Source organism: Mytilus galloprovincialis, chromosome 3 (genome assembly GCF_965363235.1).
Source record: "Mytilus galloprovincialis chromosome 3, xbMytGall1.hap1.1, whole genome shotgun sequence".
In the NCBI taxonomy this organism is placed as follows: Eukaryota; Metazoa; Mollusca; class Bivalvia; order Mytilida; family Mytilidae; genus Mytilus; species Mytilus galloprovincialis.
In genome coordinates this window covers 29,762,719-29,897,293 of record NC_134840.1, presented here as the reverse complement: position 1 = coordinate 29,897,293, position 134,575 = coordinate 29,762,719, and the positions used below count along the sequence as shown (strand labels likewise).

General features: G+C 32.1%; 5 protein-coding genes and 2 long non-coding RNA genes across 11 annotated transcripts in view; 4 read left to right on the top strand and 3 right to left on the bottom strand.

Moving 5' to 3' along the window:
* Positions 1–6,026: 6,026 nt before the first annotated feature.
* On the top strand, positions 6,027–14,713 carry LOC143067658 (uncharacterized). Its single transcript, XR_012975997.1, has 3 exons — positions 6,027–6,158; positions 6,970–7,422; positions 14,321–14,713. It is a non-coding gene; the product is annotated as an uncharacterized LOC143067658 (long non-coding RNA).
* A 24,469-nt stretch (positions 14,714–39,182) lies between these two features.
* LOC143067656 (NPC intracellular cholesterol transporter 2 homolog a-like) lies at positions 39,183–43,969 on the bottom strand. Its single transcript, XM_076241089.1, has 4 exons — positions 43,777–43,969; positions 43,048–43,155; positions 41,973–42,142; positions 39,183–39,535 (listed from the first exon to the last, which is right to left on the bottom strand). The coding sequence occupies exons 1-4, from the start codon at positions 43,865–43,867 to the stop codon at positions 39,449–39,451; spliced, it is 456 nt and encodes a 151-aa protein (XP_076097204.1). The 5' UTR covers positions 43,868–43,969; the 3' UTR covers positions 39,183–39,448.
* A 1,735-nt stretch (positions 43,970–45,704) lies between these two features.
* LOC143067657 (NPC intracellular cholesterol transporter 2-like) lies at positions 45,705–52,813 on the top strand. The gene is made up of 4 exons (XM_076241090.1): positions 45,705–45,858; positions 49,155–49,268; positions 50,403–50,572; positions 52,603–52,813. Exons 1-4 carry the CDS (start codon positions 45,777–45,779, stop codon positions 52,687–52,689), a joined length of 453 nt encoding a protein of 150 aa, XP_076097205.1. The 5' UTR covers positions 45,705–45,776; the 3' UTR covers positions 52,690–52,813.
* A 3,258-nt stretch (positions 52,814–56,071) lies between these two features.
* LOC143066241 (uncharacterized) lies at positions 56,072–79,152 on the top strand. Its single transcript, XM_076239233.1, has 13 exons — positions 56,072–56,164; positions 58,967–59,030; positions 60,016–60,072; positions 64,300–64,344; positions 64,995–65,027; positions 66,244–66,279; positions 67,058–67,084; positions 68,075–68,116; positions 72,509–72,559; positions 74,575–74,610; positions 75,650–75,715; positions 76,666–76,763; positions 78,945–79,152. The coding sequence occupies exons 1-12, from the start codon at positions 56,102–56,104 to the stop codon at positions 76,740–76,742; spliced, it is 597 nt and encodes a 198-aa protein (XP_076095348.1). The 5' UTR covers positions 56,072–56,101; the 3' UTR covers positions 76,743–76,763; positions 78,945–79,152.
* Positions 79,153–85,853: 6,701 nt separating this feature from the next.
* LOC143067655 (uncharacterized) lies at positions 85,854–112,442 on the bottom strand. Of its 2 annotated transcripts, XR_012975995.1 has the most exons (4): positions 112,191–112,442; positions 110,824–110,980; positions 87,224–88,864; positions 85,854–86,623 (listed from the first exon to the last, which is right to left on the bottom strand). It is a non-coding gene; the product is annotated as an uncharacterized LOC143067655 (long non-coding RNA). The 2 variants fall into 2 exon arrangements; XR_012975996.1 differs by lacking the exons at positions 85,854–86,623; positions 87,224–88,864 and adding an exon at positions 108,738–109,477.
* LOC143067654 (sphingomyelin synthase-related protein 1-like) lies at positions 95,648–109,192 on the top strand. Of its 4 annotated transcripts, none has more exons than XM_076241085.1 (6): positions 95,648–95,737; positions 97,924–98,074; positions 102,260–102,892; positions 103,386–103,503; positions 103,888–104,038; positions 107,876–109,192. In XM_076241085.1, the coding sequence occupies exons 3-6, from the start codon at positions 102,273–102,275 to the stop codon at positions 108,217–108,219; spliced, it is 1,233 nt and encodes a 410-aa protein (XP_076097200.1). In that variant the 5' UTR covers positions 95,648–95,737; positions 97,924–98,074; positions 102,260–102,272; the 3' UTR covers positions 108,220–109,192. The 4 variants fall into 4 exon arrangements, with proteins under 4 accessions (XP_076097200.1, XP_076097199.1, XP_076097203.1 ...); XM_076241084.1 differs by lacking the exon at positions 95,648–95,737 and adding an exon at positions 95,790–95,942; XM_076241088.1 differs by lacking the exons at positions 95,648–95,737; positions 97,924–98,074 and adding an exon at positions 100,726–101,004.
* Positions 112,443–133,837: 21,395 nt separating the features above from the next.
* Positions 133,838–134,575, bottom strand: part of LOC143067653 (uncharacterized) — a 7,543-nt gene continuing 6,805 nt past the window's right edge. Inside the window, exon 3 of the mRNA XM_076241083.1 lies at positions 133,838–134,575. This exon is cut by the window's right edge and continues 40 nt beyond it. Within this exon, the coding sequence (XP_076097198.1) occupies positions 133,861–134,575 (715 nt within the window). The 3' untranslated portion in view covers positions 133,838–133,860.

Below are 134,575 nucleotides of genomic sequence, written 5' to 3'. Positions count from 1 at the left end.
CTTCTTAGGTAATGGAAATTATTAATTTAAAAATTGAAATCGAGGTATAATTCTAAAATTGAACGGAGGAACCCGTTTTTTCCCTTTAATTTCTGGTTGTAGAGGTTATATAAATGGAACCCAATCAGGAAAGTTTGGATCTTTAATGCAAAGAACATCATCAATATATCTGAATGTGAAATTAATTGATCTGGCTTCTTTTATATTCTTGTTTTGACAAGTGTCTGAATCAATTCCGACTGATACGAAAATAAGAAGATGTCGGCATATGGCAGTTCAATTCCACAGGAATGCTGACGATTTGTTGAAAAATTCTACCTCCACATTCAACACATATGTTATCAAAAAGAAACTCCAACATACTGATCACTTAATTGTTCCTTTGTGTAACATGTTTTACTTCTTTCTTTCCCATTAACAAACATACCGTATGTTATTCCAAAGTTATAAATGTACAACGTATGCTACCAAATTAAAAAAAAAAGTAAAATAACAAAGATGTCGAACTTCAAAGAAAGATCAAGTCGGAAAGTCCCTTATCGTTGTAAATTATTTTCTTTAAGTCTAATTTTGAAATTTCAAATGGGAAATGGCGGTATATTAATATATCAAGACGTTTTTCAGAATCCAAATATGGTTAATACCACTATGCTAGTAGACAGTTTCACATAATTTATCTAAAGAAACCCTTTCCTTGCGGACAAAATTTTGTCAATATAGTTCACAATCGCTTCGTAGATCATGCATTTGAGCTTCCAATGTACCGTTGTTTGTACGGAATTTGTGAAGCTCAGGTATCCTATACGAACAAGGTAAGTCCTCAGATTTGCTATTCAGTGTTATGTTCATGGAAGCGATGAAGGACTTATTATTCGCCAAAATCTCATCCTTGTCAATTGATATGTTTTTGTTTGTATGATTACATAAGTGCTTATTTATTCTTAATTCGACACTCGTAGTAGTACGATTTACACATAAAGACAATCAATATTATCTGAAACTTTTTCTAAAGGAACAATAACATATATATATCGCGAAGAGATGAGATGATAGACATTTCACAGTTTCTTTGTATTTAAAATAAGGACTAGATGACAACTTTTTATTGCTCCTTGTGTAACTTATTTATTTCTTAGAAGAAATTAAAAGGTCCTAGTGAATAAACTTTTGTTGTATTTGTTCAATGAGACAATAGAGCTGCCAAATGTTTAAATGGACATGGGAATCTATGGAAAGGTACAATTGGGTTCGCAATAATACGGATATAATTAATCATTTCATATTATGGTGTACATTCCTTTTACAAATTAGAGAGAAAAGTTCTACAAGATAGTTGATATACAAAATATTTGTGTTGAGGGGGCAGCTGAATATTTATGTAGATATATCCTTTCTTTTTGATTGGTGTTATACTTAGCTGTTTGTTTTCATAATATGTAAATATGTTTGTGTTATGTTTGTGATATTATTCGTATGATATAAATTGTTCAATCTTCATAATATGGAGGTATTAATCGATCAATCAATCAATCATGCGTATTTTTAGTACTACCCTCGTCTCCTTATATTTATATGCCACATTAAGCAATTTATGCAAAAGAAGGGTTCAAATACCAATGGGTATTAATTCACTTATATTCATCAAACAATGCAGTGACTGATATGTGTTTCTTCTTTATTAGAAAGGTAATAATCGAGAATACAGAAAATAGAAGAAATGCATGTGGTTTCAATGAAAACGAATATGACGAATGAAATGCCCTAAATATAAGCTATTATCCCCGGATTAGTATATTTATAGGATTTTGATTGGTTAACGCACGTCGTTACAAAACCCATAGCTCCTGAGTGTTGCTAACCCATATTCCCGGATGTTGCTACCCATTACATCGGGGAAATTCACGCGCGTTTTCCTTAGTTCCATGGTTGTTCCTTATGCAATATCGAATTCTGTAGATTATCCATGATGTCTGTATATTTAGATACTTAATCCATTAACGTTTTACCTTATTATGTCGATTATTTGCCACATTGTAAATGAATGGTGTAATGACTTTAACCTCGCGTAACGTAACGCTATACTTTGGTGTTCTATATGTAACGTCACATCCTAGTAACGTTGTTATGTGTTCTTGTATAGATTTTAATACACGTTCCACATGTTATATTTGTTGTCTTGTAAATGCCTAAGTTATTTCATTGGCGACGAGGATAAAAGAGATGAAAAGTAACTGAGAGAAGATATTTAAAGGCATAACATAAGAAAAGATAAAGAAAAATGGCTGAAAGAATTACAGTTGTGACAGAAAATAGAAATTTACGTACTTTACCGTTCACACCCTCGGAGGATTATCTCACTACGGGAAGTCAGTGGGAGGAATGGTTAGAAGGAATAGAAAGAGAATTCCGATATTTTCGAATTACAGAACCTGAGGACAAAAAGGATGCAATGATTATTTACGGAGGTAAGGAAATTTCAAGATTAGAGAAAAGTACACCTGACCCCGTAGACAGACGCATGGATGTTTATGAAAAGTTAAAAAAGAAACTGAATGATTATTTTGCTCCAAAGAAAAATAAACATTATGCAAGATATGTATTTCTGAAAATGAGACCGATTAATGGAGAATCAACAGTGGCATACGCGACACGACTACGAGAGAGAGCTGCTGATTGTGAGTTTGAAAATCAAGATGACAGAATTTTAGAACATATTATTCAAACCACAGAAAATGAATCGCTAATCAAAAAGACAATTAACAGAAAGTGGACACTTGATCAAATGTTACAGGAAGTACATCAGCTAGAAGATACAACATTGCAGATACATGATATGAGAGATATATACACAGCATCAAGAACAGGAGAAATAGCAAAAGTGACGAATAATGGAGGAAAACAAAGACATTACGGCATTCAAAATAGAGAGGAAACATACACAATGAGACATGAAAGGAGGAATAATTGTAACTATTGTGGAAAAACACATTCGTTTGAACAACGTGAAGATTGTGGTGCTTACGGAAAACAGTGTAACAAATGTCATAAATGGAATCATTTTGCTGTAGTTTGCAAATCGAGTATGCAATCCGTATACCAGGACAATGACCAATTCAGGAATCAACGATACACTGAACGAAATCAAGGTAGGAATGTTAGAAGAACAATGGAAGACACAGACGAAGAAGAATATTCAGATGATGAGTTTTTCGGAAGGACAGTGAATCATTTGGGTTCAGTTAAGAAAATAAATGTACATAAAATTAGAAACGAAACAAGAACAGTACTAGTTATGATGAATGATGTAGAAGTGAAAATAGAACCAGACAGTGGAGCCGACGTCAACGTAATGGACGAGTACCAGTACAGAGCATACAAAAACAGAACTAGAGAGGGAGCTGAATTATTAGAAAGCAAAACGAAATTGAGTACTTTGCAAAGCAGTCTAAAAGTAAAAGGAGAATTTATTACAACAATGAGAAATGCAACTAGAGGAATAAAAACAAAAGTAATTGTGATACAAGGAAAAACTAATTCACCACCACTTATTGGAAAGAAAACACTTATTCAATTAGGCATGTTACAAATACAAGAAGATGGAACATTAAAAGAGCCAAATGGATTAGGAATTCAGGGTGGAAATAGAAAATTTGAACATAAAATACCAGAGATAAGAAACAAAGCAGCAAGGACTAAATCAAACCACATAAGGAAAAGCAATAAAACCGAAAACATAATCAAGAAGATCACACAAAGAGACAAGAACACAAGAGCACAAGGAGACAAAGAATACAAACAAAATGTTACAAATAAACATTCACAGAAAAAGAAGTACAAAGAACATTCATTTAAAATCAGTGACCGTGTTTCATTCAAGCAAGAGAAACGGAATAAATTGTCAAAGTCTGCATATGAACTTGAACCGTATATCATATACAAAATATCCGGATCAAGCATAGGAGCTCAGCGAAAGTCAGACGGAAGAAAAGTGTTTCGTGACTCTTCACACTTCAAACTCGCTAATAACATTGACATTCCGAACTCAAATGGTAAATGGCGAGATAGAATTTTAATGCACACTAAACCGAATGGAGACAAACACATGGTTGCACCAGGAAGAAGAGAGATGCCGAACCGAACCAAAAGAGCACCTGCTAGATTTAGAGACTTTGTGGTCTGATTTTAAATATGGACTGTAATTATCGAATATGATATCATAAGTGAAATATGGACTGTTAAATTTAAACTTTTATTTTTGATTAATTTATTTAATACCACTTTATTTGAAATGAAGATCAGAACTTTTGAAGAAATGGAGAAATGTAATGACTTTAACCTCGCGTAACGTAACGCTATACTTTGGTGTTCTATATGTAACGTCACATCCTAGTAACGTTGTTATGTGTTCTTGTATAGATTTTAATACACGTTCCACATGTTATATTTGTTGTCTTGTAAATGCCTAAGTTATTTCAAATGGGACTACTGACCTAGCTATGACCCATGCTGACGTCACACTGTCTGTGATGTAAAAGAGGGACGAAAGATACCAAAGGGACAGTCAAACTCATAAATCTAAAACAAACTGACAACGCCATGGCTAAAAATGAAAAAAACAAACAACAGCACACATGACACAACATAGAAAACTAAAGAACAAACAACACGAACCCCACCAAAAAACTAGGGGTGATCTCAGGTGTTCCGGAAGGGTAAGCAGGTCCTGCTCCACATGTGGCACCCGTCGTGTTGCTTATGTGAAAACAAAATCCGGTAAATAGTCTAATTCGGTAGGTCACATTCATGAAAGGGAAGGGGATTGTAGTTTCGACGTAAGGAACATATCCGATATCATTTGTGAAACGGTTATTCCATAACGGTCAACCAACTCGTGATGTAACTCTCACAACTATGAGCGCCAAATTCGACCCATTTCACTTTCTCTGTCTTTAGATTAAAAACGTCTTATATTTGTATACCTGTAGGGTTCTACCCAAACTAGTACCCTACTACCCCTTAAAAATATGTCAAAATCCCAAATTTCAATAAAAGATATTTAAAAAATGAAAAAAAATTTTGTGGTCGAATTTCTCTAAAAATCGACAGATTTAGACTAAGATCGGGGATAAATACGTTCATATCCGTAGAGATGGATATAAACGTAGATAACTTATAATATCATTGGTTCAAATCGGAATCCAAACAAATCTGAAAAATGATTTTTAAAATATAAAATCCATAGCACATAGGAGTGAACATATAAATCAGGTGATTCAATACATCTTTCTCTGCATATCTAACATGTTTATTTTTTTTTACTTGCAGTTAATTTATTTTTAAAAGGATCAACAATTGGCTAGCTTTAGGTCTTGGCAAACATCAATGTATAAATAAAGCACGTGTCGTTGTTCGTGTCTGTGAAAATTTATGTGAAAAAAAAAATGAATACAAAAGAATACAAAAAACAACATTCTCACTATGCAGCGCCTCATTTTTTTAAATTTTTTAATTTTCTCACGTAAAGCATGTGATGTTGGATGTTGTTAAAATGGACGAATCCATCATTATGGCCCATATACATGTTCAACCATTATTTGTTATTTCATTTTGTCTGTCAGGTTCAATAACATGAAGATTATTCACCCCAAAGAGTAGATTGGAGTGTTTTAATGAATGAAATATTCTGTCATTATTGTACCTTTGTAATTTTCTAATCATACATTTTTAATGTTGATCATTATAAAAGCTGACATAAAGAAATCCTTTATATATACTATTGTTTGTCCAATGAAAAAAAAAAAACCAAAACCAAAAAAAACCAAACAAACAAACAGGAAATATTATATTTACCCAAATGATTTAAAACGTATGACAAAACCGCCCTTGTAAAATACATGAAAATTCTTTCAATATTCCCATTATAAGCTTAGAACAATATAGACCAATAAAAGTCTTACCATGTAATAAAAAATGTTTAGGGTCAAACAAAATGAATATGAATATTTGATTATAAACTGATATAGTAGGATAACTCGTCAAACAGCAATATAAAACGACATGTTTATGTATAAAATGTCAGAAAATCTACGATGTCGCCTCAATATTACAATCTCAGGTGATGTTTGATTTTTCTTCACAAAATAGACTGTGGATAACAGGTAAGAATTAAATTTTTCTAACACCTTAGTTTTGATAATCATCGTCTTTTGCACTTTACTGATTTTTCAATACAAATTGGTATCATTAAGGTTTTGTATGTTTTTTTTTGTTGGATTTTTTTTTTATTAAATGAGTTTGCATTAGAGGGTTATGGATATGACCAACATTTGTGGATTTTTTATCACTCACTACCTCAGGCATATATTACCTTAGCTTGGCAAAACTTTTAGGAATTTTGGTCCTCAATGCTCTTCAACGTCGTACTTTATTTGGCCTTTTTAACTTTTTTTGGATTCGAGCGTCACTGATGCGTCTTTTGTAGACGAAACGCGCGTCTGGCGTATATACTAAATTTAATTTAGTCCTTGTATCTATGATGAGTTTATTTACAACCACTGGGTCGATGTCACTGCTGGTGGAGATTTATTTCCCCGAGGGTTTCACAAGCCCGGTAGTCAGCACTTTTTGTGCTGACATGAATTGTCATTGATATGGTTATAATTATAAATTTACTGCTTACAAATTTTGGAATTTTTTGAAATAATAAGGATTTTCTACCTAAGGCATAGATTACCGTAGCTGTATTTGGCAAAACTTTTAGGAATTTTGGTTCTCAATGCTCTTCAACGTCGTACTTTATTTGGCCTTTTCAAACGAATGTATAACAACTGTCATATTCCTGACTAGGTACATGCATTTCTTTATATTAAAAATAGTGGATTAAACCTGAATTTTAAGCTAGATAAACCTCTCACATGTATGACAGTTGCATAAAATAGTAACTGTAATTTTTTTATTTTTTTTTACCAGAATCAATATATATCAATCATATGGATGTTGCACGTCTATTCGTCCTGTTATTGATACTGACTACAGCACTTTGTAACCATACCACCATAACAAGATGCGCACGGACAAGAACTGGACGACTTGTGTGTAACAGAGTTGCAGTAGCGCATAGGACAGCCACAGGAACGCCTACATCATCAAGGCGTTCACCTAGTGGGACTCAAAATAGAGGTTTTCTTGGTCGTTTTAGTGGTGGTTTCGGACCGAATGCAAGAGTTGGAAGAGGACTATTTGCAAGTGATAGATTTTTACAATCATCGTTTGGAGGAGGAGGTGGTGGATCTTCAGCACCTAGAGGGAATCTTTTGAACAATAATCTATTTTTTAGAAGACAATTTGGTAGAGGACCTTTCCGAAGTATACCAAACGGCCCACTTGCAAGTTGGTCCAGGTTGCCATTTGGATTTATCTAAGGTAAAACTTTTTCTCTACTCTGTATCAATTATATATTAGACGTAAATGACCATTATCGTCGTCGTTATTTAAGCGTAAAGCAATTATTAAACCAAAGAAAATATGAATATTGTTGAAAAAACATGTTCGTTTTTTTTAAGTAGTACAAAATAACATAGCGTCGTCCCATGCATTTGCATCTTTTTATAGCGATTGGAATAACAATAAAATATATTCTTTTATCCCACAGTTGAACCGTATGGCTTCAATCCGAAGTTTTCAATTGGAAGCTTTGGCTTTTTCCATAAAATTAACATTAGCCAGAAAATGACCGATAATAGATACCAAAATGAATAAAGGTGTTAATATTATACATTTTGTACACCTTTTGTGATAATAAAATGATTGATGTAAGAATAAATTATATCTGACCAGACAGATCTTCTTCGGACCCTAATGTCTCCAGGCACCGATACAACAATCGCTGACCAGTTCATTAAGTCCTTGTAATGTTGATTAGTCTTGAAGTTCCTTCACAAATGACCAAACAAAGCTTTGTAATAGGCTCAAAAGTAACACCAATGAAATAAATTCAATTAACACGAAAGATGTCATTTCATTTCATGAAACCTGTAGGGAGTATTTCTGGTCCTGATAGTTCTCTTAAGAGACAGTATGCAAACAATTGCTGTTCCTTTCTTAGCTAGCGTCCCATAAAAGCAAACACAATTTGACCTTGCTTTCTAAATTGTATGACGTTTTATTTCTGTGTTCCAGATAGTTGCTATACTCATGCACTGTACATGTTTTTCATTGTGAGGGAATACATTTTTGATATTGGAACAAGCAGTATAGGATAGTTTTTTCTTGAAGTTTTCTTGAAGGAGTTATATATATATATATATATATATATATATATATATATATATATATATATATAGGATATGTGTTCTAAGAACAAGCTGTATAGGCTAGGGTTTTCTTGGGAACGTGTTAAGAGGATTTTCTGAGAAGGAGCTGGTATAGGCTATGTTCTTTTTCTAGGGAACGTGTTAGGTGGTTTTTCTGAGAAGGAGCTGGTATAGGCTAGGTTTTCTAGGGAACGTGTTAGAAGGATTTTCTGAGAAGGAGCTGGTATAGGCTATGTTTTCTAGGGAACGTGTTAGGTGGATTTTCTGAGAAGGAGCTGGTATAGGATAGTTTTTTTTCTAGGGAACGTGTTAGAAGGATTTTCTGAGAAGGAGCTGGTATAGGCTATGTTTTCTAGGGAACGTGTAAGGTGGTTTTTCTGAGAAGGAGCTGGTATAGGATAGTTTTTTTCTAGGGAACGTGTTAGGTGGATTTTCTGAGAAGGAGCTGGTATAGGCTATGTTTTCTAGGGAACGTGTAAGGTGGATTTTCTGAGAAGGAGCTAGTATGGGCTAGGTTTTTCTAGGGAACGTTAGGTGGATTTTCTTAGAAGGAGCCGGAATTGGCTATGTTTTCTAGGGAACGTGTTAGGTGGATCTTCTGAGAGGGAGCTGGTATAGGCTAGAGTTTTCTAGGGAACGTGTGAGGGGGATTTCTGAGAAGGAGCTGGTATAGGCTAGGTTTTCTAGGGAACGTGTTAGGTGGATTTTCTGAGAAGAAGCTAGTATAGGCTAGGGTTTTCTAGGGAACGTGTTAGGTGGATTTTCTGAGAACGAGCTGGTATAGGCTAGGGTTTTCTAGGGAACGTGTTAGGTGGATTTTCTGAGAAGGAGCTGGTATAGGCTATGTTTTCTAGGGAACGTGTTAGGTGGATTTTCTGAGAAGGAGCTGGTATAGGCTAGGGTTTTCTAGAGAACGAGCTGAATATGTTATTATGAGATCGAGCTCTATATCACATTTTTTTCTTACAATGAACTGTATAGGACAGGTTTTCTTAAAATGAGATGTACACGATAGTTTTTCGAAAATATGTTTAATTACGGACTGAAATTTAGTCAAAATTTGACAGTAAAAATGTTTCAATGCCGAAAAGAGGTACAATACATATTTTTTTTCGCTTTGTCCCTTGTACTAAGCCAAAATCAATTTTACTTACATAAAGCAATAGACAGGCATTTATTACTTCGTGAACTCATTCTGTCAAGTGATTTACAATTCGTGGTAAACCAAAGCAGTATGTATCTGTCAAAATCAAGCCTTTGGCTTTCGATATTATTTATATACTATTATTAATAAGATGAACCTAGCAACAGTAATAGAAGTTCGGTGAAAGTGAGTCCTCAGAATACTAATTTTTGTAAATCCTCTTTTATATATTTTAAATTTTTCCATTAAAATGATAAACGACATTAGTCCTATTATATATTCACAAAAATCCTGAAAGAAAAGTAATGATACAGGTTCATTCAAAGATCATAAACAAATTCTATAACTACGAGCATATGAATGATTTTTGTTGTCTGAAGGTAACACAGTACAAAAATTTTTCCCTCCCAATCAGACATTTTTAAACAAATGTCATTCATTCCATCCTTCTTTAAATTTTATAAAATGAGGTACCAAAAGAAAAAAGACAGATTAATCTTTAAAACTGTGATAATTTCATTATGACATAATTATTACATAATCAATTATTATGTAATTAGTTGTTTTATTGTGATATCCACCCTTGATTGAAAATAGCTTCTTTGTTATTCATAACATTCCAAAATATTTTATAGATTCTTGTACAACACAGTCTGACCTCCAAATCCGTGTCTCAGATTTCCAAACAACATCAATTGAACAAATTTATAACTAATTAGAATAAGTGATATTTATGAAATGATGTCGCAAACTTCATTGGAGGTTTATGAGAGAATAAAATACAAAAGGAAAAATCTGAGACAAAACTGTGTTGTACAAGAATCTATTAAATATTTTGGGGTGCTATGAATAGTAAAGAAACTAAATTCATTCAAGTGTGGACATCACAATATAGCATCAATCGCGACTGATAAATAGGGTTTGCGATGCCAGATGTCTTTTAATGTGTCCTTCGTAGTGTTTTGTGGGCTGTTGTCTATTTGTCTGTTCGATCTATGGTTTTTATTTGTACGATAGAAGTGCAGATATGGTTTTTGTTAAGCACGGTGGTATTGTCTGTGCGACCAAAGGTTTTTGTTTTACCTCGATGGTATTGTATGTACGACAATATGTTTTTGTTTTATCACGATGTTATTGTTTGTACGACCAGATGTTTTTGTTTTACCATGATGGTATTGTTTGTACGACCAAAGATTTTGTTTTACCACGACGGTATTGATTGTGCGACCTATGGTTTTGTTTAACCTTGACGGTATTGTCTGTATGATCTAATTTTTTTTTTTTTTTTTTTTCCTAAGTATCATTTTTCTTATAAGGTAAAGACGTTGAGATGGATTGTGATTCATCGATGTTATTTCACAATAAACACTTCCTCTGGTTTTATGACGTACTGAAGTACGACACATTTCTAGTGAAGATGTATATAATTAGATTTGATTGTTATTCTAAGAGTATAGTTGAACGTTTTAGGAAAGACTTTGGGATCGGCTATGTTTTTGTGGTCAATAAATGTCGTTGTGTTAATGTCTAATGGACAAATACACCCGAACTCCTTGCATTCACATTTGAAATATATTTCTGACGCAGTTTTGGCATTTTTTTGGTGAAAACCAAAGTATTCTTTTCTTAACACTTTTTGATAAACATGAATGAAAGTTTTTTTCCTGTGCAGGTACGATTTGTTTCATGAATGAATACCCCATATGTTTTGTTTTTCTATTAGAACAAATACGGTTTTCAACTGTAAATAAAAAGTGTCTCAAAATAATATGCCATGCTATAAAACGCCACGATTCTAGAAAATTTATGAATGCATTTACAAAGACTTTAATGTTTTCTATCAACACCAAATCTTAAAAAAAGGGGGAAAAAAACTAAGAAAAGACATTCACTAATAAGTACTAGTACTACAAATCAGTTAAAGTCTGAAATGTGCAGTAGATGTTCTCGATTGTAGTGATTTTTACTCGAACAATCGGCATTGGTATGCATTTTACTCGATATTACTCGACTGCAGTCTGGAAAATACTAAGCAGACTGAACTTGTACTTGACATTTACTTGACCAGTCCTTAACCACTTACTAAATTCTTAACCGTACTTCACCGTTTCTTACTATGCATGAACCAACATTAGAAAATACACAAGTCTAACGAAGACTAGGGATCATGACTTGGGAAAGGCGTTAAACATGTTTGACTAATTCTGACTTTTACCTTATTAATAGACGCCACACAAACTCCGAAGCATATAAATGAACAAGACTTACAAATGCTAGGGGTTCCTGACCTGGGACATGCGCATAACAGCGACAGGGATAAACATGCTTTGTGAGATCTCAACTATTCCCTTTAACATCTAGCCATTTGTGGAATAAGCAAACACATAGCAAGTCTGGACCATACTTGACCCTTTCTGACGGTTATTTAATCAATTCTTCTAATAAATAATAATCAACAACAGCATGTGTATGACATTTATTTGTTATAGAATGGGGATACTTTTTCATTTAATATTCATTAACTTAACTGTCTGCTAATTTGATCAGATCAGACTCTGATTTATTGCCAAATTCAATTGAAATGATTTAACAATTTCTCTCCAGAGATTTCATTGATATGAGAACTTAGGAACTAATAGACCCCACAAAAATGGATAGAAAATAAGTTGGACCTCCGAGGATTGTTACATATGGTAAAAACGACCCAAGATACTAGTAGTTGAATTTAAATGCGTTAACACATTTTTATCAATTTAAATGTTTAACTAATGCTTAATAATGTAAAATACAATAATTCATGTAAAATGCAAAAATGTATCTTTTGGTTTCTTGGGTTGTTTGAGTGACTGTCTCACTACATATCTCATGTTATTCATCTTCCAATACCTGGCATTCTGTTATTTTTATATTAATTTTCAACATAACCAATTTCAGTCTTACTTGTCTTTTGATTCTAAAAGAAAATGATGTATTGTTGAATAAATTATTGTAATTCACACATTAAGGATAGGTAAAATAGCAATAAACTGGCCGGGTCATTAGTCTAGTATGGCCAAGTAAAGGTCGAGTGCAAGTGGAGAATGGGTTAAGACTATTTAGTATGGTCTAGATTAAGGCCAAGTACAAGACAGTTCAGTCAAGTCAGATTGGCATTAAGTAATTTCGAGCAAATTTCAGACTTATCCATATCGGTCTAGTAAAGACCAATACAGTCGAGAACAAACATTATGGAATTCATACAGTAGTTTTACCTTTATATTGGATAAAATAATCTGTTCGTTTCATATTTTTACTGGTTAGCAGTTGATGTTCCTGACATTAAATACAATCTTTTTTCAATACAACGCAATATATAAACTGAAATTTCAAGTATTCCTTCTATGCATAAAACTGTGTTACACCAACATTGTTTGATTTCCTAGCAAATTAAAACGGGCCAGATTTTAAAATTGACATAGAAACCTAGTTTCAGGAAAAATCGAGAACGGCTATTTCACCAAAGTAATTCGCAAATGCAAAGAAAATCAAACCATTTATGATCGATTTTCATGAAGATCGGACGACGGATATATCGAAAGTATCCTTAATTTTGATATAAAATTATGCTGGGAAGATTATCCGAAGGCGTTCGCTTTAGAAAGGTTGCATAGTTTGTACAGAGAGAGCCTCCAAAACATGCATTTAATATTTTGATTACATTGTATTAATGCGTGGAAAGAACTCGTACCTTACATATTTACGTCTCAACTGTCTCCTTTGTTTTACGTAAAACCATTAGAGAACAGTCATTGTGATTTGTAATTCGTAAACAAATTAATCTCGTAACATTATCAAACTGTCATTGAGAGTTATTAGCATTGTGTTTGGATTGCTGTAATTATAGAAAACAAAATTGGAAAGAATTTGTGATCATTTATTATCATTTTTTTTATTGCAATATAATATTATTATCATACAGATTGAATTCAAGCTAATTCCCGAACGGTAGTGACTAATTTTGTAAGGCCTTTTCAATTTGTAAACATTTTTTTTTGTTAATGCGTTGTTGTTTCGTGGGTTTCTGGTAGAACATTTAGAAGCTTAGCTTGACAAATCAATTTTGATTGTTTCGCCCATGCATATTACAAAAACAAATCAATACATTGTTTTAGTATATTTAAATATAACATCTTAATCTAGTCCTTTAACTTTATAAAATTAGTAAAGAACTTGACATTTTGACTCTGTAGTTATTACGGCATGAGTTTGATTATGTGACACATGGTATTACCTTTTTGAATTGAGATCTCTAGCTTGCATTTCATTTACTGGTAGAAGTCATTAGTTAATTAATGTATATCATTGTCATGTTTCTTGATTCCCATTGTTAACTATTCTATCATCGACTCCGACTTCTAGTAAACCTACTGCGCGTTTTGCTGTGTGATTGTTTATTCCACATTGGCTAGAGGTATATGGGAGGGTTAATATCTCACAATTCAAGTTTAATCCCGTTACATTTTCGTGTTTGTCACAACTTCACGAGCCTCTATTCGCTGTTAGTCTGGTGTTTTTGGGGTTTTTTTTTTAGATTTTTTTTTTTTTATTAATAATTGGTTTATTTGTATGTTTGGTTGTATAGTGTGGCATTAAATTCTCCGAATTAGTATATATACATCTGTTTAAGGGTAAGCTGAAACCCGTCTCCGGGTGCAGACTTTTTCACTGCTTTGAAGACCCATTGACAGCATTGGGCTGCTTTCTGTTCTTTGGTCTGGTTGGTGTTTTTTTTTCACACATTCGATGTTTCAATTCTCTATCATGTCTATAACATTTTATGAATATGAAATACATTCACTGTTTGAAACTTTAAACATATTTTCAGAAGGCTAAGAAGCAGGTATAAGAGAAGAGCATTGATATCCAGTTTCACACGAAGCACACATTAAAGTGGTATCTACAAAGGAAAGCTAATACAAAAAGACGACGTTAGCTGTAAAGATCGTTGCATCAGATCAAGTTGATATCAGTGACAACAGAACCGAAAAGGAACAATATTTGAAGAGATTCAGTGCTTCGAGAAGGTCCCCTTTCGATGACAGCTCTTACCAATAGCTCCGGACTGATGCGTTTCATAACCTGACCACGGAAAAACACTTGTTTTCACACTGTTTCGTATTTTTATTTATTTATCTGATTCCACTGAACCTTCTCTGTTTTCGATTCTATATTACGTTTTTTTGTTTATTTATTGATTGTTTGTTTGACTTTACTAAGATACTTGTATGAATCGTTTTTATTTTTCCCTTCGAGCTTAATCACAAGAAGATGGGGGATATATGTCAAAGAGACAGCAACCAATCGTTGACCGACAACTATTTAGAGTAGAGTTAAACTCTTTCACAAATGAAATGTTTATTTTTTCATAAAACTTATTACTTTCCCCTATTCTACAAAGTATAAACTATTTTTAAGAATATATGAAATTGTAATTTAGATAAAACTGAAAACTACAATAGTTCTGACTGCAATTGTTTTATTCGAACACAGACTCCATTTGATAGGTTTTCAAAAGACTTGATATAATTAACAGCTTGATATTTATTTAAACCAATGAATTTATCTTGGTATTATAACTATGCCTCCTTCGAGTTCAGGGTTCTTGTTTTTGACATATCATGGGACAGTCACTTAATCATCTCGTAAACTGGTCTTAGGGAAAGAAACATGGCGTTTGTCGTTGTCGGTTTGTCATTGACTTATGAGTTTGAATATCCATTTGTTATCTGCCGCCTCTTTTTTTTAGTTTAAAGTGATGTATTTGAACGTATCATAAGTAAGGATAAATACTAAAATGTATCGTAAAGTGAGGACACCAAAATACACGTCTTAAGATGGTCTAAGAAAATTCATTAACATATTTTCTTTGCGTTCATATCTATAAAACATTAGTCTTTTGATGCGTCAAAGGTGTTATTATACTAGATAGTGTAATGTAATCTTGTCAATGGTAACTTATTAAATGTATAATTTCTTTTAAATCTATTCCAAACGAAGTTATCGTGTGAGGATACAGGCGTACATGTAAAATGCATGTGAACGATTCATTAAAAATGTTAAACTACGCAAACATAAGTTTCTACTTTTGATAACCAAAAGATCACTGGGAAGAATTCATTCCGATGCAAACATGTACATGTTTGTAGTGCAAAATTGGTTTGTCCTATATTTGTCATTAATCATCAGAACAAAGATATCAAAGATAAGGAGGTGTTTGATTTACCATGTTTTGAATATCCATAATACGTATTTATATGCGTGTTGGCGATTGTTTTTGTTGGTCTACGGTGTTCCTGTTTTTTTTTTTTTTTTTATTTTCCTCTTATAGTTGAAGTGTTTCTCTCAGTTTTGGTTTGTAGCCCTGAGTTTTTTCTCGATCGATTAATGACTTTTGAATACTGGTATACTACTGTTGTCTTTATTTACGCTTACAACTCAAATGGTTTGAAAAAACACGGACACGACGGACATTTGACAAAACACGGTCACGACGAACATATAGTCCTGCCGATTTTGTTTCAAATGGAAGGAATGAGAAAAAAAGCTTTGAATGACAGAGGACTGCTACATAATATTTACTACCTTATCCTTGTTAATTTAAATATTAATACTTGTTGTGGCAAATCATTAAATTAATAATCATAACATGCAACTATTTAACTGAAGAAAGTAATTTTTCGACCGACAGTCTAATCAACAGTAAACGTTAAAACAATCAATCCAATTCGCAGAAATACATTCTGTATAATTACTTAATAATAACCTATTTTTCAACATTTTAAGGATGAATCTCCCTCATGCAAAGCTCTGATTCCTTTCACGGATTTGGCCATACTTTTTGGAACTTTTGGATTATAGCTCTTCATCTTTTATATAAGCTTTGGATTTTACATATTTTGGCAACGAGCATCACTGAAGAGACATGTATTGTCGAAATGCGCATTTGGTGCAGAAAAATTGGTACCGTTAATGTTATTACATCCCTGTCATTATACTCGATTTCATTGACTTTTGATCTAGAGGCGTTTTCTTAATCTCGTGCAGGAGAAAAAATAGTTTTTATGGTCATCTAAGTGATAATAATTTTTTTAATACATTAGGGTTTTAGGGAAAACAACTTACTTTATACATGTATTTCAATCTGACTGCAACTGCGTACGGGAAATGACAGTTCAACAAATGATTATTTACCAATTGAAACTAATCGAAATTAATCATTCAATTGCATTTTAAGTCCATGTTTTTCAAAGGAACATAATTTGAAAGAAAACAAATCAGACACACTGCAAGCAAAAGTTATTTGTTTGGTCTTTACATCAATGCTTCCACTTTTGAAAGTAAAAAGAAACAGGCTTGAAGGGTTGATTTGATCAGTAACATTCTTCTCAAGCCTTTTTAAAGATAGCTGTGCTCTGAAAATGTGATATATTGGGAAGAAATACAAAGATAATAATAACAATCTGAATTAAGACTATAATACAATGATCACGAGGAAAACAAGAAAAAGACACAAATAGTCAACAAAACATCTCAATTTTTTTTTTTTGCAGAAAGGAACCACCAAAAACATCTCTGTGCTCGTGAACAACAATTAACCTTTTCTGCTTCACAAGTAAATCCCGTACTGACGTTCCATACAGGTTAAACCTTAGGATAAATCGTATTCTGTGATGAACGAGATTAATGATTAAGTACAGCCATGCGTTAGCAGTTACCATATATTAAAACAAATTCCAGACAGTACACGGAAGTTCTGGAAAATTGCAACAACTTAAATATATATTATTCCATTTGCATGATATTCTAGAGAGTTTCAACATGCACAGGTCATTAAAAAATCGAATTTATAATTCCCCTATTATTTGTAATAAAAAATGAAACGCTTTTTAAGTGTTTTGTCGAAATGTCCTATCGTGATGTTTATTTGTGTATTTCTCTGTCCGTAATGTTCTTCCATTTATTTGTACAGTAGTCCTGTCATGTAGTGTTATCGTCTTAGTGTTATAAATAATATTGCCATAAAGTGCGAGGTTTTTCTTAAAACGTCCTGTACCAAATCAGAACAATGGCTATTGTTATCTAATAGTTCGTTTATGTGTGTGCTATATTTTAGTGTTTCTGTTGTGTCGTTGTGTTCCTCTTATATTTGATGTGTTTCCTCCAGTTTTAGTTTGTAACTTTCATTTGATTTTTCTCAATCGATTTATGAATTTCGAACAGCGGTATACTACTGTAGCCTTTATTTAAACGACGAATTGAAATATGAACCACTTTACTAATCTGATAGTATACATTAACTGTTGGTGACCTTCTACTGTTGTCTGTTCTGTGGTCGGGTTGTTGTCTCTTTGACACATTCCACATTTCCATTCCCAATTTTATTCAACGGTAACATGATATAGATTTTAACCTTTTTTTCCTGCTACCTTTATCATGATCGAAAAAAAAATTAACCTAAAATACTCTAAAGTTCAAATATGAAAATAAATAAGATGTATCGTTTTATCAAGAAGTAGAAAGAATGCTTTTACATAGAGCGTTCATATAACTTGGGATAGTCTAAAGATAGGCGTAATGCCATCCTGAGCAGGATTATCTTAGACCAACTTTAATGTTACGGTCTAAGACGTATACTAGGATGACCTTTTGATAGTTCTAACACCAGTTATATCATACGATATATATCACAGTACATGTTTAATGATAATTTCTAAAGCCAGACCCATGTACACACAAATATTTTTTTCTTTCTTACTACTCAAACTACGTCATTGATTTCTGGTAAAAAGTTAACATACCCTTCTTACTATTCTTATTATCTTAAAACTTTGGTTTCCCGTTCGCTCTATTATCTTTAAATAGGGGACTTTTTTTTTGCGACTTTTCTTTCGTTTTTCTAACAACTAATGATCACTGAAATCCCCATTTAGGTCTTCGATTGAACTGTAACAATCATTCATACTTTGAATGTATCTCAAAACGTATACTTTAAATCCAACTGTATCTCAATTAAAACCTTAAATAACACTTTTTCTTTCTTATAATGAAAATATCATGACTTTGTGACTGTTTGTCAATAATGACACGTTCATAGCATTAATGTAATACACACGTTGTCAATTAATGAAGTGATTAGGTGTTATAACCCTATCAAAATGGAAAATATTAGTATATCTTTGGTGCTATTAATTATATTACAAAAATCTATTTTTCATTCATTCATATTTTTAATATCTAGGAGTTTAGAAAACAAAATGTGTCAATTGTTATCTTTGAATATAACTAATATTTATAGTATGCCGCTGTTCAAAAGCTATAATCCGGTATATTAACTAAAACCGAGCGAAATACATCATCTTTAAGAGAAAAACAACGAAACAAAAGAAACATTGAAGCAACTGCAACAAAAAACAAACGACTATGCAACATACATAGAAACGAACTATTAATAACTTCCATATTCCTGATAGTAAATCTTTTATCAGTCCATGACAAATTTGAATGTAAGTACCTGTATGTATTTTTTAACAGTATTTACTAGTATAAATGGTAGGATTTGCTACATTTAAAATGAAACACACTGGACTTATTCAGTCAGAAAAATGCAAACTGTCAATGGACAGGACTGAACATCTAATGAGTCGCACAACATGATTTTCCATTTAAACAGGGATAGAATTAATGTCTGCAATAAACAGCAAACGTAAAAGAATCATTGCGTGTGCTAAAAGTTGAATACACAGCAGCATGCCACTGCCATAAATTGCTTGTTTCCGTAAAGACATTTTTACAAATTGGTACTATCCTTATTTATTTATTTCAATCAGACCTCATTGAAAAATCTATGCACTTCTTCATCTGGCTAAATATGAAATGACAGATAATTGGTTTTCATACGGTAAAATACTATATCCAATTCAGCAGCCAGTCAGATAAGACATCCTTAGATAGCAACATTATTTTACATTTTTCAAACAACACAATACTGATCACGATTATATCAACCTTTGAAGAGGACGTTGGCTGTTATTGAAATGGTAAGTCATATTATTTAGATTACTTTTTTCAGCTTGTAACCCGAACAATTTGTTCAGGAAACTATTGGACAAAAAGTTAAGTTTCAATTTTAATAAGTAAAAGACAGACATATGCATGTGTATTTGCTAGGTCTTAAGATTTGCCCAACGATACTAATGTATATGGAAATGTTTAAAGATGATGTTATAAATTTATGTTGAAAAATATTGCTGCTGAACAAAAAGACTATATATAAACTTTTTTGTAAATCTTAATTGTTTTGTAAATTAATTTGCAACTGTTATACAAGTTAGAGGTTCAACTGGCTATAAACCACTATTTTGTATATAAGTAAGTGCCTGTACCAAGTCAGGAATTCGTTTGATGTGTTTGAACTTTTTGTATAATGCCTTATGGTTCTAGATGTTTTTCGAACCAAAATGGAAATAAGATTACAGATTAGTTCAATCAAAAATTATTTCTACAGCAAAGCATCTTTTCTAAAAAAAAAACAACATTGAAAAATCCTGTTAAATATAGAAATTGATCTACTTGTACAATTCTCTGATTCCTTGTTCAGATTTGGATATACATTACGTTCTTTAGGTCTTAAACGTTTGTTTTAGGTTTTGGATTTTCAATAAAATTTTCCCGATCAGGATTAAGTGTCAAGTACCCATTGGGTTGGTACCTCTGCTGGTGGATTGTTAGTCAAGTTGGTATCACCAGCCAGATACCAGTACTAAGCTCTGATATGGCGTACCTTTTATCAGCTCTTCAACTTTGTATTAAGTTTTTGAAATTCCCATTTTTTGTATCCTAGAGAATAATGAAGATACATCATCTGTCAAAATGCACAGTTGGTGCACTCGAAATTTGTATCGTTAATGTTATTACTACCACTTGACCGATACCACCAACTATGGACATTAGCTTCTAGAGGGTTTTCCACCACCACGGTGGCTAATTCTCTGGTACTGGCATGGAATAACGATATATATTTATTCATTTACTGTAATATAAATTTTGAAATATTTCAACCTTAAAGAATTCAATTATTATAAATCATCGGTGTAGAGACACGAATTGACGAAACGCGTATTTGGTGCAGAAAATTGGTACAATAAGTGTTATTTCCATCGTTTAATTCTACATTACTGTAAGATGTTTAGCTAGCTATAAAAATCAATTTAAACAACAATTTTCGACATAAGGAAATGCCGGAACTAAGTCAGGAATATGACAGTTGTTTTCCATTTGTTTGATGAATTTTGGTTTTTGATTTTGTCATGTGATAAAAGGGCGTCTGTTTTTAATTTCCAAGGATTTTTTTGTTATATAACATTTTAACATATAACTACGGGTGGAATAGAGATCAGGGAGGTTACCATATCACTTTTAAACAAAATGTTGTCTAGAAATATAAAAAAAATAAGTATTCATTTAAATATATGTTCACAAATCTTAATGAGTATTCTGGACCAGCTATACTTGGTAGAGACATTGACTTTTCCATGCCTCATATAAAGAATGCTGTTATGTTGGGTCTTCTTTGTTGTTCCCTTATATATAGGATTTAATATGTTGTATAATAAGCAGTAGTTCAAAAAAAAAATGCAAAAACTACTAGTAATTGTATTATTAAAGAAAAAAATATTGGAATGTAAAAAAATATAGCTTTCACGAAGAAAATGCTTGCCATGGCGTTGTAATTTTTCTTCGTCTTTGGAGTCAGCGCTTCGATCTACATATTGAACTGTATTTAGATTGAAAGATTTTGTTGTTGGTATGATGAAATTGGTGTTTTTGTAGTGGGTTTTAAAGGAGTGGGGAATAGGGCAAAATTTGAATTGATTTTTCGTAGAGTTTTTGAACTTATACGCTTTGTATTTTTTTGTTTTGTTTTGTTTACAAAAAATGTTTACGCGTATGTATTGTTTATTCACATATCCTCATAATGAATAATGGCACAGGTGTGATTGCTCAGCGACTGTTTTAATTTGTTAGAAAGTTTCATATATTGAAGTGAGATAACACCAACACAAGAAGGTCTTCTCTTAACTTTTCCCTGGGTATTAACAGAAATAGGCGTCGTCAAAGTCGAATCGATGACAATTATGATGATTTCAGAGTATCGATAGTCAACTTTCCATATCACAGCAGTAACATACCTTCCTGAATTATACGGAAAATAATTGAAATAGACATGAATTCAATGATCACCCTCCCGGATTGGTTGACCTTTACGGTGTGTTTGTGTCTCAACTCACTAGCGACATATGTTTCCCTATTGTAACATTTTACGTGAATGCTAATTTGCATGACAGGTGATGCAGTCATGGAAGGACCACCTACCTAGTCGGTGCAATAAGTTTCTGTCCTTTTAAAGTTCCTCATGTTTTTTTACCTTGATTTTGTATCATCTTAATGGATTTATGACATTTGAACATCGGTTAACTACTGCTGCCTCTAATGAGATTACGCACTTACCGAAAAGCGGTGAGTGACAGTATCATAGATATATCTGAAAGTAATTGTAAAGCACTTTGCAAGATTTTTTAATATAAGAAAGCTCTGTTATGATTATTATAAGTACTAAAGCAAATCGATAATATAAACGGTACTAATTATTCTGCACCAGAGTCAATTTCTCTCCGGTGATGCTCGAAGCCAAAATATTTGAAAATCCAAAGTTTATTTATAGGAAAAATAACTATAAACCTAAAAGGACAAAAGTATAATAAAGCCGGGCAAGGAATCAGAGTTTTAAATGTTAATCAAACAAACTTATCAAATATGTTAGTACAACATCTTTTTTATTAAATTACCATCTTCAGTGTTTCAGTTGATGGAATCAGTGTGATTATTCACAAAGCACAATTTTGAGCTAAAAAAGGGTATTTGTAACTATTCCAATTTTTTGTAGAAAATCACTATTGAATGAGTCTGGTTTTTGGTGTTATGATTTCGGTACGATAATCTGTTACGTCTTATTGTTTATCTAAAGTTTTGATATTACTGTAAAATTTTCAGGATTGTATTTAATACAGGATTTTGATAGAGAAATTGTAAGAATCGTCATCTGATTCTCTATATGGGTTAAATAAATAACATTATTGTCATATTCCCGAATATGACTATTAAACCGAGTATGCATCTGCATTACTATACGATGTGTCCTTTTTTATGTTTCTGTTATGGTTTCAGTTGGATAACCTATCACGTCTTATCGTTTGTTCTCCAAATCATTATTAAATTGCCTTTTCATAACATTATTGTCATGAAAATACTTTGGACATAGTAGTGTGAAAATAGTTGTAAAAAGTTCGCGATTGAATGATGTTTATGTAAATAGTTATCAAAAGTACCAGGATTATAATTTTATACGCTAGACTCGCGTTTCGTCTACATAAGACTCATCAGTGACGCTCAGATCAAAATAGTTAAAAAGCCAAATAAATACAAAGTTGAAGAGCATTGAGGATCAAAAATTCCTAAAAGTGTAAGTTCGTCACTGGGTTTTTTATATCCTGTGGAATTTGTTCGTGATTGTTTTGCAGTTTGTATGTTGTGTCGACTATTATAATATTTGTTTGTGCGTTTCTCTGTTATGAATGTTCTTGCGTGTGTTTGAGCTGTATTTCTGTCACGTAATGTTGTCGTTTTCTTACCTTTTTTTTTAAACATTGTCATAAAGCGGGAGGGTTGGTTAGCCATGAAAATTAGGCTCAATCCAGCATTTTTTCTTAAAATGTCCTGTACCAAGTCAGGAATATGACAGTTCTTATCAAATAGTTTGTTTCTATATATGTTGGTGGTTGGTTTTTTTTTGTTGCACTTCAATGTACCTGTTGTTTCTTCATTTTCCTCTTATAGTTGATGAGTTCCCCTCGGTTTTAGTTTGTAACCCGAATTTGTTTCCTCTCAACCGATTTATGACTTTTGTGTACCATTATACTACTGTTTCTTTTACTTACATTACAACTTAAACTCTGGCGTACTAAATTATGATCCTGGTACCTTTGATAACTAATTAAAATGATGTTTAGTCGAACATCCGGTTTTTAATCCTCTCTATGTTATATGTATCGCCTATAACATGAAATTTGTGAAGTATGATGTTACGCATGGAAAGAAGGCCGAGATTGTGATCATCTTAATTCTCTTCGTTCGTGAATGATGAAGGGGTACGACATACACGTGGGTTTCCATGATATTTAGACAATTTTTAGACCTACGTTTCATGTTTATCTAAATGATATTACTAATTGTATCATATTTGTAATTTTTGTATCTTTCTATTGTATCTTTTAGACTTGAAAATATCATATTGATTGTTTTCTGAATATTTCGGACAATTTGCAAATCTCCCGAGGTCAATTGTCTATTTCATCATCTTAACCTACTTGGATTTTATTTGTGGAAAAGTCAGAAATGCTTGCAGTCATTATTTAATCTGTAATACTGTGAATAGACCTTTATCATTTATACAAGAGATTTGATTTTTTGTCTTAAATGTATTGCTTGATTTAAATCGTAACAACAATGATCTCTGAAATTAATGGATTGTCACAATCATAATTAATTTTATAATCAACCTTAAAATCTAAGTAATTGTCAAAGTACGGATGTGAATATTATGCCACAAACCTTTTCTTAATTAGGAAGCATTTACCTAAAACATATTAATGTTGATTGCAACACAAGAATTTATGTAATCACCTTACAAGGTTTATGAATTTTGACAAATGAAAAAACATAAAACAAACTAATAATATAAAATCAGACAAAATAGTGCAGTCGAAATAGAATTTTATTAGGAATATCATATTCCTATCATACTGTCTTCTAAGTGCTATTATCTGTTAATTGTAATATGCCACTCTCACCACACGGACCAAAGACGTATGGGTAAAATATTGAAACAAAATCGACCTTATCAAATAACCAAAACGTTATACGGCCATTTTGTAAAGTAAATAGAATTCCGACATAATTCCAAGTTTATAGTGTTGAGAAAGGAATTATTTGTAAAATTATTTGAAAAGTACCTATACATAAAGGCAACAGTAGAATAACGCTGTTCAAAAGTCATAAATCGATTGAGAGAAAATAAATCCGCGTACCAAAACTAAAACCGAGGGAAACACATCAAATGTAAGAGGAAAACAACGAAATAACAGAACACAGAAGAGAAGCAAAAAAAACACCAAAACAATGTAGCACTCACAGAAACAAACTAGTAGACAACAACTGCCATGTTCATGATTTGGTACAGGACATTTTAAGAAAAAGTTGTGGGTTGAACCTGGTTTTGAGGCTAGCCAAACTTCTGCGCTTTATGGCAGTGCTAAATATACCGCTTAAATGACAACATTACATGACGGTAGCAAAGTACAAATAAATGCAAAAACACCAAAGACATGGAAATACATAAATAGATAATATAATAGTACATTTCCACATGTTAACCCCAGAATAACAAAGAGTATTTAAAATTATTTAGAACAGTACACAAATGTTTCGCAATCAACAAATCTACATGTATACACCTTGATGTATAGTATTAATGTAAAAAGGTAAACAAAAATGAGAGGCATGTTTAAAACACATCCTCCGTGTACAGCATGGGCAGATAAACTATATGAAATAGAATTAAAGATGATTATGATTGCAAAAATTTCATTTGTGAATTATATGTAAGCCGAAAAATCAATAACGCAATACTAATATAGTATATAGATTCAAGTTAACAAGTATGTGTGTCTTGTCTTCGTGTTCGCGACAAGAGGCTAGAAACAAGACCAACTCTTACATTCGAGTGAGATGTAGTAGTGTTTACGTGTTAAGATTGAATTTCCATTTCTCTTTGTATTGACGACGAAATTAACTATGTTCACTTGAACTGAATGATAACTTTTAAAAATCACACTGCTTCAAACCTTAACATGTATTTATAGCCTAATAATGTATATGCTTTGCACTAAGTAACTCAGGTTAAGCAACTAAAAAAAATGTCTGAACTTTTTCAATGGGATCCAATGTAAAGTTGAGTCTCGGTCTGAACCAATTCTCAAACAAGCAATTAGTAACATTTCATGCATGTTTGATGTTAAAAAGTGTGTTTGACCGCGCGATGTTACCGGTTTATATATGTTTTTTTTTTAGTTCAGTCCATTGTTCAAATTATTCAGTCAAATAATCTAATTCTAGCCACGACCTATGCTTTATCATATGTACTCGTATTCAAGACCATTCTATTTTATTTTATCTTTAAAAAAAACAAAGCAAATAAACTGCGTCTTTTGTATGTGTTCCATTTGTTGATAAAGACTAACGTTATATTCATGTTTTTTTTCATTTCTCATGTTGTTGGTATTTGAGTTAATCATTTTTCACATTTCAGTTGCTTATCGTCTATGTATATTCAGAAGAAACTTGATAATGAGTTTTGTAATCAAAGATACCAGACATATATTCAAGTACAACAAACGCTCGTTTCCTTGTTAAAGGCATTCGAACAAAAAACAGTTTGAAAACCAAACCATTTACAAAATTAAAGAACATTGTAAACCGAAATTCCAAACCAAAAACTGATCGACGACACTATGCTTTAATAATTTTGTATGCATTTTATATCTTTATCCCCAAAGTCTTTATAAACTATTGGTACACATTTAAATAACATCAACATCAATAATACATACAATACATACAAACGATGGGTACATAGAACTAATTGGAAATGATGAAGAAAAGCAGTTGAATATTCAAATCAATAATTCAGTAAAAGAGTATTGAAATTCAAAATTCCAAAAATGTGCCCAAAATGGTAAAGCTATTTATGCATGTGGTTAAAACATCAGACTGTTCGAATGATATATTATATTCTGAATAGTAAGTTTTCAGAAGATTACTGAATAAATGATGTTTCATGTCAGTAAAGGAATGAAGACTACTGGGTCGTTGATACCAACAGTTGTAAAAACTGATCAAAGATACAATCATTCAGAGCATCAGATACGCATTTCATCTCTAAAGAGTCATTTGTGACATTCACCCCAATACATTCGTAAACCCAAATCTTTTACGACTTTTGAACGCGATTTAAAAGCTGCATTTCTCAAAAGGTTGTGCGTATTCTTGTTAGCGACCTCTATGCTTGTGGGTAGAAGTCATAAGTTTTCGAACAATTAATTCGCCGTAAATATGGGATTATGTGTTTAGTTTACCAAAATTGTTCGTATATGCACCGAATGCTATATTTTTCATTTTTCTACATTTCAAGTTTATGTAAAACTACGTTGTGATTACGAATGCATGTACTAAAGGGATTAGGGCCTCAAAATTTACTTTCCCTTTGAGGTACATACGTCTAAATATGAGACAACTTCACGACAGTCGTTCTTCGTCGATAGCCTAATAGTATGGTAATACACAACTAGCACCATAATGTATATATACTTCGCCTTAAATTTAGCCCAACAATGTTAGATCTGTTAATTTGCGTTAGCAAATATTTTTTCTTCACTCAGCGGGACTGCATCACAGATATCGTGGCATATAGCTTTCGTTAGTCGAGTAATGCCTTTCCTCGTCGGCTTCATGTATGGTTGTTACATAGTGCATGCTGTATAGTGGCAGGTAAATGGAATATTTTGCTGATCAGCTTTATCTATCGTAAAGGTTATAACTTTACTTACCATGCAGTCACAACAAATTCAAATGTTATTATATAAATTTTTTGTATGTCTAAATTTGTTACAACTTTACGACAGACGTTAACCATTGGATAACACGTGAATATAGAGGGCTAACATTATAATTCGATATACTTCGTCTCAAATTTAGCCCGTCCAACAATGTTAGAGGTCTGCAAATGTGCGTAAGCTAATTTTTGTTCTGCCCTAAACGGGATTCGAACCCCCTACATCTGATAAATATTCATAATTTCAGCTCAACAGTGTTAAATCTGCAAATTTGCAAAATCAAATATTTGTTCTCCCCTTGTCGTGATTGGGACACAAAGTTCTGTTAAGAGGGAGAGAGGTGTAGAGCGCGAGACACAGTGCAGGCGGTGTTGTCACAATAATTCGAATCCCGGTGAGGGATGCACATACGTTTGCTGACGTATATTGTTTTGCTGATATTAAGAGTAATTATTGATATGATTTGCTTTCTGTCCTGTGTCACCTTCATTGGTGATTCAATAGATTGATCTGCAATAGAGTTGTCACTTGTTTATACGTACTTATATTCAAAAACATTCCCTTTGTCTATTCTTATATGTTTAACGACTTTTAGCCAGCAAAAACTTCATTAAACACCCTGTTCTTATACACCTTGGAATGTGAATGACCCAAAGTAAGGTACAAATAAATACATCATAATGGAATTGATTGATGATTTACTGATCACAATGATTTGTCAATTATTTACATTGGCTGTAATTAATGTTATATTTCAATCAGGTTATCATAAATGAAGACTATAAAGACTTTATTGATTCTGTCTTTTTATTAAACGATAAACATTTTGTTCTTTATAAAAGGTAATATAATCGTAACGGGCAATATACTTAAGTAAATATATATAAAGTATTGCCTCCTGTGTTGCTTATCATATAAACCTTTTGTTATAACAACCATATTTGATGAAAAAGAAATGAATGAAAAAAGCCAAGAAAACGAATCACCCTCATACAAAGGTCATGTTAGATCAGTTGTTTTGTTTGTTTTATTTCAAGTTTCTTTAATTGCTTCTAACTCTCCATTTGTCACGCATTAGGACTAATACATATTTTTTAAAGAAGATCTACCCTATAGTTAAAACGGTAAAAATACCAAGTACGACATTGTCTAACTTATGTTTTTACATTTACGTATTGTCCAATTCGTTTTACGTAGGACAAAACTTTATCTACATGATGCTACAAAATCTAAAGCAAACCAAATTAATCAACTGAATGATATCATTGTTTTATATTTATATTTTCCAATAAAATGCTTTTGTAAGTAATTATGTCTTATGAGATGAACTGCTTCAGTTATCTGCTTGTTTCAGTAGCTAACGGTCCATTATATTTGACATTTTATTGCAAAGTTCAGCAAAGATAGATACTAATTGACTTTTGTTCTTCTGAAACAAATGCAAATTATCGTAAAAAACTGCTGTAAAACGCTTTGTTCGCGTCTGTGTTAGACTTACGACTCTTAATCTCCAAAGCATGGTTGGCAATATTCTCATATACAATATGACCTTTGAATATAACCAAAAAGAAAATGGCCGAGGAATATTGTAAGAAAATCTTATTCGTGAAATAGTTGAATAATTGTAATTATCAAACTACACTAGCAATTCTAAGTGTGCAAATTGGCTTCCTAGAAATAGCATTTAATTGTCAATATTATCTAAATGGAAGATATTGCACTCGTCAGTCAACTGCAGAATTATACAAAGGGCTCAAAATGACTCATATCACATATTCTTTCTGTCATTGTCTTTTAAGATCCAATTGGCTCATAGCAGTAACGACAGGGAAGATAACACGATATGGTTATAAATCAATCAAAAAAGCCAAACAACACCAGAACGTATAGAAAGTGAAGAACAGATGAATATAAGTGCTCCAGAAGTAGTGTGAGCTACACGAAACTACCATCTACACACAAAAATAACATAAAAGACTAATATGCTCCGAAAGGTTGTCACGTGTCACTATGTGGTTGTTGTAACTTAAAAATTAAAAAAATTCGAATACGTTTTGTTTGCAAGCATTTCGTTTTGATCAGGTAAAGTTCATTAACTTGTCTTCTTTTATTGTTGTTTTTTTAGAACAGGAATACGTAGGTGTACCACTTTACATATAATTATGTATAAGTAAAACTTTTTCCAAATGTTTTATATATGATCGTTTGATTTTGTTTAATGGAGTTTCATATACCACCAGAAATGGCTTTATTCAAATCATAAGTAGTCAGTATAATCCCTTATTCCAATCAAGTGCTAAGTTAATAGTCTATGGCATAATATTTAGTGTGAAATAATGTTTTTTAAGGCTCAGGAGTGACTTAAAAAGCAACGGAAGTATTAATGTCTTCAGTAATGCAATAAGAATTATCCATCAGCTATATATTTTAAAATTAAAAAAAAAAAAAAAATGATTGGTTCCCACTGTTCTGAGGCTACATCTCGTATGTGGAAGTGTTATCAATCAAAATTATGTGAAATAAAGTTAATGGAAGTCTTCATATGTAACACGCAATTAACAAGCATGAAGAAAGCAAGCGTAATATTCTCGTGAGTTTATTTAATAGAATGTATAGAATAACTAAATATGCGCAGTTCTAGTTTAAAGATTGCGCTTGCTTAAGTCTGAATTTCAAATTAATATGAAACATTACATTTTCGATTAAATCTCTACAGTTCGCGTTAATCAGAAGACACATCAATGGATTAAAGGTCAATTTTAGTTAAAGTAACCTTTTATTTTAATAACTACCAATGTTAAAAATATTAAAAATGTAAACACGTCTTTCATAATAAAACTAAAAACTAAATTAAAGATAAACCCTCAAATGCATTTCTGTTAAAATTGGAAAAACAAATGTATTTTTTTTCTTTTCTCGGATTTACAACACAAAATATTTCGAAAGTGTTTGCTGGTTTTGTTCAGGCCTGGGGCCATTACATTGCAATGTAATGCATTACATTACAATTACTTTGTGATTCTTCCATTACAATTACAATTACATTTTTTGTAACATGTAATGCATTACATTACTATTACTTTGCCTGTGTAATGCATTAAATTACACATTACTTTTTCAAAATAAAAACGAAAAACATTTCAAAAACAGATTTTTATAAGAAATTGATAAATATTACAGGGGTATATGTACATATATATTTACAGTGTTATTGACATATATAGACTTCAAATACTTGTTAATTAACATGTCCATTGCACTTTATCATAATTAGTGTTTCAAAGGTGCTGTCATTAAGAGAACAGCGATCAGGTCTGTACACCTTTCCGGCAATACTAAAAAGTCTTTCTACAGGAGCTGATGTTGAGGGAATGGCTAAATACTTGATAGCTGTATTAGCTAAAGAAGAAAGGCGCACTGAACTTGACTTCCAGTATTCCAGTGGATTGATTGACATTTCTTCACATGGCTATGACAAGTAAATGTCAACATCATGTACTAAACCAAACCTGTGTCTACTCTTAGATGGAGTAGTAGGAGGAATAAAACTGAAAAAGTCACTTTTAAGTTTCTTAGGTGGTGGTGAACATCCATCTTCTTGATCAAAAGTATCACTTAGATGTGAATCAAGAGCACTTGTCATGTTTTTCAGTAATACTGTATATGGGGCAACTTTTTCAGGCTCACTTCATCTAAGTTTAAATCTGGGATCCAGTATAGCAGCCAAAATAAAGTCATTATCCTCCTCAAACTGAGTCAGTCTGGTTTCTATTGAGCTCTTCAATGTTGTCACCATCTTATTGTTGTACAAATTTGACAGCTGATTCACTTTGTGTTTTAGACCCAGAGTTACAGGAATTGTAAGACTTGCACTTACATTGTTTTGTACCAATAGTGTCACATATTCAAATGGATCAAGAATTAAGCTTAATTCATGAAGAATTTTCCTTTCGTAACTTGACAATTGAACTGGACTTTCAACTTTGTTTAGTTTCTCTTCTGCAATTTTCAAAATAGACCTGATCATGGTTAGTTGGGAAGTCCATCTCGTAACGTTTGCAGCTTGTAACTTATTTTCACTTTCTAACATTTCACTTGCATGAATTGATCTTCTAACAAAATTGACAATTTTGGATGCCTTTGCAATGACAGTACACATATGCGATGTACAGTCTTTTAAGCCATCCTTTATAACTAGTTGAAGCGTATGGGCATAACACCTGGAGTGATTTGGTAAATGTTCGAATTCATCTTCATTTTTATCTTCACAATCTACATCTTCTGGTTTATCATTACCACTGTCACCATCATCTGTTGTGTCCTCGAATCCTGGCAAAGATGTTTTGAACGCCTTCACCATGTTTGAGGCATTATCTGTAACACTTGTGCATATCTTGTCAGCAATTTCAAATACTGCTAGAGTTTCTCCATACTCGTAACGAATACTTTCTGCTGTATGTTTCCCTTTAAAAAGTTTACATGAAAGCATAACAGAATGAGCTGTCCAGTCTTGAATGAAATGTCCTGTTATCCCCATAAATGCTCTCATTTGCCTGTTTGACCAAAGGTCAAATGTCAAATTTACACTTTTAGCTAATGACATTTTTCCTTCAAATTATTCTGGACTTCACTGGCTTTTTCAACTAAGAGTTTTGTTGACAGATGTTTTCTACATGGCACTTGGTATTTCGGGTCTAATTTCTCAACAAAATTCCTAAAGTTTGGACTGTCCATAATTGACAATGTTAAAATATCCCCCGCAATAAACATTATTAGCGCATCAGTTGACATTTTCTGCTTCACATCATTACTATGGTATTTGTTGCTGGATGTTGGTTGGTAAAATTTGGTTAATTTAGCTGAAAATATTTTCTGTTGGGTTTCTTTAATTTCTGGCACTTCTCTGTGTTTTCTCTGAAAAATAAATTAATTGTCATATAATTTTGTTTCTAACATTGATTTCTTAATCATTAAGACATCATAGAGTAATTTCAAAGGGATATAATAAATGTGTCATTAACCCTTTAACATTCAAGGATTTTTTACCTTTTCTTCCCGAATAAAGGATATCTGTTTTCAATCAATTGCACATTTCGATAAAAAGCTCACTCAAAGGACAAGTTAGACTCATCTGATAGATAATTGACCAAGGTTTCAGGAAAACTTGATTTAAGGAAAATAATTTCTTACGTTGGTCACGTGATATCCCTCAAAAGTCACGTGACATGCTGAATTAAAGTGACAAAAAATGTACAATTCAAGCGGAAAAGCGGTTTTACAGACATTTAGTGACAAAAATAGAACATAGTTTTAGTGTTAAATTAATGCAAGAAGACTTTCGGAAACGTTATCGGTGAAAACTTTATACAGAAAGATGCAAAACTTGTCTGATTGGTAGAAATATCAAGACTCGAAACACCGAAAAATAGTGGATTTTTTTGAGAATTTTTGTCATAGTCAAATAAATGGCCCAAGTTTATGTTAAAGATGTTCTATTCATAACTGCTTACAGAATAAGCCTTTAGGATAGAATTTTGAGTAAATATTGAATGAAAATCTGGTATTTTTGAGTGCCCAGGCTAAGAATGTAACAAAAACAGAGAGAGGGGAGAAAAAGGGGGGGGGGATTTTTCTCTTTGATGTAAGTCATGTATTTCAGTTGTCTTAATTGAAATTGAAAGTAAAGTTAAGTTAAGTTACATTTAATATAGGAATTAATTTTTTCATCCTCCGGCAGTGAGGTTTGAACCCGCGATCATCCGGGTGTTAGACTGTGCATCTTTCCACTGAGCCACAGAAACCATTGGAAAACTCATGAAATTTAAGCATATAAGTCACCTTCTCTGTAAGACTAGAAATTAATGTTGGGAGAACATAATCAAACTTCGTTTTCCTAAGAAGCTATTTTTTGAAAATTATTATTTTTTGAAGCAAATTTGTAAGAAAGTTATTCAGAAATGTTCGTTTTTTCGTCTATATGTCACTATTTCTATACCTTAGCGATACGATATCCAACACCCTCATAACCAGACACTAAAGAAACAAAGATTTGTTATTGCTATTTCGACTTGGCTAACAATTTTTAACACATTTTGGATGTTCTCATCTCTTTTGCTATAAAAACTGACAAAACAAAACATGAAAATTCCTTGTAATTTGAGTTTGTTTCAGTGTTGATACTCTATGAATCAGATTTTTTGTATGTGTATGAGTTTTACTTACAGTTTTGATAGTATTCTTGTAAATGATCACGGCACAGTTATCAAAATTGTCATTTTAAAACAAAAAACAGCAACAATTTGTCTTGTGACATTTTGTGAAAATATTCTATTTAAAAATAGAAATAAAACAGTTTTCCCCCCAAAAAATCTTGTCAATATAGGGCAAATTGACATGATGCATTGCATTTTGTTGGTTTCAGACACCAAAAATCAAGTTGGTGGTATACTGATCTTCAATTTGAGCCCACAACCACATATGTACGTTAAAAATTGTCAACGATACAAAACTTCATGCAAACTACTCCGCCACAAATTTTGCTTATCGGTCAAATTGACCGGTAGGAACGTTAAAGGGTTAAAGGATTATCTTGTTAAATGCCTAAGGGCTCTGTAAGGACAAATATAAGTTGAGAAGATTTGATTGCAATAAAAACATTTTGATATTAATTAGGTGAATTAACAACACAGACAGGACCTAAACCAAAGTTTGATGTAAAAATGTTGATTGACATATACAAATGTTCATTGAAATACATGTAAGGTGTACATAGAATTATGAAAATTTCATCTTCATATTTTTCCGTTCATTTATATAGTTTTGTTTAATATTTTTTTTAAAGATTTTTCATGGACCAAAAAATTCCCAATATTATTTTATACAAATATCAGAAACCAAGATGAAGACTTGAAAATTTACACACACCCTTTTGCCAATTAAAAAAGTTTTATATTTCTTACCTTAATGTGTGTTTTAAAGTTTGATGCAATTTTCAAACTTCCAGATATCAAGGCTGGAAAATGTCTGCATTTTGCCTTAAATGTTCCATCAGTGTCAGGTGGCAATTCAAATTGGTCTAATATATTATTTTCCATGTTGTCCTTGCAAAATCTCATTCAACAATGACAAGAAAATGAAATTTAAGAATAAAAGTTTTTTACTAACAACAGCTCACTTCTTTTTCATTTGCTGGGTTAAAGTTCAGTTGGCCTAGGGGATTTAGTTATAGATCCTTGAAGAAAAGTTTTAAGGGCAAACAATCTATAATGATTAAATACAGTAATTAACTGTGACAATAATTTTATTCAAAACTTACTTTTGCTTTTGTTAATATTTAATTTTATTTTACTATATTCTTTAATTTTATGCATTTTACCAATTTGTAATGAAAAGTAATGTAAAGTAATGGAGGCATTACATTGATTTCTAACTAAAGTAATCATTACATTACATGTAATTGTAATGCAGAAAATGTGCATTACAAATTACTTTGCATTACATAAAAAAAATGTAATATTACAATGCATTACAATTACAAATTACCATTACCCCAGGTCTGGTTTTGTTAGACCCTTTTAGTTTTCGATGTTTTTGAACGTTTTATATTTTTGGCTTTTGAAACCTTTCTTCGAGGGAATCGATAAAGGTTATTCTTGAAATGCATTGTGTGCACGAACATACTATCATACGCTTTTTAACTTCGAGATAAACATGTGTAAATAAAAGGCATTGTTAACATCTAACGAATGGCAAAACATTTTTTTATGCTGTCTTCTTGCATTTATTGATGGTGGACTTTTCTGAATTGTTCTTGCTGCTAAATTGTTAATCAAATTTGAAACACTAAAAAAACGTTGGGAAAGAACAAAAAAATAAGGGAATAATTATTCATTGAATAAAAAACATAGAACCTATCAAGGTCGATATTTTGATCAGCTGTGGATATATGAATGTGTTTAAAGTTATGGATCAAATTCGTAAACAGTCCTAGTATACGCCTTGTTGTGAAAGCTTAATCCTTATCGCAGAGACATAGGCCACCTGTAACAGGTCAAATTGTGGCATCTATGCATCTATATTGGTACATCATATGGCAAAGATATCTATCGTCTAGTAACCTATGAATCGACGATGGTGCAATTTAATATACAGTTTAATGAAAATATAATTAAAATGAAACGTTAATTTACAAAATCTAAGACCCTTCTTAGATGCATGTCATACATCATGATACCCAGAGTTCTGTTGTAATTACTGTCCGTAGTACATTGATTGTCTATCTCAGATATTTGTCAGGATTCTTGTCATGTATTGGGAATTTTAATGGACATGGTAATCATATATTGTCAACCGAACAAACGAAGATTTCATCTACAAAAACTGTAAAAAGGGAAAAATCTAGTTAGAAAATAAAATGTAAACAAATACAGATCAATAGCATCTTCAGCCAAACCATCATCAGAGTAGATATAATTTATTTTATATTATCCCTTTCGTTACGCACAACTATACTTACCGACATTCTGAATGAAAAAAATAACCAACGACAACTTTTTTAAGTTGAAAATAAGATGATAATGTCATGACAAAAACGACCAAAAGGCAAACAACAGTATATAAAAAAGAACAGAAAATAAGACAGGAACCCCAATAAAAGGGGGGATGATCTTAAGTCATCCGGATGGGTTAGCAGATCGTGCTCCACAATGTGGCACCATTCGTGTTGCTCGTGTTAATATAAACCCGGTTATATAAGTCTAATTATGTATGTCACATTAGGGTGAAAGATGACGGAAGTAAGGTTACGATAGTTCTAACATGTATTTCTTCATATGTGAAACACATATAACGGTCAACCAACTCGTGATTGAGTCCATAAAATTTTCGAAAGAATGATTTCATGCCGCCCTAGCATATTATAACAACTTGGATATATATACGTCATATAAAAGTGCTGCTGGAATGTTGCTACATAGTATAATGATTTAAGGACTCACATTTCAATGTTTATATACACTATGTAATAAGTGCTTTGCTATGGAAGACTTCAAAATTCCAAACCAGAAATTGACTAAGAGAAATTATTAAGAAACTACGGTTTTGATTCCCTCAGGCATGCAAAGGTCTTTTTTGTTATAAACTGTTTCGGTTCTTATGTACACTGGTTTGGAAGGAGTTATGAGGTGGAGACGAACGAATACACTAGCACAACAATCTAAGCTGAGATGTAGTGATCAGACAAAGATTATGGTATCTACACATCAATTTTCAATCGTTTTCTCAAGAAAAGGATAAACATAATTATGTTTGGTTTTCTTCAAGCTCAATGTTTGCATTTTTAAAATACAGCACATTTCGAAATAATGTATGAATGAAATATTGGCTTTTCGATTACTCTAAGCGACAAGTCAATATTACACGTCTATGAATCGTTTAATATCAAACGGTAGTATTCTAGTAATGTATACGACCAAAAACGTTCCTTACCAAACTGTTTATACTATATTAGGAATTGGATTGCCTTCCATCGCTTTGTTGATAAATACTTTGTTATTCCGACATAAAGTAATAATGAATATAAAAAAAAAACCATGGTAAATTAATGACAAAAAAGTTTGTTTTAGACAATTTTTAAATTTGTCAAAATAAAATCTACACGAATTGTACTGTTAAAATCTGAATATTTTATTCCAGAAGAGCACCTACGTATTGCTGATGTTTAGTTTCCTGTTTTTCATACCAAATACAGAGAGTTTCGGAATGATGATGATGATGTGTCATAAACAATGCCAAACAAGATTTACGAAGTGTGTCAACAGTTGTGACTTTGTTTACGCAATAGCAAATATGGATGAAGAAGACGACTGTTTTGATAACTGCATATCTAATTTAGAGGCATGTCCACATAGCTGTAGCAATGCAATAAAGCGGTCTTTGTTTTAATTTTGATTAAAGTTAATGAATAACCTGTAAAGAATAAATATGTTTTAATGTTTATTAATGGTGCTTTTTCAGGATTGACCCTAATAATTCAAACTACTATTATTTATATGCAATAATTTGTAAAATATGAAAGTGAATTTAAAATATAACGATTAAAACACGTTGACTTGCTGTTCCTTTTCTGCAATGTTTCGAATTTTGTCATTTTCTAAATAAATTAATTCATTAATTCATTAATTTATAGCAAATAAAAATATGTTGGTGATCTTATTTTTGTTCTCACATGTGTATAAAATACTGCTTTCTAAATTGTCTTGTTGTATTTGTGTCTTTCTCTGTTGTCTAATCAATCCTTTTTAAAATTATTTTAAAAAATCGTCATAGCCCTGACTTCGATTAACAGCAACAACAAAAAACAACCCCAAAACGATAAAATACATAGATACATCATTTAATGAAATCAGTAATGACAATATATACAAAATACAACAGGGAGACCATCACGCGTAGGAAAATTGTCACACCAAACCAAGATTATCACTATTAACAGGAAAATGAACATAATTATGAAAGAGAAAATTCAAATTAAAACAATAATGATAACTTATGGCAAGGCAAATGAAAACTGACATGAACAAAATATAACCGCACAAATGTTCTTAACAAGAATACATACAGCATGCGTTATACACAGACACAATAAGTTTTACTGCTAGCCATTTGGGATCTCATAAATATATCCGTTTTCTCTAGTATCATTGTAATGTCAACACAATTTCAATTTAGGTTGGACTAAAGTCCCAAGCGTCTGCACAAAATAGCAGAAACCTGTTATCTACCGAGATAAAAAGAATAGCTGCTTCTCTTTAATATAATGTTCATGAGATTACTTTATTTCTTGAAGCTAAATGCAATAATTATGTAATGCATGGCAAGTATGCTGGAATTGACTTTCAGATCCTCTGCCAGTCATAAATGCCTACTTTTCAGAAACATTAATTTAATGAGTAACTGATACTTCCAAATAGAGAACACGAAGGCAAAATTTTAATGTCTAAACATTAAAAACAAATTGTATGCAAGTGATGTCGTAACATGATGTCGGATAGAATATTGATATTTACCCTGGTCTCATGTGGAGAGTTGGCTAATTGGCACAAGTATGTATACATGCACTCTGTTGTCGGTTATTGTTGATATCATATTTGTTTTTCGTTCATTATTTGTACTTAGATCAGGCTGTTAGTTTTGTTGTTTGAATTGTTTTACATTAGTTTTGTCTTTTCGGGGCCTTTTATAACTGACTATGAAGTATGAGATTTACTCATTGTTAATGGTCGTATCGTGGACATATAGTTGTTAATTTTTGTGTCATTTTGGTCTCTTGTTGAGAGTCGTCTCATTGGAAATCATACCACATCTTCTTATTTTTATACTTGTTATCAAATTTATTGCTCATAACTGGGGTCAGAAGATTATATCTTTCAAATGCTCCTTCCGATCATATACACAAACCTTATCGTATATTGATTTTTTGTGCCAGGCTTTGTTCGCGATTTTGCTTTTAAAAGCGACAGTGATTTTTTAGGTGCGTTCATTATCTGCGTTTCACGGTCTTAAACAATGCATCTAAGTTAACAAAAATGTTCATACTGATAAAATAGCGAAATTTCGACACACGCAAAATTTTTCTGATTTACACGGTATTAGGTAATCGCTATCGCATACTTTTCTACACTAAGGGAATATGCCAACTTCGCAAATCTGTGAAAATTTGAAAGATTTCAGTCTTTAATTCAAAATTCTGTCAATTACAAAATGACAATATGTTGGAACTATTGATGGTAGGTTTTATACTAACAACTTTAGCATATGATAGGTATTTGTTCACATTTTTTTTTCGCAAGACGTGTTTTTTTTCAAACGCATTACTCAAAATACCAAGAAGTGACCAGAGTAAAAGATGCAGGCGAGCGACACAGAAGAGCCTCAAGTTTAAATTACAATAAAGATGTCACATTCAGAAATGATAAGCTACAATATATTGTGTATTTAATAAAACAAAATTATATACCAGAATTGACTTGAAATCGGGTAGTCTATATCATGGTCTTAGATGTCTCTTTACTTTGGTTTAATTATGCATCATGAAGAGGTAGTGTATTTCTAAACATATTTTATTCCAAGACAATATATCACTGTAAATATACCATAGTAAAATTGGTACATTGTAATCTGTTCTACATTAATTGTGTAAAATGGTTAAAATAAATAAATAAATGTTATTAGTCCGTTATTTCAGCTGGAAATTCGGTACAGATCAACAATTTTCCATCATCCGTTTTCACTTCTAAATCTGCAACTAAACGCAGCTGAAAAAAAAATATCGATAAAAAACTATATTTGACAAAAACAAAACAAGAAACTCATTAGAACTGAAAACTCATCACTTTGCGTTCGAATAAATACAGTTGAAGATGTACTGATCATAAACTGTAGTTTTATATTTTGTCAGGTGCCAATATTTTTACTTTCTTGATTGAACATTGCTTGCTTAACATCCAGTTACAAATTTCATGTATATTCAGGACAGTAAGGGGATACACTTAATACAATACATATGTTTTTCAAGGTCGGAAGACTCAGATGAATAGAGAAAAATTTGAGCTGTCACTTAAAATACAACGGCATTTTGGATGGGGGCAGAAAGATTGCCTTGTAACATGCCGACGTCTAACCGTGACAAGCTTTTTTTTGGTCGGTGTGAAGAAGATAAACGCGACCAAAGTTTTTACACCCAGCCACCCTTTACTACGGAAGCGTATTAGGGACATAGAAAAAATAAAATTGGCAGTGAACTTTTTTTTCAAAGTCGATATTTTGACATTTCAAATCTCAAAATTTCGACTTCAACTCGAAATTTTAACTTTTCTTATCTTGAAATTTTGACTTTCTAAAATCTTGAAATTTCGACCTTTTTTAAAACTTGAAATTTCGACTTTTTCTAAACTCGAAATTTTGACTTCTTTTAAACTCAAAATTTCGACTTCTTTTAAAGTCTAAATTTCGACTTTTTTTAAACTCGAAATTTCGACTTTTTCTAAACTCGAAATTTCGACTTTTTCTAAACTCGAAATTTCGACTTTTTCTAAACTCGAAATTTCGACTTTTTCTAAACTCGAAATTTCGACTTCTTTTTAACTCAAAATTTCGACTTTTTTAAAACTTAAAATTTCGACTTTTCCTCAGTATTTATACGTTTGCGATTACCACATTCACAGTCATTTATATCAACGAGGCGGAGAGTCATTTACATCATAAACTTCATAATATAAAAAAGAAGATGTGGTATGATTGCCAATGAGACAACTATCCACAAAAGATTCATAAGCATATTTTAATAAACTAAAACATTTTAAAGAGGTTATTTTAGATAGAAAATCTTGTTCTTGCCAAAGAATAAATAAAATATGTTTCACGTTCAAATACATATTTCAAGTCTGGACTTCAGATATGTGTATCAAGTAACCCCGCTATTCCGACACACCTATATTACGACATACTTTTATTCAACAGTCTAATATATAAAGACAAGGGTTAATAGTTGTGTTATAAGAATGCAAACTTCCAAAACTAGAAAACTGGGGCAGCTCATTGGTCGTTCTGAATATGCATGGCATTTTGGGCTACTTGATTTACCATTGTTTAAACAAGGCAAAGTCAGTGACTTGCTATTGGTATACCAAACAGGCCTTTGCAACTGTGATGCTAAATGTCCTCAGGTCTGACGATCCTATGACAGTGTCGTGGAAACTAAAACATGGAATATGGGGGGGGGGGGGGGTGGAGGGGAGGGGGGAATTCTGTCAACATGCATGTTCTTTACGAATGGTTTCTTTAATATTAAATGCTAATCCATATCTTAAGAACAAAACCAGTTTCTGAATATAAATTTCCAAAATAAGTAAATGACGCTTTAATAATTTGCATCCATGTCTACTCCTTCTAAAATAACTGTTTGAATACTAACATCAAAGTTTTAAGAGTACTTAGAAAAAGTAAAAATTTCGAGATTTCAACAGTCGAAATTTTGAAATCAAAGTCGAAATTTCGATTTAAAAAAAAAAGTCGAAATTTTGTGTTTATTAAAAATAAGTTGAAATTTCGAGTTTAAAATAAGTCGAAATTTCGAGTTTTAAAAAAGTCGAAATTTTGAGTTTAAAATAAGTTGAAATTTCGAGTTTAAAATAAGTCGAAATTTCGAGTTTTAATTAAGTCGAAATTTTGAGTTTAAAATAAGTTGAAATTTCGAGTTTAGAATAAGTCGAAATTTCGAGTTTTAAAAAAGTCAAAATTTTGAGTTTAAAATAAGTTGAAATTTCGAGTTTTAGATAAGTCGAAATTTCGAGTTTAAAGATAGGTCGACATTTCGAGTTTTAAAAAAGTCAAAATTTCGAGTTTAAAGTGGAAATTTTGAATTTTTATATGTTGAAATTTCGAGTTTAAAAAAGTCAAAATTTCGACTTTTTGAAAAGTCGAAATTTCAAGATTTTAGAAAGTCAAAATTTCAAGTTTAAGTCAAAATTTCGGGATTTGAAAAGTCAAAATTTCAAGTTAAAGTCAAAATTTCGAGATTTGAAAAGTCAAAATTTCGACTTAGAAAAAAAAGTTCACTGCCAATTTTATTTTTTCTATGTCCCTAATACGCTTCCGTACTTTACAACAATATGTCGAATCAAATTCATTCTACTTGAAAAGTCATTAACTTTGATAAGAAATAATACTTGAGATTTCAAAAATATAACTGACCTTAGGATACGCTGATTCAACATAAATGGTATCTGTAAAAGTTGTCAATACTCCTTCTTCAATGGGACATTTTATACTATTAACGCATGCATCCTTGTTTAGTATGAAAGGCGTTTTAATTGAACCAATATATCCATAGATACTTGTAGTGGCACTTTTGATATTGTCATCTGAAAAAAAAAGCATAAATCGATTTGTTATCAAACATTGTCGTCCATTTTAATCAAATTTCTCAAGAAGTACTTTTTATCAATGATCAATCTTTTGTATAACGAATTTGTACTTTCGAGCTGAATGTTTGAAAAGCAAACAATGTATAAAGAGACATGTGGAACAACTCTGTTAAAATGATTCGAACATAATAGCCAGATTTATTCATTAAAAAGATTATAATATATTTGAAAATATATCCATTAGAATGGAAATGACCAAGAATCATATTTTTATTGTACTCGCCGCGATATAGCCTTTTTGTGCTAATGCGGCGTAAAGCAACCAACAATCAATCAATATTTTTATTGTTTCAAAAGATTGGGCTACATATCTACTTTAATGAATATATACATGTAGGTCAACCAGGTACACATTTAATACAAGACAGAGAAATGCATTTAAGCCAATGGAGATTTTTTTTTACAGAATTTACTCCTTAAATACTTACTTTGAGTGTATTTATTGTAGAATAGCTGACTGTCAAGTTTAACAAATGCTTCATCGTTTTTTTAATCATATTTTGGTGTATATGATAGTACGTTGCGTACATGTGTTACTAGTTTAAGTTTCTAATGTTTATACTAATGTAATACAATTTCTCTTTTTCCATGATGTAAGAAATTGAAAGTACAAATGGCGTAAGTAAAACTTATGGTCAGGTTGTTCTTTTTAATCCAAACAGTGTCTAACCCGAATGGTGTCAGTCGTTATATTCTGCCGATCTACGACTGCTACATTGCCTTGATAGGCTATAGGCCGCTTAGCTGGACGACGTATAATTATTCGAGTTGAACAGTTTAACCGACATTCACATTTGTATAATGATTCACAAAACTGATGAAATGAATAAAAGAATACTTACTTGGTGTCAGTTGAACAGTCAGTGTTACATTTGTATTCCTTTTAAAGAGACATGGGCCTTTAGGACAACCAGACACTTCAAAAGTACTTATTATGGCTGCACTCGATCCTTTAAAATAATATTACAATGCACAAGTTAATACATGACAATAATATACAGATCGTTATCGTTACTGGCACGGAACATCATCGTCATCATCAATACACACGTCATCGTCACAGAATTGTATGACTTTTCAAACTTTCTTTTTCTCTTTTTTCTCTCTCTCCTCTTTTTACCTATGAAAACTAGTATTATATTCTATAAACTGTTTGCTTTATATGCATGTCCATTATATTATACTGTTATTGTAACTTTATATTGAATTATGGAGAAGACTTCATAAGTATGATTTACTTGTATCTAATCCATTTTGCCTTAATTCAGCAAATAAGATATGTTTAAACTAATGTACAGATTGAATTACCCCCATAACATTTCAAATTTATTTCATTATTTGTCAACATTCTCATAAGTAGGATGTACAGTAAGGCGTAATGAATCGAAAGCTTTTCTGAATTAAAAAAAAAAAAAGATGTCATAAATAAAAATTTATTTGAATGCAACTCGAAAGGTATTCAGATCTATCTTAGTAGTTATTATTGAACCTTGTAAAGCAATGTCACCATTAAAACGAATATTACGTATATTGCAAAAATAATGTAATACAAGAGTGAGGAATAAACATACCACAGTCCTTGAATTCAGTTCCAACTGCACCAAATATAAATTGTGCTAGTATAGACCATACATGCAGAAACACACGCAAGATCGATGCCATCTTTACAAATCATTACAAGAAAATAGCCACAAAATTAATTTATATACTTTTCAAGTATTAAAAATTAGTCTTTGGACATTCACTAGTCGAATCAAATTACGAGATTACAAGTCCCGATAGATTGAACCATCAGGCGATATAAATGATAGGTTAATTTATGTGTCTTTACTTTTAATATTGTTCGTCAAGTACACAGCTACTTTTGCATAGGTACTCTTTTTGTACTTAAAATCTGTAGTACTTAAAATATTGGTACATAAATAATTCTAGCAATGATCATAGTATTCCATGTTTGGACATCATAATTTTATGAGATTTGAAATTGACAAACTTTCTAAATGCTGAAAATGTAAGCGTGCAACCAAAAATCTGTAGTACTTAAATTTCAAGTACAGATCAAGTACGGTAAAATACAGAAAATATTAAAAGTAGATTCTCAGTACTACAGATTTCTGGTACAGAAATAGTACCTTTGCAAAAAGTAGCTGTGTAGCCCATGTAGAAAGCTTGGTGGATATCGTTCATATCTGGTTTAAAAGAATTATAAATGCATATCAAATGAAAAAAAAAGACACTCGAAATATTTACTCATTCAATTTTTAAAACACATAGTTAAGATAGATGTACATGTGAAAACTAAAAGACAAAATAAAATAATGGTGATAATATAAAACATCACAGGTTTTTCAATTGTGAATCATGATATTTTAGCATAGGTTGACCGTTAATGAAATAGTCAGTCAGTATTCTGGACTTGCAAAAAAAAAAAAAATAAATAAACACGCGTGTTATCATAAAGTCTGCAATAGCTTAAAATTTGGAAATGTATACAGATAAATACACGGTGAGGGGTTGCAATTATTTTCTGTATACTATAACCAAATCATTTTTTGTCAATAGAAGTTTTAGAGGGGATATTGCGTTTAGGAATTTTCTGATGTCAATTGATGCATGTTGTATTACGGATTTCTTTACGAAAATGATTCATCTTGACCATTTTATCCACGAATGGATTAAAGTTTTTACATGAATGGATATTATTTAACAATTAACCATCATTCCGTTTATCAGGACGCTTAATAACCAAAACGAAGCAAATGTCTTTTCACTGTCGAATGTTACGGCTAGATATAAGTATACAATTCTGATGTCTGAAACTATGATATCGCCATAACTCAGTCGATTGACGGCAGTATCGTCATTTCAGTTGTCGAAGGTAATTTCATCGAAAGTATACAATGCTGAAGGCAGTACGGATGCCTATAATTGCTTACATCAACTTCATTTGAACTTGGTAAATAGTTGTCTCATTGACAATTATACTAAATTTCCTTATTTTCATAATGTAGTGTAATTGATAACCGACTGGATGCATTCTAAACTGAATTCCTTAGTTTTTTTTTATACAAGTATTTGTTTTCTTTCATAAAAAATTACACTCGTTACCATAAAACAACTCATAAGTTCATAAACCTAGATGATAACAAAATAAACGCCGCATATTTCAAAAATAGGTTTTCGTTCGTCTTTGGTGTCTTAATCAAATAAGATAATACAATTGTAAGTTATAGATAAGATATGGTGTGATCAGAAAAAGAAACGAGGAAATAATGGCGTGATATGTTATCAAATTTGTGTATTCATAATTTATATTCTCAACCCTGTAAAACTTTCAGTTTGTATACATTTTTATGAAAGTTCCAGTAGGATATTTTACAGTTACACGTATTCCAATATGAGGTGATTTTCAGCCGAGGAATGCTATTATGTACGTGTCAAATAGTGACCGTACCATTTTTGATCTGGTTCCATGTGACAATATTTCGCAATGGCATGAACAACATAGATAAGGTTAGTAGTAATTACTCTTATCTTTCTTCTTCCTTTCTCGTGTGACCAGTAGATCGTCATGATGTCCCTTAAAATTGTGGTTGTTATTTTGTGTTTTGTAGTACTGCAGTTAGTCTCTGCAACAGTCTTCAAAGATTGTGGTAGGTTCATTTTTGTTTGGAACCCTTTTTATGTCATTTTTGTTTCGTGCACATGTTAATTCAGCAAAGCAATCAAGTAAATGAGTTGAATAACTCAAGCACATTACAATTGCTTAACTGCTTCTTAATTAAGAAGTATTTCAACGTTAGAGGCCAATGTTCAAGAGTAAAATGCTTTTGCTAAGCTGAATAAAGAGGTATAATTCTATAATTAAATAATTTATTAATTGGTTGTTTGTAACACCTGTAACGTCCAGTGAATGATTTCGTGAATATAATGGACGATTACAATTTTTCAACTTTACGACAAATTCATTATTTTAGAAAATGCTAAAGGATATGCCAAATGCTTCAGGCAGATTATTTAACTGTTGTCGAACCGTATATTAGATAGCGGCAGAAAAAAATCTTTCTTCATCAGGTCATTAAAGGACACCTGAAAGGTTATCGGAAGGTTTTTGTACGTTAGAGATAGCACAAGACTCATTCAAAGAGTGAAATATTTGAGACCTATTGATTCATGCCACTTTAGTCTAAGTAGTTTTCTATTCTGCTACTATAAATACCGGTGTCCTATGTTAATTTGAAAAATTTAATCCCTTGTCTGATGTGATTATTGCATATAAGGATTGACATCATGCAGTGTTGTCCTTTGGATTCGCCAAAGCACAATTTCTATAAAGCAGACGATTGTTATAAAGAATTTCTGATAATAATCAACTCAATAATAACATTAACGGTACCAAATTTCCTGCACCAGATACGCATTTCGACAAGACATGTCTCTTCAGTGATGCTCGTGGCCAAAATATTTGATATCCAAAGCTTAAATAAAAGATGAAGAGCTATAATCCAAAAGGTCCAAAAAGTATGGCCAAATCCGTGAAAGGAATCAGAACTTTGCATGAAAGAGATACATTCCTTAATTTATAAAAGTTTCTACATTTTGTAACAGCAAATTTTAATAACACAAAAAAATCCGTATTTCCATGTTAGTACCGAAGTACTAGCTACTGGGCTGGTGATACCCTCGGGGACTAACAGTTCACCGGCAGAGGCATCGACCCAGTGGTAGTAATAACACTAACAGTACCAAATATCCTGCACCAGATGCGCATTTCGACAATACATGTCTCTTCAGTTATGCTCATGGCCAAAATATTTGAAATCCAAAGCTTATATAAAAGATTAATAGCTATATAATCCAAATGGTTCAAAAAGTTTAGCCAAATCTGTGAAAGGAATCAGAGATTTGCATGAGGGAGATACATTCCTTAATTTATAATAGTGTCTTACATTTTGTAACAGCAAATTTTAATAACACAAAAAAAATCCGTATTTCCATGCCAGTACCGAATTACTGGCTACTGGGCTGGTGATACCCTCGGGGACTAACAGTCCACCAGCAGAGGCATCGACCTAGTGGTAGTAATAACATTAACGGTACCAAATTTCCTGTACCAGATGCGCATTTCGACAATACATGTCTCTTCAGTTATGCTCGTGGCCAAGATATTTAAAATCCAATGCTTATGTAAAAGATGAAGAGTTATAATCCAAAAGGTTCAAAAAGTATATCCAAATCCGTGAAAGGAATCAGAGCTTTGCATGAGGGAGATCCATTCCTGTATTTATAATAATTTGTAATATTTTGTAACAGCAAATTTTAATAACACAAAAAAATCCATATTTTTATGCCAGTACCGAAGAACTGGCTATTGGGCTGGTGATATCCTCGGGGACTAACAGTCCGCCAGCAGAGGCATCGACCCAGTGGTAGTAATAACATTAGCGATACCAAATTTCCTACACCAGATGCGCATTTCGACAATTCATGTCTCTTCTGTGATTCTCGTGGCCAAAATATTTGAAATCCAAAGCTTATATAAAAGATGAAGAGCTATAATTCAAAAGGTCCAAAAAGTATAGCCAAATCCGAGACAGTGGCGTAGCTTGCATGTATGCTCAGATGCTCAAGCATCCACATCATTTTGACAGGAAAAAAATATAAATAAAGATATGTTCGCAGCAGTTAAACTCGGAGGTATCCGTATGTAACAAAGGTTAGGATATGAGGATAGCATCCAGTTATTTCCGATGAAGTATGGGTGGTCTTTTATTAAGGATAATTTAGTTCATGTAATAAAACAAGATATCGCAGAAAAGTGTTCTCGATTTTTTTCGTACGTCGTCGGCTACGGCAAGTGCAGAAAATGATGCACATATCCTCAGACATGTTTCATCTGAAATTGAGCCTAGCGGAGCGATAGCTTCTACAACTGACTAACAACATAACTGACAACTAAACCACCATATCCTGATATCGTTTCCTGTGAAATGAACGACGACGTGAAAAAAAACTAATCTGTAATAGATTGTGATCATTCCTAGGCTTATCAGAAAATTCCAGTTCCTATCTAGGTCCACATATTAATTTTATTTTCAATAAAAGAACAAAGTTCCTATGTCCCCTGCATTGCACATATTTTATGTAACCAATGAACAAGAGCAATAACTAATAAAAATTAATGTTTTTCCTTTTCCTTTTATTTTTATAATGGAGAAATAAAAGCTTTAGAGAAAATGCAATGGGATTTCCATTTTAATTTTTATTTCAAAAGGTCAAAGCTTAGGACTTATTTTCGAAATTGTCATTGCTGATGTTATAAAAATCTGGCAAGAATTGTACACATGAGAGTGCAAACAAGACCGGATGGACTGACACCAGGTATTTCGATGATGTCCCCTGCGACGCGTTAATGGGGTCACTTCAGTTCCTATATTCCGAAGTGCCGCTGTGATAGGGCCGTTTTTTGAGAAATGCTAGAAAAGGGGATCACTTCAGTTCCTTTATACAGAAGTGCCGCTTTGATAGGGCCATTTATGAGATGTCAAATATTATTATAAGATTGGTGGGAAACTTTTTCATCAAATAAATAAATTATGAATTTCATTAAGTTTCGAGAATTTCTAGAAAACATTAGAATTATGTTTGAAATATAATTATATGAATTGGTGGGTATTTTAAAATTAAACAAAAATCTATATAACCAGTGTCGGATTCTATGGGAGCAAATGTGCCTACAGGAACAATGTCTGAAAAAAATATAATTTTCTGCATAAAATAGTCCAAAAAAAAATTCGCCTCGCTCCGCTCGGCGAAGGCATCCACATCATTTCAACCCTGGCTACGTCACTGCGAGAAAGGAATCAGGGCTTTCAATAAACTTTAAAACAGAAAACATACATTTAAGTTTAAGGAGGTTAGACGTAATGAAACCTTTATGTTTGTTTAGGAACAAATGCAGGTACCCTTGCAAGTGTAGATGTTTCAGATTGTCCTCAAAATACAGTTCCATGTCCGTTTAAGAGGGGAGCAAATGTAACGTTGGTTGTTAAACTGACACCAAGTAAGTTTTAAAATTTAATCTAATGCAAAGTTTATAAATATGTTTATAGTTTTATAAATTAATTTTAATTGTATTCTCACGTGGAAAAAGACTTCTTCCAGAACTGCATTCATGAAAATGAATTCCTAGAAAGAAAAAAATTAGAAAAATAAACGTTTACTGACATGTAGGAAAAATATGTATTGTTACTGATTATTACACACATATTAATTGATACACATAGCAACTCGGTACATTCTTAAATGTCAACAAAGGCTTACTACAACAACAACAACAACAACAAATTTATTAGTCCAAATTAGTTTAGGAATATACCATCTGAAAATTCTTTGTAATCTCCAATAGACATATGAATGCTATCAAATGCTTACATGATCTTACATATACGGCTTATCTCTTTTTCTTTTTTATGATTTTTGTTTTATGATAATATTTTATTAAATAAAGAAGTTAAAAGGGTTGTTTGCACATAACGGGAGAATATGGCATGACGTAAATCACATTTCTAACAAATCTATATGTACGTTGCTCGTTTTGTTTTATTTAAAGAAAAAAAAAACAACACCAAATTAGCTCATTTTATAGTTTCGATGTCCTGCACATGTTTTTCCAATTTTATTTGCTTCTGTCATTGCAAAGTATAATTTGGGCAAAATAGCCTTCAAAATGTAATATAAATATCTTTAATAATTATAATTGGGGATCCCATTAATTCTGTCTTTTCCAATGAAACGAAAGACGTACTGTCACTTCCACACACATTTGTTCAAATAGGGAGTATATTTATACCTAGTGAAAATTGGAATGTTATATTAAAAACATGAAAATCAAAGTATAATTCATGCCTACAAGAATCTTATAAACCTGGTTTGTAATGAAGCACTGAATTAAATGTTTAAAATTACGACAAACTGTGTTCGAAATGCGCAAACACTAATTATCCTTTAGTAAGACACATGTATCTTGGCGTGTAATATAATAGTATACATACATCATTGTATGTTTTTATTTTCCTTCTGCACAAGCAGTATGCAAATTTTCGTGGACAGATTGGTTATTAAAGTAATGGTATGCTTAATCATAAAAAATTATCGTCGGTGTTAATGTATACTTAAGTTTAAATTATCTTTTCAGCCGAAGCCTCAAAAGGAGCAACATTAAATCTTTACGGCATAATTGCTGGAATAAAAACGCCTTTTCAAACAAAGGTAGATGCTTGTAAAAGCGACATAACTTGTCCTATTACTCAGGGACAAGCAACAACATTCACAGCTGTAGTTTATGTTCAACCAGCATATCCAAAGGTGAGGGTGCAGTTATGATTAGTACATCTGTAAATGGATTGATTTGTAATAATTTAGAGAAGTTGATCAAAACATGATAAAATGACAGAGGGGTGGACAAGGATTTTTTTAAAAGTAAAACATTGAGAAAAACAGATAATACCAACTTCAAAATGGCGAAAAATACTTGAGGAATAATTCTTTTCTTTGTTTTTTCAGAACTTAACAATAATAACGATATTTTTATTATCGAATATTGAAGCAAAATCACATTTGTAACATAGGCATAAACGATATCTTAATTAAATGTGAACGCATTTGCTAAGTTTTCTCTCGCTATCATTTTATGAGCCATTCTCTGTAAACAACACATTTTCTGATATAGAGTTGGAAAGAGAGTACCTCAAAATTTAATAAAACTTCATACTTTATACTCCCATATTAAATATATTTGAAATTTGGTGTTAGAAACAACCTTTATGGCATACTGAAACAAACAAATAGTTATCAAAGGAACCAGGGTTATAATCTAATACGCCAGACGCACATTTCGTGTACATAAGACTCATCCGTGAAGCTCAGATCAAAATAGTAAAATAAGCCAAACATGTACAAAGTTGAATAGCATAGAGGACTAAGAATTCCAAAAAGTTGTGCCAATAAGTGTAAGGTGATATATGCCTGGGATAAGAAAATCCTTAGTATTTCGAAAAATTCATACTTTTGCAAACAGGAAATTTATAAAATTACCACATAATTGATATTCATGTCAACACCGAATTAAAACCGATGCACTTGAGGGTTTTTTCTTTGGATAGAAACGAAGACTATGGGACAGTGCATTAAAATTGAACATATTTAAGAACATACTTTTAATATCAGTCAGAAAATGTTTGTCTCATTAGATCAACAACAAAATCTAAGTATCTATTCAGGTATACAAGCGAGTAATGAAAGTTATTTCATAGGCCAATTTCATTTAATTAATAAGCCATATTTGCTAAATTATGTACATTTTGTTAGTTAACGGATCATGGTAAATAAGGAGGGATGAATGGACAATCATTAACAAATTCCCCTTCATTATGTGTTTAAACTCCTTGTCCATTTTTGTCGAATGATGCATGAAGCCATCAAAAGATTGAACTATTGAGAGATATTGTGAGAGATATTGTTAATGTTATAAGGATGTTCTTATCACAAGCAAAAAACCCTAGCCGTATTTGGCACAACCTTTTTCAACTTTTGATTCTCAGAGCAGTACAACTTTGTCCCCCTTTTTTTGACTTTCGAACTTTTATATCTGGGCGTCACTGGTAAGTCTTGTTTGGACGAGGCGCGTTTTTGACGTAATGAATTTTAAACCTGATGCCTTTTGTTATCTATTATTAATGTGTTTCTATGCATAATACGTTCTGCTATTTATTTGTATTGTAGTCCTGTATTATTATGTTGTCATTTTGATGTTATATTTAACAATGCCATCGAAGTGTGAGGTTTGGCATGTCACAAAACCAGGTTCAATCCACCATTTTTTTCTTTAAAAATGTCCTGTACCAAGTCAGGAAAATGGCAATTGTTATATCATAGTTCGTTTGTGTGTGTGTAACATTTTTACGTTGTGTTTCCGTTGTGTCGTTTGTTTTCTCCTATTTTTGAGTGTGAATTCACATTACTATAAGACGTGTCACGGTACTTTTCTATCCCAAATTCATGTATTTGGTTTTGATGTTATATTGGTTATTCTCATCGGATGTTGTCTAATGCTTAGTCCGTTGCTGTGTGTGTTACATTTTAATGTTGTGTCGTTGTTCTCCTCTAATATTTAATGCGTTTCCCTCAGTTTTAGTTTGTTACCCCGATTTTGTTTTTTGTCTATAAATTTATGAGTTTTTAACAGCGGTATACTACTGTTGCCTTTATTTAAATCACGTGTATTTCATTATGTATTCCTATTAAATAGGAATATTCTGTAATAGTTGATCGAGTTGATATTTAATATCAAACTACCAAATAGCATGTGAATAGTTATTTATATTATTTTGTTTCAGCTCCGCCTAGTGGTAGATGTAGAATTGACATCAGATGATGGCAAATTTCTTGTTTGTGTCCAAGTTCCTGCTGAAATAACAGATTAGTCTATAATAATGCTTTGCTTGCTAACATATTATTGTCTTACTTATAAACAATATCTCATACGTATTGTTCTAAATTGAATAAAACTTAAATATGCCTAGAGTAGAAATAAAACAATAAACGTGTTTTAATTGTTGTGTCTATCGGAAACATGTTGTTCAATCCTTTGTTCTAAGATGAATAAAAACTCCCCAAACAATACTGAACTCCTAGGTAAATTTAACAAGGAAAATATGCTGTACCCATACTTTGACTATTTTATTTAGTATGTCTGTTTAGTTCACGCATCATTGTAAATATAACGGAATTTGATGAGACTGTCATCAAAGTGAAAGGTTTAGCGCTTTAAAACCAGGTTTAATTCACCATTTTCTACATTTAAAAATGCCTGTACCAATTCTGGAATATGACAGTTCTTGTCCATTCGTTTTTTATGTGTTTTGTCATTTGATTTTGCCATGTGGTTATGGACTGTCATATTCCTGATTTGGTATATGAAGTTTCTGAAGAAAATAATCGATTAAACCTGATTTCATACCTAGCTAAATCTCCCAACAACATCAGACTTCTAATTTTCCTAACCAGTCGTAAAATATTAAAGGTACAAGTGTGGTAATTCGTTTTTAAGAAACAAGTATACGCAAAATACCAAACTAAAAGAAGTACATAAAAACTAACAAATCAAACAAAGACCATTTCAACCAAGGGAAAGCATGGAAAACAACTGTCATATTCCTGAGTAGGTACAGGATTTTTCTGATGAAAAACTTGGTGAAACCTGATTTCATACCTAGATAAACATTTCACATACTAGTAATATATCATTTCTAATTTTCCGAACCAGACGTAACATTCTAAAAACAGGTAGATTCGTTTTTCCGAAACAAGTATCAACAAAATACTGAACTCAAAGGTAAATTAAAAAAAAAGAAGTTCATACAAACTAACAAAATCAAAAGTAAGTTTTTATCAACATAATGAAGGCACAGACATGTAGTTTCGTTTGTTAGAAACAAGTCGGAAGAAACATCATTAGTGTACCGTGGATTTACTTTCCGAATCCAAAGAACACTTAAGTTCTATTGAATAATTTTCATAACAGCGTGGACAAGCGCAATACTTATGTTGGTAAAAGTATCTTTAACTTGTTTTTGACCGACTATCGATAACAGCTATTTTACGCTCACTTAGTTTGTCGGAGATTTAAACAGAATACAACAGTAAAGTACATGCAGGTGCACGAAAAGAAAGAAATAAAGTTTAATATTCAACATTTAAATCAACACACTAGATTTAGTCCTCTGCTAGTTATACGTATTATTTGATGTAGGAGTTCAGAAACTTCGGAGACCCCACAGTTTAAATTCTATAACACGTACGATATGACAAGTGGGATTTACAGACGAACAATCACCTAATCTGACCCAGTCAATTGATAACGTGAGCGTATGAAAAAATGGTCTTGTCCACGCTGTTATGAAAACGATTCTATTTCATGGCGATGCATCGTAAAAAAATGTAACCGCTAGATTCCTTTTTTTCAATTTTTTTTGGACATCACTACGCTCAACAGAATCTAGGCGTACTAGAAACGGTCAGGAATCACTCCATGCTACTACACTACTTGCATTTTTTAAAGAAATAAGCACGTTACGACCAATCTTTAAATTTGATATATTTTTACATTTTTATATGTATATTTCAAGAAATAAGTGCTTATATGCATTATAAAACGGACGTATCGTACTAAAATGTTGTATGGGAGATGAAAAGAGTTATTGGTTCACCGATACGTTTAGATTCAAAACACATACATGTATATGGTTTTTTTTTATGAACAACCGTTTGTGACAAATTCGCCTTAGAGTGAATTTTACCATAATATACGTTCTTTATAATTTCCTCAAAACGACGAATTTAATATCCTTAAAATTTTTATGGCAAGTTATAACCACTTTAATAAATTAATTCTAGTTTATCTTTAGAGATAAATCGAGATTAACTCATCTTTTATTTCCACACTACTTCTATTTCCACGAGCATTAGAGAATAACTTTATGACACTTATTCAAAAAGGCACCACCGATCATTCAGTGCAACTATTGATATAGAAAGTATAACTAAATAAAAGAAATTGTTATCAAGGATGTGAATTTTCACTGATTTTGAATTATCTGAAAAGACAGCATCACGGTCTGAATTGAAATTAATAAGTTTTTTCATTGCCTTTCATGCAGATCGGTAGGTCACATTAGTCTATGCATCATATACTTATGTACCCCGAGACGGAATATAAGTATAAATTTATGCACACTGAATATATATATAAGAATACATTTTAATCCTTTTACGAAATGAAAGGTGTTATAATCATGATAATCCTTGTCACGTTTTAGTTAATAATCAACTCATAGTTTAGGATGATGATATTTCAACAACTTACGTTTCATATTTGTTCGAAAACGGTTCATAAAATATAGGTTTTGAAAACTATTTTTGTTTGATTCGACACACGTGACAAAGCATTAATCAGATCCTGATTTGTATAAACATCAACATATAAAGCCTTAGATAAAGTATTCAAAATATGCCCTTTTACTTGTCCTTGGTTAAATTAAAGCATAATTTCTGCTAAAAATTGAAAACAGCAACATTCATTTTTTTTAAATATTGAAGTTAATAATTCCGATATTTAAGTTGATAATATAATTTTAAGATAAAAGTCGTATCATCAAGATTCAAGAAATAAAAATAAACACTATATTCTTTATACGCGCATGTGTACTACTAGATAACCTGTTGGTGACTTACTTAGAAATAGAAAACAAAAATGAGATAGATTTCTACAAATGCACACCGAATATCATTTAAACAAAAACCAAGTTAAAAACGCTAAATTTTTACATAAATAATAGTATAAAATTTAAAACTATTAAGATTAAAAATTTCAAATTTTAAACAACTGAGATCACTGGTAGAGTAAAATTTTTAATTTTATAATCTAAATTTTAATATTTTTAAATGAAAGGATTGCATCATGTATACTGTATATATAATTGATCAGTTACAATCTTTGGATTTTTTTTGTAACTGATCATCTTTAAATATTGTTATATAATATTATACGTTTCCTGCGTACTGAAATCTTATATTTACATAAGTTAAATATTTGATTTTGAAAATGAATTATAACTCAGGGTACAGAATCAAAAGGAATGCAACATTGCGTACAGTTAGCCACATCATCCAATCCTTCATCCAGTAATTGAAAAAAAGCAATGAAAGAAAAAATATTTTTAATGAAATAAAAAAAAGATTTCTTAAGGTTATGCTATCATGTGTAACCGTTGTCAAGGTATATGTATACAAGTATATAAACATCATCTATTACGCACTAAGGTTTTATTAGAAAAGATGGATCTGAAAGTTGTTCTCGTGCTTATTGGCGTTCTTTGTGTGACACACGCCAAATCGTGGGTAAGTCATTTATTAAGTAAATTTGTTTTATTTTATTTTGCTGTGTTAAACACTTAGTATTAGAAGAGGCATACCTTGATATATGTTGTTTCACTGTACACGTGTAAGGTAATTTTGATATGAAGAATAATAAGTTATTTTTCAAAAGTGAGCAATGCAAAACTTAAGCCTGACGCAGACATATGTATTGTATCAACATTGATCAAGCACAATGAAAGAGACACCAGGTGTAGACAGACTGAGCCTTTCTTAAAATTGCCCATTATTATAAAGGGATTCATGTGTGATGATCGATCTGTAAGATTCAAAGTATTTCAAATTTGCTATGACCAGAAGCTATAATTTTTGGTCGAGGTTATCTAATGATTCTTAATACTGATACGAACTAAATTTACAAAACAGAAATGACATATCACGACTAATGCAGAAACTAAATATCATTTCTGTAGAAAGCACTACAACTGTTATAACATTGTGAACGCTACAGTGTTCTCTTTCAATCATTGCTTTATACGGTGGAGTTCAATCACTGTTAAACATTGCGTTAACTTCAGAGCCTTCGTTGATAAAGTTTAAACAATATTTTTACAGATAAAGATATAGAGCAACACTTTCAAACATTGAGACAACCACAGAGCCTTCCTTGTGAAAAAGTAAAATCACAAAAATACTGAACTCCGAGGAAAATTCAAAACGAAAAGTCCCTAATCAAATGGCAAAATGAAAAGCTCAAATACATGAGACGAATGGATAACAAATGTCACATTCCTGACTTGGTATAGGCATTTTATTATGTAGATAATGGTGGATTAAACCTGATTTTATAGCTATCTAAATCGCTCACTTGTATGACAGTCGCATTTTATTCCATTATATTGACAATGATGTGTGAACAAAACAAACAAACATGATATGTAAAAGTGTCAAAAATAGGAGTACATCAGTCAACATTGTGCTATAATGTGAAGTAACTTCCAAACAGTGCGTTGACCACATATCCTTATATGGTTGAGTAAAACAACGACCAAACTTGGCATCTTCAACATACTGTTCTAAGAGAGTAGAACACAGATAAGTGAGCAATAAAATCAAGATTTGGCTCTGGCAGCCATACATTTCAATTGATCAGAAACAAAGAAATGTTGTATTTTCAATATTTTTTTTAGTTTGATTCGGTTTAAATGGAACATTAGTAGAATCATTTGCGCAATGTTTTCTTTCCAAAAAGCAAAACATTAGAAATATATGTCTGTCCCTAGTTCATACTTTCTATAAAGCATAAAAACAATAATTTTTTAAGAGTAGAACTTTTGTAGACTGTCCTATTGACATCCGGGCCAGCCTTAGTTACATTGAAATCTCTGTAACCGTCATCTCATGGAGTTTATAAAAAAAATAGGACAATTTCAAAAAAGGAGAGTTTTGAAAAAAGGCCTCTAGTGGTCATGATCTCTCATCAAATTAGAACATAATTAGAAAGCTGTTTACAGGACTTAAAAATAGATATCCTTAGGTCAAAAACTGACGTCAAGTAATGGCAACAGCTGACACTGACTTATTATCTAAATTATAATAGGTAAATAACAGCTTCATCGCGGTGTTAAATTGTATTGTTTGAAGGAGTTGACCAACTTTTCAAATCTTTTAAAATGTGAAAAATAGTTCTTTGAATTATACACATAATAGAATATTAACCTATCATAGATATTATAATTTATAAATAAAAGTCACAAGTAAAAAATATGAGCGGTATACGTCAATTTGACAACATAACAAAAGAGATTTAGAAAGCACAATACAGTCTTAAACAATATAGACAGGCGTCCATACAATATACCAACGTCTTAATCATCACGTGTCTATAAAATGTTTGAATTATTTTCAAAGAAGCATTCATATTTTTTCAACGAACACCCAACATTTCAAATAAGAACAAAATAAAGATAAGAGAAGCAACACATACTGATTTGGATTATGTGTGTCTTGTGACCGGCCCATGAAATTGTAGCAGAGTTAAACGTGATGTTTTTAGACATCAAACCTCACTCTTTTTTACTATCAATCAGTTGTTTGTACAAACGTTCACAACAGAGCGTACAATACAAAAGCCATGTAATCCTAAAATAGGGATTTACTTATCTAATAGATAACAAAAACATAAAGAATAGCTCATTATATCGTATAATAGAATGTGCGCAGTTTATCTAAGCCGTCTAAGCACACTCAATATGGGAAGCAGTCAGAATATTTCATATATTCAACAACGTCATAAACAGAAGAGATTAAATTTGTCCATAAAGATATATATTTAAATGTTTTAATGGTTTCATATTACTGGCTATGCGTGGTCTCTGTTATATCTTGGCATATTTCATCATGTTTATATGTTTAAAACGTCAAAATGTTTTCTTGCAGGCATCTGAAATATATCTTGGACGAATTTTGATAAGTTCCATAAAAAATTCATTGTCTGTATTATTTTAATGCATTTTAAGACTACAGAAGTATTTTTAAATGATTCATATGCATTATAGCTATTATCTCATATCCGGGTTGTTTTGTCGTTACCATTTGTCTCTTTTGCTTCATTGGCTCTGTTTATATTAGGTATTGGCTTTTCAAAAACGTTCATCACCAAAGGGACAATAGTTATCGACATGCATTTGAGTAAAATTTGTACCATTAATGTTTTATAGCATATTTGTAATATCATCTCACAATGGAGACTGAATTGTTATAATTATAACTTTTATTTTCTCACTAATGCAAAAGAAATACACTGATGTTATTATGTATTTTCAGGCAAGATCATATGATCAGGATGAAGAAAAACTAATACGAGACTTATTAAGAGAGTCTTTAAGTGGTATGTTTTTGTGTTGTTAGACTTATTGAAATAAGACACATGCTTGTTTACTAAAAAATGTAAGCTATATCTTTTACAGAAATATGTGTGCTTTGGGAAATCAAAGAAAAATACTACTTCATTTAGTGTTTGTTGCTCAATATTTTAAAAATTGTTTGTGTATTGATTTGTTGACTGTTGATAACTATGGTCGTCTTTTTTATTATGATCATGATGTTGGTTTTTTCCCCTCGATTTATACTCAGAACTGCTCGCTTGATATGTTCTCTTTATCTTATGGCCAGTACCCCCACCAAAATTTTAACAATGTCTTCAAAACAATGATTAGGTTGTGGTACATGAATGGAAAAATGTAACTGTTATATAACGGATAAGGGGACAATTCATTAACTTGGTAATGGTCAGTTCGACTCTAATAATAATTTCGGATGATAAGAAATATGAGTGCAGCATTTTTTCGATATGTTGAATGCATTACGCTGTTTTCCTCTCTTTGTTCGGATTGTTGTCTCTTTAACACATTCCACATCATCTTTTCTAACATTAATTTGTTGTTGAATTGGTGGTTCTAATATTTAGATAACTTTATGAATTAAGACCAGACCATGCCAGAAAACAACTAAATGATTCTATAGAAGACGCTTTTTATAGCTTTTTTTCATAAAACCATTAAGTATGAAGTTGTTTTGGGTGTACTACATGATTTAATATTTATTAAGTTGAAACAAAACCTCGAAAATTGAAAACAATTTATATATTCAATTTAATCATTGTGGCCCATGATGACATGTTAAACGCCAATTATATCTTTATTCAACAAAAGTCACGTTGAGGCGAATATAAATCATGTATGATAGCTACTTTTAGATTTGCACTATATTATAATCCAAATGAAGGTCATCTTGCTTCTTTAAAAAATAACCCACAAAACAGCTTATCTAAATTTTACCTCAGATTAATAACTAATAAGCAATTCAATTTTTAGAGAGAAAGAAACCCAGACCACCAACTACGCTTCCTCCTCCAACACGTCCACCAACAGGTATGTAGTTAATGATGCATATTATAACAGTTAAAAGATAACAGAATGCGGAGCATCCAATAGTTTTATTGTGCATTGGCTGTTCCATAGTGACATCATTTGACATATGTCATTTAAACTTAATATATATATATACTATATACTAGGCAGAAAAAGAAACGTTACATGTTGTAAGATAATTTATATTTTTTATAACAGAAAATTGATAACAATAAGTTAATGGAATAGTAAGCTAATATCATTTTAAAGAGAACAGTAAAAAGTTTCTCTATTTAAAACAATATTGCACATTTTTAGACAATTTTAACAGGACGAGAACAGAATTCAGATAAAAATGTCAATACCTTGTATGACCATCTCTTGCATTTATAACCGCATGACACCGCCGTCGCATTGAATCAATAAGACGTCGAATCTTGTTCGTCGAGAGGGATCTTGTTCCATTCCCTGAAAAGTGTTGTTCGGAGATGAGAGAGCGTTTTCGGTAGATTTGGACTACTTCTGATACGTCGTCTATGGTAGGTCCCAAAGATGTTTAATTGACGATAAATCTGGAGACATTGCTGGCCATAACAACACACGAATATGATTATTCTCCATAAAGGTAATCAAAATGTGTCCCACGCGACAACGGGCGTTGTCCTGCTAAAAAACGTGGTTAAAACGATGTCTTTGGAGAAACGGGAGAACAACTCGTCCCTATACCTTGTTGCATTTAGGTTACCAAAGATGAGTTTGGGCTCTGTGCGTTCCTGGTAGGTTATTCCGCTTAATACAACAATTCCACCACCATTAAACCTATCTGTTTCCTGTATGCATGCATCAGATAATTGTTCATTACGCCTCCAATAGACCCTGGCTCTGCCGTCGCTAAATTTCAAGTTGAAGTTAGATTCATCGGTAAAAAAACTGTCTCCATGTTTACCTATTCCATCGAATCCGTACCCGAATCCATTGAAGTCGCGCCAGTCGGTGACGCTGCGTAACGATAGGTCCCTTCAACGGACAACGAGCTCTTAGAATAAGTAGGTATTCCTTGGGTATGTCGGGCAGTTTGTGACGCGTTTACAAATCCGGAGATGAATGATGCGGATGTGCCGGTCTTGACGTAACGCTGTTTCACGTAGCCTGCCACTACGGGGACGATTTGTCGTGCCAGTATCTCAGAGAAGAGTCTTAAGCCTTGCAATAGTCATTCTAGAGACATTAAAATGGTTTGCAACCTACACTTGAGTCATTGCTGCAGCCAACATCCAAATAGCTCGTTCTCTCTCATTTTGGCGTAGACTGGGCATTGACTTACGGGGAACTTTTTCAATTTTTTTAATGCGACCTTTTGTTTACAATCGTGTTCGACACAACAATGACCAAAATGACAACTCGATTCCATCTCTAAACAGGTATTTTTTGAAAAATTGGTTACTTGTTTGAAATCAGAAAATGAAGTCATGTCATTTCCGATATTTTTATATGAGTAAAATTTGATAGATAAATCATTAAGGTTACTAGTTTTAATCTTGAAAATATTTGAAATTAAGCGATTTTTTAAAATTAAAAACCAATGTAACGTGTCATTTTTTGCCTAGTATATGCACGGTAGGTATAGTGTCAAGCTAGGATGGTGGTTTTTCGAGTGATTTGATCGGGCTTTTTCGAGTGTGACCACTTTTTTCGAGTGATTATGATAAAAAATGTAAACAAAGAAACTTCTTTTCTCACAAGTCGTGATATAGACTATTTAGTTTAACATACACGGATATACAAGGTGTATTAGTATTTAAGATAAAAATATATATTACAAATCCAATATTATTTTTTGTCAATTCAAATGTTGAAGGAAATGCATACATGGAATCCTTATATCCTTAGATATACAGACACTTTACAAAAATTCTTGTTATTGCATCGAAAATGATATTTTGAGACTAAATTCATGTCTATGTGTTCGGATTTTTTCGAGAGCAGTCCGGGTTTTTTCGAGTGCGTTCGTGTTGTATCGAGTGATTATAGACATTTCCTATTGCTTGAACTGTTAAATGTCAGTGTATTTACGTTTAAAAACAATAAGAAATAGTTCAAATCATGTACTTTATAACGCAGGAAACCAATGCATTTATCAGTTTGATAATGGTGTAATACGATTAAACTTTATAAACAAGTATCGATCATTTGTACATGTTGTTGTTTGTCACTTCTTACAAATTACATGTTCATTATATATTCATGATGCCAACAATCTAATGTAAGCATAGAGAATTTGGGTTGAGACGTACTTACATATAGTGTGTTAAGCTGAACAACTATTCATTTCCCTGTTTACTGTCTATATAATTATTAAATTTAATTCAAATTTTATTGTAAGTGGGAATAAATACTGGTTGGATTTAGTGTGTGTATGTTTTTTGTTTTAGTTTTTATTTTATGTTATTTTATGGAGGCATTAGAATATTTCTTATTACATAGCATTTTTCGGCTTCTTTTCCGCTGTCCAGCAGGTTTCTTACTGCGATGTTTGATATACAGCTGCGCCATGAGCGTATGCTACGCCCGTAGCGTTTTCAAAGTATAAAGTTCATTACATTATGGTTGTGGCTTATTATCTATATCTGGCATGAATAAACATTAAATTCTCGTATCACACTGCACAGTATATTTCGTGTGAAAAATACTACACCAAGGATTCACGTAATGTTTTATTTAACAGAATGAGTGTATTTACCATATTAAGACAAATAGGTTAAACAACTTGTTAGATTGGGATACCGTTTGATATCAACTCTCGTTATTTAATTCAAATAGAATAAACTCGCCGTATTATTTTGAAATTAAATAACTAGAGTTGATATCAAATGATACCCGTTCTCACTTGTTATGAAATCTATAAATAATTTCTCAATGTTATATAGGGAGATTACCTTAATCCAGGTGAACCAGTCACCAAAGTTTCGTGAAAACTTTTAAAAGCACTTTCAAAATATTGTCTGAAAACTGTAAAATTATCCCTTTTTAACGCAACTGGAACAAAAGGGTCAAGTGAGATTTTCCCATCACTTGGCGTGTTTCGCTGTCCGTCTTCGTCGTCCGTTAACTTTTACAAAAATCATTTCCTCTGAACCTACTGGATTAAGTTCATTATAGATAGAGAACAGCAAGAATGTTCAGTAAAGTAAGAATTACAAGCAAGTCACCATCACCAAAACAGAGAATTTTGTAATGAATTATATTCTTGTCTTCAATGTTGGAGAGTGTCCTTTGTTTAATATGCACTGCAGTCAGCACATAGACCAAGGTGAGAGACACAGGCTCTTTAGAGACTCTAGTTTGTTTAATAAAATCCAATGACTCGGAAACGTAAAATCTAAAATCTATAAAATCCGAAAGGGAGGATACCTCAATAGATATGAAAAAATTCTCCGAAGTTTCATGTAATTTGGTTACAGCATTTTTCAGTTATTTCCGACTCGTAATTACGAGATAAAAAATGATTATTTCGTAATTACGCGATAGTTATCTCGTAATTATGCGACAATTATCTCGTAATTACGAGTTAAAACAAAGATTATCTCGTAATTACGTGATAGTTTTCTCGTTATTACGCGATGATTATCTCGTAATTACGAGATAATTATTACGTAACTACGCGATAGTTTTCTCGTCATTACGAGATATTTATCTCGTTATTACGAGATAAAAAAAAATCGTGACCCTAATAGGCTTTCGCTAGTCTGTGATGCAATTATTTAAGGAAAATTGAAGTGTAATATATCATAAAAATACATATTTTTTTTAAATAATGAAGGATGAATGTTTAAATTTTTTCTTATGTATTGAAAAATTACAATTAAACATTCTGATTTCTTGCAGTGGGAAGGATTTTCTTACTTAAAAAAAAAGACATGAATATTTTTTTTCCGTGAATAATTAGAACATGGACATGAATACTCATGAACAGATGTCTGATGACATTGATTCCTGACAGATCGGACTGAAATTAGTTTAGAATTCTGTAGCCTTGGACTTTTAAAACTAGGATCTTGTTTGAAACAGATACATTTTGCCATGACTAGTATATCTCTTGCATTACCGTTGAACCCAAATCATCTACCAACGTTTCAATGCATTGTAGAAAAGAACATATAAACTCATTAACCTGTCTGCTTGTATGTTCACACTGACCCAATTATATTTTCTTTATTAACATTTAAAAATATACATTTTTTTTTGTAGATGGACCTCCACCTCCTACATTACCACCACCAGAAATTGTTTATGGTATGTGTTATTTATTTTACAAATTTATCAGTTGTCGACATATTTCTTGTCTTACAACATGATTCGAAAATAAACTCTTTAGGTTTTAATGTAATGAATGATACGATAAAAGCCAATCAAGCTGCATTACTGTGTCATCATACCATCGAATCGTTTTAAATTTTAAACATTTTAAAGTTTATTAGAAAAAAACTGGAGAAGGTAAATCATATAAATACAGGATAATGACTTGTCAGTCCTAGGTAGAAGGAATTAAACTTAAAAGCGTTTTCAGGCTATTCATTACATTTCAAGGTACAAAGAATAAACGTTTCAAAAGAGGATACTTGCCTTAAGTAACTAATTAGTATTGTCATTGTGTAAGTGATATTATAGAAAGACAAATCAGTTCCCAAACTCCCCGAATTACGTGTCCTAATATTGTGTTCGTAATACCGTTGTAAATCCTGCTAACAATATTGGCCTTGTTCAAGGCATCAAATGTGTATATGACAGTAATCTGTTTCTGTTTAAAATATGCGAATATATTTTTATGATATGATAAACGTAAGCATCAATCTAACAATCAACACATTTAAATAAAAAAGAAGAAATGAAACTCTAAATGTGACATTTGACACCAACGTGTTGATAACAACCTTTTTTTCCAGATCCGATTCCAGATTCAGGACCATCTATGCTAGGTAATATTTTATAACATTGCAGAGTGTGTAACTGTAACATGCTATAATTTTGAATATGCATAAGATATTTGATTCTCAACGCAAAGCATACATCAAACAATCAAAGCACTGAAAAACAAAACCAATTTTAAAAAACTCAAATATAGTCCTTGAAATTCATAAACTGTAAATTCCTGAAATATTGCCTACTAATAACTATATTGACTTTAATAGTAGTTACTCATTGTTCTGATTGTTTTAAAAGATTACTATTCTAAAATGTAAAATCATAAAAATACTGATCTCCAAGGAAAATTAAAAACGGAAAGACCCTAATCAAATAGCAAAATCAAAAGCTCATACACATTAAACTAATGGACATCAACTGTCATATTCCTGACTTGGTACATGCATTTTCTTAAGTAAAGGATCATTGCGCGAAGATTTGTAAATATCATTTCGTGTATACTATCATTTGCACTCTTAAACTAGATATATAGAAGAAAAGAAAAATTAACCTCATATAAAGTAAAAATATAATTAAAAGGTTCATGCAACTTATGCAAATATTTAACAATTTAGGAATACAATTGTAAGAATTATAAAATTTTACATTATTAAAAATAGAGAGCCATTCCATACAAAATTGTAAGAGAACATTCGTTACATCATAAAACACATGTAATAATTCAAATAAAAATAATTCTATGTGTTATGGCTGCTGGTCTCTTTTGTATTTTTTTTTTATCATTTCATTCACTATTGTTATAAGTTCATTCATAAAACCAAATACCAGTATTCATCTGTAACACTGTCGTGATCAATATCATACAATATAAAATGAAAATATTAAATTATCATTTCAGTGAATTTACCTCAATTTAATAAAAATACTGAATAAAGCCCAAAAATTTCAAACAATGTAACGTAACAATAATTAGTTTTAGGTATATAAATTCAAAAAGTCTAGAGTGTACAAGATTGTTAAAAGTATTTAAAAAGTTGTTACAAAATCAAGGGGAAAAAAAATAAAAAAATATATATTATTATTGTTTGTTGCTATGATAACTTGTCAATTTCAACTGTACAAAATTAAAATCTATAATTGTTACTTTAAAGTTTGCACGATATTATAATGACAAATCTTGACCTTATTGCTTCTTTCAATAACAAAAAAGTAAACTAGCATAACATGAGTTTAACTGAGATGAAACTTAAAACTCAATTCAATTTTTAGAGAGAAAGAGACAGTTTCCCACACGTCCACCTACAGGTATGTGGTTGTAATTTTATATTTTATGACCATTTGAAAAGAAATAGAAAGCGGCTTATCTTTCATAATGATATTATTTTAACTTGACATATGAACTTAATAGTGCATATTGATTAATCTAACCTTGTCAGATTATTTGAGTATGACAATTTAGCACACTTAAGATATATACAAAGGTATAGACAGTATACAGTGGCACAATCTTTCACTGAAAAGCATCATAAGGCTTAAGTCAATGAGACATCAATACAATACATTAAAAACAGACATTGACTTGGTTTTTTTCTAGTTGTTTTGTTGGTGTTGTTGTTTTCTTAATTTTATAAATCACAAACATATAACTGCAAGTAAAGAATTGTTCAGAAAACCGTTAAGGTGTACATCAAAGGGTTAAAGAAAAATAGTAGAAAATTAAAAGCGAAATAGCGAAAAACAAATATGTTTGTTATCTAATAAAGCATAATGATATATCAAAAAGCCCAAAGTGATGAAGGTCGTGGTTTCGAACTTTTACAATGTGTGATTTTTTTACAACACTGTAATTAATATGCTATACAAAGAGAGACGAGAAAACACAGGGTCAGAATAATCTTTCTGAGTATGTTGGCATATTGACGTAATTTTATGGTAGTTACATTATGCATATTGAGTTTAGAGCTGAACGTAAATCATCCCTCAGCAAACAAAAGCATTGTTTAAAAATAGAACAGATAAATATGTATTTCCATACTTATCCTATGGAATATTATATATATTTAAAGCTTATTTTCTTTTGCAGATGGACCTCCACCTACACCTCACTATGGTATTGTGTTGTTCTTTTAACAAATGTTTATCATTTGTCATGAAAAAAAAATCCAAATTTAACACTCATTAAAATTGTAATTCTATGAACGATGCGAGAAAATCCACTCAAGCTGCATTACTTTTTTTTATCATATGATCATATCAATTTAGTTTTTATTTTAAAATCACTCATGTTATATAAACAAATGATACCGATTCCTCGTATTCGTCTTACAACGCACTTTTTATACTATTTATTACCTTTTAAAGTAAACTCTTTTCAAAAAAGAAACGACACCCGACTTCAGTATTATTTTAGTATTGCTTATGTGTGAGTGATATTATAGAAAATCAAGTCAGCTCAGAACCAGCGAAATTACGTGACCTGATATTGTGATAATTGTTCGTAATACCGTTGCAAATCATTCTTACAATATTAGCCTAGTTCAAAGCAGTCAATCGGTATATGACATTACTAATTAATATATTTAAAATGGCCAAACTGTGCTTAAACTGGTGTGACTGATATTGAATTGAAAACATCAACTAATATTAACCATACTTTTAATATTGCTATTTTGCACAATTAATAAGTGTTTTCATACGGACCCGCATTATATACTTCCTCCTATAAGGACTGGCCATACGGACCAGATGTATCTACTTCCTATTATACGGCCTGGTCATACGAACCAGTCATATGACCTGAGTATCTAATAAAATGGTTACGAACTTGTCGATTATGTATTGGCCCTGTATTGATTCTCAGTCAGCTGTATTGACACTCGGCCATACAGCCCTCGTGCCTTGAATCAATAAATTGACCAATACAGAATTAAAAATCTAATTTCACTATTGTATAAAATTATTGTTTAGAATATGTGAATATATTTTTATGATATGATAAACTTGAGCATTAATTTATCAATCAAAACATTTTAAAATAGAACAAATGAAACTTAAATATGGCAATGTAACACCAACGTGTTAATACCATTTTCTTTTGCAGATGAGGCTCACCCTCCAGGACCACCTATGATAACAATGCTAGGTAATATGTAATTAAATTGCAGAGTTTTAATGTATATAAAATTAGACAATGCAACGTCCTATTACATTTATTTCTAATTTGAATATTATGAATGATCATTCCATAGATGGTAATTTCATGGAGTCCCATTGGATGAAGCAGTGTTTATGTTTATCAATTTACCAGAAACATGCTATCTTTTTGGATGAGCTTTTAAAATATGCCTTTCACGCAAAAAATATTTCAGTTACCAATAAAAAAAAAATTGAAAACAGCGATTCAAAATACAACTCTCTTCCTGAAATTCTAAAATAGTAAAACTCTTCAATTCTTTCACAATTATTTAACCAATAACGATGAATAAGTATGATCTAGGATTTAAACTGGACATTTAAAAAAAGAGTTGTCAGTTTAACTTCTTAAACATAGTATGCTTAGTTTTTGGAAATAAGGCATGAAACAATATATTTTCCATACATATATTGACTACGTTAAGAATGATTTGAAATATATCAGTTTCTGTAAGGCATTGGGGCATATCTAAATGTAAATGGCAAAATGTCCCAGTCTGAACCATACTCGACCTAGTCTGAACCATACTCGACCTAGTCTGAACCGTACTTGACCTAGTCTGAACCGTACTCGACCTAGTCTGAACCATACTCGACCAAATCTTAACCAACCAAGACCTAATCTTTGCATCTATCAACTGAATTTTATCAATTTAGGAAATATTTTTAATAAAAATGAAATTTGAAAAAATGTATTCAATATAGTATTAAAATTTCACAATGATCAATCATAATATAACTTTAACACAATATATATCAACATTTGCATAATAATATATATCAACTTTAAAATATAAATAAAACAAGCTGATCAAATAATCTAAAAAATGAATTGTGACTAATATTTTCAATATTATTCAAAATTTTATGAATATTTCGGAAGTATTTTATAGTAACTAGACTATTTTCACCATTAACTTAAGTCTAGTATAGATTTATGGTGTCAGTTGAGTTTAGTTAATAATGCAGTGTATGTGTTTTTTTTTTTTATTAATATATATGTCGTGTACATTTTATTATTTTGTACAGGTTATTACCTGTACAAAACCTGTGTAAGAGTAATTACTTGTATGATGCCATCATACAAGTTATTACTTGTACAAATATAATTGTACGAGTAATTACCTGTACAATTTTTGTTGAGAAAAAGATAATAACTTGTACAAATCGCTATCTTTCAGTTTTATTTGTTTCTTTTTAAGTAAATTATAAATAACTTCAGCAAACATGACACTTTGAGCATATTAGGTTGAACAACTAGGTGCCACTAAAATACGGACTGCTGGTGCAAAGTAACAAAGTCATTGAAAAGAATAAATAAAATGAACTCTTCTTCCAATTATTTTGATTTATTATTTTTTTCAATGGAAATATTCAATTGTTCCCCGACAGTTGAGTTTTAATTATAATTACTTATTTACTTGTTTTTTTTTGTTTTTTTTTTTGGAATTACACAATTCTTAATCATTCAGACCAGTGTCGGTTGTTCTACTGTGTTCATGTAATCATCATACTCTTTTAAGTCGGCGTTCTATATTTTTACGGACACGTTGAGGTGTAAGTGGTCTACTATACATAAATGAAAGTTCTAGCCAAAGAAGAAAGTCCCTTCAATTAACACCATGCAGGATATGTGGAGCTCCAAAAAGTAAAAACAAAGTCAGTGAGTTGGTAAGCCACTTCTGCCTTTTACGGGCGGTCCACTGAATTTGATACAGTGATCATGATAGTACATGAATGATAATCAACCTGGTCTACCTGACAGTAACATCTTTGACTTTAACTTGACTACAAGCATTAAAGACTATAGTAATGATAGGAGGAGCGACCTTTTTTCAAATTATTCACACATATGAGTGAAAATCCCGATAATTTCTCTGCTTATATTAGCAATTTGTGGTTTTTTGACTCCTTATAATTATTATTTGTATGCCTCCAGAGTGTGCTGTTCTAATCAGAGGGTAAAGTTGACCAACTTTACAATAATAAATAATTTTGTCTCCTTTGCAAATGAGTTTATTAATTTAATTCCTGCTACATTCAAAACATCATGCCATCTTAAGAATTATTTTTGAAGTGCTGTCTTTTTGGAACTTAACTTGGCTTCCCTTACATAACTTAAAGTATCTCTTTATCTTTCACAAATAATTAGAAGATTTTATTTGATATTTTCCATTTTTATTCTTTAATACCCTACTCAACTGTACAAATTGGCTACCATATTTATCAAATAATAAAATTTCTAAAATGTTTCAAGTTTATACTGATGCACTTATAATAACTTATTTGTTTAAAGGGAAAGATTTATTGTAGTCAGGAAATAGGCCAAGGTAGAATAATGATTTGTACAAGTTTTTATCTCTTCTCAATCAAAATTGGACAAGTAATTACTTGTACAATTGTATTTGTACAAGTTATAACCTGTATGATGGCATCATACAAGTAATTACTTGTACAAAATGTTTGTACAAGTAATAACCTGTACAAAATAATAACATGTACACGACATATATATATGTATATATATAATAGTATATGAAACAACTTAATAAATTAAAAAAAAATGAGACCTTAATTGTTTTGTTTTATTAAACCAAGAATTTAATATAATCATGATAGTAGAATTTCCATAGCAATCCTTGATAACCTTTTTAAAAATGAAATATGTTCTAAAGTACCAGTAAACAATTATTTAAATTAGTTTTAAGTAACTTTTGTCAAATTAAAGACATGGCATACACAAAGCACTTTAATATAGTCTTATTACCTCAGTACATGGGGGCAGTACATGTGTGTTTTACAGGTAAAAAGGAAAACCTATTTTCTTAAATTCGCGTATTACTTATCTAGTATATTCGAAAGGCCTTGTTATTTAAGTTAAACAGGATGCTGCAATTTTGAAGAAATGTTATTTAGAATTTAATACCTCTGACCAGGTGTGATCTTATTTATGAGTTTGCCCAAAGCAGAGGTTATACTTTATATTTCACTACTAATCAATTTTATTTATTTAATTAATTTTATTGCTTTTTGATATAAATTATATATAATATATTTTTGTTTATCCTAAATATAATATTATATATAATTCTAATATAAGGTTTAACAATTTATAAATTTTTTTAGCTGTTGTTATATATGTCAGTAAAAAAGAAATTTATTTTGACAGTTAAAAAAGTAGTGGTTATTTGGTCTAGTATGGTTCAGACTGGTCAAGTATTGTTCAGACCTTTGGTTAAGTATGGTTTAGACCGGAAAAATAGGTCGAGTACAGGTCGAGAATGGGTTAAGACTGTTTCAGAATGGTCGAGTAATAAATCAGACTATTTTCAACAGCAAAGATAAGGGTCAAGTACGATTCAGTACGGTCGAGTATGGTTCAGACTAGGGTCGAGTAATATTAAGTAAAAGTCAGACCAATTCAGACTGGTCGATTAAAAATCAGTACAGTCGAGTACAGATATAGGCCATTTCAGATTTTAATGGTTTGTAGTGCTAGTATGTAGGACACAATTAAAAAAAATAGATACTAATATCTGATCGAGTAATGCATGTCTTGTGCACATCTGAAGGGGTTTCATAATATATTTCCTATATTTATGCATTAGGCCACACAATCGCAATAACATTTGGACGTGAAGGTAATTAGATACTAGTACTGTTCTTCTCGTTTTATAACATATACAAAAAGATTATTTTACGACTATTGGCGATTACTATTACTTGTGTAATAGTATTTTTATACCAAAAGACATCCGTAAATAAACATAAAAATAAAACGTGTGAACTTTAACCATGAGTTCTGACGGTACCGAATAGAGTGATTAACCTCTGCTATGAATGCGCTACTGTTATACTTTTCTGTGTTTAGTAGGTTGTGTGACAAAAAAGATTCAACAAAAGCGGTAATAAACTCAAATGTATAAAATCCGATTTGATTGATCTATTTTGAAAGGTCTCACGTGTCAATGGTAAAAAACGAGAGAGCATAAATTTCTCGAGTGAGTTGAATGTACATAACAGCATAGCATTCACCATCCGTGTCAGTGACATACAAGGTGTGACGTCTTGGGTTCTAATAGGTTAAAGTCGATTTTCAACGTACCGTGACGAAAACGTACATGGTTTCTAATGGGGTGAGATACATGTACAACGTACGAATTAAATAAATTTAATGCGTGATAACCAACATACATCTTGTTGGATCTTTGTTTTTAGAAAAATCATAAATTTGTACCATTAATTTTGCACCAGATGCGCATTTCGACAATAAAAATAAATTTGTCTTCAGGGATAATTTTAAGTAAATCCTACGTTTTGACTATTCGGATTAATTTTTCAGTACGAAAAGAATCACCAAAAAAGATAGATCCTCCCGTCATCCCTCCTGCTGGTATGTATTGTTTACCATATTCTAATGGTATGTTTCCTCGCTACGATATATTATACTTTTCACCACCTTTCGATGTCATATTTCGCCTCGGTATGTATTCTCCGTCACTTTCTGATGGTATGTATTCTCCTATACTTCTGATGGTATTATTCTCCTATATCTTTTGACGGTATGTATTTTCCGCCACTTCCTGATAGTATGTTTTCTCCTACATCTTTTGATGGTATGTATTATCCGCCAATTCCTGATGGTAGGTATTTCCCTACATCTTTTGGTGGTATGCGTTTTCCGCCACTTTCTGATGGTAGGTATTTCTCCTACATTTTTTTATGGTATGTATTCTCCGCCACTTCAATATGGTATGTATTTCCCTACATCTTTTGATGATATGTTTTCTCTGCCACTTCCTGATGGTAGGTATTTTCCTACATCATTTGATGATATGTTTTCTCCGCCACTTCCTGATGATAGGTATTTTCCTACATCTTTTGATGGTATTATTCTCCGCCACTTCCTAATGGTAGGTATACTCCTACATCATTTGATGGTATGTATTCTCCGCCACTTCCTGATGGTATGTTTTCTCCTACATCATTTGATGGTATGTATTCTCCAACACTTCCTATGGTAGGTATTTCCCTACATCTTTTGATGGAATGTATTCTCCACCACTTCCTGATGGTATGTATTTCACTACATTTTTTGATGGTATGTATTTCACTACATTGTTTGATGGTATGTATTTCACTACATTTTTTGATGGTATGTATTCTCCGCCACTTCCTGATGGTACGTATTTTCCTACATCTTTTGATTCATATAGGAAGATGTGGTGTGAATGCCAATGAGACAACTCTCCATCCAAATAACAATTTATAAAAGTAAACCATTATAGGTCAATGTACGGCCTTCAACACAGAGCCTTGGCTCACACCGAACAAAAAGCTATAAAGGGCCTCAAAATTACTAGTGTAACACCATTCAAACGGGAAAACCAACGGTCTAATCTATATAAAAAACGAAAAACGAGAAACACGTATAAATTACATAAACAAACGACAACTAATGTACATCAGATTCCTGACTTAGGACAGGTGCAAACATTTGCAGCGGGATTAAACTTTTAAATGGTAGCAAACCTTCTCCCTCTTTCTGAAACAATAGCATAACATCACAACATAGAAAACCACACGCGATAAAATATCAATTGGAAGGCTTAACTCAATCAAAAAACGTAAATTAACACACTATGAAGGAATAAATTTGATCTGTATGTATTATCCGCCACTTCCTGATGGTAGGTATTTCCCTACATATTTTGATGATAAGTTTTCTCCGCCACTTCCTAATGATAGGTATTTCCCTACATCTTTTGATTGTATCATTCTCAGCCATTTTCACCTGATAGTATGTGTTCTGGGGAATATCCTATTTCGTAATTATGCAATAACGTTCATAGATCCTGTATAAAAAAATTTGTGTGTAAATGTACTTTTAATAAACGGAGTCGAGCCAGAAAGATTCCCTGGTACTCGAATCCTGTCATATCTCAGTTTAAACACAAAATTTACATTATAAAATATGAAAATTGAAATAAACGAAACATATTTTTATTCTATAATTTTTTCAAGAGGTTGTATAATTGAGTTCAAAACAGTCAAATAATAAGACTTTAAATTAATGAAATGCAAACGTACTTCATTAATTGAATTGTATCAATGTCCTTACGTTTAATGTGTATTCCTAGCACAATTGTTATCTTTTTTTATTATTTCTATAGAAATATTATCTTAACCACATTATATACTATAGTTCAAAATAAGTAATGCTATATTCGACGAAGTGGTGTTCATGTACATTGTAATTGTTGGTATATTACTGCGATATTTGATGCCTTCTTGTGTACCTATCTATACATAAAAGACACTTTCATACAAATTACCACTCTTACTAACCATTTGTACATACGTATTTGTTTATCGTGACTAAATGTCTTATAAATTTTGTTCCTCCAGGTTGTGCATGCCCACCACAACTGCCAGGGGAAAAAGGTACGTATATATGTTTTAGGCAACAATCTAAATGGTAAATTGAATACCACTAAGGTTTCAATTCCCTCCAGCAAATTTGATCAAGAGTGTGGCTCTTCTTTTTATGTCGTTTTTATGGCCATTTACAGTATAAGGTCAAAATTGTTTTACCGATCCAAAATTTTTCTATCCTATCGTATAAAAACACATTTATGAAACCATAATTAAAAACTATTTTGACGTCCGTTTTCCAAAAAAAAATATAAATGATTAACTGACAAATGTGTACAATTTTTATAATTTATATGGAATGTGCATTATTTGTATACAAATATTAAAATTGAATGTCATTTTTTTCCAATACAGCTATACAAATGTTCGTGCAGAAATTCATATTCATTTATAAACAGTGATTTTTCAAAATATATAAATCATAGATATACATTTCATAATGTTTGCAAGAAACTGCAGACATTTCTAGAAATCTAGAAATTGGAGAAGATATATCTTCAATAGACCTGTTTTTCAAAAATATGTTTTATATGAGATGATATTCGATAGTGTAACACTTGACCTAAGCTCGTTAAGTATCTTTACCTCCAGGGCTTTAGAACTTCTGTTTTTAGTATTTCTTATGAAGGTAACCCGAGAAAAGCGATTCCTAAACCCACATATTATAGGATATTTTTTTTCAAATTGTTGAAGAATCATAGGGCATTTTGGATGGTTTTATATATTCTGTTCATTCGCTTTTCAAAACCAAACACTACCAAAATCTAAATTCAAAGATTTTAATAAATGTAAAAAATGCAGCATTCAGTTCTTCATTTACTAAAATTAACTGATTTCAATCTATTGTACAGGTACCACATTTGTGCATACTTTGAAAGATATATATATATGTTTACGTAACGATTCCATATTTGTTACATATTATTCCTTCTTTTTATTGTGAGAGAAGCAAAAAATTACAAAGGAAGGCATTGTATCTAACCAAAATGTATGGTTAGGAAACCGTTCAACAAACATGTTTTTCTTGAATGTTTTTTATGCCTTGCAGCTCGTCGTTGTGTTTGTCCACCACCGCCACCCCCGGAAATACCGGAAAAACAGCCTTCAAGAAGACGTATGTAAATAGTAAAATGTAGTTCATTGACATTATTATCATGGATAGGCCATAGTTGCGAATAAAATTTAGGAAAGAGCTTGTCAATCCAAATATTAAGGGAAATAAATAATATCTATCATAAATGCCTCCAGTAACCAAATATATAAGACACTATCGTGCGAGAATTTTTATTCTTATAAGATCATTGACTGAGTGTATAATAATTATATAGATATAAGAAGACTTGGTATGAGACAACTCTCCATCAAAGTTTGTAAAAGTAAACCATTATAGGTTAAAGTACGGTCTTCAACACGAAGCTTTGGCTCACATTGAACAGCAAGCTATAAAGGGTCCCAAAAATGACTATTGTAAAACCATTCAAACAGAAAAGCCTACGGTCTAATCTATAAAACAAAGGCAAGAAACGAGAAACACTTATGAACCACATCAACAAACGACAATCACTAAACATCATGTGCCTGACTTAGGATGTGTGCAAACAAATGCAGCGGGTTTAAACGTTTAAATAGGTAACCATCTCTCAAACTCACCTAAAACATTATTGTAACATTACAACATAGAAGACATACTATTAAATATCAATTGAAATGGCTTAACTCAATTAAAAGATATATCAACAAATACAAGTGAACATACACCGAACGAATAAATAAGATGCATGTATATCTTTTTTTTTACCGACTAACTTTATTTATCACTTTGAACTATTCCGTCTGACTAAATTAAGAAAACATTAGTTTTTTGCTCAATAGTTTTTTCTCATATAAATTCATTTTAAATTGGTTTAATATAGCACTTTCATTTTACTTATTTCTGTTTAAAAACATATATTCGGCTCTTTAATTGACCAGAATGATTACCTGCAAATAGGCTTTATCCTATCGTTTCATACTGACTGCTTATTGTTTCGTGTTTTGCTTAAAATGTTATAAATTGTGTTACAGGATCGAGGTTGCAAAGCAGACGCTTAGAAGCAGCTATTAGAAATCTTGAAGCTGTACTCAATGAAGAAGGAAAGTAGAAACTTATATGTTACGAAGTAGTAAGTACATAATATACTTGTATAGCTAATTTATTATCTGTGTATTCGTCTCGTAAATGCATACAGTTATTTTTGTATCTAGCTTTGGGGAGGAACTTAAGCTTTTTAAGGGGGAATAAGAATTTTTTAGTATTTATTTGACACATATAACCAAAAAACCGCTCACCACGATCTAAAATTTATTCAGATCGTGGTGAGGTCGCGGTATGAGCGGCATGAAAATGTAAATTTTCGTTGTTTTCACGATGTTACTGCGTCCTCATTGCGCTTCTACAAGGATCCCGCTACGATTATTCCACGTTCTTACAACGCCTTTTCTACGATTATCACGTTCTCACCGCGACCCAACTAAGTTTTCACTACGACTATACCACGCTGATCACGATCGTAGTACGATTCTAGCACTCCACGGCCGTCCTCATCACGCTCTTCTTACAACCTGACTACGTTCATACTACGACCATCATTCTCATTGTCATTTTCATAATATAATGTATAAAAAAACTCCCTAGATTTTGTTTGTCTGTATGAAATTATCCATTTGCTCTAACGGCCCAATCATGCTTCTCGTTTTCATATAGATTAGACCGTTAGTTTTCCCAGATTAAATGGTTTTACACTAGTATTTTTTATGTCCTTTATAGCGTGCTGTTCGGTGTAAGCCAAGGCTCCGTGTCGAAGGCCGTACCTTGACCTATAATGATTTACTTTTATTAATTGTTACTAGGTTGGAGAGTTGTCTCATTGGCACTCATACCACATCTTCCTTCATCTATTTACACATCTACGTCATCCCTGCTTTCGTTCACTAAAATATCGTCATTTGAGCTTTATGGACCAGCAATAGGTTGTAATTTAGGTTGGATTGGTCGGTCCGACATCTCTGCTCGATCAGGATTCGTTACTTTGCTCCCTCTAAATCTACATCTACCACCACGCCCACGTGTTCTAGTAGATTTTGGTGGCATGGCTGTATTGTTTCCGAGAAATCTACGTATTAATCAGAAATAGAAGGAAAGAAACACTTATTGATATCGAACACGATGTTGACGTTATTGCTGAGAACGAACTTAATGCTGAGTTCACACGTAATTCGAATCGCATTAACTAAATTGAATTAGTTTAATTCGCATTCGAAACGTTTCACGTCCTAACGTCAATTCTAATTCGAATTACAATCCGCGTCAAATTCGCTTTACTGTCCAAACGACGTTAACTTTTAATTCGTATTTACAAAAGCGTATTTCTAATGCGAATTAAGATAATTCGAATTACGAATTAAAAAAGAAGAGTGTGTGAACGCGATTTGCGAATTCGATTCGTATTCGATTCGAACTCAATTCGAATTAAATACCGCGTGAACGAGGCATAAGATCGCGGTATGAACGTAGTATAATTGTTGTAAGAACGTGCTTTAATCGCAGTAGAAGCATGAAAATATCGTGTTGCAATCTGATTTCTCGTGGTATAGTCGTAGTGAGAACTTTGATGTGCATAGTAAGATCATGATAATCGTAGAAAAGGCGTGGTAAGAACGTGGTATAATCGTAGCGGGATCCTTGTAGAAGCGCAAAGAGGACGTAGTAACATATCGTGAAAACAATGAAAATGTACATTTCCATGCCGCTCATACCGCGACCTCACCACGATCTAAATAAGTTTTAGATCGCGGTGAGCTTGGTGCGATCGTGGTCTAGTAGGACTGGGGCTTTAGATGCATTTGTTAAAAATATACAATGCTGATCAAAATAAATCAATATCAAGCTGTCCGACTACATCACACAGTCTAAAATTATAGACCTTATCGCTATTTTGGGATCTGCGACACTTGACCTAAAAATTTGCGACATAAAAGGTTCATAAAAGACCAAACTGAAAGAGTATGAGACTCAAATAGATGTCTCATGCTTAGTTCTATAAAATTGCCTGAATAAAACAACTTTTCAAACATGTCTCTACTCAAATAAAAGGCAAAATATGTTCGCCATGTATATTTTCATTCAAAACATTTAGTATTATTTTGATTCCACTTACGTATTATGACACATGTACCACAAGGGTACTTTTTCTTGTTCATTATATTTCAAAATACAGGATTTACGCTTTGAATATTTAGATAAAATAATCCATGAAATAATTGTTTGAGTTTAGTAATAATAGTGACTTTTTCGGTTTTTTCAGCAGAAGACTGGACCGTCCCTGGACATGAGATAGAAACAAGAAACTTTAAACTATAATTAAAACAATGATGTGTCTTTAAATGAATAATATCTCTTTTGAACTATATACATAATCAATCTTTAATCATTTAACTGCCCCTGTTGCTACTGGGTTAAAACCCCTGATGGACTGTTTAATAGTTAAATAAAAAAAACACCATTGCAACATTTATCCCGCCTTTATATTCATTTTAGAAATTTACCTGTGGCATCATATTGTGGCTTTGATACATTCGTGTGGCAAACAGTTCATTGTTCTATTTTGTTGTATTATTACTGCCGTAAATTAATTTTAAGTGCTCGTTGTTATTCTGTGCTTTACATTTCGAAATGCACTATTATAGTATTCATTTTATGTATTTCTCTGTCCTGAGTGATCTTGCGTTTACTTGTACTGTATTCCTGTTACATACTGTTGTCTTTTTAACGGTATTTCTAACATTGTCATATATAACCGGGAGGTTTGGTTAGCATTTAAACCAGGTTTAACCAACCATTTGTATGGTCCCTCCACGAAGTTGTCGGTGCCACATAGTTTTACCCTTGTCCGTCATTCCGTAACAAACCATTATACGGAGTTTTTTTTCTAAACGCCTTCAGATATGGGGATCATTTTTGGTATGTGAGTTAACCATGATGAGTTTCATATCAAGTTAAAGATTCGTTGGCCTCGGTTAATTTTTGCCGAAATTACGGGCTTTGGACTTTGATAAATTGTTGAAAGTCACAGTTATACGGACTTTTTTCTAAACACCTTTAGATATTGGGCTGATTTTTTGTATGTGAGTTAACCACGATGAGTTACAAATCAAGTTTAAGTTATTATAATAAGTTCCGCCCCGCTGAGTTTTGCCAAAATTAAGGGTTTACGACTTTGAATATTGTTGAAAATCACAGTTTTTTTCTACACGCCTTCAGATTTTGAGCTGATTTTTTATATTTGAGACTACCATCATGTGTGTGTCTACATGTGTTATTGAAATTACAGATTTTTCACCTCTTGAAGACGGGGCCATTCGTGTCGTTTCGACATATCTAGTTTTTCATAAAATGTCCTGTACCAATGCAGGAATATCAGTTGTTATCAAATACAAGTTCGTTTCTTTATATGTATGTTGCATTGGCGTTTGTTTTTGTTGCACTTCAGTTTTTCTTTTCTTTCGTTGTTTTTCTCTTATGGTTCATGTTTCCCTCGATTTTAGTTTGTAGCCCGGATTTGTTTTCTCTCGAATGATTGAAGACTTTTGAACAGCGGTTACTATTGTTGCCTTTATTTAATAGTTCTAGAAAGTATCAGCAGTTCGGTCATAAAACTTGAAAATTCCTGTGAGATTAAGGAATTGATTCCCTCATGCATAGATTAAAAATTCATGAGAGTATCAAAGGAATTCTCAAGTTTTATACGAGCATATTTCAAAAATAACGTATTTATATTTTAATTCGATCAAAGCTGGTGATACACTCAGGAACTATTATTTTTTTTTTTTTATTTTTGCTGTTAGCAATTTAGTTTATCAATAATTGGATTAAGTATCAATGTGTGATATTTATTGAATATATAAAATGTATGAATTGTCTCTGTTAATACAGTATTACTTATGTTCTTTACTCTGGCAAAGAAAAGAAGGACATACTGTGCAAACATCTGTTAAGTGTTAAACATTTTGTTAAGTTCTGGATGTCTATCATCTTTTGTTCTTTTGGTTATATTAGATTCTGGATATACTCATATAGTTGTTATTTAAGGGCAAAATATTCTTCAATGAGAGAATGCTTCTTAGGAATGGTCAACTTGAATTCCCTGTTCTATCTTTTCATTTATCTCAGTTCGAACTGATGTGATAATGTATAGTCAATTTATTTAATATTGTTAATTAAAGACGTCATGATAAACATTGAGAGTTTTAGTCTAATTCTTGGTATGAGCTAGTCTTGCAAAGGCGAATCCGAGTATGTACGAACTATATTGAGAAAAACACTCACTTAAATATGACTCTTATACAATACCATTTTGATGGATTCTTCATTCGACTATTTTTATGATTATGTCTGACCTCATTTTTTTTTTTTTTTTTTTTGCCTCATTAGAAACACAAAAGCCCATAAAAATGTTTAAAACGATCAAATAAAGGTTATTCGGTGAACAAAGAAGCACTGTAAATTATATATGGTAAACTTTTTATAACCATTAAATCAATCTGATACGATTATTCCTTTCTAATTTTTCTTCATAAATTGATTGAAATGTTTATTTTGTTAGTAACATTTGTTCTTTATCGATCTTATGACATCAGAACGAATGTTGAAGATTTGAATGATAAAAGCCTATCACATTGATTCCTTCAGGTAATTTAGCTTCCTTGGGACACATTCTATAGATTGTAAGGTATAACTGTTTGATTTCTCGATATTCTCATTAAGGATAATGCTGTATTGACAGATATTCATGTGGTATTATGAAGCAATTACTGTTACGGACTTCTTAAAGTTAACTATAATGACCGATTACTTGTTTACCTGTGTCCTTGTTGCCTTTATAATTACTGATGCTGACCTGGATAGCGAACCTTCTCGATAACCAAATATAACTTCTTATAAATTAGGTAAGCTAATATCTTTAACATTGGTAATCATAACATTTTAATGTACATTTCATTATCAATATTTGTTTTCCCTACAAATAAACATAAAACGTTCAATGATGCAAGTATGATAATCGCAAAAAAACCTTATTGTGAAGAAGGTATTAACAAATTGAATGTGAATATATTTAAAGAATAATCGATATTTTTTTCAAGACCATTAAGAGAGGCGAAAGATACCAAAGGGACAATCAAACTCGTACGTGTAAAGTCGAAAATAAAATGACATATCAATACCTTAAAAAAAAAAAAACAGACGAACAAAATCAAACAACAGTACACAAAGTAACACATAGAAAACTACAGACCGAGTAACACTAACCCCATCAAGCTTGGTATTGCCTTACCAAGGCGACTCAAATATAAACTTTCCGTCTTACATGTCTTTTAAAAGCACCCAAGGCATTATTTTTGGCAAGATTTCGCATAGAACATGGATTGATTAATTGTTGTTTCCTTAACATCCAATGGCAAATATATCATGCATGTTCAGCACGAGAAAAAATAAAAACAATAGGCGGGTACTGTAAAAGAGGGTTGACACTGAATGAAGGGGAGAAATTGGGACTAAAAAATGTGGGTATATTGGAGCGAGACACTCTTTCTACACGAGACATTGAATTTAAAGCCCCTGCTTTGACCAAACTAAACTGCGTATTTATACATCCCGAACAACAAAACAGACGCCCCACTTTGGCATGGGTTTTACCGCCGGTCGAAAAAAATTAAAAGTTACAACATTTCTATTTTCAAGACACACTTGGGTTGGTACATGTATGCTACGTGTGTAAATTACTTTTAGGTTGTATTCAGGATTTTTGTACAACTTCCAAACAGCTATTATATATCAAAGAATGCAGAGAGCTATTTGCAATACATTGAGGAATACAATTTCAAAAGAATACGACAATAAGTTTAAACCCAAGGTTTTACATTCTTTTCTAAATCAAACAATATTAGTTTTACAACTGTGATAAGTAAAGAATTGATAAACTGTTCTTATATTCAACATTCATACCAGTTAATAATAGTATGAAATTCAAAACAGTGTAGCTGTGGCCATTGATTGACCCATCAAAATCATCCATTGACTGGGACAATTTACGTGAACGTTTGTCTGTAACAACCACTGTTCATGACGTACCTACGATAGACATTTAAACTGTGGGGTCAACAAAGGTTTCTTAACGCCTTTAATTATAAAATAATTCGAAAAATTAATCAGGAATAACCTTTGTGTTTTGATTTATATAATTGATATAAATCAAAATATCGTGTTATTTCTGATAAATTTTTCGAATTACTTTATTTAGGTGTTGAGAACCTTTGGTGACCCCATAGTTTAAGTGTCTTTAAAAAGTACATAGTGAGCATTGGTCGTTACATACAAACGTTCACCTAAATTGTCCCAGTCAATGAATGATTTTAATGTGTCAATCAATGGCCACAGCTACACTGTTTTGAATTTCATACTATTACTAATAATCAATTTACAATATTTGTTAATATACGTGCCTTACATCGATCTAACGCCCCTTTATTAGTTTTTTTAATGCATGGTCTGTTCAATCTATACCAAAAAAAATCTAACGTCACTATAAAAGTTTTGTCACCTATACCTCACCGTGAGTACTCTTAGATCTATACTTAGTGTATTTTTCTTCTTTTTTCTGCCACGTCCCCTATGTCTTTTTGTTATATGAATTTCTGCTTTGTATTCATTTGATGAGTCCAGCCATCTTAACTGATTTTTATAAGTTTTTTCTTAAAGGGGCACTAGCTACGAGATATATATAAACAATCTAAAGTTTGATTTTTTTTTTTGTTCAATCAATAATGAAAGTGAATAGCGAAATAACAATTCGCTTTTTTCAGCCAGAAAGGTTCAATTTTGTCAAAAATGCTCTGTAAACTGTTTATTTTAGACTTTTGATAGACATTAGTTTGGATAAATGTTTTACATTGCTATAAGTCAAATGTGAGAATTTGAGTCAAAAGTCTAAAATAAACAGTTTACAGAGCATGCGGTAGATAATATATAGGTTCGTTTCGTGTGTATTTTAGTCCAGACGCCATCTAATTAACTATCGATTTGACCTCAGATGACCATATAAGCGATGTAAACATAAATAAAGAAATGAATATATTAAACCAACACGTGCAATTGGATTTTTATAGGTCTGTTTGATTTTATTTTCTCATCGTTTTTAACCGTATAAGAATGATTTTATGTGCATCGAATTAGTAAACAAATGATTTACCGTAGTTTCACTTTCATTGTTGACATTCTTTGTCTTTAAATAACCAGTACACGTACAATGACTGCGTTGTCAATCTCTAGCTAGGGGTTAAATTGAAGTTCACATGAATACCGATTTAAAGAGGTCGACTCATTCACTTGCAAATGAATAACTAATTATCAATGTTTCTTAGCGTAATTTGACAAAATTGAACCTTTTTGGCTGCAAAAAGCGAATTGCTATTTCACTATTTCACTTTCATTATTGTTTGAACAAAAAAAATCATACTTAAGATTTGTTATATATCTCTTAGCTAGTGCCCCTTTAACATGTACTAAAACACCACTGTCCCATTTTGAGAAGGGTTGGCCACTTCTTTATGTATGTCCTGTCTCAAGTCAGGAGACTGTAATTCAGTGGTCGTCTTTTGTTGCTTTTAAATATCTTATTTATTTTTTGTTATATTCTTGTACATAAATAAGGCAGTTAGTTTTTTCTCGTTTGAATTGATTTATTGTTGTCATTTTTCGGACCTTCATAGCTGATCGTGCGGTATGCGTTTTACTCCTAGATGAAGTCCCTACAGTGGCCTATATAGTTGTTAATCTCTGTGTCACAATGTGTATTTATATATCCGGCACAACAAAAAAAACCAGACGCTCTACTTTTGCAATGGTTTTACCGTCGGCCATCAAAAGACAAAAGAAAAGATCCGTCTAAAATGCATGTTAGAATGAAATTCAAAACAGTGTGGCTGTGGCCCTTGATTGACACATTAAATTCATCCATTGACTAGGACAATTTACGTGAACGTTTGTCTGAAACGACCACTGTTCACGACGTACCTACGATAGACATTTAAACTGTGGGGTCACCAAAGGTTTCTGAACGCCTTTAATTATAAAATAATTCGAAAATTAATCAGGAATAACCTTTATGTTTTGATTTATATAATTGATATAAATCAAAAAATCGTGTTATTTCTGATTAATTTTTCGAATTACTTTATTAAGGTGTTGAGAACCTTTGGTGACCTCATAGTTTAAGTGTCTTTAAAAAGTACATAGTGAGCAGTGGTCGTTACATACAAACGTTCACCTAAATTGTCCCAGTCAATGGATGAATTTAATGTGTCAATCAATGGCCACAGCCACACTGTTTTGAATTTCATTTTATGTTTAAGAATTTTGTATTTGTATTAATATATAATATTGATTTTGTTATATTCAGTATTTTTTTGAAATCTGAACTAAATGTTTTTTTTTATATACATATGCACATTTTGTTTTATTGGTATTAATATTGATTTTGTTATCAGTAAATAAAAGCAAACTAAATATTATTTTATATACATATGCACATGTATGGCTATGTCGATACCTGAACTGCTCATGGTCAGGTTTTCTCGGACTGTTAATGACGTCTTGACACTAAATCCATTGACGTTACGCACGATACTGGTGATACCTGACGTTACCTAAGGAATGACTGTAATATTTTTTCTGTCTATGAAGAAATAACATAAAAAATTTGGTGCACACTGAATAACGCACGTAGCGGGTTATTTAACAGTGTGTATCACATTTTTTATGTTATTTCGAATAGACAGAAAAATATTACAGTCATTTCTTATAATTTAATTCTAAATTCCATTTTAAACCGTAGAAAACCATGAAAAAAACGTTGATGACGTCACGGTCACATGACTAAATTATGTCTATGGGATGATAACAAAATAACGTCAGCCAATAAGAAGATGCGTTACATTCTAAATTAAATTATATTAAAATAACGTCGAAATACACTTTTTGACTGACGTTTTATCCAAGGCGCTTGTTGTTAAACGAACGTATGAATTTATGCTTGTCACGCTTGTCCCCCCATTCGTTTTTACCTCTTTAAAGCATTCCCTACATGTACATGTATAAATTTTCATATATTATTGGTTTCTATAACTACTGTTTCTTTATAGGGATAAATACTGATTAATAAATTTTCTAGCATTTTATTTCATTAATACATTCTAAAACATTTAAATGTGTTTCTTCTGTGATTCGAATGACATTGTTTGCGGTTACGTCCGAACAAATATAGACCACTGACGCAGCAGGTACAACCGCTTTCCTGTTCACAAGACGATATTGAAAAGGCGAGTTCGTTTTGTTGCAATATAGACCACGAAACACAGGTGTTCCCGCAGGGAGTAAAGATTCCCAAGAATCCGTTGTGTCAATGCGTAACGTTTCCATGCTTTTCTCTACTTTCAGCATGTAGTACTCCTCCTCATCGTCGTCAGTATATAACGCAAATAATTGACCAACCGAAACTAATTCTTGCAAAGACACTTGTTCATTTTCTTCATTTTCTTGTGCATCCGCTCTGTATTCTCGCTTCATTTCCCATTCAGTATAACCACCAGTTTTTATCGAATCAGAACACTGGTCATACATGTGATGACAACAGTTAACACAGAAACAAGACAATTCACTGATATTTATCAATCCTTTAGCAGAATCACGACTAGCTCTTACTTGGTGAGGAGATCGAATGCTAGGCACCGGCTTAAAAGACAGTCTGCTGTCACGGTGAATCGTTTCCGCATATCGGAATATTCTTCCCACTACAATGTGACCTCGGTTGTGTTAGAAATGAATTCGTGTATTCATAGAGATCTTTTGCTGTCCTTATCTGAGTCTGTCCGCGTAAAATGGCACAGTCGGCTTGTCTCTTAATAATTCCTCCAGCAGCGTCTTGTGGTCCTGAAATGCACAGATAAGTTTTTTTTATGTCAACTACATGACATTGGACCTTACCATTTTACCGCGCTCAAGGTTTATGATTTTTATAATAGTAACACTACCGAAAGTCACGAGAAATATAAGAGATACATTCAATACCCTACAGCGACTGCCAAGATGAAGAACAGAAATAAAAGCCCTATTCCTTGATACAACGTATTTATTTTTGTGTCAGGTGTAATTTAGTCCGACGCACATGTTTTATCAAAATACATTTATTTCAAATTCGACATAATAAAAAAAACATGTAAAAAAAAACTTTCTAGAATAATGTTTGCAAACATTACCCCACAATGTGACGGATTGAAAGAAAACAGTTTACCGATAATGTGAATACCCGACCGCTTTTAAAATATTTACATTTTACACAAATAACTCATAAATATTCAATCAAAAGCTAAATGATATGTATCCCATTGTCCTCGAAAATGTGAGAAAAATCATTAAATCTGTGTCCAAGATATCTAGCGTAGAGACTGACAGACGGACTGACATGCAATTGTATTTAAAGGCAATCATAGTAGTAAGTTCGAGGATAATAAACTAAATTATTATAAATACCTTTTGCATGGGAAGTTTCGAAGAAATTTCTGTGAAATGTTGATATCCAAAGTCGTCGCTTGTTTGACTAATATCTCCGAAACAGTGTCTGCTCTTATACTGGGCTGCACACCCGTCAGTAAACTCGTGCATTGTTTCTATTGAATATGAAATCGACCGTAAATATTCCGCTATATAATTTCGGACTTGGTGAACAAAGTATTGATCATGAACTAAGTCTGGGCTTATAACGAAAAATTGTTCCGTGATAATTTCAGGAAAGTCTTCTGAACTATCAACACCATCGTATTCTAGCAATGCATGTCTATGAAGAATAGTAACATGGACCGACACTTCGGTTTTTTGAAAGTAAGCACTTTGAATCTCAGTAAGCTCGGAACACCTGTAATTTTCACTAAAGTCATGCACACAAACCCATTGCTTTTCTGGGAGATTTCTAACAAGATTTTGAAATTGTTCATTTTTGCCATGTAGCTCTGTGCTGATGCACTGGAAAAGTTTCAATTAGTTTTCTGAAATATGAAAACAATTCACCAACTTGACTTTTTTTTCACAAGCATTAGTTTCTTTGTGGTTTTGTTCCCTTTAACATTAACGCTTACATTTTCAAACTTCTCCCACTTTACAAATTCCGCAGTGTCAGATACATCAAGTTCACAAGGCAGAAAATTCTAAATTTTAACTCAACAATCGGAACAGTTTCTTTTAAGGCACTGTAAATTGTGTGAACCATCAAATTTTTTTTAATAGAGGGGTTTTCGGTCTGTGTTTTTTCTAGTATGTGTGTTATGTAGCTTGAATAAGTATTCGGACCAATGCGGACCCTTTTAATATCTGCCTTGTTACCAGTCGGACGAAAAATACCAGGCTTACACCAGAACTCATAAATACGTTTCTTCGTGTCAGGTATTATTGCATCTGATCTAGTTTTTCTATTTGTGTAAGTCCAGCTTGATTTTTCAGATTTAAGTAGTCGTGTTCTAATTGCATGACAACGGCTAACTCTTCTTACCGGTAATCCCAATTTCCTAGCCAGTTTCTTTCTGCATTTATTGTCACTGATTTTTTTCACCACTTACTGATGAAATAATAACATTCATCGTTTTCAAAGAGTCATCGGATCTTTTCCTCTTACAGTTGTCAATAACTGTTTTTAAATCTTCCGTCAAGGCTTTTGATGTTTTGTGTTCTTCTATTTCCTCCGGCGAAGAAATCGCTTTAGAAGATTGCAGTTTTCTCACAGTCGGAGAGTTCGAATTTTGCAAGTATGCGACCATGGTTGTCAACCGCCGGTCTGGGCTCTTTGGTAGGGCCAGTTTCAGTTTCTTAAATGCCCGATGTTTTTCTGTTCTATTCTCGAAAGTATTTCGCATATTTAAATCCTCGTTTTGCCTTTGATCATTGATATTTTCTTCACGTTTTCTCTTTCTATATTTCCGTTTTCTCTCCGTTTTTTTTACCCATCTAATTTGTTCTTTGTCTTGTTTCTCTCTATGTTGTCTTTGGCGTACTGCCTCATCTGATAAAGCATAGTCGTTTTCCTTTAGATTTCTATTTCTGTAATAAGATTCAAGCCTTTGTTCTCGTCGCTTTTGAAGCTTTTCTTGTTTGTACCGTTCAAGCCCTTCCTTAGATGAAATCCTTTTTTTTCAATGAAATTATTATGAAAGTTTTATTATATAATTTATTTTAGATACGACTAGGACAGATTTATGATGACAAAAATTAAATACAAATACAAACACTTGCAGATAATCTTGAATAGTTTAATAATATCCGATTGATTTTCACAGATAATGTAATCTTCAAATTATTAGGAGCGAATTTGTTTCTCGCTTCTGAATAGACTAATTTATTTATTCAAATCAGGTGCCCTCGAAAGGCCATACAATGCACACATTAATCATTTTGACAATTATCAACAACAAAAAACGTCTGTAACGTTACGTTAACTTTCAAAAACGGAGTTCCATGTATGTGACATTTTATTGGACATGCGGTTTTGTTTGTAATTTGTGCAAACCTAGGCGCATTGTCATGTTTCAAGGCTCAAAATGCGAAGGAAGTTTTTTACTTTTTAAAGCGGTAAGTAGAATTAAGGAAATATTCAATAAAACAAATTAATTTAATCTCATTCGACGGATTAGTGCCGAAAAATGTGTGAAAACTGTACTTGTGACAAATTCTTGGACATGAGAAAAATTCCGACCTGTGTAAACCGACGTAACAACAAAGAAAAAAAATAAATGATTTAAAAGGCGAGTCTTTGTACAAAATAATGATACCAACATTGATTAACTTACCAGTATTCTGTTCATTAAAAAATCAAGTCCGTAAGTTCGACTAAAATATTTCCCTGCTTGTGGGACACTTTTTTTTAAAATATCTCATTCAGGGACCGATTGCTTCGCTTCAAGTACTGGTTGTGTTAAAAAAATTTGACGTCACAATGCTATGACGTTGAACGTTGCGCTGCCCGAAAATGGTGACTTTTGGTGAAAAATCACCAATCTTCAGCACATTTTGTCCAAATATCGGCATCTATTTGTAACGCGGAACACGAGAAAAAAGACTTAAAATAAATTCCCAAGACATTCAGCTTTATTTTGATGTAAAATTTATATTATAATTAGATGTTAAATGTGTGCTGATTGAAATTTTCAGATGCATGATTTTTTAAAAGTTTTTATTGTTTTACATTTGTCATTTCGGGTCTTTTATAGCTTACTGTGTGGTATGGGTTTTACTCGTCGTTAAAGCCCCTACAGTGACTTATAGTTGTTAATCTCTGTGTCATTTGGTCTCTTGTGGGGCGTTGTCTCCTTTTGTGTTGAAACCAGGTTTAATCCACCATTTTCTACATTTGAAAATGCCTGTACTAAGTCAGGAATATGACAGTTCTTGTCAATTTGTTTTTGATGTGTTTTGTCATTTGATTTTGCCATGTGATGAGGGACTTTCCGATTTGATTTTCCTTTGAGTTCAGTATTTTTGTGATTTTACTTTTTGCAATCATACCACATCTTAATTTTATAACGTCCGTACTAAAGTCCTATCACTTCGCATGTTATGTTCTATCTACATAATTTATTCTAACGCCCCTATATTAGTTTTGTAACACATTGTCTGTTCAATCTACAAAAACAGACTAAAGTTCCTATTAAATAACTGTAACCCATTTCTTTGCATATTCTGTTTTATCTATTAACAACAAACTAACGTTCCTATTGAATTACTACTGAATTTGAATTTTACAATTCAATTCAATTCAATATTTTATTTAAGTCCCGTCTCTCAATAATATAATACAACATTACATTTAGTGTAAAAATATATAGATATAAAAAGAGAGCCATTCTGTACAGAATTATTAGAGACTATAACATTATAAAAAGAATTCATCTATTATATAACATATTTATAAGAACATTATTTACAGTATAAAACATTTCTTCGTCTATTTAAAATAAGATTACAGGCTTTGGCACAGCTACGAATCATATTATTATCTGTAAATAAAAACACTAATTTCTGTTTATCATCAAAAGACATCAAATCACTATTAAAATGTGTTGCTTCATCAAATATTTTGTATCCGAAATCGTCATATACCTTAAGGACACGATAAAATAACACGGGCTTCAGCTACTAAAATATCCATACAATTATCAAAGACTCGATCTTTTAAAATTAATTTTTCAAAACTCCCCGTTTCGTTTTTTATGTGGTGCTACACCACATCGAAATTTGGCAAAAGAACTCCTTTGCGAAAATGGCATTTGAATTTTACAATAAGTTTCCGTTTCAAAACTGTTCTTAAATATATTATATGTACGAAGTTTGTTACCACCTTTACCAGATAAAGCTTTCTCTGACTTTAAATTGCATTGCCAGCCCACTGTTCAACATATTTACTAAATATTCTAGACGTTATAGTATTGACAACTGATGTACTATCAACATATTCTGTAATGTTACACAAATGTTCTACATTAGCACTAACAAGACCTTTATACTTATACTTAAATTATCCCTGTTCTGTCTTTATTGCAATACGAATATAACTTTCTAAATTGCGTTCGTCCGAAGCGATTTTCTAGATTTACCTTGATCTGGAAAGCTCAAACCCCAAACATGTGAAGAGCTATATGACCGAAAGAGATCGAGATATCTATAATGAACAACATTATCTAGGGACATTTGAACCTTATTAATTATTCATTACTAAATTTACTAAATGTTGAATAGTGAATAGAGAAACTATTTCATTATTCATTTTTAAATTAAGAAACTATTTCATTATTCATTTTTAAATTAAGAAACTATTTCATTATTTATTATTGAATTTTGAATAATGAAAATGAATAATGGACGTACTTCATTGCGGTTCTTAATAATTTCTAAATTGATCAACGGGGAACTATTGAAAGGTATGTTATAAAGCATGTCAATACCGAAGCAATAGATACTGAACTGATGATACCCACGAGAACTAACACTCATGCAGCAGTAAATATCCGGTGCTAGACAATGAAAATAACACACAATAATTTGCAATTGTCATCATGCACGCTCATACTCACAATTGTAAAGGCCAAGGGTATATAATCACCAAAAGTCATGGATTGGGAAAATATAGGGTATTTTTTTATTGTGAAACTAAGTTTTAAATTAGAGTGATCAACACCTTTTTTACAGATCATCTGCTGATAGAAATTGTAGAAAGTTTTATCTACTTAGTTGCTGTTTTAACTTTTTGTCATTTCAGTGGTTAGGCCACACCCATTTGATTTATAGTTCTTTGGACAAAAGCTCCAAAAATTATGGAGCGAGCGAGTGAAATTTTTCTGATTGTAAAAAATTCTTTAAAATGAGTTTTGTTGAGGCGGGTGCTCTACAAGTGGAGCGAGCGGTATACATTTTTTTTTTTAAATTGTGCAATTTAGAAATTTATGTACATGTTAAAACTTGGTAATTTCAAAGAAAAAGGAAGAGAAACATGCTCTTATGCATATAATTTGATGTATTTGTGCCTGTAGTACAGTCTATACCATACCCAACTTTCTGGTTCGCTTTGGTTTAGTATAATTTTGACTAATTTGGTCAAGTAAACTTCAACTGCGTGAATTTTTATTTAAATTCACACATGTGTATATATTAAGAAGGCAAAGCGTAAGGGTTTATCAAGAGGAATTATGGTAGGTAAATATATTGTATGGAATAAAACTAATTAAGATATGTGTATATATTAAAAAAATGCTCATGAAAAATATTAAATATCTTTGACAGCTGTTTTCGTATGTGGTAGTGATTGTTCATTGGCTGCTTGGCATATAGTTGGAACTATATTTATCAATAATAGGATCAAAATAATGAGTGATGTGAATATTTTAACAACATATTGAGTAAAATAGTTATATTGCTATTCATGTAGATCTAAGTGAAATGAAACATTCCCTTAAAATACATTAAGTCATTAAACCACACTCACATGCATTATTCTGATTTGGCAAAATACATTTTCCTTTTGCCCCTGAAACCTGAAATGTATCTCAAACTGGAAGTGGTTGCACCAATCAATACATGCCTTATTATTATTTGCAGGCCACCACCACTCTGATTTCGAATATTGGAACTCTTTAATTGTCCATTACAAAAGAGTTCTGAGTGCATGTCAATAGACTAACAAGGGGATATGGGGTTTCATCAAATTAAGATTATATGTCATTTTTTTTTTTAAATCATGTGAATTTGATATCATTTTCATCCATGACAGATAGCTCTATCTACGTCTGTTGTAGTCCGAGATTACTCTGATGTCTAACGGCTGTTTTGCCTGACAAGCTGGGACCTTCGGACAACATATCTTGTCTGTCTAAACAGCCGGAGTACGTCATATTAATCTCGGACTAGACTGACTATGTCTGTTCAAATAATGGTCGGGAATGACAATGGTTCTAACAAGTACTGTTGTGATCGTGGTCGTCTAACGAAAGGGTAAAACGAAATCCATTTCAAATAACTGTGTTTTGATAACTAATTGTCCTATGCAATGAGCTCACAAATTCGTGTTGTCATCCCGATTTTTGACCTTTTATTAATAAATCGATTGATCATACATGCGTTTGAATTGATAGAAGCAATATATGCATAAGAAAACGTCTACGAGAGAAAAATAATATGTCAAGGATAAACTAATTTTGAAGCGGCATGCGGCCCAAAAATTTGCGGAAGCGGTAAATATTTTTTTTAATTGAAAAGTCGATTTCTTCAAAACAGGAGCGGGTAAATCCAAAGAACTATTAATCAAATTGGTGTGGCCTAATTACTATTTTTTTATGTTTTCATCCATTTTAAATAGGTATGTGTATTGTTTTGATCAGCATGCCTCTTAATCGTGACGTAAATCCAAAATAAGACATTAATTTCCTTGTACATAGACCAAAAACAAATCAAAATGAAGGCAACAATATAAAAAAAGAAGTGGAATGGTTGTAAATAAACTCATCATAGATACCAGGATTGAAATTTTCTATTTACAACAGACGCGCGTTTCGACTACAAAAGACTTATCAGTGACGCTCGAATAAAAAAATGTTAAAAAGGCCAAATAAAGTACGAAGTGGGAGAGCCTTCAGGACCAAAATTCCTAAAAGTTTTGCCAAATACAGCTAAGGTAATCTATTCCTGAGGTAGAAAGCCTTAGTATTTCATAAAATCAAAGTTTTGTTAACAGTTAATTAATAATTATGAACATATCAATGATAACTCAAGTCAACACAGAAATGCTGACTACTGGGCTGGTGATACCCTCGGGGAATTAAAATCCCACCAGCAGTGGCATCGACCCAGTGGTTGTAAATAACTCAATAATGGTAAAAGTGACGCAAACAAACTACGAACTTGAGCTATGGTCATAACACTTTGATGAGGTAAACTAAAGTTTGACGGGGGACGTCAGTTCGGAAATACGTTATAGATAATGCATATTTTAAGATTTTTCTTGTCGTAGAACACACCGAGGAGTGTCATACGTCCAGGTTTTAACACGACCTACAGCTCATTTAGAATGTGAAATAAAACTCACTAATTAATCTAGATATAAACCTTTTAAAAAATATTATCCATACACAATAAAAAATATTACTGTAACTGCATGAAGTAAGACACAAATGTATTCTTACCATCCGATAACGGTGTATGACAAATACAAGACACATTGTAAGTAATTTATTGTACCACTTAGCTTATGGAAAAGGGGGAGGGTAGGTTTTTTTTTCTATTTGTTATGTCATTTCTATCGCGGAAATCAAAAGTGGTTATTTTTTAACAATTTTAATTGAATCGAATGAAAAATTCAGAAAGATTGTCTTTTGAATAGCAATACATTTTATTAACAGATAATCAGGATATAATTATATACCCTCCGCACCCGACCCTTTTCTGAGTTACGTTAATATTATTCAATAGAATATAAGATTATCTTATTAGCTGATCATTTGATAGAGTTAAAGGTGTACATAAATTTCAAAAAGTTAAGAACTGACATAAAGACGAATATAAATACATGTAGGTCACAGTATGATTTCTATTCAGCGTTTATCGTCCTAAACATGCATGAAATATTTGCCACTGGACGTTAAGCAAGCAACTAAAAATCAACCAACCTATTCAGTGTGACTCAATATGATTTTCAAAATCTAACACACGAATATGTTAAATCTGCCTTTTTATTTATGAAAGTCTATATTAAAATTCATCTCACATATATGATAATGTTTCTTTATCGTAGCGATAAATTAACAAAACTTCATGTTATTTGTTTCTAAAGCAATGAAGGTTTCTTTTACATCTATCATCGATTGAACTTTAAAATAAAAATTTCCAAATCGGCAACAAAAAACTATCAAACGAATAAAATTTTGAAGTAAATTATAGATTGCATTTTTATCAAGGAAAATAATGACCTCACACAGGTCATTATTTTATGCCTTTGAACATATTTCATTGAAACATGGTATCTTCTTCTTTAGGTTTCTAGCGATCCTTCAATTATTGGTTGATTCTGAAAAAGAATGACCTGTCGTTCTGAAAGAAAATAACTCCATATAGGTATATAAAAACTTTTATTTGTGTGTTTATTGTTGTTGTTGCTTTTATTTGACCATGTCTAAAATTAAATAATCAGCCTTTACAGAATATATTATCTGCTTTTTCTAAATAAAAAAAACAACCCACCATTTACTCTACGCTATTTTTTTTTTATAGAATCAGTTAAAACACGTGTTTATGAGTAAAACCTATATAATAGTTATTTAAAAAATAGGTAAAAAATAATAACGAAGGTGTTTCCACTTCTATCTTATATGAAAGTAACCCGATCTAGGATTGCCCCAACACAAAAAGATGAAATATCCAGGTAGCATTTATGTTTTATCAATTCATGTGATCATTTGCAATGTGAGATAAAGGTAAGAATGTGGACCACATGTGACCATTGATCACAGATTACAGGTACGTTGTAGTATAAAACTATACTATTTCTTTCATAATTTATAGTTAATTAATGAAAACAAAGTTACATTGTTTTGACTATGTGTAGTACAATTTTGTGGTCTAATTGTACATTGGAATATGTAGAGTTTTGCATCTCTGTGTTTTAAACCAGTTTCAGTAGCATCTTGAAAAGTCAACGCTTGTCATATTCATTAACACAAAGGTAATTAATATTTTTTGAACGAAAATGTCCTGTTTTACTCTCTTTTTTTTCTTCTTGGGAAAATAAATCTACATATGGAAATATGAAAACATCATTACAAAATCCGTTTATAAAATCTCCATGTAAGGTTTTTAATTTTAATACGTTGTGATTGGAAAAGAGTATCATATATTATTTTAGTACTGGATTTCTTTTGTGAATCAGGTTTATGTAAACCAGTCTTAGTTTTATAAATCAGGCCTAGATAAATTTGTAAATAAGGCCATGTTTTGTATCTGTTGCATAATTTTGTAAACAGTCTTATTTTTGTAAATCAGGCCTAGATAAATTGTAAATAAGGCCATGTTTTGTAACTGTAGCATAATTTTGTAAACCAGTCTTAGTTTTGTAAATCAGGCCTAGATAAATTTGTAAATAAGGCCATGTTTTGTAACTGTAGCATAATTTTGTAAATCAGTCTTAGTTATGTCATCGATAATCAAGTCAAGGACTTCGTAACCAAAAATCACTTAAAATTTGATCGATACAAAGATATTGATTGGAAATGCGGCTGTAAAAAAAGTTATTACACACAGGATAGCCCATCCAAATTTTTACGGTTATGTTGTTTATCACAAATGAATATACGGTCAATGCAATTTGACTGCGCAAATAGCACAGCTAATGTATATATTCTGTTGACACCTTAATCATGTTTTTTTCTGACTGTTCATGATGTTGTTACACTTAATCCATTGGAAGTCAAATGTTAACTTGTTGGTTGTTTAGAGTCACGATATTTTTACTAGTTGTTATTGACTTTTAACGTGTGTACTCTCATATCAGTACTTTGTGATTTAGTATTTTTGTTGGTTGTTTTTGTGCTATTTGTCAATATGATAAGTTCTTTTCAATCGATTTTTATAGTTTTATCTTATGTTCTGCTATTAAACCAGTCCCAGCTTAAGGAATGACAGGGCGCCCACAAACATTTTTAACACCGCCAAATTCTGTAATTGCATGCCTCTAGTCAGGAGCCTGTAAATCCGTGGCTTTTGTTTGTTGCTGTATATCATATTAGTTGTGCTTATATAGGTGTGTACATAAATCTGACCGTTTGTTTTTTTCTTGTTTAAACTTTAAATATTTGTCATTTCTGAGCCTTTCGGTATTCGTTTTGCTCACGATTAAATGTCGTACGGTGACTTAAATATTACATCTTCTACTGCATTTGGTATCTGGTGGAGAGTTGTCTTATTAGCAACCATTCCACTTCTTTTTTTATATTGTTGCCTTCATTTTGATTTGTTTTTGGTCTATGTACAAGGAAATTAATGTCTTATTTTGGATTTACGTCACGATTAAGAGGCATGCTGATCAAAACAATACACATACCTATTTAAAATTAAATAACGTATAACTTTTTATATTGGTTAAAATATAAAAAATGCTAGATCTCTCTGAAATCTATATCATATTTTTTGTAATTGACACTTTACATGCAAGTAAAATAACTCGGTAAGCTACGCATCTCAAGTTGTTTAGTATCATATTTGACAAAATGTATAACCGCTATCACTTTATATTGTGTACATTATTTTATATCGAGTATGGAATTACTGAATGAATATTATCAAAGAAATTGTACTTACTATCTTCATGAGCAATACGAAGGGTGTCACTTAGGAGCAGGAACTTCAAGAATCTTCTTCCACTTTCGAAGCAAATGAGATCAATCTAAGTTTATGGTTGGATTCTTGGGGCTCAGTCTTAGTTTTCTTTGTTGTGTTTTGTGAACTTGTTTATATTTTCGTCGACTATCGTTTTTTGTTATGACTTTGTTAGTTTCTCTTGACTTATGAGTTTAACTTATGAATGTCCACATGTATAAAGATAATCATCCGCGTCTTGTTTAATAGATGTAAGTAACAGTCATGATTTTCTATTCGACGCAGTGTAGTTACGTACTTTAAACCATTAACTTAGTTGCATTTTATTCCAGGTATTTCACATCTGATTGTTGACATTGAAGACAAATACGTCTAGTCCATTAAATACCAATCCAAAAAAGTCTTTGGAGAAAGACCGTTATAAAAGTGGTACGTTTGGCTCTAAGTATAGTCCTCCATATACTTTCAAGAAGGAAAAATCAGGTATGTGTAATATTTTTGTAAAGCGTTCGTATTTGTTACTTGTACTGTTTCTAACTTTAAATGACCAGCTACCATCGGTTTACAAGAGTCCTTACCGACCGTGCGATATCCTCATGGATAGTCAATTTGAAAGTCGTTACAAAAAACCCTTGTAGTAAAAGAGTCATTTTCTGAGTCAACTATTAGCTTACTTTTCGCCGATTTAAAGAAAATGTTTTTTATGTATTTCCGTTACAAAAAAGAAGAGGATAATTTGTTTCGGAGTAATAAAAAATATCACTTTTCATGGACTATGATAGCTTACTTTTCCTGTTAACAATATATAATTTCTATATACATTTGCCTGAAATAAGGGAGATAAATTGCCACATTAAGTTTACAAAATGTCAATTTCAGTTTACTTCCCACTTATTCTATCAAGATATGTTTTCGAGATACCTTTGTTTTCTAGGTACATGTAATTAGTGAAAAAGAAACTGCTACATCCGGTTACCTCAAGGTTGATTTTTTTCATGGTCATATGTTGACCTGAAATAAAGGACCTTATGGCTTTATAGTTATAGACAAGGCCAAAGTCTAGAACGTCAAATTGATCTTTTTCCTTAGTGTCAACTTATATTTTATGCATTTTAAAGACGAAAACAAATTAACAATTAATCTCTCCAAATTTAAGTACTAGTAGTTAATCGGATTAAGGGATTATAGAAATATAGACTGCCATTGAAAATGCCGGTTCAAAATGTATGATGCATATAGACAAAGGTCTTGCGATAGATCATTACAGAAAGCGTGGCACTCTCTTAGTCAGTGCAACAGAGGCAACGGATTTGACGTTTCAAGTCTGACCGAACATGCATGTGGCCGTGTACGCCCCGTAAAGCCAAATGGACACACCTAAAGTTACAAATCGACTGTTAGCACAATTTCAGGAGGTGACTACATTCTGACATTTCTAATTACAATTCAACCCTTGGTATCACAGATGGAGTATATAAATATAATAGACACCCTACAATATTGTTTTTATATAACAGCTGAATGTTAGATAAAAATTCTCCAATCAGAAGGAATATCACTTAAAATGTTTATATGTTACCATGGTGCCTTAAAAGTAAAAAATACCGAACCCCGAGTCAAATTGAAAACGGAAAGTATATCCTTAATTTTAATGCAATTATTTTGTATCAATGGTTCTGATTGGATGATAGTAAGCGTAAAATTCTCTATCTCCTTGTCTGTAACTAAGGAAGCCGACATTTTGAATTGCTGAATGTATTGACATGTAATTTGCACAATAATAAGCCCAAAAACTCGCATGTTGCACTTAAAATCTTCTTTTCATCAAATTTTATTATATTCTGAGGCGACACAGAAGCCAGAAAACGCCCGGTGTAACTTATGTTTGACGCCGGAATCATACCTATGACGTCACCTAGTGTAGAGACCAAAGAGATAACATCTTTTCGCGGAATTTTCTTTAATGAAGATTTTACACTGTAATAATGATTGAAATTCAATTATGAACTTGTTTTGCATTAGAATAGAGATACTGTAACTGTATTGTATTTGAAGCTTTGCGGACGTCCATCGGTAGTTTTACTGTCGCAAATACCCGTTTACCTGTCTCCGCTACGCGTCGCCAGGTAAACTAAATTTGCGACAGTAAAACTACCGATGGACGTCCGCAAAGCTTCAAATACAATACAGTTATCTCTTAAATAAACTTGTACTTGTTAAGTTTTACTATATGCATATTGCCGTGTGTTCGTTTATTCTACATTGACTAGAATTATTGGAGGAGGGTTGAGATCTCACAAAACATGTTTAACCCCGCCTCACATTTGCGCCTGACAGGAGCCTCTGGCCTGTGTTAGTCATGTATGTTGATGGTTTTTTTAATGTGCATGTCCATTTATAAGTTTCGGGGTTTAGTGAGACGTCATTTCACAGTGAACGGTAACAAACTTTTTGTTTAATGGCCAGCTGAATCCCGCCTCCGGGTACGATATTTATGGCTGTGTTAAAGGGTCCGTGTTAAAGACATATTGGTGGCCTTGGGCTGTTTTCTGCTCTTAAGTCGGGTTGTTGTCTCTTTGACATGTCCATTCTCAATTTAATTGTAACACAAATCATACCGCAATTTTCAGATGACTAACACAAACTTATTATTAAATTGAAAAATAAAAGTAAGTCGATATTGTAGAACCATATATTTATGTATGAAGACCAAAATAGTTATTATTGAAATAAGAACAATTATAAAAAAAAAAAACTCTTATTAATTTATTTTTGAACAAATTAAATGGCCATTGAATAAGATGTGTCATGCGTTTCTGTTATTTGTTAAGTACTTAAACATGTACATCACAAGTTTGTATACCAAATACGAATTGATTTTTTTTTTTACAGTAAAGTGAACTTATTGACTAAAAAAATAAAGTAGAAATAGCATGGATCACTTGTAAGTTGTCGTTTTAGACAGCTAATATTCTTGATTTAACATTTTATTTATAAATAATTGATCTTAAATTATTTCAGTGTTAATAATTACTTTCAAAGAAGCTACTCGATAAAGAAATAATAAAAAAGAAAAGGAATGAATAGTTAGCCTTAGTTAATAGAGGGAAAAATCTTTATAAACCCAGAGCTTAAAATATAATGTATTGTATTATATTTAAATGTAAGCCGATCAATGAACATACAAATTTACCATTATATGGAGATTTAAAATATTTTCATTGATTGAAATTAGACTTGTATGATTGTTCTACTTTCACGTTTTTATTTAAAGTTCAAAATTAAGAATGTGATTCACCATGCAGTTGTAACCACAACATTGCATAGTGTTGGAATGTGGAACTCTGAGTTTAAAAAAGGACGCTCGTGTATATTATAATTTAGCTTGATTTAACTTTCGTAACCTTTAAACTGTACGTATAAGCTATCTACGTCATGAATTGTGTATAAATATAATTATATTTAATATATAGCTTAGTTTTGAACAGGATCATCAACGTCTGTCAATGTGAGTTTCCTAATTAAGATGATTTTTTTAAGCATTTGAAAAAAGAAATATAATGATAATGTATATATATAAGGTAATCAATGATCTATAGATCGAGAAGTTGGCATTGAACATTGCTATTTGTTCAGAAAAAATAATTGTCATTACTATTTCATACCATCTGATATAAGTATCATTAAGCAAATCTTGAAACTATTACTAGTATAATATTTTATTATACTTCACGTTAAAATGGCAAATTTTGATTGGATTATACAAAGGAGATAATTTACTCTATCCCATGTCTCAGTGAGAGTTATGATTCTTTAAAGTCACCCTCTCGTGATGACGGTGACAGATGACCAATCAAAAATCAGTAATAAAAAGATTGATTTTAGTCGATTCTAGGTGATCGAGTGGTCTATGCTCTAGCCGCCGAACATAGTGCAAGGTGGTTTGGTGTCACGATATCTCAGTAGCATGAGTTCGTATCCACGCCAGGGAAGAACAAAAATGTGCTTCCCCAAATTTACATATCTAACATTGTTTGGCTGTTATTTAGAATATTTATATATATACAGAATTTGTTTTCATCCTTGTATCACAATCACTGGAGATCTGATGGATAAAATCTGTCGACGAGTTGGCACTGGGTCAGACGTATATATGTATATTTCCCGGTGGGGGAGAACAAAAAGTTTGTTTTCGCAATCGCATAGCAGATTTAACATTGTTGTGTTGATATTTAGAGTTATCATATACATTATGTAAGATTCGTTTTTTGTAATTTGTAATTGTATTAAAAAAAACATATAAAACTACAAATGAAGTCGACATGGTAAGACATCACACAACTAACGAAATCATTTAATAAAGCCGAGCACAGAACGGCACTGACAAAGCATAGGTGGTGTTGAATTTGATATAAAAACGGTATATGATCGAATCCCGCTCTTGGGGACCTAAAGTTTAGAAGCTCAAAAAATAAGTTCTATCATTGATTGAACTGAACTCAAGACGGAAAGGGTATATTTAAATTGCAATGCATTTGGCTTGTCTCCAATGCCTATTGTCTCTTCTTTATGTGTTGTTAGGTTGATGTCCCTGTGACGGTTATCCCGCTTCTTTTTTTTTAATTAGTATGCACAATATGATACTAGTAGTTTATATCTCTTTTTCAGAAAGCCAAATGCGATGGATGATCCTACAAAGTGGTCTTGTAATGAAGTCAGTAACTGGTTGACAAATAATGGATTTCAAAAATACTGTCAATTGATCTGTGTTGAACACCAAATTGATGGACAAGGACTTTTAAGTTTAACAGAAAATGATTTAAAACAATCGCCAATAGAAATACGGGTACTAGGTGATGTAAAACGATTGACCCATTTGATAAAATCATTGAAAACAAAGTGCGTTGGAAGAAGCAATGGAACGGTTTTGTACAATGGCGTTATTCCGATGCCACGGCAGACCTCCTTACAGATGGTGGATAGAATCAATGCACCAACAGATAGTTCAGACATTGAATGTAACGAATTCGATCGTAACATTACACATCATCCCAGGAACTTAGATCCTGAAAAGGGAAAGGCTGCACTTGCCGTTTGTTATATGATATTTGGACTACTTTGTACCTGTTATTGTATAGTTGTCGTACAGTCCAAAGCACCGGATCAACAGAAACACCCACCTCTACCCGACATATTTTTGAACACCTTTCCTCAAATATCATGGGCACCTAAACTTTCAGAAGGAGCAGTTTTATCTCTTATGGTGATATGGATTATCATTGCTGTTTTAAATAAGCACAGGTGACTGACCTATCATAACTTTCCTTAGCTGCGGAACCGTAGCTCTTAGGTCCTTTTAATATTTTTTGACAATTTGCAGACCATGATTATCTATGGTTCGCAAAATAATATATATATATAATAAGGCCCATAAGAGTTATAGTCTGCAGCTAAACTTTCCTTAACTTCGTTTTTTTAATCAACTATGATTTTTGAATTGCTAATCAGTATACATAAGTAATATCTTTCGTGGTATAGGTTCTATATATATCTAAATTAATTATCATCTGCAATCTATATACATGTAAATGAGATGACGACAATTTAAGGTGAATTGTTTGAATATCATACATACAGCATAATTCTATTATCTATCATGTTATATTATATGAAAAGCGTACTGCCTTTTTTACAATTGAAATGTTAAATTGTGTCTACTTAAGTTGCTATCTAACCTTGAAGTTGAATAAAAATGCATTCATGGAGAAATTTAAAATATTTGTTTTTGTTGCAGATGGATTCTGATGCGTCGCACTTTTTGTTTGTTGGGCACTATGTATTTACTAAGATGTGTGTGTATACTGATCACCCAGCTACCAGTACCAGAAACAAATGTCATATGCGATAGAAAGGTAAAGGCTTTATATATGATAAACAGTGCTTTAAAAAAAATGAGAGAAAAAAAACATATACACTGTACCAATTCGACAACGGAAAAATAAAAGACTTTACAATGTATAGTACTGTACTAGTAACCTAATATGTTTTTTAATTAAAAAAATTGAAGTTGCATTGTTCGTCTATTTTATATTTCTTTACTTTATATAAGTATTGAAACAATAAGTGAGTTTTATTTCAAGATAAAACGTAGAAAATACTCGTGTAGTTTATGAAACCCGAAAAAAATCAGTTACGTTGTATTTTAAATGTTATGATGTGATATGAGAATTCAACATACATGTATGATAAATAAATAGTAAACACATACGTAAGATTTCGGTGATTTTTAATTTCAGAATTACACTGATTTTTTGTCTCGAGCAGGAAGAACTTTAGAGATATTTTTTGGTGCTGGTTTGAAAGTATCTGGTCTAAAGACCTGTGGAGATTACATGTTTAGTGGTCATACCGTCTCAATGACGATGTTCAATTTCTTCATAACAGAATGTGAGTTTTATCATAGCAGACGTTAAAATTAACACACACCAAATAAACATTTGAACACAGTACTTTAAAATAGGCCCAACAACCCGTGCACTTGACAAAACAAAATCAAATTTCCGTGTAATTGAGGTTAAATCGGATTTGACAATACCGGACTGCGATCTACTTGAACAAAGTGACAATGATATGATCTGGATTAAATACTCATTTGTGAATCCGGAGATTATTTACAAATTATATCCGTCATTTGTTTTTTGTTTTTTGTTTTGTTTGTTTGTTTTGTTTTGTTTTGTTTTTTTTTGTTTTGTTTTTTTTTTTTGGGGGGGGGGGTATATGAAACCGTTAACCGAATTAAGCTAATTGTGTATGAAGCGCAAAGTTTCTCTCGAGTTTCTCGCTCCATGCATCAAATGCGCGCAAGATTTTACAAGTACAAACACTCGAAAAATAATCTTTCAATTCTAAAACTTTAATTCTACAACCATGAAATTTAAGGTTTCAAATTAGTCAAGCATGTTGTATGTTTTTGTATGCAATTATTTCAACATAGCCACAAAGAAAACATTGTACATAGATTGACATAAGCGTTGTTATATATAGATTGAAAAAAATCACTTTTAAAATTCCTCGTCTAATCCAAAATACGGAATCATATAAAACGCTTATGTCATGTTTTATTTTTGCATAACAATTACACATCACAGAACCACGTGTAAACAGCTTTAACATATAGGAATGTACATGCAACAAATAGCAATCATTCAACTTCAAATACAATGTAGTTCAAACACGTAATTACAATCTTACGATCAGGATACATATCTGAAGACAAACTAGTTCGTTGAACTATAACAGTATATTTCATTCTGAGTAAAATGCCATGTCTATCATTTTCGACTTGGTATATTTATATAAATACTTATCTAGACATATTTTGGGTAACTTTTTCTCGAAGTATGGCATCTAAGAAGATTTTCCACAATAGCTGACTAATATGTTCTGTATTCTTTTCTTCTTTTAGGGTCTACTTCTCAATATTTGTTTTACTTTATGGTGCAGATTAGAAAATCTGCGCGATGCTTCTTTAATATCCTGCCTCTATTTATTCAGTATTTGCACTTAACTTGCGACACTAAAAAAGCTATTGCTTATCACAGAACGGGTTTTTTAATACTGAGATCATCCCCCCGGCTAAACATCGTCTTTTTCCCTGAATGATTATGTATATTTGATTTGATTTCAATATAGCTTCAATAGAACCAAAATGAGAAACAACATACATGTATAATAAAACAAATTTAATGGGGCATTGGCTGTCAAATTCATGTTTATCCATTTGACTCAAGTTATCAAATGTGATTTATAACATTTTAAAACGTATGTTCAAATAATAAAAAAGTCTGAAACAAAGAATGTACAAAGCATAGGCTCGATCATATGTAGCATCGTTTTTGTGTGTTATGTTCTAGTCCAGACGCCATCTTAATAAATACCGAGTTGACCTCCGAAGACTGTCGACTGGGTCTTGTAAGCGATATAAGCATATATGTAAAAATAAACAGACAGCGAACTCATGCAATTGCATTTTTCTAAGTCTGTTTGATTTCACATTATAGGTTAAAAATATATGTTCATCGTAGTTTTTATCTGTACAAGACTGAGTTTTTGTACATTGAATTAGTCAATAAAATGGTTTATCTTTGTTTCAGTTCAATGTTGACATAATTTTCCTTTTAATAGCTATTCCATCTTAAGCAAAAAGGTTAAATTAAAGGTCACATGAATACGATTCAATGAGGTTGAATTATTTCCTTACAAGTGAATTATTCATCATCGATTTTTCTTAGATTATCAAAACAAAAAAATGAACCATACTAGCTGATCAAAGCAGATTAATGATTTCATTATTTCACTTTCATTAATAATTGCAATTTTAATAACACCCCCCCCCCCCCCCCCAAATTTATAGATATATATATATATATATATGGTTTATTCCCGATTGTCCCACTTTTTAAAATTTTAGAGTTCTGATTGTCCCACATGAAAAGTTCTGATTGTCCCACATTATTTTATGTAGTAAAATGTTCTTAGATAAACAAGGTAACTGTTGTTTGTCTTGCTAAATAAACAAGAATTAATTATTGCACATTTAATATTAATTTTATAAAAGTATAAAAAAAATGTTTTTCAAATCATTAGATTGATACACTTTTGATTAAAAAAATTTAATAATTTTGATTTTATGAAATAGATCTTTTAAGGCCTTGAATTAAACTTTTTTCTGAACCTGATTTTTGGGACTCTTGGTTTAATAGCTTCCTTGTGAGCAGTAACCCTCTATCAAGAAAATCATGATAGGAAATGCAAGCACGGGAATATCGTATCAATTGGGAGATATATACCCCGTATGCAGGTGCTGCTGGAATGTTGCTACTTAGAAATGGAAAGTTCACAATTGGAAAGCTGAAATCATCTCTTTTGTCGTAAAGTTTTGTTTTCAACCGACCCTCATTGTCAATTTCTAGATGTAAGTCAAGATATGAAGCCGACTTAACTGTATCTGTAGTATCCTTTATCTCCAATTCGATGGGATAGATGCGTTCCACATAGTCACCAAATTTTGAATTGTTTAGTGAAAGAACGTCATCTATATAGCGGAAAGTAGAGTTAAAGGATATTGCTAACTTCATATCTTTCTTCCTAAGAAGTTCCTGCATGAAGTCAGCCTCATAATAATAAAGAAACAAGTCGGCAAGTAGAGGGGCACAATTTGTTCCCATTGGGATGCCGACAGTCTGTTGAAAAACACGTCCTCCGAACGTTACAAATATGTTGTCAATCAAGAAATCAAGCATCTTGATAATATCGGTTTCAGAGAATTTTTTGTTTGAATCAGAGTGATTCTTTACAAAGTATGATTTATCCCTCCCTAAGACAAGATACTTGTATCTACGTTGACCATTCTTTTTTATGAAGCAAAGTAATACCAACTCTTTCAATTTGTCTTTTAGTTTGGAATGTGGAATACTTGTGTAAAGAGTAGAAAAGTCAAATGTACTGTTACACGATGAAAGAGAGTTAGATTGTATGTACTCTAAAAGATCTTTCTAATGTAAAACGAGAAAACTAATGGCATAATACATGTATAAAATAATGAACGAAAAAACTAATGGCATAATTCATGTACAAAATAATGAACGAAAAACAAATATGTTACACGGCAACAAACGACAACTACTCACTTACAGGCTCCTGGTTTGGGACATCACCACAACAAAGACACTAAGTACAGATCTGAGAGTACTCGCAGTACTGACTGCTAGTTCAAAGCCAATGAAAAATAATTTTAAAAAAATATGCATCTTAGACTAAAAAAAATTTTTTTTTGAAAAGACTTCATATTATATTATATGATACTTCTTATTTGTTCTTATTTTGTTCATATTTTATAAGTTACATAGCTTAGTAACCTTTGATTAACTGCAACACGCTATAAAAACAAATTCATCATTATAAAAACAGTTCCCAATTGTCCCACTTTAAACTTCCCAATTGTCCCACAAACATATTCCTGATTGTCCCACAAAATTTCATTACCTTTTTACCTGTAATTTCAAAAAGTGGGACAATCGGGAAGACACCATATATATCTCGAGCCTTTAACGTGGGATCAAACTGGGGACTATACCCCTAAACAATATGCAGTTTAAAAAGGTACTTTTCAAGAATATTAAGTTGTTTTATTCTTATGAATCAGACATATATAAATTGTTTTAAAAAGACAGCAGTATGTTTTAAATATTCAAGTTGTAAAATTGTGAATCATTTTCTTTCCAGATACACCGAAGAAGATGTGCTATATACATATACTTTCATGGATTTTAAATTTGGGCGGAATGTTTTTCATATTAGCAGGACATGGGCATTATTCCATTGATGTGTTTGTAGCGTTTGTGTTTACCTCACGTTTGTTTTGTTATTATCACACACTGGCGAACAATATTAATCTTATGTCAAGAGACACCAAGAGAACTAAGATATGGTTTCCAGTATTTTCATATTTTGAGGCAAATTCAACCGGAGTTGTTCCATTAGAGTTCGAATGGCCATTTTACTCGTGGTCAAAAATAAAGAATTATCTTAGGGGATACGAAATTGTCTCCTCAAAGGATAAAAGTTAGCACTTAAAATTTTGTTTTCATTATCAAATATATAGAATTATTAATTGCCTTATTAGACTGACAGATTGCTGTTCAAGTCACATGATATTGACAGATTGCTGTTACAGTCGCAGTATATAGACAGATTGCTGTGTTCTACGTATTACCTCATGAAATTGACAATGTGCTGTGATAGGTTAGTTTACCTCAGGATTCTGACAGACAGCCGTGATAGATTCACGTTACCTTTTGTTGGCAGGGTTTAAATTGATTCAACTAGGAGAACAGGATGTAACATAAAAAAATTAGAACTACAATCGGGCCCAAAAAATGTATAAGTAAATGTGATAGAATTTGAATTTATTTTTATGTTTACTTAGGTACTGTACGTCGATTGATTATTCTGACAAAGTAATGTCCAGTTACAACAAGTATGTAATATAACCGTTGTCGAACTCCGACCTATAGATTATCTTAATGATGAGTGGTTAGTGAATAATTAGGGAATATTTGACTTTGGTTTTGTTAATAATAGTTTAACCTAAAATCGTTTAAAATGGCAATATGGCATTCTTTTTTCTAAAATCATGCCCTTGCGCCTTTTTAAAAAATCGTGGAACCGCCCCTAAAAACATGACATATTGTATATATTGTTTTCATTCATTTTTTCCCCTAGAAGTCAGATGAATGTAATTCAAATGATTGAAAATATTTTAAGGTTAACTTGTGACATCAATATCTATAAGATTATATTTTTTGAAACCTTTCATTCATTTCATTTATTCTTTTAATATAAATTTATTTTTTTTAATGATTGACTGAGACTTTGCAATTGTGATATATACATTGATATAAATGAAATGTGCCTTTGCGTTCTTATGTGTTCCGTTAGTTCTTAGCCTTCATTTTTGTTTCATAACATAACACATACTGTGTATTCATGTTACTGTAAATCATTCATCAAGTGACAAATAATAAACTTATTTATTTTTTACACATGGTTACTTATTTTTGACTTATTATAAATCTAAAGTATCTGTCATCACTCAAGTATTAAGCTGTGGTATAAATGCCAATGAAACAAGTATATTAAAATCCAGGAACCGCAGAGAAGCAAATATCTGTATCTTTATTGTTTGTTGAGTCGTCCACATGCGTTGGGGGAACGAACCCTTCCCTTTTAAAAACTCATTTAAAGTGAAATTTTCTCATTTCTTTTAATAGTGACGAGGACGCTCATTTGAAACTGTTGATTCGTTGAGATGGAACCAGAATACATCTAAAAGATGAAAATGTTAAATGAAAAAAAGATTGTTTTATAATTTTATTTTTAAAGGGGGCCATTTTACAAGTACCTGTTTTTCATTAGCAATCTTACCTCATGTTTATAAGTAACGGCTGGTATAAATGCAACGATAAAAATAAAAGATGTTTGATATGAGTTTGTGTTAAATCTTATCTGCACAGGAACTCACTGCTTAATTACCGTTCCGGAGAACACGAGGTCCCCATTGGTTTTTGGTGACTTTCGTGTCACTATGTCCTTAGTTTTCTGTGTAGATATAGGAAGATATGGTAAAAGTGTCAATGAGACAACTCTCCATCCAAGTCACAATTTACAAAAGTAAAGCATTAAAGGTCAAGGTACGGTCTTTAACACAGAGCCTATGCTTAAACCGAACAGCAAGCTGTAATTAAAGGGCCTAACAAATTACAAGTAAAAAAACATTCAAACGGGAAAAACAACTGTCTAATCTATATATATAAAACGAGAAACGAGAAACACTTATGAATCAGTTAAACAGACGACATCCACTGAACATGTTTGTTATTGCTGTTTTGCCTTTCGTCATTTTTATAGCGGATGACCGTGAGGGCATTCCGGTGTATTGCTATTTGCCTAGATTTCCATTACATACTATTCGTTTAGGGTTTTTTAACCGATCTATAAACATGATGCAGACTTCATCATGTGCAAACTAACATTCCTTATCGCTTGTTATCAATTCATTTTTTCAATGAATACTCATCAAATACTTTTTAAAGAAAATAAATTAATAATATTAAAATGTTTTGTTATATGTATATACATATGAGTGAAAAATCATTAATATCTATGCACACGCATGCGGAAGAATATCTCAAGACGTTTGCAGTTCTAAGGAACGATAACTCTGCATGGATGATTTAACATTTTTGCGGGAAAATATGAATGCCAAGTGTTCGTACATGTAAGCGTAACACAACGTCGCGAATATTTCGTAACGTTCAAACAAAAACTTTGACTCAAACGTGTTTTTTTAAAGCAAGTGCGACATTCTTATAAGACTCCGCAAAATCGACGATGCTTTTTAACTACTTATTGCAAATTGATGTATTTTAGATTTTTGAAAAATAACGTTTTAAATAATCACAAAATTCTATCATTATAAGAGCACTGATAAGCAAACAATTGACGTAAATTTGAGTTGAGTTCGTTTTTACATAAAAAAAATGTCGCGCGACAACCTTGTAAGCCTTTGCAAAATCGTCAATAAATTACCATATATCATTTTCCAGGATATTTGTCTTTAAATTCATAAAATTAAGCAAATTAACATTGATGTAGTAAATACAAATACTAACCTATTTCCATTTTAGATAAATGTTTTTTGATTCTCAAATCTGTAATCCCAATTTTTTTTCTCCCGTGGGACAGATTTGCCCTTGTAGTATGGAAGGCTTTTTTCTATGATGTCATTATAACGTCATAAAAAATGCATAAAAGACTGATGGAACCTTCCTGTTAAACAATGAAAAAAAAAAACGTTTTTCAAAATGTTAAATAGTTTAGACGAAAATTATAGTTATGGTTACAATAAATGAAATAAGTTACGCGGGACAGCCTAAAAATAGCCGGTTTTTTTTTAGATATGAAGCTTGTCGCATGCAGCATAAAACATAGTTTCAACAATTATTTTTTTCGTTTTTATTTTAAAAAAGATTATTTTTTAAAATACGTACAATGGCAATGAATATTAAATCACAAAATTATATATTTTGGACTTGCATCTTGCCAACTACACCGATTTTCCAATGAGGTACGAACATCGCGCGTAACGTCCTGCTCAAATCCATTATATTAGAAAAATCGAATAATTAAGAAGAGTGTTGTGTCCACTATGCACTTGCACTGCACTATTATTGACATAGTAGAATAGAATGATATACAAATGCATGAAAATTATATATACATGTAACTGTAATATACAAGTATTAATATGATATTTAACAATAAACCAGAGTATACTGATTTGTATCACTACAATATAATAGTCATTACGGTGAGGATGTCATTAATTTATCATCCACGCACGAACGTGTCCGAGATTTTTTTATATCTGTACATTAACCTCACTTTCACAATAACTTGCGGTCATCCGATGTTCAGTACTTTGATTAGTATTGCCAACGGTATTGTCTGTTCTATCGGATTTACTTTTGCTATCTCCAATGGTATTGTCTGTTCTATTTGACTTACTTTTGTTATCTCCAATGGTATTGTCTGTTCTATTTGACTTACTTTTGTTATCTCCAATGGTATTGTCTGTTCTATTTGACTTACTTTTGCTATCTCCAATGGTGATCAATGGTATTGTCTGTTTTATTGGACTTACTTTTGCCATCTCCAATGGTATTGTCCGTTCTATTTGACTTAATTTTATTATTGCCATTGGTATTGTCTGTTCTATTGGATTTACTTTTGCTAACTCCAACGGTATTGTCTGTTCTATTTGACTTACTTTATCTTTCTCCAATGGTATTGTCTGTTCTCTTTGACTTAATTTTATTATATCCAATGGTATTGTCTGTTCTTTTGGACATACTTTTGCTATCTCCAATGGTATTGTCTGTTCTATTTAAATAAATTGTATCATCTCCAATGGTATTGTTTGTTCTATTGGACTTAATTTTGTTATTTCCAATGGTATTTTCTGTTCTATTGGACTTACTTTTGTTATCTTCAATGGTATTGTCTGTTCCATTGGACTTATTTTTGTTATTTCCAAAAGTATTGTCTGTTCTATTGGACTTCGAATCCCCACCTCCATGGTATCTTCTCTATCATGTTTTAATTTCACTCCTTATTTAAATTAAACTATTAAAGATACCGAAGACATCAAAACACACATATGCAGAATTGCGCTACAGCATAAGCAATGTAAATGTACAATTGCCATCTTAGGTCACTTCTAATCATGAAAACAAACATTTTTAGTAATTCATGTTGTAGTTAATGACACAGCAAGTCAGTATAATTATTATGTAATTTAATCTGAACGGCTCGGGTGATCCTATTTGACTCGATCGTACGACGTATGAGCTAATAACTTTTTTAACACATGACACGATCAATTTACATATCAATACGTTATAAATAGAAATAGTCGGACGACATTCAATCCAGAACTCCTGTGAAAGTTTTCTTGTGGGGTAAAGAAAGTAAAACCTATTTATATTCAGTCTTTCTTCTAAAAGAGGACGAAAGATACCAGAGGGACAGTCAAACTCATAAATCGAAAATAATCCTAAATTATTACAGTATTTGGAGAATGGTGTTTTAATAGCAGATTCTGATTGTTTCTATTAAATTTATTCATATTTTTTATATAAACTCATGACGATCAAATCAAATCAAGAGTTTTCTTTAAAGTCGGCAATATACATAACAATACAACATTATCTATGAGTGAACTTTTGAACTCACATACACGATTTAAAACTTGACATATATATATACACATGTATGTGTGTGTGTTGTTTAGCCACCTGTCTTTTGTTAAACACTTAGTCTATATGTCACTATATAAATAACACATAGCTGAGAGGGTGATAGAGCAGATTGGTACCCCGAGAAAACATTGTCAACCGCGGCGAAGCCAAGGTTGACAATGCTTTTTCAAGGGGTACCAATCTGCTCTATCACCCTCTCAGCTATGTGTTATTTAATTTATTATACTGAACGTCCTACCATTTTTGTCTTTTACAGATAAATTTTATTTCAAAAGGATTTTCTATGACGTCACGTACATAACAACGTTACGAGTATTAGAAATAAACAACAAGATGTTTTTTTTTTTATTTTGACAGTTAAATAATAAAATTTGATCCAAAACGTCAAACTTAAGCATTGTATTCAACTACTTGATGTAAATTCAATCCATTGTCCTTTAAATTGTCGATTTTTGATTGGTTGAGACGAGAGGGTAACATTCAAAAAAATTGTCACCCTCTCAGCTATGTGATAGAGTAAAATGACACCCTCGTATTAGCCAATCAAAATATGGCATTTTAACGTGAAGTATAATAAACTTGATTGGCTTAGGTGGTTTGCTGTCTTATTGGCGCATAACCCACATCTAAAGTTTGAGTCCCGCTTTTGATGTAGTTTAAAGCGGCATATAGTAGGGTGTAACGGAATAACACACGGCTATATTTTATAGCATTGGAAAGAGGAGAACAAGCCTCATTGAAATAACGTTGTCGTCGTTGTCTGTCGTGGTCACGTTTTCTTTAAATCAGGGTCAAAGTTCAAAGCAAAAATTCCAGAAAAATGCACAGTCACATTTAGATAGATTGTTTCTCCTACATATATGCGTTTGGAGCAAAATAAAAACAACTTGTTTATAGAAAAATATCTTTTGTATCTACATTTAGAACTTATTTCATATTTTTATCGCCAAAAATGACTTTATAGATTGACTTATTTGCATATAGGGTGCAAATTTGAAATTTTCAAATAGCTGTCAAACAGTGACCTTGACCTATTTTAAATTTGAAATTTTTGTATTCAATTCATTTCAAGTAAGCTCTAAAGATGTTTTTTAAATCTTAACTTTAATAATTTGTCGAAAACAAAATGTCTTTTAACGTCTTTTGATAGTACTCGTGTTCGTCAATTTCTAGGTAAATATCAAATTTCTGTTATTGGATGGGAAAGAGTACATATAAATGATTTGTTTCGAAATTTGTGTAATTTTAACGTCGAACTTGGTTGAATATAAATCTCGGTTAATAGCTTGCTTTACAGAAGTAAAAATTACTGCAAACAGAGGGAAAAAGGGGGGGGGATAAAGTTATGAAAACAAAACGTCTATTAGAAACAGGTAAACTGACACCCCATCCTAAACATACAGATGACTAAATTAGCAACAATTGGCTATAATGTTTACAAGTATTCCAAAAATATAATAAGGGACAGGATATATGTACAGCGCCGATGTATTTTACAAACAATTGCAAACAAAAAAGGCGTGAGAAACCATAGGGACATTAAAAACTTATAAATTAAAGACAAGCTGGCATAAACACGAAAAAAAAACCAAATTAATGCAAGTAGAAAATTATGATCGAAGATAGTATTACATACCTACTACGTTCCATGGTCTCCTGTAGTTTAAGCCCACCAACCACGTCAAGGTCAGAGACCATATTGCAGGGTGTTTTTTTTGTTGTTGTTGTTTTTTTACATATCTTTCCCCACTAGATAAATTATTACTATATTTCCCGTGATTTCATAATTTAGTAGATGTTTTATTAATTGTTAAGAAAATATACTGGACTGCTTAATTTTCAGTCGATAGCTAACAATGATTTATAAGGTGCAAACAGAAAAATGAAATCTTATATACATCGTCATCTTCGTCGTCATCAATGTTTCTAACTGCAACCAGACGAGTATTTACAGTTTAATATATGTCATTTGCCTGACATGGGCATAAATCTGTACATGATAGATTTTGTTCGAAGCAAATACAACCCTTTGAAAACACAGATTTCCCATTACAAGTACAAACTAAATATTGCAGAAATTCATATGACATCTGACCCTCGAGATAAGCAGGAACAAGTCATTCTTCTTTTCCCATCCGAACTGAAGAGGAGAATGTAGGGTAGTTTTGCTATATGGGGAAACATCAAATTTATGTCCTGAGTGAAGCTCTTATGACATATTGTTTAAAAGTAGATTCACAAGGAGTCATGTATACGTCGTTCATGCGATTCAGGATAGTCTGTTCGACTTTTCTTTTCTTTTTTAAATTTTGATCAATGTCAATAAGATAGCAACCCAAGAACACAAAACACATCTCTATAGGCCTATAAAAGATTGACATCGGCCTCGATTCTATAAATCGGTTGTGAAGTAATAAACTTTGTGGGAAATCCTTTGCATCAGTTTTCTTCTTTGTTTCTTTTTAATTGCCTTGAAACAAAATTAGTGATGTGTAAATTATTGTGTTGTTCTGCATTGGTGATTTTCGTTGTATCTTTTCTTGTATAACGGAAAGGAAACCTAAAAGAAACTTAGTAGGACAATGGTGTATGGACAAAATCCGATATGGAAACTACCATAGAAACTGGTATATTATACTTTATTTTTATGAGAAAAAAATTAACAAAATCTCTCACTATACAAAGCTTATCTTTACATTTACTCAAGGATTTGTATGGTAAATCTTTGCAATACTGATGTATGTTTAGTGTTTGGTATTTACATAGGAAAAGCATTATGTCTCATAGAATTTAAATAAATTAATACAAATTGATGTGCAAAAAGTGGCGACCAATTTGTAGCCTACATGGATATATACTATTTGCACAGTGCCCTCGCCAAGTAAGTTGTAGTCATGTCCTAAGGTTTTCAAAAACAAATTGTTCACGCTGCTTTAAATATCATGCCACTTAATTCTTCTATGAAAATTCTATACCTCTCAAGCAGCCGTGAATTTTGTTTCATAATATTACAAGTGGAACTAGTGTCACTCATTCAATATGCTGTTTTACTGTAGAAGAAAACATCTAGAGAGATGGGCTAAAAATACCAAAGGCCCAAAAGACCAAAAAGACAAACAGACATACAGACAATCAATTGTACACAAAACACAACATATAAACATATTTGCGCCTGTCCCAAGTCAGGAGCTCTGGCCTGTGTTAGTCTTGTATTATTTTTACTTGTTGTTTCTTGTTTATAATTTGGAGTAAAGTATGGCGTTCATTATCACTGAACTAGTATATATATTTGTTTAGGGACCAGCTTAAGGACGCCTCCGGGTGCGGGAATTTCTCGCTGCATTGACGACCTGTTGGTGAACTTTTGCTGTTGTCTGCTCTATGGTCGGGTTGTTGTCTCTTTGACACATTCCCAATCTCCATTCTCAATTTTAAAGGCTGAGCAACACGAACTCTACCAAAAACTTGGGGGATCTCAGCTGTTCCGAAAGGATAAATAGATCCAGCTTCCCATGTTACACCTGTTAACATAGACATGTACTATATTCATTCACACAAGAGGAATATTGAAATTTGAAAGTTACTTTTAATTTTGGTAGTTTTTAATGATTTTGGTGCTTTGTCAAGACAACTGAAAACTCATTCTGCTCTGTTCTTTTTTTTATGACGGACATGATACTTTATTTCACACTACTCATCTGATCATTTGGATGTTTCTACTGGCCATACACCCGATTTTTCAAGATATCACTGATATCATTTACTAAATAGCACTTGACCAGAATACCCCAAAATCAACGGCCTGTTGGACCTGTTTGATGTTGTTCAATTTACCACGACTCTTTGCTTGCGGAATTGCAAATGCGACTCAAAAGAAGTATGTGGTATGATTGCCAATGATTGAGACAACTCTCCACAATAGACCAAAATGACACAGAAATTTGAAATAACAATAGGTCACGGTACGGCCTTCAACAATGAGCAAAACTCATACCGCATAGTCAGCTATAAATAGCCCCGAAATGAAAATGTAAAACAATTTAAACGAGAAAACTAACGGCCTTATTTATGTACAAAAATATTAACGAAAAACAAATATTTAACTCATAAAGAAACGACAATCCCTGAATTACAGGCACCTGACTTGGGACAAGCACATACATACAGAATTCGGTGGGGTTAAAAACATGTTAGTAGGATCCCAACCCTCCCCTAACCTGGGACAGTGGTACAGCATTACAACATGAGAACGAACTATAAAAATCAGCTGAAAAGGCTCAACTCACCAGATGGACACAAATTCACTTGAAGTGAACGTGGCCGGGTACTTGTACATCCCAACAACAAAAAGACACTAGGTAGTACTCGCAGTTAACTGACATCTAATTCAAAGCCACTAACAACTAACAAAAATTCATGCATCTAAGACGTAAACATTGATGATATTATAATAATCTAGACGGTAACGCATTTTATTGGAGCATAGTATTACTATAGGTTGCAGCATCCTGTAGTGAATGCATGCTTGAGATACTTAATAAATGGAAATGCTCATGTTGTCCATTGATCAGGTATCATGCTGAAATTGATGATTATTGAAAAAATGGTGATTAATAATATGATAGCTGCTAATTCATTATTTATTTTTTTTTACATTCTATGGCCTATTTCGTCTGGCCCTCATACTTTTATGTATTGAATCCATATTCTTATTTTGTTTTCGCCCATACTTAAGTTATTATGTCTTTACATTTTGGATGTAACGGTTTATTTAGTGGTTCATACGTCTTCTTAGTTGATACAATTATAGTGAAATATTTATTCAATGTTTTTGCTCTGTCATGGTCGTTTTCTGTTAGAACTAGGACCTGCTTTAGTCTTTGATGGTATACTTTGAGAGTTCTTTTTTAATCTGACCTGGCCCTGCCAAGTGGGCTTTTCTCATCACTTAGCGTTCGTCGTCTGATTTCGTGTTTGTTAACTTTTACAAAATGGATCAGTCTCTGAAAATACTGGGCGAATGTTATTGAACATATGTATTTTAAAGAGTCGCCCGATAGTTTGGGTTAAACTTTGCAATTATCATCGGTGTATCTAGTTTAAAAAACTGTTTGAAAAACATGTCTGTCATCGGACTCGGACTTCTTTTAAAATTAGGTTTACTGTGTATTGCTTCATATGTGTTTCTTTATTCTACATTGGCTAGAGGTATATAGGGAGGGTTGGTATCTCACAAAACATGTTTAACCCCTCTGCATTTTTATCGCTTGTCCCAAGTCAGGAATCTCTGACCTTTGTTAGTCTTGTATATATTTTTTTAAATTCAATCTCACTTATATGTTTTGAAGTGTAGTGTGAGGCCCGTTTTCACTGAACTAGTACACAATTTTATTTAGCGGCCAGCTGATATCACCTCCGGGTAAGAGATTTTCTCGCTGCGTTGAAGACCCATTGGTGGCCTTTGGGTGTTGTCTGCTCTTTCATCGGGTTGCTGCCTCTTTGACATTTTTCATTCTCAATATTATTACAACGTTATGTCCATTCACGTCAAAACGGTCAAAATAAATGACTTCTTATAGGAGTTATCGACCTTAAATGACGAATTTTCTCACTTGCATCTTCGCCTGTTATATTGAAATATATGATAAATAGATAGAAACTTTTCATAGCAAAAATTACCATTAAAGACAATGTCTATTGATATATATAGTTCTTTTATTCCCTCCCATTAAATTCCGTAGACCTATATTAAAATTTCTTTCCGTTTCCGTTTCCGTTCCGTTTTCCGTTTCCGCCGTTTAGCAACACCCGGTTCAGAACATCTGTATCTTGTGACTTAATTATTGTCCTACTCTTGTTTCCTTTCACACCGAACTTTTTGTCTACGTGAATAGCATGTAAAATCATGCGAGTATTTACTTCATCGGGCGTACAAAATAAGTTTTAAAACCTGAATACTCCTTCTGAGCAGAATTAGGGTCCTTGGAAGTGCTATCTAGATAAATGACTTCCTCATGTATCATAGTAACTGCTGATCTACTTTGATGCTGAACAATCGATTCGCGAAAAAATCTGATTATGGCTTCTGGTTCTCACTGACTCAAAGAAACTTTTTCCAGTCAGGAATTTGACGACCTTCTATACATGACCTGAAACACTTTAACAGACGAACAACTCAAGAACTTGATTCAGCTTTAAAATATCTGCAGTTGTGTCTGCTAGTGTAAGATTTATAGAAAGAATGGTGGTACAATATTTTGTAATCATGAGAACGAAGATGGTCTTGGTCTGAAGCATCATGCAATATACTAAAATATACATGATCTTTCCGTACTCCCATAGCCTCGATAAAGCTTTTGTTTGTGCTAATTCCTCACATACGCAATTCAATAAGAATAATTAAATAATTAATAAGAACCCTGACATATAACACACTTATCCCATTGTATCTCATTCCTACTTCGTTTAGGGCTTGATTGGCATAGTTTAACAAGACTGTGAATGTGTGCCATATTCCGGGTCTGAAGCGTGACCGAAGGATTTGATTTGTATATTACAATTTTAACAAAACTATCCAAAAAACGATAAAAGTTATAAAAACCAACAAAAAAATATTTCCTCAAACAGAACTACGATCTTCAAACTAACTGGACTATTCAAAACATACAAATCGACCATACAACTAGCAAAAAAGAGAAATGAAGTTAGTGACAATTGTCCTAGTTAATGACCTGATAGTGTAAGCTACAAAACGATTAACGGCACGAGAAAAGGCGTGTTTGAATCAAGGCAGAATTATCACTTAATTTGTGTTTTAAATAGCTGATTTCTTCTCACCGATTAACATTACACGAAAGATATTTAGCACACATATGAACCATGTCTTATTGATGCAATCAGAGTAAAAATCCCATGAAAGTAACACGCAATAAATTTTCTTTCGTTCAAAATGTGGAATATATTTCAGTTAAAAAAATAGTCTGACTTAAATCACGAATTACTTATACTTAAATTATATAAGTCTTTTCAGCTTTCGGTATATGATAAATTTAGTTTTTAAGCTAAATGATAAGTATCATTTGAACAAATAACACAGAAAGCAATAAATTTATTTTTCGTGTTGAAGATGACCTGTATGAGGAGGTATATTTGGGTACCCTAAGAAACCACAAAATTTTGAAAAACGTGACCACGGGAGCTTACGACGACATTCATGATTGGACAATATAATGATTTTCCAATAGTTTGCATATAAATATAGCCGTGTGTTATCCGTTAACTTAAAATCGTTAACTAGACGATACTGGGCACCCTACTAGTATAACATCTTTCTCAAGGATATGATAATAGGAAGATTAATCGAAGAAAGATGTACTTATATCCAACGCCCCTCTTCCCAAAATATTGTTCATCTTTATTCATTCTGAAAACATGTCCCATCTTAACTAAGTCTGATTAATCTCCAACTTATTTGTATCCGGTTTTGCACTTGAATATAAACCTCATTAAATGTTACTTAAAAGGAATTAATATTTAAATCAGTAGTTAAATTCCATTGAGAAGAATACTAATCCGAATCAAGTTTTAGTTATTTTGGATATTTCAAGTTAAGAAATTACTAAAGAATAATTATCTTATTTTGACCTGTTGAAACAACGATTTAAGATGTATATTGTAGACATAATATCATAAAGTGTAATAAGGAATGAGAAGAATTTTCTATTCCATAATTTAATCCGATAAAGTGTAAACAAAGTTGTAAATTGATCAACTATGCCGTAATTGCTAGGTCGGTGGGGGAGAGGGCGCACACACCCTTTGGTTGCACAATTTTTATAGCATTACCACGCCTGGTAAACCATCTAATCTCAACCAAATGGTTGAGACGGAAAAAAGTATTCAGTCTGGCAATTCCTGTTGAGCTTTTCTGGTTCAAAATATTGAAAATAAACACAGGGTAGGTCGAATTTTCCTCGATTTACTGAAAATCAATGACTTTTTTGTAAAATCGGAGAATGTCATGCCATAGATAAATCATAATTGTAACTAATATGTCTCTTCTTGGTTTAAAATATTTTAAATTGAAGTCACAATCACTTTTCTCCTACGGATAATAATGTTTACATTCTTTAAATCCGATAGAACTGCTATGATATTAATGACTAGCAAGAAAATATGTCAATTATTTGTGTTTTTTTAGGCTTTACGATAACCACGTCTGTAAATTGCCCAAATATTTTTTTGTCAAGCCTACTCTGAGCAGAAAAATAAAAAAAATATAAATGGTTGAGATATAAAGGTGTTGGTTGAGTCTTTCTGTCACAGTGTTGAGACTTTCTGGTTGCGCTGTACTATTCGAGTTTACCTTTTTTTACGGTTAACCTGATTCGTGTTTTCTGTCTGTGGTAACATAAAATCTAAATACACTCAGATACAATTTTAAGCATTGCCGATAGAAAAATGCATGTCTTACAAATATAAATAAGATTATTTTACAATGGTTATTTATTAGTATGATTTGGATGAATTCGGTTCCTAACAGAGATCAAAATTTAATTAAGGTTTATGTACCCTTCTGTAGCCATTTTTGTACGAACTTTTCAAACTTCAATTGTATCAAAACTACAGATATTATGAATAAAAGAGATAGGCCATTTTGTACATATTCCAAGGGGAAACTTGATGCAAAGCATTATTTTTTACTGTTCCATTGCATTTAATAGAAAAAGAGGACTTTGTGGCAAATAAATCAAGATTTTTATAGAAAATCCACAGCCTTTATCCTTGTACTCTCATATTTGGCAATTTGATGACTGATAGATATAGGATTATTGCATGCAGTGCTAGCATTGATTTCCTTAAAACAAGTTTATAAATGTAGTTATTGGTTAAGACAAGTATAAATATGGCCAAAATCAAGTACACCTTTTAGGGTGCGCTCGACTTTAGTGACTCAGCACGAGGTGTTTTGGAATTTACAGGTTACTTAGAACTTTTTGTAAAAAATAAACACTAGCACATCATAGAAAATCAAGTGAGTAATTTATGTTTCAAATTTTATAACAAAAATCTCTGTATTAAAGGCTGTGGATTTTCTATAAAAATCTTGATTTATTCGCCACAAAGTCCTCTTTTTCTATCAAATGCAATGAAACAGTAAAAAATAATGCTTTGCATCAAGTTTCCCCTTGGAACATGTACTAAATGGCCTATCTCTATTATTTATTATATCTTTAGTTTTGATACAATTGAGGTTTGAAAAATTCGTACAAAAATGGCTACAGAAGGGGTCATAAACCTTAATGCCGAAAATGCGTTCATTTATAAAGAAATAAAATAGTTAAAAACTAAACAATCGAACAGTACCCCTTGTCTAGGTTTATTTTATCGTACATTATTTCAGGTAAAAGGTGGTGATAACTTAAATATGAGTAAAAGATGTCATTTTTGTCATTATAATACTTATCACCAAAAACAATGTGATTCGATTTAAAAATTGCTTTGTTTAGTATTATAAGTGACGTCCAACTTGGTGTAATCACAGGTGTTGTATTGAAATAATTAAAACTGTAGTTAGATGTTTGTTCACAACTGCATTCAGGGCAAATCCTTAATATTTGGTAATATGCAGCAACATTTATATTATAACCCGGGCCCCGTTACACTAGGCCGTGATCGCACTACGATATCTAAAAATATAATGCTATTGGCGATCGTAGTGCAGTTTGGTCGTGTTACGGTCTTGATGAGGTCTTTGTATTCGTGTTGAGAGTAGCCAACTTTTATTAATTTAAACATGTTCAAAACAATCGTGATGCGTTCGTGGCGAAATCAGGTCGCAGTTCTGTTCTAGTCGTAGATTTTTTTAGTCTCGATTACCCAGACGCATATTTAAATATATCTACTTTGAAAAATAAAGCGGCTGAATGATCGAGACTAAGATTTTTTTAGCCGTGGAACTGTCAGGATCAGTTCCAGGTTGAACTGTGTAAATCGATTCTAGGTATAGAACTTACCAATGACCAAATCAGTTCTTGGTTAGAACTGTTCTAGCTAGAACTGTCTTAAAAGTGTCAGGAGATAGTTCCACATTTGTCCGCTAGAACAGTTCTCCTTCACTCAGATTATGACAGTTAGAGGTAATCTCCATTGTATGTACATCGCCTTTGCAATTTTTTAAATGAAGATAACTTTTGATGAAATGAATGAATTTAATGATTATCCATTTCTGAATATTAATTCAGTTTTCTTTTGAAATATTTCAAAACTGGATTCGACGCAGGTAAATTGTGGGAGATAGTTAGTTTGGACTCTGGCCTGGTCAACTTAAATTCTAAAAAAATTGTGTGTGTCTATGCTAAGCATGCGATATCTGCTAAAAGCTGTGGTCACACCTTCACCTTACCAGATAGCTCGAACGAACGCCGAAAGGATAAACAAAAGTTTTACATTTACAAATTTTTTGCATCCGTTAGGAGTTCGCGATGTAATGACCAAATAGAGGTTTCCAGATTTGCTACGTATCAGGTACGGTTGGTACGTAACACAACCGTTGGTGTTGTTTGGGAGGTTTCATTTAATGCATGAGATTATTGTATGTATCATGATGAAAATAAAGAAACAAAATTGCATATCAGTGATAAAAACCTTAATCTTTTATTTTATTACGATTTCTCTGCTTCTAGAAAACCTTGCACGTGATTTTATACGATAAAATTTATTTTGTGCACAAGAGAATGAATCAAACAGTCCTTACTGGAACTGAGTTGTCTCGACCTTTATATTCTAAAAATAGATTTGCATTTCTGTATGGCTATGTTTTTGTTTTTTGTATATATAAAGAAAAGGATTAGAATAAAGAATGTTTTCTAATACTCAAATATAAATTGGAATAATTAGAAATTACTTATTAATAATATCTTACTTGTACCTTACTGGTGCCATTAATGACTACATAGACGGATTCAGGGGGAGGGGGCTTGGGGCCCGCCCCCCTTTTCGTGGCAAAAATTTGATTGATTATCTAGGGAATCACTGAGGCATGGATGGAGCCCCCCCCCTTTTTTTATGAAAAGTTCTGGATGCGTCATTAAACTAGTACACGTGCTTATGGCAAAAATGAGTTCAAAATTGTGTTGATTTCTCGTTAAAATATTTTTTTTTATTAATTAAGCTATCTTTTCGATCATTGGAGCAACATTTTTTCATAAAACGCAACACACATTGTAAAACCATCGATCTATTTTTTTCCTTATATTTTGTCACTGAACTTTTTAATAAAATTGTTGATTATATTAATTACTTAAAGAATAAATATAAAATTTATGACACTAACGAAAACCATTTTTTGAGTCGAAATATTTATCATCACGATGTTACTTCATCGTGTTCGCTTATTATTATTATGTCACTAGATATTTTTATTACATTAATATTTGTAAATATTGTCGCGAGTAAAACTGTGTATTGCACGTGCCTGAGAGTAGTATAATATAATCTACGAGGGGTAATGTTACAGCACATTTCAGTCAGTGTGTAGCTAATGGTAATGTCTTTGGTTAGCTTGCTTGTTAGCTGAACCGTGAAGTCATTGTTAGGAAAGGTAAACTTCCCTCCTTTTAAAGTAGCTTAGTCCTACAGAGAGATAGATTTTTTTATCTGTTGGACTAGTCTACTATTACAGGAGGGAAGTTTACCTTACCTAACAATCACTTCACGGTTCAGCTAACAAGCAAGCTAACCAAAGATATTGCCATTAGCTACATACTGACTGAAATGTGCTGTAAACCAATATCCATCCATTAATCCTTTTGTCGTACAGCATTGCCAAAAAAACTTCATGCAACACAGCGTTTTTTGTTCACTTATAAGTTAACGGCAATAATTTGACGCTATATTTACACTTAGTCTAATGCTATATGAATATGTCTTTCTAACTCTTCGTTATGTTGTACGGAAAATACTATGTTGCTATATAATGTCTTTTGCACCATTTACAACTGATTTATGGACTCAAAGTTAAGGATCATTTTCATCGGTTGGTAAATGTTTCTATGTAATTTGTTCAGGTTTATATGTACTAGTATCATGAATACGATACTACTTAAAATAGTTAACTCCAGTTTTTCTGAGTTTTCTCTCTCGGCTTACTGCGAACAAGATATATGAACAGTTGTGTTAATAAAAAGGGCATGTTTCTAAAATTTATAGACCATATTGATATTATGAGGGTTTTTTTTATAAAGAAAAACTTTAAGCCCGACGGTAAAGATAATTGTCCAAAAAGGAAGGATGTCAAGTTAATACGATATCAGCCATATCTCTATGCATAATTGTTCAAATTGAAGATGTAGACTTGTATTTTTAATAATTTCTTTCTGGACGTCTGATTTTTTTCATCTTTATTTAATTCTTCAACATATATATACAACAGATATATTACATATAACACAAAATTATCACAAGGCAATGTTATTTAAAAGTATAATAACATACATAATCAGTACAATAATTAGAAATCAAACGTTTTGACACCTTCGGTTTTTTGTAACAGAGTATTAATTTTTGTAAAGAATGTCTCCCTAGACTATTTTTTATCTTGATTGAATATCCATTGACAAAGGGTGTTAGACCTCAAGCGTACAGACTGCACAACGATTTGGTTTTATATTAGTTTTGTCATTTTTCTTTTGTTATTAAGGTCAATTTATTTTGTTCAAATTCATTTTATTTGATCATTTTTTCTAAAAACTTACCAAAATAATACAAAACTTTAACATTTTATAATGATACATAAAGTTATTACAAACAAAATTTTTAAAGTTTTAAATTTGTTTTGTAATTTAGCTTCTTTGTATCTATGTAGTTTCACGGGGAAATAACTCTTGACTATTAAACCTTTCGTACCAACGGTTACTTGCAACGGTTGCTTGAAAGCATAATCGAGTGCACACACTATTGTTTCCTACGAATACAAGAAGAAACCACATGAAATTAGTCCCAAATTACAGCTAAAAGTTCTCAAAACAGTTCTGCATATGATTCCTAAAACATGTGTTGATATAAAGTGCATGCATCAATAATTTTCAAAAGTTAAATGAAGGCTCCCACTTCGTACTACGGTTGGTACGGTAGCAAATCTGGAAACCTCTAATAAGCCGAAAAATGGGTTGGAAGAGGAATAAGAAAAAAAATAATGTCAGAATAAAAGCCAATAGTTTTGCCTGATCATGATTAAGAAATTGAGCCAAAAATATTAATGATACCAAAGAAAACTAACATACCAATAATTGATTTTTATTACGCGATTTGTTTTCAATTTGTATGTATCCGTTTTATTATCAATGTTCTTTCTGTGGTACGATTTCCAATGATACAACTCTCCACAAGGGACCAAAATGACACATAAAGTAACAACTAGAGGTCACCGTACGGCCTTCAATAATAAGCAAAGCCCATACTGCATAGACAGCTATAAAAGACCCCAAAATGACAATGTAAAACAATTGTAACGAGAAAACTAACGGCCTTATTAATATATAAAAAAAAAAAATGAACGAAAAACAAATATGTACACATAAAAAAAAACCAAAATTCTAGCCCTGGAGATGTCAATTACAACATTATTGACGTTAAAGATTCTGTGCAAAACTGCATCTCAAACGCTAGACTTAATACCTGGAGCGTTAGAACTTTAATACTAGTACATAAAAACACAGCTATTTACTATTTAGACTCTATTACAACCAAAGGCCTCTTTAGAAGCTGCTGTGATAACTACAGACAAGATTAAAATGACTGTTGAAATGTCAAACGATATACGGCAAATTTATGAATTTTGACAGTTGTATATGTAATTGATACTAAGCAACACTAGGTCATGTTTTTCTCTGACTGTTTATGACGTCTTTACACTAAATTCATTGGATGTTGGATGTGTACGGATTGATAGTTTAGTCTTAGTTGCATGATTTTTTTATTAGTTGTTAGTGGCTTTGAGCTGTCAGATAACTGCGAGTACTCTCAGATCTGTTCCTATTGTCTTTTTGTTGTCGGGATGTTCAAGAACCTGGCCACGTCCAATTGTATTTTTGTCCATCTGATGAGTTAAACCTTTTTCAACTGATTTTTATAGTTCGTTCTTATGTTCTTATGTTGTACTGTTATATATACCACTGTCCCAGGTAAGGGGGGATCCCGCTAACATGTTTAACCCCTCCACATTATTCATGTATGTGCCTGTCCCAAGTCAGGAGCCTGTAATTCAGTGGTTGTCGTTTGTTTATGTGTTACATATTGAATCATATTTGTTTTTCGTTATTTTTTTTTTATATAAATAAGGCTTTTAGTTTTCTCGTTTAAATTGTTTTGCATTGTTATATCGGGGCCTTTTATGGCTGACTATGCGGTATGGGCTTTGCTCATTGTTGAATGCTGTACGGTGACCTATGGTTGTTAATGTCTGTGTCATGTTGGTCTCTTGTGGACAGTTGTCCCATTGGCAGTCATACCACATCTTCCTTTTTATAGTTGAAAATTTCATTCACCAGAAGATCTCAACATTGTTCCAGAATATCTCAACCGATACCAGAAAATCTCAACATGACATACTTTATAACATATTTAGCATAATGAAATTATATTAGTAAAGAAAAAAAAACAAACTATAATTTTATGTTTATAATGTTTTAGAAAAATACTAATTTACTAATATATATGCTAGTTTATCAATGATATCACTGTCATTTTGTCAATAGCTGACTGCGCTGGCCACATTTACCTGCTGGAGAAAAGTCATTACGATGTCATTTTAAATCGCATTCATTTGTGTTATACACGACACAAACTGTAATTCAAATATCTCTGGCATGACATTCTCCGATTTTACAAAAAAACGCATTGATTTTCAGTAAATTGACGAAAAGTCAACCTACCCTGTGTTTATTTTGAATATTTTGAACCAGAATAGCTCAACAGGAAGTGCCAGAATACTTTTTTCCGTCTCAACATTTGGTTGAGATGAGATGGTTTACCAGGCGTGATTACGTCCCTGTGTCTTTGAAATATTATTGGTCCACCTCTAAAATTAAAAGAACATTTGAACTGTGCTTTACATCTGAGGAAGTTATTTAACGTATGTGTGCTTAAAGTAAATAAAGCAGGGCAATTGACAAGAATATATATTTCAACAGCAGACAGGTGTCTTTGGTGTTTTTCAATCCACTGACTAAACCATGTGTTTTGAGCGAAGGTTGGGCTCCAACAAGAAGTGGTATGATTGCCTATGAGACAACTTCCTACCATTGACCAAATGACGTAGAAGTTTACAAAAACCATACTGCATGGTGATCTAGAAAAGGCCTTGAGAGGACACATAAACACTTCAAACGAAAAAACAAATATGGTATACAGCAACAAACGAAAACCACTGATTAACAGGCTTCTGACTGGGAAAGGCGGGGTTATACATGTTTGCTAGCGTCAAACTCGATCTCCATCTAACCTATGACAGTGGTGTTACAGTAGAACATATAAGAACTAACTATATATTTTTTTGAAAGAGTTTTAAAACAATGCACCATGATACAAGGCACAAACTAACTAAAAAAAAACACAAAAGACACAAAGTACAAATTTGAGAGTACTCCAAGTTACTGAAATCTGGTTCAAAGCCAATAATAAATAATAAAACAATCATACACATAAGACTTATATACCAATCAGTATAAAACCAACATCGAATGGATTTAGTGTAAAGACATAAACAGTCGAAAAAAAAAAATCTTCTGCAATGCCAAAATATATTTATCGACCGTGCATGTACACATTTATGTAACAGTAATATTTAGTTTAGTTTTAAATTTGTTGAAAACAAATAAATATATATCGATAAAGACAATATTCAAAGAAATAACAGGTGAAACTGCGAGCCACTGCTCACTGATGATACCCCACCCAAATACTTGATGTTAAACAGTAGGTTGTTGAGTGATGAATCTGAAAACGCATCACACGGTATAGCTGGCTTATATCAATCTTGAAACCAAATTTCAGAAATCTTTGTAATGTGGTTCGTCTGAAAAATATGACGAAATTTTCAACTTTGATGTCATGTGTAAAATTATGTAAGTGATGGTAAACAGGAAGTTGTTGAGTGATGAATCTAAAAACGTATCAAACGGTATAGCTGACTTGTATAAACACTGGAACTTTCAGAAATCCGTGTATTGAAGTTCATGAGAAAGATAAGACGAAAAATATTCATTGGACGGACGGACAGATAGACGGACGGACGGGTAAAGACATATACCTCACGTTTTTAAAGCCAGGGTATAATTACAATTTTGAATTTGTTACTTCTTGTAATAAATGTATTCAAGGCTCAATAAGTTTATCCGGATCGTATCTAAATATACGGGCTCATAACAAAATCACCGTTCAAATTTGGAGGTGATATCCCGTTTGTATAAATTAATGTTATCTATAGACAAAGCAAAATTTCCAAATCAATTCATGGTTTCTATGAAAGTCAGGATCATTCAGTAACATTACAACTAATAAAACAAGAGCACACGTTAAACTTTGAATTTATGTTGAAATATTGAAGTTCAGCTATCATATACTAGTAAATTACGCATTATCAATGTTCTTTGAAAGCGAAATTACTAACATATGAACTATGCCAGATTAACATATACACCTTGCAATCATTCCATACACCAAATAGATGTTTAGTGGTTCTATCGCTAACAGTACCCGAGAAGCAGATCAAACCACAAAACTAAATATTGTCTGATGAACCATGAAATTTAGGTCAAAGTCAGATATAACCTGCCAGTCGGATATACCAAATATAGTTGACAGAATGCTTATAGAATCTGAGATACGGTCATGACTCTGAAACGTTAACCTTGCTCACTGATGAATTAAATAATGTAGAGGTCAGGTGAAGCGTACTTGACTGAAATGAAGACATTGTAGGGAAGCTATATACCAAATATAGTTATTCTATTACTGAGTATTTCAGTTGACAAAAAAAAATCCCATCAGTCATTGAATCGTGAATATGAGATCAAGGACAATTGACATGACAGACGAAATCTTAGTAGCATAAGGTATTTATTTGCAAGGTATGAAGCATCCAGGTCTTCTACCTTGAACATATAGTTAACGCCATCGTCGCCGCCGCCAGATTGTAATACCTATTTCTCGCATTCTGCAAACAATGCATTATCTACTTTTATTGTATCATATGTAAAATAGACAACATGAATCACTACAAATACAAACAGAACATTAGACCACATAAAGACAAAAGAAGAACAACACACAGACCAAATAGCAGGATATCATGAGTTTTCAGTTTTGATTGAAACTAAAAAAAACAAAAACAGAAAAATTAGTGCCAACGAGACTTCTTTAGCTTTTAAGATCAAGTCAAATTGTTCACGGTAACAGCAAAAATGACATAAATTTATCATTTCAAGGATAATAACTCCAAAACAGATCCAGATATTTTTCTAATTTTCATGGTAGATACGCTTGTTGTGACAAGGCAATGACAAACAAGTGCAATAACCCCTATAAGATGTCGGTTGATATTTAAGAAATCATTGATGCAAGTTTTGATTGAAACTAAAAAAACAAAAACAGAAAAATTAGTGCCAACGAGACTTCTTTAGCTTTTAAGATCAAATCTGTTCTGTTGCTGAATAAAGTGAATTTGTATAAAATCCACAATATACAAGTATCATAACAGTAGCGCCAGCATGAAATACCAGGTTTTCCCTTTTCCCCTGATGTTATAATTTTTTTAGTAATCTTTTTTTTTCAAACATTTCAACTTACCTTCACTTTAAATGTACAAACGAAGATATTGAAAATAATGGTTTATACACCGACGTCGGAAATAACATACATATGTCTCTTTTTTTTCACTCCGTCATGGCGAGAGAAAAATATCAGAGTAAATAGATCTGGTCATGCTGATCAATTTTGCAGTTTACACTTAAATTCTATAGTTTTTAAAATAACAACTATAATTAATGCGAACAATTGGAAAAATGCATATTTTTTCTTCCAACCTAGCGTCTAAATTGTTTACGGTAACAGCAAAAATGACATAAATTTATCATTTCAAGGATAATAACTCCAAAACGGATCCAGATTTTTTTCTAATTTTTATGGTAGATACGCTTGTTGTGACAAGGTAATGAGTCAAACAAGTGCAATATCCCCTATAAGATGTCGGTTGATATTTAAGAAATCATTGATGCAAGCTATACTTTATTGTAGTTTTAACATGGTTAGGCATTATATTCGTGATTATTTTTTCCCGAGCGATAGTCAGAGGGCTAAAATAACACGAATATAATGCTATACCCATGTTGAAACTACAATAAAGTATAGCTTGCCAGAGGCGGATTTAGGGAGGATTTAGCCCGGGCGCCCCCTTTTTGGGAAAAAAATTTAGTTGCTTATTTAGAGAATCACTGAAACGTGACTGGAGCCCCCCCCCCTTTAGGCAGTCAGTGGGCCCCCACTTATGAAAATTTCTAGATCCGCCAGTGCTTGCATCAAATATTTCGATTCTGAATAGGACAATTAAGGTAATTTCTTTGGTCCGATAAGTATAAGTGTAAAAGCGTTTGTGAAGGCTCTTTCATGAACCTCCCTTTTTGTTTGCAAAGAAGCAAACGGCTGGCACTGTGATTTTTCAGAGGGAGGAGTTTGAACAGCCAGCATGAACGGTTGTCGTAGTCATTTTTAGAATGAAACACATTACAGTCATAAATTAATAAATGAATTAGTAACCTCATGTGCACCATTTAAGAGTTTGAAAGTTGATCAAAGTTAAGGAAAGATATTAATTTAGTGTATGATAATTTGATAAAATTTATTATTCTGAAGAAGTCACGCATGTGCAAACAAATTTTATTGGATTTAGAGAATGGGTTTGTTCACAAAGCGAAAGAAGCACGTCATATTAGAATTTTTGTTTATCTTTGCCATTTAAAGTTTTTCAATAATGAATATCTGTATGTGAGACAATGTCTGAAAAAGTCTAATTTTCATGTCCCATCTTTTACCAGCAATTATTTTTTTATTCAGGCATCTTTTTGGAAATTTTTAAGTTTCAGTATTAACTCGAGTATATAATGAACCAACTACAATCTATTAAACATTCTTTTTAATATTTCGTCTAATAAAATATTATAATTTAAATGGTCACCCCCCCCAAAAAAAAATCATGTTGTCCCCTGTTATTTTCCGAAAATTAAATCATTCAAAGAATATCTAAATTAAGTAAACAGCCTTCCGATTTTCACACATCTGATAGATTATATAAAAAACGTTGTTCTGCTCACATCTCTAGATTGATATAGGTGAAGGACGATTAAATAAAACATCACCTTAATATCAGCAAGAAGGTCAAAATAGATTCACCAAAATGAAACTCCTGAATAATCTATAACTACTCATTTTACAATGATACCCCCAAACATCAGATCAATATGTGCAATACATGCCTCTTATAGTTTCTTTACAGTATGGGTTTGGCTCATTGTTGAAGGCGCTATGTTGACCTATAGATGCTTACATCTATTTGGACTCTAGTGGGTAGTTCTCTCATTAACAATCATACTACATCTTCTTATTTTTTTAAATTCCATAAAGTCCAAGGACCATTGCTTCTTATTAATTACACAAAACTATTATACCAAATAAGTCACTTTAGCTAAATAGCCATAAAAGGTTACGATTTAGCCAGTCATCCCCCTCCCACCATTCCCTATTGGTAGAAAATGTAGGCATGAATGTTGGTTGGTGAAATCAATGAACATAACAAGTGAAACTGCGAGCTACTGCTCACTGATGATACCCCCGCCGCAAGTGGATAATATTAATTGTGTAAAAATATTATGCAAGTGTTCGGTAAACAGGAAGTTGTCGAGTGATGAATCTGAAAACGCATCACACGGTATAGCTGACTTATATTAACCCTTAAACCAAATTTCAGAAATCCTTGTATTGTAGTTCCTGAGAAAAATGTGACGAAAAATTTTCAACTTGGCTATCATGTGTAAAATCAAACAAGTGTTCGGTAAACAGGAAGTTGTTGAGTGATGAATCAGAAAACGCATCACACGGTATAGCTGACTTATATCAAGCCTGAAACCAAATTTAAGAAATCCTGGTAGTGTAGTTCCTGAGAAAAATGTGACGAAAAATATTCATGGGACGGACGGACTGACTGACAGACTGACGGACTGATGGACTGACGGAAGGACAGACAGAGGTAAAACAGTATACCCCCTTTTTTTCAAAGCGGGGGTATAATTAGATTCACTAATGATGTTTCAGGCTGACATTGGTTCCAACTGACCAACAGTATACAAATTAAAGTGATTTCAATAATTCAAACTATCTCAAAACCTTCACAGAATTAATCTAGGAATTTGTCTTCTAAATTTTCTTTTAAAATAATGGCATCAACAATCAGTCATGATTAATGGTGGGCGCTAAGGCCTAATGAATGGGGTGACATAGCAGAGGGAGCTGGAAACTATGCAAAATATTTACATCATTGCAGCTTTCAACATTTTAATGAAGGCCTCGGTTGCCGAGTAGTCTAAGTAGTTACCACTGTAATCATTAACCAGTCAACACTGAGGTTGTGAGTTTCGAAATCCACTTGTGCAGTTCAACGGACTCCAATCTTAATTAACTAGGATTGTCAGTTTTCTTATTGAAAGTATGGGGTTTTCTCTGGGCATTCTGGATTCCTCCATAAAAAAAACACTGCCAAAAAGTGGTGCTAAAAAGTGGCGTTAAAACACAAAAAAAATCAAATTAAATCAACGTCTTTCATCATCTCAAAATAATAATTTATTTAGAATCATCTGACTCTTGTAGCTTATTTCCATACATAGTTTGAATCCTTTGCAATTTTTCTGACATTTGTTTTGAATATTCCGATACAATCAATAAAAATTTCATGTCAAAGTTAATATCAGCTGAATTTCTTTCTTTTGAATTCTTCAAGGGTTTTGTCAAGTTTTTCTCATATATAGGCAGCAGATCTCCAACAACTGTCTTGAAATTTGCTTTCGGAACATTTCTCATGGTGAATTCTTCTTCAGGAACTTTGTTCTGAAATCTCTCAAAGTGCAGTGCTAACCAAATACAAACTATTGTTCCAATATTATAATTATCACCAGACCAAATGTTCATATTTTCAGATGTGTATAACCTATCTCTCTTACAATTATACATATGAATACTAATAACATCTGGTGTTGCAAAAAATGATGGAATAAATAAATCTGACAGTTTTGAGCATTTTGATGATTCAAAAAATGCATTTGTTATAGTTTGAGAAAAGATTTGAGATAAATAATCCCCTTGTTCATTCAAATGTACTGATAGAGAACAGCAATCTGAGTCTCCATCCGAGTCTGCTGAATCTCTTGATGGTTCATACTTCTGTCCATTATTTCTTCTCCTATACTTATGTGATGGTTCACTCATACTTCCATTATCACTTTCTTTTGTGGCCTCAGCACCCTCCAAATCCTTTCCAACTTTCACAGTACTTTTACCA

Bases quoted from the DNA above. Each gene is read 5' to 3' on its own strand.
- LOC143067657 (XM_076241090.1), top strand. From the start codon at position 45,777: ATGATGTCCCTTAAAATTGTGGTTGTTATTTTGTGTTTTGTAGTACTG. The intron at 49,269-50,402 runs GTAAGTTTTAAA...TTATCTTTTCAG, and splicing joins GGTTGTTAAACTGACACCAA to CCGAAGCCTCAAAAGGAGCA. The intron at 50,573-52,602 runs GTGAGGGTGCAG...ATTTTGTTTCAG, and splicing joins TTCAACCAGCATATCCAAAG to CTCCGCCTAGTGGTAGATGT.
- LOC143067656 (XM_076241089.1), bottom strand. From the start codon at position 43,867: ATGGCATCGATCTTGCGTGTGTTTCTGCATGTATGGTCTATACTAGCA. The intron at 43,156-43,776 runs GTATGTTTATTC...ATTATTTTAAAG, and splicing joins AACTGAATTCAAGGACTGTG to GATCGAGTGCAGCCATAATA. The intron at 39,536-41,972 runs GTCAGTTATATT...TTTTTTTTTCAG, and splicing joins TTGAATCAGCGTATCCTAAG to CTGCGTTTAGTTGCAGATTT.
- LOC143067654 (XM_076241085.1), top strand. From the start codon at position 102,273: ATGGATGATCCTACAAAGTGGTCTTGTAATGAAGTCAGTAACTGGTTG. The intron at 102,893-103,385 runs GTGACTGACCTA...TTTTTGTTGCAG, and splicing joins GCTGTTTTAAATAAGCACAG to ATGGATTCTGATGCGTCGCA. The intron at 104,039-107,875 runs GTGAGTTTTATC...TTTTCTTTCCAG, and splicing joins CAATTTCTTCATAACAGAAT to ATACACCGAAGAAGATGTGC.
- LOC143066241 (XM_076239233.1), top strand. From the start codon at position 56,102: ATGGATCTGAAAGTTGTTCTCGTGCTTATTGGCGTTCTTTGTGTGACA. The intron at 60,073-64,299 runs GTATGTAGTTAA...TTTTTTTTGTAG, and splicing joins TCCAACACGTCCACCAACAG to ATGGACCTCCACCTCCTACA. The intron at 67,085-68,074 runs GTATTGTGTTGT...TTTCTTTTGCAG, and splicing joins TCCACCTACACCTCACTATG to ATGAGGCTCACCCTCCAGGA.